We start from the raw sequence: 144,179 nt of genomic DNA, 5'->3' as shown, positions 1-144,179 counted from the left end.
GCAGGATGCATAACAATTACAAACTTACAAATAGAGCCATATCAACATCTACTGTACATATTAACTTAAATAATCCGTAAATTCGTAAGTGAAGATGTGCGTAATTGGGATAAGTGGCTCGAGCCCCTGTTGTTCGCAGTACGAGAGGTCCCGCAAGCCTCCACGGGGTTTTCTCCCTTCAATCAAACTTCAGATTATGAGTCCATCAACAGTTCTTTCTTGACTCATTCTGCTTCCTGCAAAAGACAAAGTTTGTTAGTTGGCCTATCTAATAGGCTAGACTTGGTTTGAATTTGAACCTGTCAGACGGCTCCTCTTGAGTTTGGGTAAGTCTGCCAGATTCTTCCAGTCAACCAGGCATTCCTTGGGGCAGAACTGTCCACAATGAGCACAATGAAGGCTTACGCCTATATAATAATTTGAAGGGAGAAAACCCTGTGGAGGCTTGCGGGACCTCTCGTACTGCGAACAACAAGGGCTCGAGCCACTTATCCCAATTACGCGCATCTTCACTTACGAATTTACGTATTATGCTTTTGAGTGTCTGGTTAAATCTCTCTACTAAGCCATCCATTTGTGAGTGATAAACACTGGTGCGGATAGACTTAATCCCCAGTAACCCATACAGCTCGCACAGTGTGTGTGACATAAATGAAGTGCCTTGGTCTGTCAGGATTTCTTTCAGAATCCCGACCCAGGAGATAAAGTGGAAGAGCGCTTCCGCAATACTGCATGCTGAGATATTGCAGAGAGGCACTGCTTCCGGATATCACGTTGCATAGTCCACTAGAACTAAAATAAAGCGATATCCCCTTGCTGACCGATCTAATGGCCCGACGAGATCCATCCCAATTCGCTCAAACGGGGTCTCAATTAGAGGAAGAGGGCGCAAAGGCACTTTTGGAGTGGCCACGGGATTTACTAATTGGCATTCATGGCATGCTGCACACCACCGACGGACATCCCCACGAATCCCTGGCCAATAGAATCAGGCCATTATTCGGGCTAGTGTTTTATCTTGCCCCAAGTGTCCAGCCATGGGATTAAAGTGAGCCACATGGAACTCTTTGGGATTAACAACTGGGTTATTTGTTCCTTGGTTTGAGTGTCCTGCATCACTGGGTACAATTTATCTTTAATAATGGCAAAATAGGGGAAGGTCGGTGCTGCACTTAGTGTTGCCACCTGTCCCGGTTTTTCCTGATTGTCCCGGATTTTCATGGTCTGTCCTGGAAAAAAAAAAAAAAATCCGGGACACTGAATGTCCCGGTTTTTTGTACATGATGGGCAAAATGTATATTTCAACTTGCGAGCCAGCCAGGGGCGCCACCAGAAATTTTGGGCCCCATGAAAGATTAGAATTTTGGGCCCCCCAACTTTGCCCACCCTCATCACAATTGCACTATTGTCATTATTTGACTTTTGATAGCCCATGGACCTTGAGTTTGTGACTTTGTTATTACATTTTATGTATTAACCAATGGTTGAAACCAATGGTTTAGAACGTGTGAACATTCCACACACGTAACCATGTCAAACACTTGACTGGTGTCCGTTATTAGTGTAACGGGTTTATTTTTTTCCACTTGCCATTGTGTGTAGTGGTGGGGAAATTCTGCGCTGGCCCTTTAAGAGCGCAGGTAGTTACGGGAATGAGGCGCTGGCCTCTTTCAGTTCGTTTTGGAAATGTAAGCGCCAATGCCACTGGACGTTTGCAGCCCATCCTCAGCAGTGTATTTGTGTCTCATTTCTTCAGAATAAAAAGACTGGTGAACAACACAATGCAATGTCTGTTACATTAGCAACACTTTAATCTAGCAAACTGTATATGGCGCTCGCTCATTAAAAACTTCAATCCTAAAGCATTTATGGGTTGTATTGCTGCTTACCTCCTTCTCCAAAGGGGGGGGGGGTTCAGTGGTTTGATAGGGCGGAGGTCCCCCTGAGGCTGAATCTGTGCATATTTAGGGCACCCCATTAGTTATGAAACTGGTTATTAGCACTAGTTATTAGCACCAGCATAACGTAATATTTCATCTTATCACACAAGTCAGTTCAGTTATTAAAATGGAAAAAATGTCACTGTACAAACTGTAAAAGTGTTCTCTTGATAGGCTAATCCAACCACGTTCATACTGTTCATTTACCATTCGCTAATATTTTGAACACACATGTGAGCGATAGCTACCTTTCTTTGGGGAAAAACTGAGTGACCAGTTGCCTGCCTCTCCGGTCCCTCTCAGTTTTCAGCTGCCTTTCTTTACGTTTTTGACAGCCACTCTTCATATTTAGCGATCATAGACTGTACGCACTCCACTGCTGGCTGGCTGGCTGCTGCACCACGACACAGCAGCAAGTAGCACTGATCAGCACACAGATTTAACGCATCGCGCTTCTACCAGAACTGGACCGTACCATTTCGCAAAAGGGGGAGGGTTAAATGACAATATGTTGAAGAACTCAAGAAATAGACAACCTTGTTCAATTAGCTCATTTTACCAGATGGAATATTGCGTTGTTGTTATTTCAAAAGTCTTATTAAAATCATATTATCAGCCCCTTAAAGGGCCCCATGGCAGTGCTGGGCCCCTAGAATTGTTCTAACCTTTCCCCCCCTGGTGGTGCCCATGAAGCCAGCTGAGAACCAGTTTGTTTTTCCATAGCTCGCCGTGCTAAGCAGAGCCACGTCATTACGTCGCTGAATACGTCATTACGTCGCTGAATACGTCACTTACGTCGCTGTATACGTCAGTTATGGCGCTACGTTTACATAAACCTTGGCGCGAATATCAAAGCAAAAACAACACGGAAGAAGCAGCAGCAACAACAACAACAACAATAATAATAATAATAATAATAATAATAATAATAATGGATGACTTCGCGTTTGTACAGCTGCTGCTTCTCGTCGCTTAAAAATGGCGATCTTTCGCGGTCTTGTTATTGTTGTTGGTCTTAACAACTCCGCCCCCCCGCTGACGTAAGCGGTTCTTTCCTCTGGCCCAGCAGAGAGTTGGTGCTAGCCTGGAACCAGTTTTTCTGGCCCCAGAGCCAGTTCTTTGTCAGTGGAAACAGAAAACCTGGTTCCAAACTAAGCACTGGCCCCGAACCAGCCCTGGAACTGCTTTGGTGGAAAAGGGGCTAATGGAGGATGCTTGGACTGATAAAAGAAACAGACTCTCTGTTACAATGGTGAAGGCTGAGCTTCAAGTCAGGCTAAACTTTCAGTTGTCCTGTACTGAGTTCAAGACATTCATTGAAAATCAGGCAGGACTCATAGCAGCAGCAAAGAAAAACACCAAATATAAATGGAAGATTAGGTAAGGTTTTGGTGAATTAAATGAAATAGTGTAGTGTAGTACATACTCCTGTATGTACTGTATGTGCCCAGTTATATCAGTTACATGTCCTCCTATGTACTTGTTTAGCCAAGAGCAGCAGAGGCACAGGCAAGCACAAGCAAAGCACACACCACACTCTAAGCAATCAGGTAAGCTGTTTGACACTACACCTTACATTGTTACATTCAGGTATTCTTAGATACAATGAAAAATTAGATTATTTATTTTTATTCCACATAAGCAAACAAACAGAACTTAATTATGTATTCCCCTTTTACCTGTGCCCACTACTGCCCCCAGGTGTCCACAACCAAAAACTGTTGGAAATAAACCAAAATAATGAAGACCTGCTATATTATGTAAAGCAATTAACTAAACAAATAACTAGCAAAAGCGTCATTTTTACTAATTAGAGCAATACAATTTCAGCATAGAAGGGCGATTTTTGTCTTGGGTTAGATGTGCGAAGGGCGCCATTGCTTACAAGCAAAAAGGTCGATTGGATGGTCGAAATGTCCAGGATTTTTGTCAGGCACAGGTGGCAACCCTAGCTGCGCTTGGCTAAAGAGTTTGACCATCAATTACTCTCACTCGGTTAAACGCATGCCACAGAGTCTCGTCTTGCGACTGCTCTAACGGGAAATCCCCAAGAGAATCCCCGAGAGAAGGAGGAGGAGCGGGCTGCTCCTCACTCTGTTGCAGTGTTGATGTAGACGGCTCTGCGACAGCTTCTCCAGTCAACGCCACACCGGGATCTTCCCATGACCTACTAGTGCAGGACCCACTGTGTGTTAAATATTCCATTAGGTTTTTAAATCCCGGCCAATCAGTACCCAAAATCAACGAGTGGGTGAGACGGGGACTAACCGCCGCCTTTATTCTATGCATTTGGCCCTGGAATAGAATTTGGACCGACACTAGAGGGTAATGGTGAACATCCCCATGCACACACAACACTTTCACTGCTTGTGCTCCCCCCAATGCCTCATCTTGCACCAGATGTTGGTGAATTGAGGTCTGATTGTAACTGGAATCTACCAAAGCGTGATATGTAGCCCCTTGAATACTCACCAGTATGCGATATGTTCCGGCCAGATTGGGGGCAGTTTCTGGCACATCGGGGATCCGGATTACAGCACCCACCTCCCTTGTGGAGCTCTGACATTGGAGATGCTCCGATTCCCCGCTGCGCCAGCACACTGGCCCAGGCTTTCCCTCTGCACTGGTGCTATGGGTGTCACTCACCTGAGGGGGAGACAACACAGACACAGGAGAGGGAGAGGGGAGGACACCACGGGTGCGATGGGCTGGCTGGGGAGGAGCCAGCTGCCACCTCCGTGGCAGGGGAACAGGGTGGGGAGGGGGGCAAGAGACGGGGGAGATGAGAGAGAGACAGAGAGAGAGAGAGAGAGAGAGAGAGAGAGAGAGAGAAGAGAAGCAAGGGGAGATCTATATGTGAGCGGCTCACCAGAGAAGACAGGAATGTCCCTTTTGGGTAGTAAAGACAGATCTTGCTGCTTAACTAACTTCTCAGTTGTCATGTTCTGATGTTGCATCACTTCATAAATCCTGCCACCTGTAGGCATGGGTTCCTGAGGCTCGTCGGGTGAAGCTCTGCCTGTAGGCACCTGATGACGAAGATGAACACAAGGTGCACGTTCCATGTTTCTAGCAGTAGTGTCAGGAATATGATCTTGATCCTCCTCCTCATCGCTTGTTGCCGGGATGTGAACTTCACGTACAAGCTGAGCTCTAGGAACATTGGTATGGGATCCATCTTGAGAACCAATTGCCCGTTGTGTATGTCTGCGTACATCTGTACTTGGCAACCTGGATGTCACACATTCATTCATAGCATCATGAGGGCTTTCGTGATTCTCAAACACCTTCAGCTTAGCAGTAGAGGCTGCTATTGCAGTTTCTAACTCTAACTGCTCCATCTCTGCTCTTAAGTTTGCTTCTTGCAACTGCATCACTTTCTTCTTTTTTAGTGATTCTGGATGCGCTAAAAGAGCTGCTCTTTTTGCTTCCTCTTTCATGCACGCCATAGAGCTAGTACACGACACAACTGAAGAACTCCCAGTACTGGAACCAGCTTTACTCTTGTCTTTTTGACTGCGTTGAGCTACCACTGAGACACTATCATGTGAATCAACCTCTTCCTCTATAATCCTTTGTTCTTTAATCCACTTTTCTGTCCCCAGCACAAACCCTTTAATGACAGTTGCCTTTGGCTCATACCAGTTACACTGATCTGTGCTCACTTCATCAGATGATAACATCTGCATGACGCTGTTATTAAGCATGATTAATTCTTCATACAGCTTGGTAAAACCTAGCAGTATTTCTGATTCCACTTTATCAACATGCTCCCCATTATTTTTCATGTTATCTATTTCTTTCATCTTTGCTGTAATCTGAGCCATTTTCGTTTTCCTTTGGCCAATAAGCCTATGAAGCTTCTCTTCAAGTGCCTTTTGTGTGTACTTGGGCTCCCTCTTGTGGTCAATTACAAGTGGTGTACCACCTGCGGCATTAAGCAACTGTTCATCCGCCATCTTGGAAACTTTAAGCAATGACTAAGCAGTAATTCCAAATGAACTTTCATTTTATATAAATGTGGGGATAGACACCATTACACAAATTACAGGCCAGTTTCTTTACTCTCTCAGTTCTCCAAGATCCTCGAAAAACTGTTCACAGCAAAACTAGACAACTTCATTGAAAAATATAAACTTTTAGCTGACAGTCAATACGGATTCCGGAAAGACAGATCAACAACCCTGGCATTAATGGAACTTATCGAGAAAATCACAAATGGTATAGACAATAAAAAACATGTTATGGGAATTTTCATAGATCTAAAGAAAGCATTTGATACAATAAATCACAACATTCTATTCAAAAAATTAGAGAGGTATGGTATCAGAGGGGTTGGTTTGGACTGGGTGAGGAGCTACTTAAGTAACAGGCAACAATTTGTAAAAATTGGAGATCACACATCTGAGTATTTGCCCATAACATGTGGAGTACCGCAAGGGTCTGTCTTAGGTCCTAAACTGTTTATATTGTACATTAATGATTTATGTAATGTATCAAGTATAATGAAATGCATATTATTTGCTGATGATACAAACATCTTTTGCGCCGGGGACAATGCACAGCAGCTTATGGAAACAATCACAACCGAAATGAATAAATTAAAAAGGTGGTTTAACGTAAACAAATTGTCATTGAATTTGAGTAAAACAAAGATTATGTTATTTGGAAAATATAAGTCGAACCCTCAAGTTGAATTGAAAATTGACAACATAACCATAGAAAGAGTGTATGAAATAAAATTTCTGGGTATGATTGTTGATCATAAAGTCTGCTGGAAGCCGCATATTAATCATGTTAAAGCAAAAATAGCAAAGATTACTGCAATTTTGGGGAAATCAAGACACATTCTGGACTATAAATCACTACATACTCTGTATAATACACTCATACTTCCATATCTGAGCTACTGTGTGGAGATATGGGGTAATACCTACAAATCTAACCTGCAGCCGTTATGCACATTACAAAAAAGAGCAATAAGAATTGTCAATAATACGGGATATCTTGAGCATACAAACGCATTATTCGTAAAAGCACACACTCTGAAATTCACTGATCTGGTTAAACACAAGACTGCACAAATTATGTATAAAGCAAGACATAACCTTCTTCCGGGTGAGGTACAAAATATGTTTATGGAAAGGCAGGGTGGGTATAACCTGAGAGGGGAAATGAATTTTAAGAGAGTAAATGTTAGAACAACTATGAAAAGTATGTGCATAACAGTCTGTGGGGTGAAATTGTGGAATGGTCTGGAAAATGAACTCAAAAATAGCACCAACATAAAACTCATCTCTCATCTCATTATCTCTAGCCGCTTTATCCTTCTACAGGGTCGCAGGCAAGCTGGAGCCTATCCCAGCTGACTACGGGCGAAAGGCGGGGTACACCCTGGACAAGTCGCCAGGTCATCACAGGGCTGACATATAGACACAGACAACCATTCACACTCACATTCACACCTACGGTCAATTTAGAGTCACCAGTTAACCTAACCTGCATGTCTTTGGACTGTGGGGGAAACCGGAGCACCCGGAGGAAACCCACGCGGACACGGGGAGAACATGCAAACTCCACACAGAAAGGCCCTCGCCGGCCCCGGGGCTCGAACCCAGGACCTTCTTGCTGTGAGGCGACAGCGCTAACCACTACACCACCATGCCGCCCCCAACATAAAACTGTTTTAAAAATTATATAAAAACATATTAATAAAAATATATATGAGAATGAGGACAGGCAGACTATATAGGTGATGATGAAATTGAGAGTAAGTCTGTGACTGGTCTTCTTGTATTTAGTGTATAGCTATAGGTATGTGTATATGTATGTACTGTATATATGTATTGTATGTGTGTCTATATGCATAACATAAGTATCTGTATATATGATTTGATTTGGTCGATATTATACCATGTCGGTATGTTTTGGTATGTTGGTATGTTTTCTTTTTTGTTTATTGCTTTTGTTTTCTTTTGTATATATAGTTTATTATGGTGGAAAGTGACATTTGATTAGCGGTGGTATAGAGGGTTAGGATTGGATAAGTTATTACTTCTTCCTAATCCTTTCTGAACATTGTTATGTTATTGCCTTGTGGCTACGCTATTCTGTTTGTTTATGACGATGTTTTGATTATTGCATTTTTTATTTAAATTTTTATTTTTATATCTTTCTTCTTTATTGTTCAGAATAAAGTAATCAATCAATCAATCAATCAATCAATCAAACACTCATAAGTAACTTCTGCAACTCAATAAACTTCAAAAGTACTTTCAGTAGTCTTTCTCAGTATCTTCATCAATTAACCAAACTTGAATGAACTTCAACACATCCAATTTAGGCAGCATAAACACGAGTTCCTTGGGCTAAACTCCTTTACAGCTCCATTAGCATCATTATGCTTCTATTAGCATGTTAGCAGGAAAGCTGTACTTACAAAGCACCAGCAATCTTGGGAATGGCTCCTTTACTCTCACCAACAATCAGCTTTGTCCAAATTCTGTTTCTTTTCCCAGTTGAATGTCCATTCTTTCCGTATGGAGAAGTTTTTTGACTAATGTTATGGCAGCAGATCCAGTACCTGTATCATTCAGGAATGAGGAAAGCACTCTGGAAAGTAATGGATGCGTGCTCTAAGGCAGCTGGGCCATAGAAGGTTCACGCTGCACGCTGCATGCTGCACACTACACGCGTGTAAAGAAAAGTGGACAAACGTAGCATGACTTGCTCTGGGCCATAGAACGGCGTTCACGTTGCACGCTGCACGCTGCACACTTCACGCGTGAAGCGTGAAATGAACATGCACACTTTTTTCTAGGCGTTAAGATGGAAATTCCAGTCAATGCATGCGGTCACCGCCGCGCCAGCCAATCAGAACGGGTCTAGGGAGATAACTCTATGCTTTCAGGGGAAAACTTCAGAAAAAATATAATTGAATGGTATAATTGAAAAATAGTTCTTCATCGGGATTGTCAAGCAGATTATAGAATGTTCGGTGAAATTCACCACGGGTTTCTCTCAGAAGGAAGTGTTCTCGGCTCCAAATTCTGTTCCTTTTTCTCTTCCTCTGTCTCAGTAAAGGCAGAATGAGGCAATCGTCGTCATCCGAAGAGTCCATATTGTTGGTTACTCGGTCAAAGTAGAACAGACGCAACACGTGAACATCCAAGCATGAAGTTTAATGGCCCAGGGTCCGGTTCTTCACGTGAACGTGTAGCGTGTAGCGTGCAGCATGCAGCGTGCAGCGTGAACCTTCTATGGCCCAGCAGCCTAAAGTTCTAGTTGTGATGTACAAGTTTTCCAGGTGGGTGGAAGCATTCATCTCAAGAGAGTGTATTTAACTTACAATTTCTGTTGTATGTTAGTTTATGGCAGTCAGAATCTTTCTTTAGTCCAATTCCTATAGAACAGGGAGGAAGTTCAGCCATTTCTAGATGTCTAAGAACAAACTCATTTATACTGATCTCAAATTGAAAGCAACTACAATTAAATTCCCTAGTCAACTATTCAAAATATCCAATCCTTGCAAAGAAACACATTCAGTTAATAACATTGGTAATTTTTCTCAGTGCTCTGTATTACAATGTATTTAATATAATCCAAGCAATATAATGTTATCTGAACAAGTATGCAGTTTACAGACTCTAAAACTATAAGATATGAGCCACCTGTTCTGGTATCAAAGGTCACCTATTGTGCTGTGTTGATATTGATAAGGCTGGCTGTTGACTGGTACACAATAGCTGGTCATTGATTGCTAATGTTACACAGTCTTAGATTAAAATCAATTTACAAATAATTAATACTGAGCATTAATTGAAATTTTATTTAAAATTGAGGAAGAAACATGTCTCCTAACCTACTTGAGCCTTATTGAAGCATTTATTAACCCTCAAATATCAGTTATATGAAAATATATCAAAAATTCGAATTTGGTGAAAATGGATTTTTTAAACCCCTGTAGTTTAAAAATACTTGAGAGACACAGAACAAAAAATTTGGAAATATAAAACATGGGTCTTGGGGATTACTGAAAAAAATTTATAAGTTCCTAACTGCTATCCCACATTGGATTTCTTGCTACTGAAAATGGCATGTTTTAGAAATCGGCAAATTTCAAAACCCTATTACAGACAAACTAGGAATAGTGGAGACTTGGTAAAACTGAAATTGGTAGATATTTCTGTGTAGATTTGAATAACATTCTTAGTTTAAGCATTACTGCCACAGTCAAGCTTCCAGAATGAGTTAAAAATGCAAAAAATGCAAATTTGTCTTTTTAATTTCCTTGTTAAAATTACCATCTAATATACAATGACCATTGAAATTCTAAGTTGAAGCTTGTAGTTCAAGACATTGAGTCTCTCTGTACAAAATTTTAGGTTTCTATCTTGCATAATAATTATATTGCGCTTTGAAATATGTATGTTTTGAGCAAAAAACAAAAAAATCGAAAAATTCAAATGCTTGTATCTCTGAAACTATTGGTGATAGGAAGCTCAAGTTTTGGGGATTAACTTCTTTTAATAGTATCTCTGAGCCCTCCAAATTTCATTGAAATCTGAGATGGTCGAGCATAACCTCTTGTTGATTTGGCATGGAATGACCCTAAAAGCTTTGACACAAGCATGATACAGCTGTTTCCCCGTAGCCATATTTAGCAGCATAGTGTTTGGGTTCCTAGATAGAAGTGGGCCTGTACACCCGTCCAAATTGGGCCAGACCACCAGCCCAGGAAAAAGGTCCTGCTCATTAGGACGACACACCCCTGCACAATAGTCCACAAGCAGTTCAATCTCATCTGTGGTGCAGGCAGCACGCCATTTTTCCAGGAGCTGCGATGCCACCCGAAGCGACCTCAGCCCCAAGGAATCAGCAAGCCCTCTTCTATTCCCAAAATATGGCCCCGTCAAGTCCACTACATCTTTCAAAGTGACGATCTTGGCACCGCACAGCGTCTTCTGTAGCGACAGAAAATTGGCCGAGGAGACATTCAGACAAGCACCTCCAACCACAGGCTCTTGCAAGAGCCAATGTAAGGAGGTTGCAGGGCCAAGCCTTCTGACATTAAACAAGGCCCAGACTTTCAAACAACTGTGATAAAACAGTGGCAACTTTGAAAACAACATTTCATCTGTTTTCATCAAAAACAAAGATTTGTCTAACCCCAAACTCCCACCCATTTTCAATATTGCACAGCTCAAACCCCTCCATGCAACATCTGTAGGCCCCATCAAGAGCCTTTTTACAAACTGCAGTCTAAAAGCTGCAATCCTATTTTGTAAGTGTATGAGGCCCTGCCCCCCCATCTTTCGGCAAAAACAACACAGACTGAGGTACCCAATGCAGCCCATCCCAAAAGAAATTTCCAATAATAGACTGAGTCTTTTGTAGCAGGTCAGGTGGAGGGTCTACACAGGCTAATCTATGCCAGAAGGATGAAACTACTAGATTGTTAATAATGAGTACCCCTATAAGACATTTTTGACAAAAGCCACTTCCACTTTTCAAGCCTTCCCTTAACACTTTCAACCACCCCCTCCCAATTTTTCCCCATAACTTCATCACTCCCCAGAAAAATGCCCAAATACTTGAACCCATCTTTCCTCCAACTTAAATTATCTGGGAGACTTGGCACCCCCTCCACCCATTGACCCAGCAATAGAGCCTCGCTTTTTGACCAATTTACCTTGGCTGATGAGAGTAACCCAAACTCCTTAAGGATGTCCACCACCATCTCTATATCCCTTCTCCCACTAATCAGTAAAACTATATCATCAGCCTAGGCCAGGGGTGGGCAATTATTTTTTCTGTGGGGCCACATGAAAAACAGAAAATTTTGTGGAGGGCCGGACCAAAAGGCTGAACTAAATTCTGCATAATATTAATTGTATTTCTTTATATAAAGCAGTAAATAACATTGTTTTTACAAGCTGCTAAGACTGGTAAGAGTATGGAAAAAAAACGAGGTTGCCTTACAAAAAAATGTCATTTATTCAATCAAATTTCCCAAAACAATGGTTAACAAAATGTGAACATTTGTACTTTTGTTTTCAGTCACATTCACCCCAAAACACAATAAAGACATCACAATATTGTCTTTCTACTCCACATATCAAGCAAGATACATCATATTATAATAATGATGCCCACATTTGTAGTCTAATCACCTCATTTGGTGTTTTTCAGTTTTTTATTTGTTCAGTGAGAGAAATCTAGTCTCTGTTGGTCTTTAACGAGTGCATCAAAGTCAGGTTGAATGTCTGAGGTGGAGATGCGAAGCACAGCTGACAGATGATCATCGGTGAGAGGATCTACAGTGTATACCTGGATTTGTTAAACTTCATCACTGAAAATGTTTGTTCACATATGTAGGTAGAGCCGAAGAGAATGAACATCTTCTGAGCATGTCTCCTCGGTGTAGGTATCAGATCTACAGATCGGCTCGGGCTCCGGCGCCTGCTGGTGACGTCACACTATGTGATTGGCTGGACCGTTTGAAGGATGACGTACAAGTTTGTGGTTGGTCTGGACAAATTACGGAAGTAGTTATCACGGGATTAGGTTTCGTGGGATTTCATGTCATGTTCATGTTGTGCGCATTGCGTTTTTGTTGAACACAACTTCAAAATAAAAGCAATGCACATTCAGTCCATGCATGAGGTAAAATTAGAAAAAACATTTATTTTGTAATTTCTAATTAACCTTACGTGGGGCGGTCAGAATGAACCAAAGGGCCGGATGTGGCCCGCGGGCCGTAAAATGCCCAGGTCTGGCCTAGGCTGACACACGAAGAGGTACCACACACCCTGGCACAGACACACCCCTTAAAGTTATTCTTAATCTCTGCAAAATAGGCTCTATTGCTAAAGAGTATAACATACCAGACAGGGGGCAGCCTTGCCTCACACCTCTGCCAACCTTAAAGGGAGCACTTAAACCACCATTGATTTTGAGAATACTCTCCACATCACTGTACAGAACTCTGACCTTCTGAACAAAGCCTTCACTAAATCCAAAGGCATATAAGGTGTCCCACAGATAATTATGCTCCACCCTATCAAAAGCTTTCTCTTGGTCTAATGAGACCAACCCTACATCAAGCCCCAACATTTTTGCCATGCCTATAACATCACGGACTAAAGAGACATTATCAAAAATGGATCTACTGGGAATACAGTATGTTTGGTCTGGATGGATGACCTGGTCTATCACCCTACACAGTCTGTTGGCCAGTGCTTTGGATAATAATTTATAGTCACTACACAGAAGCAACATGGGTCTCTAGCACTTTATATCAGTGAGATCACCTTTTTTAGGTAGAAGCGTGAGGACTGCCCTACGACAGCTCACTGGCAGGAGTCCTCCAGCAAGACTGTCATTGAGCACTGCAAGCAAATCCTCCCCCACCTCAAACCAAAAAGACTTATAAAAGTCTATAGGGATTCCATCCAGGCCAGGGGCCAGTGGTCCCCATGGTGATAGGAGCCCTTGGTGCAGTGACCCCCAAACTGGGAGAGTGGCTCCAACAGATCCAAGGAACAACATCCGAGATCTCTGTCCAGAAAAGCACAGTCCTAGGAACAGCTAAGCTACTGCGCAGGACCCTCAAACTCCCATGCCTCTGGTAGAGGACCTGAGCTTTAGGGGAAAAAAGACCACCCTATATATACACTAACTATACTAATATATACTAACTATATTTTAATTATTTTAATTACTTAATTAATCAAAAAGGGGGGAATGAAGAATGGTTAAAGGCTTCTTAAAATTCTTATTATTTCAGAAAATGTGTAATCATCTGCCTGATGGAGAAAATGGCACGCGTGTGTGTATGTCCCCAGTAACATCCTTATCTGCGTTCTGGAGTAAATGTTTTGAGAAATAGCTTTTTGTTGTGAGAAACCAGAGTGTGAGTGAGAGGTGTTTTTTTTTGGGGGGGGGGATTCAGAGAGAGCATCTCAGGCAGAGAGATTGTCTTGGACAACACTGGTGTACATACATGAAGCTTCTTTATTAAAATCTCTCTTTCTCTCCCTTTTAGCCTCTGTGCCTGCCTGAAATCTTTACTGAAGGGGAAAACAGAAAATTTACAAAACTTGACAGGATTCTGAGGCACTTTTTAAATGACAAAAGATATCTATGTGAAAAAAGAATGAGTAATTGAATGAATATTTAAGACACATAATTACCTGTGTGAGATCAGAGTAATTCATTGGTTTCATGATGCTAGAAATCTCACCGGACGAGTTTGACTGAGATAATAGGCTATTTCTGAGTTCAGTTGAGCACAATGGTATTCAGACCTCTGGCATAACTACATACTTGCACACTAATTAATTAACTAATTCGAGTGAACATGAGGGTTTTTTTTAATCTTTTAATTTACAGATTAGTGGGAGTTAGTGCACAACACCACAGGTAAAACTTTTACATAATGTATAATGAAATGTATGCCTTTTAATCTCTGGCTAATACAGGAGAACTGTGTGTGGAAAATAATTTGCTTGTGCCCAAACATATTATTCAGCAGTGAGTAAGTAAAGTACATTATTGTCTCAACAAACTGGCCCACATAGACAGTGGTTTTAAAACGACCACCAATTATAATTATTGAGTATAGCAGCGGGGGCATGGCCTAGCATCAGTTTGTGAATGGAGGGCGGGGCTGGGGAAGGTGAGTGGCAAAGTCAATGCACCTGTTGTCAATTAATGTTGTGCGTGTGTTTGTTGTAGTGACGGTGGAGGTTAGAAAAGGAGGGAGAGAGTGAAGAGAGGGAAGCTGTCCTGACCAGAACTCGTGTGTGTCTGTGTGTGAGCAGTGAGTGAATGAAGCTGAAAAGCAATGAAAATAGTAAAAATAAAGTGTGTGTGAACATTAGCTCCCGCCTGCCATGCTTCTGTACTCCACCCACATCAGGGATATATTACAATGGTGCCGAAAGCCAGGAGTACGGAAGGGAACCACCACATGGAGTCCTCCCCATTTAAGGATAGATACTAATGGGATGACTAAATTAACTGTGCACAGAGTTCTTGAGTGTTGGACACATTCTAACTGTAGTGACTGTGGCCAAGTGCTATTGTAAAGGGCTTTAAGTGCAGTCTTCAGCAGATGCCAGTTTCTGTACTACTGCATGGGCAGCCAGCCTCATTTGACAATAGAGTCTGTGTTCTCTATTGTAAGACTCCCTACGTGTGGGTGGAGCACTGAGGATGGCAGGACAGAGATCAGGTTTGCAAAAGGCTTTATTGCCACACTTTTCAGTGAACAATGTTATATTGGCTAGACACACACACGCACACAGCCAGCGTCTAGTCCGGAGATGAGCTCCTCTGCTCTCACTCTCCCTCCTTAAATAGGGCGTGGTCACTGGGAAGACACACACAAACACAGGTTAATTGTTCTCAGGTGTCGTGATTCTGCCACTTACCTTCCCTGACTCCGCCCTCCTGTCACAGACCGGCGCTTGACCACGCCCCCGCTGCCACATACCCCCACCGCCCGACTCAGGCTGGGCGGCCGTCCGGCCTGCAGCCGACTCCCCCCCCCTTGACGGGAGAGGAAGTCCGCCACGACCATCTGCGCCCCCGGCCTGTGGACCACCTTGAAATTAAAGGGTTGGAGCACCAGATACCAATGGGTGATCCGCGCGTTGGCATCTTTCATGCGGTGGAGCCACTGGAGGGGCGCGTGGTCCGAACAGAGGGTGAAAGGGCGTCCCAGTAGGTAGTACCGGAGGGCGAGAACCGCCCACTTGATGGCCAGACACTCTTTCTCGATGGTGCTGTAGCGCCCCTCACGCACCGACAGCTTCCTGCTGATATACAGGACAGGGCGGTCCTCCCCCTCCACCTCCTGGGACAAAACCGCCCCCAGCCCTCTGTCCGACGCATCGGTCTGCAACATAAAGGGGAGAGAAAAGTCAGGGGAGTGTAGAAGTGGCCCCCCACACAGTGCAGCCTTTACCTCTGAGAAAGCCCGCTGGCACTGCTCCATCCACTGGACCGGATCTGGTGCCCCCTTTTTAGTGAGATCAGTCAGCGGGCTGGTGACGTCCGAATAATTAGGTATAAACCTACGATAATAGCCAGCCAGCCCCAGGAACTGTCTCACCCCCTTTTTGGTCTTGGGCCTCGGGCAGGCCGCAATTGCTGCCGTCTTATTAATTTGGGGACGCACCTGCCCGTTGCCCAAGTGGAAGCCCAGGTACCGTACTTCCACCCACCCAATCGCACACTTCTTTGGGTTGGCTGTGAGCCCCGCTCGCCTCAGCGACCTAAGGACGGCCCTGAGATGTTCGAGGTGCCGCTGCCAATCATTGCTATAGATGATGATGTCATCTAAATATGCTGCCGCATACGTGGCGTGAGGGCGGAGGACTCTGTCCATCAGCCGCTGAAACGTCGCGGGCGCCCCAAACAGCCCAAACGGAAGGGTGACAAATTGGTGTAAACCAAACGGTGTGGAAAAGGCCGTTTTTTCTCAGGATAGTGGAGTCAAGGGGATCTGCCAATATCCCTTCGTCAAATCCAGTGTCGAATAAAATCGAGCAGTGCCGAGTCGATCGAGCAGCTCATCAATACGAGGCATTGGGTACACGTCAAATTTAGACACCGCGTTGACTTTTCTATAGTCCACACAGAACCGGACCGACCCGTCGGCCTTGGGTACCAAGACCACCGGGCTGCTCCAGTCACTGTGGGACTCCTCAACGATGCCCATTTCAAGCATGGTCTGAAGTTCTTCCCGAACCACCTTTTTTTTGTGTTCGGGTAGCCTGTAAGGGCGGCTACGCACTACCACCCCCGGGGGTGTCTCTATGTGGTGCTCTATGAGGTTAGTGTGACCGGGCAGGGGCGAGAACACATCCGAAAACTCGGTCTGCAACTGGACGACCTCCGTGAGTTGGGTCGGGGAGAGGTGGTCTCCACAGGGGACCGGAGAGGTACGTGATGCCAATGTTCCTTTTTGAACCTCCGGCCCCAGCTCCGCCTTCTCCGGAACTACCGACACCAACGCCACGGGGACCTCCTCATTCCAGAGTTTAAGCAGATTGAGGTGGTAAATCTGTAGCGCCCCACCCCTGTCCGTTCGCCTCACCTCATAGTCGACATCCCCGACTCGCCGTGTGACCTCAAAGGGTCCTTGCCACTTGGCGATCAATTTGGAGCTCGATGTGGGCAACAGTACGAGTACCTTATCTCCCGGAGTGAACTCTCTAAGGCGCGTACCCTTGTTGTACAGGCGGGCTTGCCGTTCCTGGGCCTGCCGCAAATTCTCCTGAGTTAGGTGGGTGAGCGTGTGGAGTTTTGCGCGCAGGTCCATAACGTACTGAATTTCATTCTTACTTTGTGAAGGTCCCTCCTCCCAATTTTCCCGCAGCACGTCCAGGATGCCGCGCGGCTTACGCCAATATAATAATTCGAACGGGGAGAACCCCGTGGAGGCTTGGGGGACCTCTCGCACTGAGAACAGCAAGGGTTCGAGCCACTTATCCCAATTACGTGCGTCCTCACTTACGAATTTTTTAATAATTTTTTTGAGGGTGCGGTTGAATCGTTCTACCAAACCGTCCGTTTGTGGGTGATACACGCTGGTGCGGATCGGCTTAATCCCCAATAACCCATACAGTTCGCGCAGTGTTCGTGACATAAACGTAGTGCCTTGATCAGTCAGAATCTCTTTCGGGATTCCAACTCGGGAGATGACGTGGAAGAGTGCCTCTGCAATACTGCGTGCTGAGATATTGCGCAGAGGCACGGCTTCCGGGTATCGCGTTGCATAGTCCACCAGAACTAATATAAAGCGGTACCCTTGTGCTGACCGATCTAATGGCCCGACGAGATCCATCCCAATTCTCTCAAACGGGGTCTCGATTAACGGTAGAGGGCGCAAAGGCGCTTTTGGAATGGCCGCTGGGTTTACTAACTGGCATTCGCGGCATGCCGTACACCACCTACGGACATCGCCGCGAATCCCCGGCCAATAGAATCGGGCCATTATTCGGGCTAGTGTTTTATCCTGCCCCAAGTGTCCAGCCATGGGATTAAAGTGAGCCGCCTGGAATACCAATTCCCGGCGGCTTTTTGGAATTAAAAGCTGTGTGACTCGCTCTTTAGTTTGAGTGTCCTGCGTCACTCGGTATAATCTATCCTTCATAATCGTGAAGTAGGGGAAGGACGGGGTGGCGTTCGGCTGGAGCGTTTGACCATCGATTACTCTCACTTGGTCAAACGCATGCTGCAGAGTCTCGTCTCACGACTGCTCTAATGGGAAATCCGCGAGGGATTCCCCAATAGAGAGAGGAGGAGCCGCCGGCTCCTCACTCTGATGCGGAGATGACGTAGACGGCTCTGTGACAGCTGCTCCCGCCAAAGCGACACCGGGACCTCCCCCTGTCAAATAGCAGGACCCACTCTCTACTAGGCGTGTCATTAAACCCCGAAATCCCAGCCAATCAGTCCCCAAAATTAACGAGTGGGTAAGGCGAGGATTAACCGCCGCCTTCACTATAAATTTTTCCCCTCTGAAAATAATGTGGACCGACACCAAAGGGTAGCTGTGAACATCCCCGTGCACACACAACACCTTCACCCCTTGTGCTCCCCCCAATGCCTCGTTTTGAACCAGGCTTTGGCGAATTGAGGTCTGATTACAACCAGAGTCCACCAACGCCTGATATGTAGCCCCTTGGATACTCACCGGTATGCGATACGCTCCGGCCCGATCGAGGGCGGCCTCTGGCGCGTCGGGGATCCAAACCACCGCGCCCACTTCCATTGCTGTGCACTGCTGATGAAGGTGGCCCGGCTCCCCGCAGCGCCAGCAAACCGGCCCGGGCTTTCCCTCTGCACCGGTGATCTGGGGCTCACTCACCTGAGGGGGGGGGAGAGACAGACACAGAAGGGAGAAACGGGAGGGCACCGCGGGTGCGGCGGGCCGGCTGGGGTGGAGCCGGCCCCCGCCTCCGCGGTGGGGGAATGGGGCGAGGACAGGACACAGGAGGAGAGAGAGAGAGAAGAGGAGAGAAGAGACGATGCCATCTGCTGTCCTGCCGCCGGGACAGCCGCCAGATGATCCTCCGCCAGCTCGACTGCCTGATCCAGCGACGCCGGGCGGTGGCACTGGACCCACTCCGCGGTTCCGTCTGGTAAGCGGGTGACGAACTGTTCCAGTACCACCTGGTCGACGATTCCCTCGGCGTCGCGATTGTTGGCCCTCAGCCACCGCCAGCAGGCGTCCCGGAGCTGCTGGCCGAACGCGAACGGCCGGCCGACTTCCTCCAGTCGCAGCGCGCGGAAGCGCTGGCGCTGTTGCTCCGGTGTGCACCCCACGCGCTGGAGGACGGCCCGGCGGAGGTCCGTGTAGGCCAGCCGGCGGTCGGCGGGGAGCTGTAGCGCGGCCAGCTGTGCCTCTCCCGTGAGCAGGGGGAGGAGGCGCGCCGCGCGCTGCTACATCGGCCACCCCGAGGCTTCGGCGACCTGTTTGAACAACGTGATGAACGCCTCGGGGTCATCCTGCGGGCCCATCTGGGTGACAATGAGGGGAGACGGGCCCGCGGCCGGAGCGCAGGTGGACCCCGCCGACGCGAGGAGATGCCGGAACGCCTCGCGATCTTCCTGCTGGGCCAGCACCAGGGCTTCGAAGCGCTGCTCCTGCTCCTTTCGGAGCGTGACGAGTGCCTGGTGCTGGCTTTGCTGAGCCGTGGCGAGGGCGTGGACCAGATCGGCGAACGGGGAGGATTCCATGGGGCTGCTGGTTTGGTGCTCCACTCCCGGGTTTCAGCACCACTGTAAGACTCCCTACGTGTGGGTGGAGCACTGAGGACGGCAGGACAGAGATCAGGTTTGCAAAAGGCTTTATTGCCACACTTTTCAGTGAACAATGTTATATTGGCTAGACACACACATGCACACAGCCAGTGTCTAGTCCGGAGATGAGCTCCTCTGCTCTCACTCTCCCTCCTTAAATAGGGTGCGGTCACTGGGAAGACACACACAAACACAGGTTAATTGTTCTCAGGTGTCGTGATTCTGCCACTTACCTTCCCTGACTCCGCCCTCCTGTCACAGACCGGCGCTTGACCACGCCCCCGCTGCCACATCTATATATTGACCAGTTACAAAACTAGCTGCAGAGAACTGTATTCGTGTAATTGCTTTAGAAGGCACTCCATCAGTGGATAGAAGATTATGTCACTGAAGTCCAGACGAGAGAGAATGAGACTCTTGGCTGAGCTGTTTTCTCAGTCTGCAAGGTGTAAAGTTCTTGATCTTCCTCAGACAAGCTAATGTCCCGTAACAGGAGGATGCCTAGATGCTTGACATGATCATCCCATCTCAAGTTCTCATTTAGGTAAATGCCAAGGAGCTTGGTGGACTTCATACATTCCAAGTCTTTGCCTTCTGCAGACAACTGCAAGGTACACAATGAGAGGAAGTGGTAGGAGAACATCTGGCTGGTGGAAAAGAGCATACACTTGGTTTTGGTCAGATTTAAAGCCAAGTTGAATTCTTCTGACCAGTTGCAGAGCTCACAGAAAGTCTTGTTCATCTCTGTTTCATCTCATCTCATTATCTCTAGTCGCTTTATCCTGTTCTACAGGGTCGCAGGCAAGCTGGAGCCTATCCCAGCTGACTACAGGCGAAAGGCAGGGTACACCCTGGACAAGTCGCCAGGTCATCACAGGGCTGACACATAGACACAGACAACCATTCACACCTACAGTCAATTTAGAGTCACCAGTTAACCTAACCTGCATGTCTTTGGACTGTGGGGAAAACTGGAGCACCCAGAAGAAACCCACGTGGACACAGGGAGGGCATGCAAACTCCACACAGAAAGGCCCTCACCGGCCACGGGGCTCAAACCCAGACCTTCTTGCTGTGAGGCGACAGCGCTAACCACTACACCACCACCATCTCTGTTTCATTGGAAGCCAAATCCTGAACTGCGCAGTGGCTGTACAAGGTTGCATACTGGGCACACTTGGTTGTTGATGGAATGATGTTGATTAGGTCAGCGACATACAAGTTAAAAATCAAAGGTCCCAGTATGGAGTCCTATGGGATACCAAACTTGGTAGACATGTAGGAGGATGACTTGTCTTCTATTTGCACAAATTGACTTCGATCAGATAAGTAGCTCAGTATCCACTTTAGAAAGGTTTTAGAAAAACCTAGCTTATGGAATTTGTGAATTGTTGTTTTAAAGCACATGGTGTCAAAGACTTTGCTGAAATCTGCAAGCACCATGAGACTAACGTCCCCTTTCTTCATTGCTTGTTGAATAGCATCTCTTATACCCAACAGAGCGGTGATGGTTGAGTGTCCTTTGCGAAAACTGGAGACATGGTCATGAAGTAAGGATGCTTTTTTAACAAAGTCTGACATCTGAGCAGCCAAAAGCTTTTTGAAGACGTTTGATAACACAGGAAGTATTGATCTAGGATAAAACTGGTCACTTGAGACTGGGGTGTCCAATTTAGGGATCAGCGATACGCTTGCAGTTTTTCACAATCTCGGAAAATATGAGTTCCTGATGCAGTTGTCGATAATGCCCATGAGATGACCAGCGAAGTGCTCAGCAACTAGTTTAACAAACCTAGCTGGTATGTTATCGGCGCCTGTGGAGCAATCCGAGCAAAAAGACTTCATACACTTGAGGACCTCCCCATGGGCAACCAGTCTCAGGCTGAAAGAACTGGCATCAGGTGGGTTTATGTAAGGCAGATTGTTGATAATACACGTGAGATCATCCAAGGGCATAGTCGAAGATCCAAGTGTCCTCTCTGCAGTGGTGGTAAAGTATGTGTTCAGTTTATCAGGATCCATGTGAAGAGGCCTGGGGATAGGCTTTAGGATTCTGTGAATTACACGCCAGACTTCGCGTGATTTATTGGAGGAAAGTGCCTTTTCGATGAAAGTCTTTCATGCAGATTGTATGGCATATTTTAGCTTTTTTCTTCCTAAGCAAAAGGCAGTCCACAAAGAATCATCAGCATTGGGTTTATGTGCTCCAGCCCTTAGCACATTTCTCTCCTTCTGCAGGTTTCGTATCAGTGGTGTCTTCATCCATGGTGATGGAGGATGCGAAATCCAAGTACCACATAGAGGTCTGCATCTTTCTAGGCACTCAGTAAACATCTTGTTCAACATGTCACCTGTTCATCGGGATCATCAGAATAGCCAATGACTGACAGTAGTAGGGAAGAAAAATCTTCAATAAATGATGTTTCGTCAAGATGCCTAGTATCTCTGACGTACTTGTATCGAGCCTGGAATCGAGGCACATGAATGTTCACAAATGCGTAGTAACTATCGTGGTTGCTGATGATCAAGCAGGGTATTAAACCAATATCTGTTACTCTCTGTGGGTAGTTAGTGATCAGGTGGTCAATCAGTGTCTTAGAGAATCTAGTTACACGTGTTGGTTTTGTTACAAGCTGCTGGAGACCAAATACATCCAAGATACTTTGATATTGCTTCGTAAGGCTGTCGTTTGGCTTAAGCATATCGATATTTTTATCTCCAGTCAGGATCAACATACCATCCCACATGACTGTAAGGTGCCCAAGAATGGCTTCAAGACTTTCCAGCCAGCTTGTGGCATTTAGCATAAGGTTAGATCTGTAGATCACGCCAACAAAAGCCTTGCTGTATTTATTCCTTCCAGGCACCTCAAGCCAAAGATGCTCAAGTTCCGGGAAGAGATTCTCAATATCATGTCATCATTTATACTTGATGTTCTCTTTGATATATGTGCTACAGCCTCCTCCTTTAATAGCCTCATGATTATGAAACTCTGTAGTGTAACCTGGAAAGGTATTCCATTAATAACGGATTGTCCTTAAGCCATGTTTTGCCGAGGGAAATAATGTCCAGGGGATAACTATTGACAGTTAGTAAGAATTTGCTGAAGGTCGAGATCATTTACTTCATATTTAGGTGCATTATCTTTAAATGTGCAGGTTTATTTTGAACCATGAGTGAAATATTGGAAGGCTCTTGAAATCTGGGCTGGTCTTGCAGGTTCTGGAAGTTCTGCGAGAGCAACTGATCATCTTCAGCTGTTATCTCATCCATTGAGCACCTGTCAAAAGGTAGATGTGACATCAAGCAGCCAGAGCAGGATGAGTCGCTACTAACGTTTATCTCTTTGACGTATTTTCCATGAAAAGTTGCAAAGCAAACACTGCAGACAACTTTCTTTTGATTACATTGAATTGTCTTTTCGCAGCTCTGAGACTTGGGCTTGGAGCTAATTATTAATTGGTCATTGCTGTTACAGCTTTTTGTTTGTTGGGCCCAGAGTTGGGAGAAATATGCCCACCCATCAACAACAGTCCTTAAAAGTTCTTAAAATAGTGCAATCTATGCAAATCATTAAATTATTCACATAAACCTGGTATACATTTTACTGCAAATAATTAATCCAAAAAAGTACTTAAAAATAAGAGGAGTTATAAGGTCTGAATCATTATCATCATTATATCATTATCAATACCAGTATCATCATACTCTTTATAATCTTGCGTGGTTAGCACGGTCGCCTCACAGCAAGAAGGATCTGGGTTCAAGCCCAACGGCTGGCAGGGGCCTTTCTGTGTGGAGTTTGCATGTTCTCCCTGTGTCTGCGTGGGTTTCCTCCAGGTGCTTCAGTTTCCCCCACAGTCCAAAGACATGCTGTTAGGTTAATATGGGACGGCCTTGGGCTGAGGTGCGAGGCATCTAACTCCCAACTGCTCCTCAGGCTGCCCGTTGCTCTGGGTATGTGTGTGTGCTCAGTGCTCACATGTGTGTTCACTGCTTCAGATGGGTTAAATGCAGAGAGGAATTTCACAAGTGTGTGATGAATAAAGTTGTTCTTTCTTTCTTTCTTTCTTTCTTTCTTTCTTTCTTTCTTTCTTTCTAGAATACCAATTATAACTTCAATAATAGGACAGTTTCCAGTGTATGAGTATGATGTCAAGATTCCCAGCAGAGACTGCTACAGTGAATGAGTTTTTGAAGACCATGAGGAAATCTGAGGAGTATTTTTTTTCTTCAATCTGACACCAGGCAGGGCAGTTTCTGCCTAGACTATGATTGGAGCTCTGCGTCATTTCAATTCAAAATTCCGTTCCCTTTTAAGTTACATCAAGCTGAGAAAATGTAAATTGCATAACATTTCAAATACTCTACTCTGTAATGCCTGTAACCTCAATACAGATCAGTGATTATAGCCAAATCCTTTACTGGTGCGTTCCTCCTGCCATAAAAGCAAAATTTCTGTTGAAAGAACTGAAAATCCATAAAATATTAGCAGGTGTTTGTGTGTCCTGTTGCACTCACACATTATGAATTCCACAAGAGGGCAGTCAATTTCTTTCTTGGACCATTTTCTCAGTAACGTGTGATTGCCCAGACTCATGACTCAGTCACTGTTTAAAAAAAATAAATACAAATAAAAAAATAAATAAATTTAAAAAATAATTATAAAAATTAAAAAAGGCTCAGTGTTTCTCAGACCATTTTCTCTGTAATATTTGTAATTGCCCAGAATCATGGCTCTGAGTCACTGCGTTAAAAAAAAACAAAAAACATAAAAACACAGTGACTCAGAGCCATGTGTGTTATGTCACCACCTAGAGGTTTATTCTACACTTATCATATCTCACATCCCTCTGATGAGGGAGCAAAATACAGTGGTAAAATTGACATGCATGATTTTTGTGATGCTTGAACAAAAGGCTACATCAGGAATGCACTGGAACATGCTCCTGTGTTCACTGTTTCATTGTTATGCTAATAAAATGATACTTTAAATTAAGATGAAGGATCTTTCTTCTATTTTGTAACACTAAACCTTGGTCTCTTCACAGGTGGCACATTTTTCAGACTCCTACATCTACATGTTCTGAGATGCTTGGAAAAGGAGGAAGATTTTCCATGTGACAACAATTCCCAGTTTCTATGACTACTGTCGCCAAGCAACAATCAGACAGTACACCACCTCCTTTGATTTAAAGAACATAAATGGAGACAGTGTGTTTCTAGGTCACATCTGGCTCACACTTGTCACATTAGGTCGGCTATTTCAATATCAATATTATTTAAAAAGACACATTTTAAGAATACAAAATGAATTATTCAAACTGCTCAGTGTTTAACTAGGTTTTACACAGTTTGTGTCCAGACAAACTTAAATGAACACTCTACTTTCAAGATGTAAGAGATACAGTATTTCAACACTATGTGTGACAATATATGAAAAAAAAACCCTCTGTTTTGCAGGTGCATTTCATACATACCCGTAGTATTATAGAACACATTTTTTACATTGGGCGGCACGGTGGTGTAGTGGTTAGCGCTGTCGCCTCACAGCAAGAAGGTCCGGGTTCGAGCCCCGTGGCCAGCGAGGGCCTTTCTGTGCGGAGTTTGCATGTTCTCCCCGTGTCCGCGTGGGTTTCCTCCGGGTGCTCCGGTTTCCCCCACAGTCCAAAGACATGCAGGTTAGGTTAACTGGTGACTCTAAATTGACCGTAGGTGTGAATGTGAGTGTGAATGGTTGTCTGTGTCTATGTGTCAGCCCTGTGATGACCTGGCGACTTGTCCAGGGTGTACCCCGCCTTTCGCCCGTAGTCAGCTGGGATAGGCTCCAGCTTGCCTGCGACCCTGTAGAACAGGATAAAGCGGCTAGAGATAATGAGATGAGATGAGATTTTTTACATTATCATTTTATATGATATATTATTATACATACAGGCCACTTTATCCATGGAATAAAAACATGTATTCTATTCCCTTCTATTGGGTTTATTGAAGACATGCAATATTGTTATCATATCACTTATCCTCCATGTATTACTCCACTCTCCCTAGTGGAGAATGAGTGTACAATATTGTTATAATATTGCATGTTGTCAAGTCATCACAATGTCACACACTGGAGCTCATGCAAAGATCCAATGACAAAACTTTTCTGCTGCACATGCTCAGAATAATTTCTTTGTTGGACAGGAAAGAGACAAGATGAGGCTAATCCAGTGCTAGGTTTAAACTAAGTAAATAAACTGAAAACTGAAACTAAAGATGCACTGAACACCTGAAAGGCTACCAAAACTTCATTATATATTCATGCATATCTACATGAGAAAAACATACCAGCGGACATCGAAAAACTGGAAGAGACACGTCGGAGATGTAAAACCGCGTTAGCGAGTGACTGACAATTTGTAAACAAACATGGCCGCTAGGTTTGCTTTGTTAAAAGCAGAAGATTTTGAGAGAATTTTGGCTGCCAGGTTGCTCCGTTGTGAGTAGTTGTCCATGTTGATTTTAAAAGTAACTAAGTAAATTATATTGGGAAATAGATACTTAAGTCTGAGTGAAAATTGCTGTGGTGAGTGTGCATGGAAGAAGAGTTTGGGACAGAAATCTTAGTTTCTTGGTTGTTAGCCTGTGCTGCTAAAGAATGCTACAGCAGCTGTAGGTCACATCACTGCCATGCTAATGAAGACTACAGCAGCTGTAGGTCACTTCATTGCCGCGCTGATGAACCCTAGATTGGCTGTAGGTGACTTCACTGCCGCGCTAATAAACCCTACACTGGCTGTAGGTGACTTCATTGCCACGTTGCCAAATGCTACAGCGGGTGTAGGTTACTTCATTGCCGCCCTGATGAACCCTATATTGGCTGTAGGTGACTTCACTGCCGTGCTAATGAACACTACACTGTCTGTAGGTGACTTCACTGCCGCGTTAATAAACCCTGCACCGGCTGTAGGTGGCTTCACTGCCGCACTAATGAACCCTACACCGGCTGTAGGCGACTTCACTGCTGCGCTGACAAACGCTACAGTGGCTGTAGGTCACTTCACTGCTACGCTAATGAACACTACAGCGGCTGTAGGTCACTTCATTGCCGCACTGACGAATGCTACAGCAGCTGTAGGTGACTTCACTACCGCACTAACAGCACCAACTTGCAGGTAAGCTAGCGCTGGCCTTCAAGAATACTGATATGAACAGAGTGTGTATATCTCATCACATCTCATTATCTCTAGCCGCTTTATCCTTCTACAGGGTCGCAGGCAAGCTGGAGCCTATCCCAGCTGACTATGGGCAAAAGGCAGGGTAACACCCTGGACAAGTCGCCAGGTCATCACAGGGCTGACACCTAGACACAGACAACCATTCACACTCACATTCACACCTACGGTTAATTTAGAGTCACCAGTTAACCTAACCTGCATGTCTTTGGACTGTGGGGGAAACCGGAGCACCCGGAGGAAACCCACGCGGACACGGGGAGAACATGCAAACTCTGCACAGAAAGGCCCTCGCTGGCCACGGGGCTCGAACCCAGACCTTCTTGCTGTGAGGCGACAGCGCTAACCACTACGCCACCGTGCCGCCATAATAATAATAATAATAATAATAGCTGTCTTTTTTCATGGTACATCAGATATATAACATTCAGATATTCCATTCAACTCATCTTTGACTCATTCAAAATCATGCTAGCTGAATGGAATATATCTGATATACCACTCAAATCCAGCCAATATTATTTAATTATCATTATTGCACTTCTGAAAGTCTGAAGTGTTTGTTTCATTTTGCACTGACACTTCACCTTTTACTTTTGACTACAGACTCCGATGACATAAATATTAGATTTTAGGTGAGAAGTGGTGAGGTTTAATGCACATTTTAATGCCCGATTTGTAGAAGCCATATCACTTCACTAATTATACCAGAGAGTGTAAAGAGAGTGTAAATAAAAATCTATTAAGATCTGTGAAATTCTTCCATTTCTAGTTCTATCTCTGGTCAGATCTGTTGTTCTCAGCTAAATATATAACATACATGAATATACAGTACCAGTCAAAAGTCTGGACACACCTACTCATTCATAGGTTTTTCTGTATTTTGACTATTTTATTCATTGTAGAACAATACTGAAAACATTAAAATCATGAAATAACATGGAACATAATGAAATTATGTGATGAATAAAAAATAAAATGAAAAAAAGAAGTGTTTCAAATTTTAGATTCTTCAAAGTAGCCACCATTTACCTTGATGCACACTACTGGCATTATCTTAACCAGCTTCATGAGAGAGTCATTTGGAATGCTTTTCAATTAATTGGTGTGTCTTGTTAAAAGTTAATCAGTGGACTAAGTTTCTTGCCAACAGTAAAAACAACAACAACAACAACAACAGTAAATAGCCCTATTCCACAGCTGTGGTAATCTATATTATGTCAAGAACTGCTCAACTAAGTAAAGAGAAATGAGAGTCTATCATTACTTTCAGACATGAAGTGACTTTTATTGAATAAAATTAAAGGAAAACCACTGAATTAGAAGGTGCATCTTGAATTGGAGTCTTGAACATCCTCATGCTAGTTCACTGGGTCCGAGAATAAGAGTACCATTGAGAATTTTATATTTGAATCATTTTATATGATTGGGATTCATTAAAGAATATGCAAAATAGAGAAAGCAAGAATTAAGTGATATTGACACAAACAGGTCTCCTCGGTGTCATTTTATAGATTTTAACACAAACTTTCAATTTTCAATATAATCGCAAGGTGTGGAGATAAAAACTCAAGAAAATAAAAAAAAATTAAACTTCATCATGAACCAGTGCCTGGAATTCCCTTCCCTGCCACCAAGAATGGCCTAAACCAGAAACTATGTAGATCGGTGAACACCTGCCTGGAAGGCACACTGACAGAATATACAACCCCAATTCCAAAAAAGTTGGGACAAAGTACAAATTGTAAATAAAAACGGAATGCAATAATTTACAAATCTCAAACTGATATTGTATTCACAATAGAACATAGACAACATATCAAATGTCGAAAGTGAGACATTTTGAAATTTCATGCCAAATATTGGCTCATTGGAAATTTCATGACAGCAACACATCTCAAAAAAGTTGGGACAGGGGCAAAAAGAGGCTGGAAAAGTTAAAGGTACAAAAAAGGAACAGCTGGAGGACCAAATTGCAATTCATTAGGTCAATTGGCAATAGGTCATTAACATGACTGGGTATAAAAAGAGCATCTTGGAGTGGCAGCGGCTCTCAGAAGTAAAGATGGGAAGAGGATCACCAATCCCCCTAATTCTGCGCCGACAAATAGTGGAGCAATATCAGAAAGGAGTTCGACAGTGTAAAATTGCAAAGAGTTTGAACATATCATCTACAGTGCATAATATCATCAAAAGATTCAGAGGATCTGGAAGAATCTCTGTGTGTAAGGGTCAAGGCCGGAAAGCCATACTGGGTGCCCGTGATCTTCAGGCCCTTAGACGGCACTGCATCACATACAGGCATGCTTCTGTATTGGAAATCACAAAATGGGCTCAGGAATATTTCCAGAGAACATTATCTGTGAACACAATTCACCGTGCCATCCACCGTTGCTAGCTAAAACTCTATAGTTCAAAGAAGAAGCCGTATCTAAACATGATCCAGAAGCGCAGACGTCTTCTCTGGGCCAAGGCTCATTTAAAATGGACTGTGGCAAAGTGGAAAACTGTTCTGTGGTCAGACGAATCAAAATTTGAAGTTCTTTATGGAAATCAGGGACACCGTGTCATTCGGACTAAGGAGGAGAAGGATGACCCAAGTTGTTATCAGCGCTCAATTCATCAAAACATTTGATATGTCATCTATGTTCTATTCTGAATAAAATATGGAATTTTGAAACTTCCACATCACTGCATTCCGTTTTTATTTACAATTTGTACTTTGTCCCAACTTTTTTTGGAATCGGGGTTGTATTCATGACAGAACATGAGCTGTGAACTATGAGCTGTGTCCAAAATCACTCACTCATTCACTCCTCCCTACTCACTATCTAGGGAATTCTACATAGAGGACTATATAGTGAGCTCATTGGTAAAATGAAAAAAAACCCCACTTTTGGACACTACTCCACTGTGCCGTTATTTATGTCATTACTGTCGCACAATTAAAACGAGCCAGGTCAGTCGACTGGTAGGTTTTCAAAATAATAAATCCATGTATGTATTTATCACAAGTATTCCCACATTAATAAATACAAAGTACTTTGTGTCTGCTGCTTCTTTCAGTTCTTTTAAATCAAGCCTGAATACTTTCTTCTTTGCTGCTGCCTTTTATTAGATCAAATTTGAGGCTTTTGATTAATTCCTCATTCTGCAGTGTAACTTTAATTCTTGCATTTTACCTGCCTTATTGTATTTTAGCTTATTTTCGATTCTCTTACTATTTTTAATTACAGTGCCTTGCAAAAGTATTCATACCCCTTGAACTTTTTCACATTTTTCCACCATTTTTCCACACTGAAATCGGTCGGAACACCATGCCAAGCACAAAAGCACCGCTGCACAGAGCGCTGGACAACCCAGATGTTAAAACAGCAACGAGCTCACTGCAGTCCATAGCGAGGAGCACAGGCATCACTCACGGTGCTTCAAGGCCTTCTGCTGTAGGAATTGCACGTGGCTTGAATTGATTTGGTAATACTTGTGTATCATTATAATCATTGCTATTCGTGTCATTGTCTGAAATACTCGAGGAAATCAGTGAAAAAATGTCGCTGGTGCTATCTTCCATTTTGTTGAATATGGCCGTGTACTGGAAGTGATGTCACACCTTACAGAAACCATTCAGAAAGCAGCTCGGGTGTTTCCGGCAATATTTCTGTCTTTTTCTGTACAAGTGTGATATAATGCATATGGTGCCTTGAAAAAGTATTCATACCCCTTGAACTTTTTCACATTTTTCCACCTTACAACCACAAACTTAAAAGTTTTTTTTTAAGATTTTATGTGATAGACCAACACAGAGTAGCACATAATTGTGAAGTGAAACAGAAATGATAAATGGTCTTCAAAATTTTAAACAAATAAAAATCTGAAAATTGTGGTGTGCATTAGTATTCAGCCCCCCTATGTCAATACTTTGTAGAGCTACCTTTTGCTGCAATTACAGCTGCAAGTCTTTTGTGGTATGTCTCTACCAGCTTTGCATATCTAGACACTGAAATTTTTGCCCATTCTTCTTTGCAAAATAGCTCAAGCTCAGCCAGATTGGATGGAGAGCATCTGTGAACAGCAATTTTCAAGTCTTGCCACAGATGCTCAATGGGATTTAGGTCTGGACTTTGACTGGGCCATTCTAACACATGAATATTCTTTGATCTAAACCATTCCATTGTAGCTCTGGCTGTATGTTTAGGGTCATTGTCTTGCTGGAAGGTGAATCTCCTTCCCAGTCTCAAGTCTTTTGCAGTCTCCAACAGGTTTTCTTCCAGGATTGCCCTGTATTTAGCTCCATCCATCTTCCCATCAACTCTGACCAGCTTCCCTGTCCCTGCTGAAGAAAAGCATCCCCACAGCATGATGCTGCCACCACCATGTTTCACAGTGGGGGATGGTGTGTGCAGGGTGATGAGCAGTGTTAGTTTTCCACCACACATAGCGCTTTGCATTTAGGCCAAAAAGTTCAACTTTGGTCTCATGTGACCAAAGCACCTTCTTCCACATGTTTGCTGTATCCCCTACATGGCTTCTGGCAAACTGCAAATGGGACTTCTTATGCCTATCTTTCAACAATGGCTTTCTTCTTGCCACTCTTCCAAAAAGGCCAGATTTGTGGAGTGTATGACTTATAGTTGTCCTGTGCACAGATTCTCCCACCTGAGCTGTGGATTTCTGCAGCTCCTCCAGAGTGATCATGGGCCTCTTGGCTGCTTCTCTGACCAGTGCTCTCCTTGCTCGCTCTGTCGGTTTAGGTGGACGGCCATGTCTTGGTAGGTTTGCAGTTGTGCCATACTTTTTCCATTTTTGAATGATGGCTTGAACAGTGCTTCTTGAGATGTTCAGAGCTTGGGATATTTTTTTATAACCTAACCCTGCTTTAAACTTCTCCAGAACTTTGTCCCTGACCTGTCTGGTGAGTTCTTTGGTTTTCATGATGCTGTTTGTTCTTCAGTGTTCTCTAAAAAAACACTGAGGCCTTCACAGAACAAGTGTATTTATGCTGAGAGTAAATTACACACAGTAGGACTCTATTAACTAATTAGATGACTTCTGAAGGCAACTGATTGCACTGGATTGTATTTAGAGGTATCAGAGTACGGGGGCTGAATACTAATGCACACCACATTTTTCAGATTTTTATTTGTTTAAAATTTTGAAGACCATTTATCATTTTTGTTTCACGTCACAATTATGTGCTACTCTGTGTTGGTCTATCACATAAAATCTCAATAAAAAACTTTTAAGTTTGTGGTTGTAAGGTGGAAAAATGTGAAAAAGTTCAAGGGGTATGAATACTTTTTCAGGGCACTGTAAATATTCTCTCCTTTATGCACTGGGTGCTCCTCTGTCATAATAATTCTCACTATATATTCAGACAGCACTACAAAATGGCGACCCTTCTGTGTCTGTGCTGCCACTACCCTCCTCTCTCTCCACAGGTGGACCCATCTATGCCCACCAAACCTGGGAGCAAGCCTGGGCAGGTCTGTTGACACAACAGGAAATCTGGGAGTTCCTGGAATCAGTATTTCCACAAAAAGGTGGGGATTCTGATTTACATTCTTGATGTGCTTCACCCAATCAAGCAAGAACACAGCATGTCTCTGTGAGTATTCAAAGGGGTACTCATCAGGCTTTGATGCATTCTGGTTATAATCAGACCTCCATGCATCAAAGCCTGGTTCAATGCAGGGCACTAGGAAATGCATGATTAGTGAAGGTGGTGTGTGTACACGGGGATGTTCAAAAATATCCACGAATACCCACCACTGTTTATTTCCTTGGTGAAAAGCATAGTGTGGAGGTGACTGTTAGCCCAGGACTCACCCATCCACTTATCCTGAGGACAGATTGACCGGGGTTGAGAACATTAATAGAGCAGTTAGTTGTGGATTGGTCCTGCTGTAACATGTCATGGGGAAAATCCCACGGCAGATTTGCTGGGGAGGTGGTCCCAGGGCCGTCCGCCTCATCTCTACGTCATGATGACATGGAGAGTAGGGAAGGCCCCGTCCCTCACCCTCTCTCAGGAAATCCCTAGTGGATTTCCCTTCTTGAGCATACACAAGACGAGACTTTGAAACATCCTTTTGACGAAGTGAGAGCAATCGATGGCCAAAACCTCCAGCCTGACATTGCCCTTTCCTACTCATATTTTTCTATTATTAAGGATGGCTTATACTGAGTGACACAGGACACTCAAACTAAAGAAGAAATGACACAATTGTTGGTTCCAAAGAGCCTTATGGAACTTTTATTCCATGTGGCTTGTCATAATCACATGGCTAGGCATTTCAGTCAGGACAAAACACTAAAATGTCTCATAGCCCACTTCTATTGGCCAGGGGTTTCAGCTGATGTTGTTAGGGGTGGTGGAGGTGTGGTGAGATAGGATCCAAAAGCAGAACATTAGATAAGCCCCATGGCGTCTTGAATGTCATTAACGAAAATTGGGAGAAAGGAACTTCTGAAAAAAAAAGAAAAGAAATTCCATCCATTCATGACCTGAGAGCAAGACTCCCCGCACTGAGTCACATAACAGAGGAGAATTTGCTACAGGCACAAGAACGCTGATACCACCTGTACAACAAAGGGACACAGCAAAGAGAATTTGTACTGGGAGATACAGTGCTCAGTTCACTGCCCATGTTGAGCTCAAAATTACTCACCAAGTGGCAAGGGCCTTTTGAGGGCACACAGCAAATTAGGAAAGTTAACTATGAAGTCAGGCACACAGATAGGGGCGATGCGTGTTAAATTTATCACCTCAATCTCCTGAAACTGTGAAGAGAGGGGGTTCCTGTGGCTCTGGCAATGGTAGTTCCTGAGACAGCAGAGCTGGGACCGGATGCAATTCCAAAAGTCTCCCCTGTGGAGACCACCACCTCTCACTGTCCCAGATAATGCAGGTTATAAGATTGCAGGAAGAATTCTGTGATGTGTTTTCACCCCTTCCTGGTAGTGTGAAACTCAGAGCACGACATAAAGACTGCCGCAGGGGTGGTAGTGTGCAGCTGCCCATATTGGCTCCCCGAACACAAGAAAAATGTGGCTTGGGATGAACTCCATGCAATGCTTAACATGGGGGTAATTGAGGAGATGCACAGCAACTGGAGCAGCCTGGTGGTCTTAGTTCCCAAGACCAAAAGGATGGTCCAATTCTGTGTAGACAATAGAAAAATCAATGTGGTGTCTAGATTTTAATTTATTTTTTTTATTTTTATTTATTTTATTTGCCTCGCATTAATGAACTGCTCAATCGGTTTGGCACGGCTCACTTTTATTTGACACTGGATCTAACAAAGGGATATTTGCAGATCCTTTTGACTCCATTATCCTGTGAAAAAAGTTAGCCTTTTCCACTCTGTTTGGTTTACACCAATTTGTCACTCTTCCATTTGGATTGTTTGGGGCCCCAGCGATGTTTCAGCATCTCATGGACAGAATCCTCTGTCCCCACAGGGCGTATGCTGACTTATTATTTATAGTAATGACTGGCAGCAGCATTTACAACATCTAAAGGCTGTCCTAAGGTCACTGAGGCATGTGGGACTCACAGCAAACCCAATGAAGTGTGTGATTAAGCAAGTGGAAGTACGGTATCTGGGCTTCTACTTGGGTCATGGGCAGGCATGTCTCCAAATTGATAAGATTGCAGCGATTGTGTCCTGCCCAAGAATTAAGACCAAAAAGGGGGTGAGGCAGTTCCTGAGGCTGGCTGGTTATTATCGGCAGTTTGTGCCTAATTTTTTGAACATCATCTGCCCACTGACTGACTTCACTAAAAAGGGTGCACCAGATCCAGTCCAGGGGACGGAGACATGTGAGTGGGCTTTTGCACAGGTTAAAGTGGTTCTGTGGGGGGGCCCGCTATTGCATCCTCCTGACTTTTCTCTCCCTTTTCTTTTGCAGACTGACCTGTCAGACAGAGGGGTAGGGGCTGTTTTGTCCTAGGTGGTGGATTGGGAGGAGTGTCCTGTACTGTACATCAGCTGCAAGCTCACAATGCAAGAGTCTAAGTATAGCACCATTGAGAGAGTGTCTGGCCATCAAGTAGGCGGCCCTCACTCTCCGGTACTACCCTTTTACCCTCTGTTCTGACCATGCCCCCCTCCAGTGGCTCCACTGCATGAAGGATGCCAATGTGCAGATCGCTCATTGATATCTATCTCTTCAGCCCTTCAAGTTCAAGGTGGTCCACAGGCCGGGGGTGCAGATGGTGGTGGCAGATTACTTCTCCTCTACTGACTCCTGTGGGGAGTCAGGTTGAATCAGCAGGTAGCATATGATGCGTTATCCCTGTGTCAAGTTACTGGCTGTTTATTTGTATGCCTCTGTGTGCCTTTCAGATGGCCAGTAACCAGAGAGAGCAGTGTCACCCCACGTGTGTGTGTGTGTGTGTGTGTGTGTGTGTGTGTGTGTGTGTGTGTGTGTGTGAGTGAGAGTGTGTGTATACACATATTAGTGTTCCTACGCACTATAAGTAAAAATCACTGAAAAGTGAAAATAGCACAAGAATAAAAGAACACACCTGTATTGTGAATCCTGCCTCCCAGTTCCTCATTTACCCCATCATAAAAATGGTCAATGTGCTGATTGTTGATCAAGCTTCATGATGCTGATATTGAAATAATGGCACAGAAAGCCATCTTAAGATTTTGAAATTTAATTTAATACATATTTAATACACCTCTCAGTAATGGAGAATAGACTTTTGGGGATTTATCAAGTTCTCATACATACAAGTTCAGTAGCACATTCAGTAATGTGATTGTAAAACCTGTGAAAAAAAGTTTAATTCTACCATTTGAACAGAAAATTGATTTCCCCAGGGTACTGGATTTGGAGCTGAATTTCTGCAGCTTGTAACAATTTAGTTAAAGATACACAAATATAGCAGGATACCACAAATACTCACAGTAACTGGAGTGCCAATACTATTTGAGTCAAAACATTTTTTATCGTGAAGCATGCAAACTACATTAGTTCTGTCAGTCAAAAGCCTACAGTTTTATCTGTATCAAATGCTATACCTGGCCTTAACTATTAAGGTTTTTATTTTCTTTCTGTATTTCTTATTTCAAGACTACTTCATATATTGAAATCCCTTATGTAGGCTTTGGTTCTTCAATTACTCTTCTCCTGCTCTTACCTTGTCTCTGTTTTTCACCCTCTCACTCTACCTATGACTCACAAAGCTCCAAGATCGTGACAAGAGCGAGATTTCTGCCTGAAGAACTTTCCGACATCACGCTCTTTTTCTCGGGGATAGCGTGGTACAAGGTTGGACAGGAATCGCTTAGCCCGTGTACTCAGGCTCTCATAGCGACCTCCCGTTGCTCCCTCGGCCCCGACAACCCCAAAGGACCCTATTCTTTCTCCTCGTGCTGCCCGAACAGCCAGCTCCAGAAGCTCTGCTGTGCCATGGTCCAGAGACGCAGACAGCTCCACATAAGGGGACTCATAGAGAGCAGCGTTGGCCTGAGCCTCTGTAAAACAGACAAATGGAGCACTGTGAAATATACAGCAACCTTTATGGATATCTTTTTTCCTTTTACTCCATATATTATGTATAATTCTTTTGTCTATGGATGTGATCAGACTATTGTTTGCTTTAAATATTAATCAGGTTAATATTTGTTTGATATTAAGATTTGTTTTGATTATTTACACAAAAATAACTACAAGCTTGCAGCTTTTGTTTTTACTTGGGCATCTTTCTTTGGAGTCATTAATCAGTGTGTGCTGGTGAGGAAAATAATTAGGTTCTTGTCTCATAACCACAATATCTTTCTTAATAAAATTGTGCTTTGCACATTATTATAACCCACTTGATGGAATAGAAACATGTGAAATGTGTTTGCTAATTACTTCAAGGCTAGCTCTTAACTATTGTATTATGTTATTTTCCATTGGACATATTACCTAGAGTCATGTCTACAGCTCATTTTCTTGGAGGTAAACAAAATGGCGTAACCTTTCCAGAGGGGGGTGGGGGGAAATCACAAAAATTGACAGATGTGGACAGGACTAAAATCACAAAGATACAGTTGTAATTATGTTTGATACCCGACCTCCACAGTAGTGTCTGAAATAGTTACAAACAGCTAATACAGTATAAAGTAAAAGAGTGTGACACATGTATGTTGCAGTTAATAGAGTCTGTGAGCAACCACATTCTTCTAAGGTGCCCACTCCTGGAGGTTATGTATCTCTATTAGAAAGCACAATCCTCACTCTTGTGTATCTGAGACTGCTAGTGGTGGGTAAGCTCAGATATTGTTCTGAGCACTCATGTAACCCAAACGCAAGGCTCCTGAGAGCCTGATCAAGGATATCAAGAGCTCCTGTCCAAATCCATTAACATCCACTGACCTTTACAAAACAGCCCCGGTCAAAGTCACTAAAAGCACTGACTACAGTGTACTCAGTAATGTACCTGCTTTGAAAACATGGCTGCTTCAGTTCCTGTCTATGCAACTGCAAATACAAAAACCAGACTCAAATCCACCTCTGTGTCTTTTGGTGGTTCGAAATGTCATGACCTGTGCATAAACAGAGGATTGTGTCCCTGTCAAATCCTGTTCTGTTGTCCCTTTGGCTTTCCATTTTCCTTATTTGGTTTATGCTTCCTTTTTTCTTCTGTGTTGTCTCGATAGTTTATTATTAATAAGTATAACTAATTATCAGTTGAATTTATATAGCACGTCTCATACCCAAGGTCACTTTACACTTAAGGGGAAAAGTCCACCAAAAGAAGGTCAGGATGTCATTCCAGTGGTGTAGCTACCACAGTCCCACCAAAAGGCACACGAAAATAAGTCCCACACCACCTGCACAGCCACTGCGATGCCCAGAGGTGGACAGTAACGAAGTACATTTACTTGAGTACTGTACTTAAGTACACTTTGAGTATCTGTACTTTACTTGAGTATTATTTTCTTTGGAAACTTATGACTTTAACTTCAGTACATCATACTTTTTATTCCACTACATTTCTATCAAGGTCCTCGTTACTATGAAGCAGCTTTGAAAGTGGATTTTTTTTCCTTTTCTTTTCAAAAATGTGATTGGTTTTTTCGCAGGCGACACTGAGACAGCCCATCAGTAATCACTAGGGTCATGTCGATAGACTGTATAAAATCAAGATCAGTGATTTCTCAGCAGCTTTATTTAACATGATCAGTTGATGGCAGAATGGAAGGAGGCAGTTCTTCTGGGGAATGCACACACATGTGGCTATAGCTAGAACCCATGTTTCAGCTTTCTGAAAGGATTAAAGATTCATTTAGTTTTAAATGTTTGCTTTGTTTGCCGAAAACAAACCACATCACAGCCTACAAAAACTTGCCGTCTGACCTGCGGAAGCATATTGAGGTATATAAATGTGTATTCCAAGAGAACGCTTGTAATGAAGTTGTCTGTGCTTTTAGAGCTAGCGATAACATTGCAATAGCCATGCAGTCTGGTTAGTCAAATGACTTTCTATGGATTTTCCCACCAAGATGCCATAACCTTGTCCATGGCTAACATTAACACATAGCTAGTTAACTTGGACACTGTTATGGCCCTTTTCCACTACCCTTTTTCAGCTCACTTCAGCTCGCTTCAGCTCACTTCAGCCCGACACGGCTCGCGTTTCGACTACCAAAAACCAGCACGACTCAGCTCGCTTCAGCCCTGCTTAGCCCCTAAAACTCGCACCGTTTTGGAGTGGGGCTGAAGCGAGCCAAACCGTGCCGACTGAGGTTGGGGGCGTGAGCAGACACTCCCCTGTGCGCTGATTGGTGAGGAGGAGTGTCCTCACATGCCCACACACGCCCCGCGAGCGCGCTGGGATCTGTAAACACCGCAAACCCGGAAGAAGAATAATTATGAATTACGAGAATTTCTGAAGCCTTATGCGCCTCGCCTCATCTATACGCTCTTGCCAGTATCTGTCCGCGTTGTCGGTGACAACAAGCCACAGCACCGAGACCAGCAACACTAACGACTCCATGTCCTCCATGTTTATTGTTTACTATTCGGGTCGTGAGACTACCGCTGAAAAGATCACTGAATCAGTGACACGGAGCATCGTGGACGAGTTCGCGGAGCGCAAGGCTCGTCGTATGCCCTTCAAATAATGCGCGCAGTAGGCTATTGATGTTTTATTATGAGCCATGTACAGTATGTCGCCTAATGTTTTTTTTTGTTTCTGAGTTACATGTTCGTTTGAAGGATTTAATGTACAAACTAACATAGTTGCACCCCGTAGTGTTGAAATTGGTAAACACAGTGCATTCAGTGAGGTTTGCACCGCCCTCCTTTTATTTCTGACTCTTCCTGTCAGCGTTGCAACCTCTGAGCGCTCATTCGTATGCCCTTCAAATAATGTGCGCAGTATAGGCTATTGATGTTTTATTATGAGCCATGTACAGTATCCTAATGTTTTTTGTTTCTGAGTTACATGTTCGTTTGAAGGACTTGATGTACTAAATAACATAGTTGCACCCGGTAGTGTTGAAATTGGTAAACACCGCAGTTGCGGACATTTTGTAGCCTAAAATGATGTTATGATAAGCTTTAATAAAGGGCCCGGTCATTTGCCCCGCCCCCGGCCCGGCTCTGACTTGTTCCGCCACTGTCACTGATGTCACTGTTTGCGCTGCTTAACGGCATCACATGACGTCCACCCACTTTCGCTAACTCCACCCAATGTGTCCACCCACTTCCAGCCAGCACGGTTCAGCGCGGTTGTAGTCGAAATGCAACTCCAACAGCCCCGCTCAGCTCGACTCAGCTCGACTCGGCACGGCACGGCTCAGCCGCGTTTGTAGTGGAAAAGCGGCATTAGTTAGCATGTAAAAACAGAGTTAGGCTAATATGAATAACATTAACTTATGCTTAGCATAATCTTGCCAAATAAACAGAATGTAGAAATCTTTCTTTTCTAGTAGCATTAGCTACCCAATATGATTTTGAGTTTGAAAAGAGTTTGCTAGTTAATGGTAAACCACCATGATGGCACAGCATGTGTTCATTTTGTGAATTCACATTTCTGTCTTTGGTAACAGCATTAGGTATTATAAGCGGTGTGGCAATAATACAATGATGCATTGACAGAAAATGTACTTTTAATACTTAAAGCATATACGCAGAGCCATGGCCTCACTTTCATTTATAAATGCCTTTCATTTCATTTCATTTATTATACAGGAATTTTTTAAAGTAACAGACAGTTACAGTTTAAAGGGCCTGGCTCAGCTTCAGCTGGTTTTCAGCAGGTTCCTGTTCTGCAGCACATAAAACAACAGGAGTACAAGACACCAACACCAGACTGACAAGTATAAACACCACAATACAGTACAATAACAGCAACAAAAACGTGGGACAAGGATAAAAGTAAACAAAAGAAAACAATATTACACAGACATAAATCAGTTAAGGTTTTGAATAATGTCAGTGTATGTAAGTATATATGATGTGTTAGTGGTTACAAGTATAACTATTCAGCAAAAGAAATATATAAGCCTTTTTAAAATGAGTAATAGATGGTATTATTCTGATGTGGTGTGGAATATTATTCCATGTTTTAGTGTAAGTGTGAAAAAATGATCACTGGCCATAGGTGTTTCTAAAGGCTGGCACTGTAAGAAGTGCCCTAGTTACTGATCTTGTTGTCCGCCCCTGTTGCATGTTAGTTGTTGGAAGGAACACAGCAAGACTAGCTATGGGACAGTTTGATTGTAGCTGAAAGTAAAATGTCATAGCATGGGTGTTAATGTAGTTCTGAAAAGTGAGAGCATTTGAGTGGGTGAGTGCAGTACAGTGATGTGTCCAACTAGGAAGTTGATGGTGGATCTTAAATGCTCTGTTGTATAATCTAGCAATTGGTTCTGTGATTTCTTTTGTAGTGAGAGACCAAATAGGAAGACAATAAGATAATGTTGAAAGAATAATTGCGTGTAAATATGTGTGTGATACTGAGGGTGACAAATATGGTCTGATCTTACTATAAACATATAGCTTCTGATTAACTTTACTTGCTAACTTAATTGTATGTTCTCTGTAAGTAAGATGTGAATCCAAGATCACACCAAGATATTTATAGGTTTTTGTGGTCACAAGGTTTTGATTTGAAAGGGTAATAGGGACAGAGATGGACAGGCTTTTCCTTTGGGAATAAAAATACATACATTCAGTCTTCTTGACGTTGATGGTTAAATGATTTGTTTCCAGCCAATCATGAAGATGCTGAAGGTCAGATAATAGTTTTAAATTAATAATGTTAGGGTCAGAATCAGAAAGAAAAATAACAGTGTCATCGGCATACAACAAACAGTTTGAGAATTTACAAATGCAAGGAAGATCATTTATATACAGCAGGAAAAGTAACGGACCAAGTATACTACCTTGGGGGACACCCATATTACACTCTAAAGCAGGGGTGTCAAACCTGATCCATAAAGGGCCGTGTGGCTGCAGGTTTTCATTCCAGCCATGCAGCAGCACCCTGATTTGGCTTATTCAATCAACTGACACACCCACCCTTTAATCAAGGGTGGGTGTGGCTGCAAGTATTTGACTGTGTGAAGACAGTTCAGTTGATTGAATGAGCCAAGTCAGGTGTGCTGCTGCATGGCTGGAATGAAAACCTGCAGCCACAAGGCCCTTTATGGATCAGGTTTGACACCCCTGCTCTAAAGAGTCAGATCTTTCATGACCAATCTTAACAACTTGTGACCTATTAGTGAGATATGAAGACAGCATTGAGATCACAGAAGAAGATAACTGAAATGAGATAAGTTTGTCCAACAGAATCTGATGGTTTACAGTATCAAAAGCTTTACGGAAATCAATAAAAATAGCACCAGTTATATGGCCTTTGTTTAAAGAGTGTCTAATGTGTTCTGTAAATAATAATAGTGCCGTCATAGTTGATCGCTTGGCACGAAAACCATGCTGGGAGTCATTGAGCCAGTTTCCATTTTCAAGGTAAAAACTTAGTTGATTACAGAGGATTTTTTCAAGTAATTTGGACATTACTGGAAGGATTGATATGGGTCTATAATTTGATATACTAGTGGGATCATCAGATTTAAAGATTGGAGTGATTTGGGCAGTTTTCCAATAAGAAGGAAAAATAGAGAACCTAATACAGAGATTTATAAGATGATGGAACATAGGTATGAAAGTGCTAACATGAGTAAACAGAAAGCTAGTATTTAAACCACATATATCACAAAAATGAGAGTTTTTCAAGGAATTCATTACTTTAAGCAGTTCATCCTGTGTGATCTCAACAAATGAGAACTGATCAGGTGTTAAAGAAGAAACACCAATATGATGAGAGGGAGTTGCAAAATTAGATGCAAGTTCTTTCACAGATGTAACAAAATAATCATTAAAAGCTCTTGCAATCTTTTCTGAATCAGAGATAAGTGTACCATTAAAAGAAATCTGAAAATGTGTATTCTTATTCTTTACATTGTCTCCTGTAATAGTTTTAAGTGTCCGCCATAGTGCTTTAGGATTAGAGGCAGCTTGAGTTATTTGATCTTTAAAGTAGGCCACCTTTGCCTTACGCAATTCAGCGGAACACTTATTTCTTATCAGTATGAAATCATTTTTACTTTCAGCTGTTTTGTTTAATCTATAAGTTTTTAAAGAAGCAGCTTTTTGCTTAAGAAGCTGTACTAGTTCTAAATTAACCCATGGTAGTTTCCTCTGTCGAACATGCAATTTAACAACAGTGGTGAACTTTTCACGTACTGTGTCAATTTTGGTGTGAAATTGGGATAGAATTTGATCAGGGTTATCCAAGGATAACTCATAATCCCAGTTGATGTTACTAATTTCATCATTAAACTGGGGCAGTTTAGAGTTTGGTATTTTTGTTAAGAATTGAGGAGTGTGACTTTTTGGGGGCTTAATATTTTTCCTTATAGCAAAAATGAGTGAGTGATCAGAAATCGCAGCGTCTATTACTCCAGATATTCCATATTTAGAAGGCTGATTTGTCAAAATTAAATCCAAAACTGAACTACGGCTTTTACTATATCTGGTGGGGTCTTTAATTAATTGATGAAGACCAAGCTTCAGTGCTGCAGCTTTTAACGGTTTTGAGGAACCATCCTGCCAATCCATATTAATATCACCCACTATAATGAGCTCTTTCGTAGTGACTGATTTAATTATGCTCATAAGCTGCGTTGTGTAGACAGTTGCATTGACATTTGGGGGTTTATAAGTAACAATAATTGTAATCGCGTGTTGCGAAGTTAATTTTAGAACTAATTGTAATGACTCTGATTCCATTTTGAACGGTAAGATAGAGTGCGCATATTTCTGATGTATATAAATAGCGACTCCGCCACCAGTTTTATCAGTGCGGTCTCTACGGTACAAAGTGTAATTATCTATCGAAAGAAATGAGTCAGGGATATTGGATGTTAACCATGTTTCAGAAATTGCCATTACATGAGCTTTAGACTGCTCAAGCAAGATTTTAATTTCGTCTAATTTAGGGGCTAGACTTCGTGTGTTTAAATGACAGATTTTAAGACCTCGGACCCTTCCAAGCTGACATGTTGTTGGTACTTTTCTAGGACGCAATGTTCTACGTGCTTTAACAATGACAGTGTCAGAATGTGGATCAGAGGTTAAGGGTAGAGAAATCGGAGTTATAAGGTTTAGAGGTAAATTAAGGAGGTCATTTGCAACAGGGGGCAAACTTTGCGTTTGTAACATTGTATTAAATAAACCGAGTCTGCAACAGTTTACATGATGAGCATACAGTCCCCAGAGATGCAATAGAGTCAGCAGGAAAACATTAAAATCAGGTCCCGGGTTAAGTTCAATATTTCCAATATATAAGAGAAGAGATATCAAGAGTCTCGAAGAGGTTAAAAATGAGGTTAAAAAATATTTCACCCTTTTATCACCAGAATCCTTTGAATTTAAGACCTCAAGAATGGCATAGGAATAGTTTTAAGCGTTAACAATAAATCTAATATAATAATTTTTACGATTAAAGTGATTCATACAGGTAGCGGTCTGAGTTAATGACCTTAATGTCTGTAACGTCACAGCAGGAAGTCTATTGGTCTCATCGCCATTTCCGCTATACTAAAACACAGAGCTGACTGTAACTCCGATCCTCCATTTTGAGCTAATTTATCACCATGCCCCATAGATGTGTTGCTGACCGGTGTAGCAACATGACAGAAGGTGGATTTATGTTGCATTCATGGCCCAAGAATGTTCAAACTGCAAAGATTTGGACGTGTTTTGCGAGTTGTTCACGGACACATTGGGCGGCTACGAAGTGGTCTCTCCTCTGCTCTTCACATTTTACTGAAGACTCATACGAGAACTCTGATCTGTTGAGGAGCGTTGGCTATAAGCCTGTATTGAAAGGGGGTGCAGTACCAACAATTAAAGAAAAAGAAAACAAGTATTTATTTTATTTTATTTAAAGGAAAGTGAGTTCAGTTGCACCAATTCTCCCGGAGTGAGCTGAGGGTTGTTGGTAAAACCCGGGACGGAACATATTGCTTGGGCAGTGACCTCCTCGCGGTTGTTGCTAAAACCGGTGACATCCCGTTCCATCCCGGGTTTTAGTAATTGCCTGAGCTGAGCAATAATGGTGGAGTACTCAGTAATGGAGAAAATGGAGAATGAGTGGAGCAGCCATCTTATTTCTGTGCTGGATATTGCTGCCATCTTGCCCTTATGTGGAAGAAGCGACTGAATGGAGAACTGAATGAACAACTGAAAGTCAGATTGTTTCAAAACAAATCAGTCACAAGATCGGCCTTCAAGAAGCGAGAACACAGACGGGTAAGCTCCGACTCTTATTTGGATACAAAACAACAAAAACGACATACATTGTTTACCTGCATTTAGATTAATACATGTAACTTTTATTGTGTGTTTAAGTTACCAGTATAATATTATTTAATTTGCTTCAGAATGTGTTTGTCTCAGTTCATCTGATTATTTAATTAGCCTTTTATGTTTTATCAGTGAAAATGCATGCATGTACATGTATGTTGCATAAGTTATAACACCTATCCTGTTTTAATTAGAGTCAACCCACAATAAATGAAGTCAAATCAGTCTTAGTTGAGCAAGTCGGTGACGGTATTTCTTACTTTCACCATAAATTGGTATTGATATGACTTTGGTCTATAGCTGTCAAAGGCCTTGGCCTTAAAGCCAGTTACTGCTGTGATGTCACGCACTCAGGGCTTGCTGGCTCAGCGGGGCAGCTCAAATGGCAACTTTGGGGTTGATTTTAACTCTCAAAAATATATATTTCTTTTTAATTCCCATTTATGCAGCATACAAGAGTCAAGGATGGAGATACTATCCACTCAGAAATTTATTTAAAAATAAAGGATCTGCGTATCTGCTTTAAGTATTTTTAAAAGCAAATACTTCAGTACTTTAACTTAAGTAAAAATTTGACTGTACAACATTCACTTGTATCAGAGTTACATTTGACCAGTGGGATCTGTACTTTGACTTAAGTAATGAAGTTGGGTACTTTGTCCACCTCTGGTGATGCCGGTGGATTGTATTGTAACAAATACAAATCACTCAGAACACCGCACCATGGATCCACAAAGTGAGCACAGAAGCACCGCCACACAGAGCGCTGGTATGTCCCAAACCACCTGCACAGCCGCAACAACACCTCTGAGCAGCATCACTCGGAACCCCACACCAACTACTGTACTGCTGCACAGAGCGCTGGACGACCACAATGTTAAAAGAGCAACGAGCTCACTACAGTCCATAGAAAGGAGCACAGGGATCACCCACGGTGCACCAAAGCCTGGAGGGAACCGACGCCCAAAACTGGGTCCAGAGCTACACCACAACCAGCTGACAAAACAGTCAAACAAACAAACACAAAAAAGAAAAACAAAAGGGAAAATAAATAAAAATAAAAAGCTCCGGTGAGAAGCGGCAGCCAGAATGCGTACAGCGTACTCTCAACCGGAAACGGAATTGTTTGCAGTCCCTGTGTGAAGCTGATCCGAATATGTAATAATTGCAGAATTATTTGTATGCAACATAAATCAAAGCAACATAAATTAAAGATGATAACAATAAGTAACAGCAGCTAACTACGGTAAGTAACCATCACAATAGTGAGCATCTCACTATTTAACAAAGCATGCATACAAGCTGCTGATGAGATACTTCACACTGCAAGTCATGTTGATAGTTTTGTGTTTCTTCATACAGCATCGCAGAATGTTTGAGTAGTTTGAGCATGTTCATTTCGGATCAAATAATTCAGTTAAAAGTGCTTGGGTTAAAACTCTGTGGTTTATTTAGGAACAAATGCAAAATCATTAAGCCTGATTCAAAACAATTTTGTTCATGAATAAGCAAAATGATCTGTGAACTGCAGTACTGTAATGTTAGATACATTCACCGACAGTATATTCAAGATACTTTGACTTGCTAAGATATTATTTTTAGATCAGTATCAAATGATACTCAAGGTTTCAGTATTAGAACTTGCCAAAAAAAAAAAAAATCATGGACTTGTTTCCATACTAAACATTATACCCAGCCACAATTTACTTGTTCAGTTCTGGCCTATTTTTGTCTGGTAGTATGTTGACTCAAGCACCCAAGCAAGAAAACCCAAGCATTGGGGTTTTGCCTTGATTTCCTTGATTGCCTTTCCCCCCCAAAGATCACACTTTAATAAACACATTTGCACAGACATTTTACAGCTGTTGTGTCTTCACAAATTACTTTTGAACCTTGGACTGATTATTGTCCAATCCCAAATCCCCAGGAGTCCATTCACTGACTGACATCACAATGCACTTGCATGTGTTCATTGTCTGGTGCAAAGTAGTTTTGTGTGATTGGAAATTGAAGAATAAAACCGTATTATCTATATCTTAATGACAAGCTCATTAGACCAAGGAAATGTTTAAATCTGTGTTCTCAAATTTGTATAATTATTAATTACTCTCAGAGCATAATATATTACAAATGTTGGAAGTTTGGGGTTCAAGTCACAGCACCACCATACTGTTCAGTCCTTGAGCAAGGCCCTTAACCCTCTCCTCCAGAAGCTCCTTATCATGGCTTCTTAACAAGCTGAGAAATACAAAGACAAGACACTGTGCTGAAATGTACTGTATACAGTACCAATCAAAAGTTTGGACACACCTAATTCAATGGATTCTGTTTATTATTATTGATTAAAAGACACTTCATGTCTTAAAGTAATGATGGACTGTCATTCTTCTTTACTTAGTTGAGCAGTTCTTGACATAATATGGATCACTACAGTTCTGTCAGAACCACTTTTGTCAACGAACACACACACACACACACACACATTATTATATATATATATATATATATATATATATATATATATATATATATATATACACACGCACACACTAGTGCATCTCAAAAAATTAGAATACCATGAAAAAGTTCCTTTTTTCATAATTTAATTCAAAAAGGTAAACTTTTATATATTTTATATTCATTACATGTAAAGTGAAATATTTAAAGCCTTTTTTGTTTTAATTTTGATTATGGCTTATAGCTCATGAAAATCAGAAATCCAGTATCTCAAATTATTAGAATTATTCAAAGATCCTAAGATCAATCAAAAAAGGATTTACAATACAGAAATGTCCAACTTCTGAAAAGTATATTCATTTATACACTCAATACTTGGTTGGGGCTCCTTTACCATGAATTACTGTATCAATGCGGTGTGTGGCATGGAAGTGATCAGTCTGTGGCACTGCTGAGGTGTTATTGAAGCCCAGGTTGCTTTGATAGTGGCCTTCAGTGGATCTGTATTTTTGGGTCGGGTGTTTCTCATCTTCCTCTTGACAATACCCCATAGATTCTCTATGGGGTTCAGGTCAGGCAAGTTGGCTGGCCAATCAAACACAGTAATATCATGGTCAGCAAACCATTTGGTAGTAGTTTTGGCACTGTGGGTAGGTGCTAAGTCCTGCTGGAAAAGGAAATCAGCATCTCCAAAAAGCTCGTCAGCAGATGGAAACATGAAGTGCTCTAAAATCTCCTGGTAGATGGCTGTGTTGACTTTGGACTTGATAAAATACAGTGGACCAACACCAGCAGATGACACGGCACCCCAAATCATCACAGACTGTGGAAACTTCACACTGGGCTTCAAACACCTTGGATTCTGTGCCTCTCCACTCTTCCTCCGGACTCTAGAACCGTGATTTCCAAATTAAATGCAAAATGTACTTTCATCTGAAAAGAGGACTTTGGACCACTGAGCAACAGTCCATTTCTTTCTCTTCTTAGCCCAGATAAGACATTCTGACATTGTCTTTGGCTCAGGAGTAGCTTGATATTAGGAATGCAAAAGTTGTATCCCCTTTCTTGAAGATGTCTGTTCGTGATGGGTCTTGATACACTGACACCAGCCTCAGTCCTCTCCTTGTGAAGCTCTCCCAAGTTCTTGAATCAACTTTTCTTGACAATCCTCTCAAGACTGCGGCCATCCCTGTTGCTTGTGCATCTTTTCCAGCCACCCTTTTCAGCAATGACCTTTTGTGGCTTACCCTCCTTGAGGAGGGCATCAGTGATCATCTTCTCGATAACAGTCAAGTCAGCAGTCTTCGCCATGATTGTGGTTGTGTGTACTGAACTAGACTGAGAGATACACTGTGTTCATACTGTTTTACTCAAACTCGAAATGAAATATTCTAATATTTCGAGATTTTTTTATGCTTTTGTACTGTATGCCATACTGATTAAAATTAAAATAGAAAATGCTTGAAACATTTTAGTTTATGTGTAATGAGTCTATAATATATAACATTTTCACTTTCTTAAATAACTGATGGAAAATATTGAACTTCACAATATTCTAATTTATATATATGCGCAACAACACTGCAAAAAATGAGATCTTAGCAAGTGAAAATATCTTGAAAATTGCTGAAACGATCTAGCATTTCCTGTTAGAAGAATACAAGACACCAATTCTGAGATTATTAAACCTAGTTCCAGATTGTAACTAACTTATTCTAAGATGTCTTATCAAGTAAAAACATCTGTCCATGCAGCAAGATAATTTCACTAGTATCAAGTAATTTTCTCCTCAAATTCAGTTTTCAATTTTTTTGCATTGAAACCGTATTTGATGGGAGGCTCTGTTCTGGGACCTCCCTGCCCTTCCATGTAACAATGTGGAAAGCCTTGAGGCAGGGAGAGCACCTCCCTTTCCTTCCACGTGCTTGCGTGGAATGGTTAAAGAAGGGAGGGCAGCATCAATGGAAATGGCATGGACTAAGAGGTCTCCCTGCCCTTCCACATGCCTACATGGAAAGCCTTGAGGCAGGGCAAGCACCTCCCTGCCTTTCGATGTGTGTACATGGAACGGCTAGGCAAGGATAGTGGCAACAGCAGAAATGGCATGGATTAGGGGACCTCCCTGCCCTTCCATGTGCCTGCAAGGAACAGCTAAAGCGGGGTGGTGGTGGCAGCAACAAAAATCTATGGATTAGGGATCTTAGCCTCTTTGACAAGGGCTAAATGCAATGATTAGGTGACTGGGTCAACACATCTCAAACTGTAGCTCATGGGGGTGTTCCTGGTATGCAGTGATTATCATCTATTAGATAGTGGTCCAAGGAAGGACAAATCAGTGAACCACAGAAGAGCACCTGCACAATTGCTGGAAAGTTAATGCTGGCTATAATAGATATTAGAATGCATAATGCATCACAGCTTGCTTTGTATGGCTGACAAACTGCAGACTGGTCAGGGCGCTTATGCTGACTCCTGTCCACCAAGGAAAGTGCATACAATAGGCATGTGAGCATCAGAACTGGACCATGGAGCAATGGAAGAAGGTGGCCTGGACTGGGTTGTGAGCAGGCATCAGTGATACAGAAATGACTTTGATTAAAGTCAGACAGCATGAAAGGGGAGGAGTTGGGGTGGAGGTGGGTTGCAAAATGGCTTGCAGAGGAAGCAGCAAAGGTAGGCAGGTTAAAGTAGCTTACATAAGGCACTCTATATGAGATTTGCTAATAGAATGCTGAGCTGACAGCTGATGTGGGCTGGCTTGAGATCAGCTGTAGTCAGCTGATGTAGCTGGGATTGAGGGCTGAGCTTGACTTTGTGGCCTGCCAGAACTATGCAAGATTTGTGGAATAGGGCTATTTACTATATTTTTATTATTGAATATACATGTGGTGTGGTGCTTATGCACAGGATGTCTGCTCACTGTAGTGTTGTAACTGTGTGCGCTTGTCATTCAGCTTCCAGCTGCAGTCACCATCTAACTTCACGAGCGAAAAGAGGGGCTGAATGTGTAAGCCCTCTCCTGATGTTTTTTTTATGGCTGCCATACCAAGACTCTTACAATGCCTCCTCGTGGTGCACCATGGGTAGCGCAGAACTGTGAGGGATCTCAGAGCAGGTCTGAGCCCCAGAGATGCATTGTGCAGGCCCACCGGCGTGTGGACACACCCTGACACTCACCAGTCAGCCCCCTGCTGCCTTGTAGAATATGCCATTAGAGTCAAAGGCTAGGAGAAGGACACTCCTAAATCAAACCCACCTGCTGCCTTGTAGGTTGTGCATCCTTATGCAAAGGCTAGGGGAGTAAACCCCGAATGACAAATAAGGATAGGATGGACTCTTCAGCTCAGTCTAGCAACCATCCTAGGAGGAGGAAGCTCCAAAGTCAAGTCCCAGTAACTGCAAGCTACTCTGAGGGCAGTCCTCAGAAGGAAGATTCTGGCCAGCTGCTGCACCACCACCCAGTGGATGCACGTTTTGGCTCCCATACCTGTATCCACTACTGAGTGTCTGGAAGAGAGGGTGATGCTGGGATTGCACACTCCACTGCCACTTTACTCCATCACTGTGCCGGCAATTCTCCCTGCCATTTTATCTTCATCCTCATCCTTCATCCTCATCCTTCATTTTCAAGTCCTATGGTGAGGGACAAGTGGCAACGGAGGCAGGGAGAGGATGCTCCTGGGAGCCTCTAGTCACGAATCCACATGTATGGCAGTCCTGGTGTGATGGTCATTCAGGGAACGACCCGGAACAACGTCCCTGCTCGTATCTTGCCAGGATGACAAGGCAGCCCTATTTAGGAATAGCACTGCCTTCTCCCACCGGAAAGGGGGGTATAAAAGAGCACCCAAACAAAGCTTGTTCCACCTCGACTTGGCCGTTGACCATAGTGGTCTGGTCATCCATTCCTGTGGTAGAAACAGAAGCACATCAATCAATCAATCAATCAATCAATCAATCAATCAATCAATCTGGCAGCGTGGAATGTCCACATGCTGCAAGACAATGCAAACAGCATGGAACGAAGAACGGCCATCGTGGCACAAGAACTTCTGTGCTACAACATAGCCATTGCTGCTTTGAGTGAAACTTGTCTACCAGGAAGCTCACAACTCACTGAACACAGAGCTGGATACACCTTCTTTTGCTCTGGAAGACCTGAAAATGAACCAAGGCAAGCTGGCATTGGCTTCGCCATCAAGAATCTCAAGCTCTTGGACTCAGTACCACATGGAGTGAATGAGCAGCTGATGACACTTCGCCTAAACCTTGATAGTGGTTGTTACCATAATCAGCCTCTATACACCCACCATGGCTCACACCGATGAGACAAAGGAGCAGTTCTACGAGGAACTAGACAATCTCATCCAAGCCACCCCTCACTCTGACAAGCTTGTCCTACTTGGAGATTTCAATGCCTGTGTCGGCAGAGACCACATAGCCTGGGACAAAGTCATTGGTCACCATGGCACCAGCAAAGAAAACTCCAATGGCACACTCCTCCTAACCATTTGCTCACGATGCCAATTGACTATCACCAACCCACTATTCCAACAGCGCACTGCGAAAAAGACTACCTGGATGCACCCTTGCTCAGGCCATTGGCACCAAATCGACATCGCCATAGTCCGCCAGAGGGATGTCAGAGAAGTTCACCTCACCAGAGCAATGGGCTCGACCTGCGTCTCTGACTATCGCCTCCTTCGCACCTGTGTAGCCTTCTCCTTCAAGCCACCATGATGCAGGGTCCGCTCAGCACCAACCAAGAAGCTGGACGTTCGCAAACTCTCCTCCCCATCAGTGTCCCTCCAACTGCATGAGAAGACTGAAAACACACTCAACATCAGCACTGAAGGACTATCAGTGGAGGAACATTGGAGGACACTAAGAGATGCTATTTATCAGTCTGCAGAGGAAGTACTGGGTTTTGCGAAATGCTCACACCATGACTGGTTTGATGAAAATGACACCACCGTCCACAACCTCCTGGATCATCTTCACCAAGCTCACATCAGCTATATCACAGAGAGGACATCACAAACAGACATGTACCTCAGACTGAAAAGAGAAGCACAAACTGTACTGAGAAAGATGAAAGATCATTGGTGGCAAGACCAAACTGCTGATCTACAAGCAGCCTCTGACAGGAAAGACATTAAGGCCTTTTACGACAGACTGAAAGCTGTGTATGGACCTACCTCCCGAATTAGCACACCACTATACACAGCTGATGGACAAACCCTCAAAGACCAAGCTGGCATACTTTCTCGATGGGCTGAACACTTCAACGGAGTCTTGAATCGTGTGTCAACCATCTCAGACGATGCCATCTCACAACTTCCCCAGAGACCCATGCATCAAGAACTCAACAACCCTCCCACAGTAGCCGAAACCATCAAGGCCATTGAACAGCTCTCTAAAGGAAAAGCGGTTGGCGCTGATGGGATACAAGTGTAAATCTACAAGAGTGGAGGAGACCTCTTAGCAACTAAGCTGTGTGACCTGTTCGGTTCAATCTGGGAGGAAGAGTCTGTTCCACAAGACTTCAAGGATGCACTTATCATGCACCTCTACAAGAATAACGGAAGCTTGACACAGCTGTGACAACCACAGAGGCATATCACTCCTCTCCATAGCTGGCAAGATACTTGAGAAAATCATCATCAATCGCCTCACCAACTCCATTGCCAATGAAGTCATCCCAGCGAGCCAATGTGGGTTTCGCACCTCGCAAGGCACAACAGACATGCTCTTCTCAGCCAGACAAGTGCAAGAAAAGTGTGTAGAACAAAACAGAGAACTGTTCATGGTTTTTGTAGACCTGACAAAAGCCTTTGACTCTGTCCACTGAGAAGGCCTCTGGAAAGTTCTCACTAAAACTGGATGTCCAGCACGAATCACCAATATCATTTGATCCTTCCACGAAGGCATGGTTGGTCGTGTAATTGATGATGGCTCGGTCTCGGCTCCCTTTGAAGTCAGCAATGGCACCAAACAAGGATGAGTCATAGCTCCCTTGCTGTTCAGCATTGTCTTCTCTGCCATGCTGCATGTTGCTTTCAGCAAGTGTGACACAGGAGTAATGATTCGCTTCAGGAGCAATGGAAGCATCTTCAACTTAAGGAGACTGAAGGCAAAAACCAGAACCTCTTCCATGCCGTGAATTCCGTGAATTACTGTATGTGGATGATTGTGCTCTGATTGCTAATTCCTTCGAAGATACTCAGCACATCGTTGACGCCTTCTCAAGAACATGTACCAGATTTGGACTCACGGTCAGCATCAACAAGACCGAAGTGCTGCACCAACTAGGACCTGGATCACCTCCTACTCAAACCATCACTGTGAATGGAGAACCACTGAAGTCCGTGGAGAAATTTTGCTACCTTGGAGGAATCCTAGCACAGAATGCAAAGATAGATGACGAGATCACCGCATGCATCAGCAAACCTAGCTCTTCTTATGGTCGTCTCCAGTACCACCTTTGGCCAGATCGCAGCATATGACTGAGCACATAAATTCAAGTGTACAGGACAGTGGTTCTAAGCACATTACTATACAGCTGCGAAATGTGGACACAATACCGATGCCACATAAAGAGGTTGGAGCAATTTCACCAGTGCTACCTTTGCAAGATCTTCAACTTGACATGGAAGGACGAGGTCCTGAACACCACCGTTTTAGAGCATTGTAACATCACAAGCGTGGAGGCCTTCATCACCCGAGCTCAACTGTGATGGTCAGGACACATCATGCGCATGGGAGAGGAGCGAATTCCAAAGGCCCTTATGCTTGGGGAACTGGCATCAGGCAGCTGATCCCAAGGAGGACAATGCAAGCACTACAAAGATATCCTGAAAGCCACCCTGAAGGCCTACAACATCGATCCTTCATCTTGGGAAAGGAAGGCCCAAGACCATGCCCAGTGGCACAAGATCTGCCAAGATGGCTGCAAAACCTTTGAAGAAAAGAGGACTACCAGGCTGATAAACGCCTGCGAAGGCATCATGCTGCTGCTGCCCCTGCCCTCAACCCATCACCCCCACACCATCACTTCATCTGCGATGACTGCCAATGCGTGGGTGCTTCGCGCATTGGACTCCTCAGCCATTGCAGGCATAGTCACTAAATGACCAGGAGAATGAGATTGGTCATCTGCGACGACTCAGTCCACCACCATTATTTAATATTTACTGTTTGATGACCTCAAGTGCATTAAGAAGGCAATAAACGAGTCCACTAATTAACTTTTGACAAGGCACATCCGGTAATTGAAAAGCATTCCAGGTGACTACCTCATGAACTAGTTAAGATAATGCCAATAGTGTAAAAAGTGTAAAGTTAAATGGTGGATACTTTGAAGAATCTAAAATATGCAATGGCATCACTGGGGGGCACGGTCACTTCTATAAGTTTGCTCCCCCTGGCCATACCAGTTGCATATGCATAATATTTATTTCTTTAGTGAAGTCCTTGAGCCAGACAGTTGCTTCCTGATCTGCTGTATATAAGTGACTATACCTCCTTTTAGTCTTTGAAGAGAGGAGAGGGCAAGCTTCAATCATGTGTTCAAATGCAGAGCCATGTTTGACCATCAGTCACTCACGCTCTGACCTTCCCTCCCCCTGGCCTGCTGCTGCAGGTGCACTCACTCACTGACACTCATGGACAGCAGGAGCAGCAGCTGAACTCAGCCCAAGTCTCTGGTCACTGCAGAGTTGAGAGCCACTAGACTGCTAATGGGTAATTAAGTCATACAATATGTAAAAAGGGGTGCATGTTTTCAGAAAACTCTGGTGGCTGGCTTGACTGGCCGCAGTGTTTTTGACAGTGTCGAATTAAGTTACCCAGCTAATGAACTAGCTGAGGGATAGCTAACTAACATTAGCTGGTAGGGTGATATAGTCTTAGCTTACAAGCCATGATTAGTCACTGTGCTGCTATGCAATGCAAATTTGCAGACAATGAAGAGAAAGTCCACAGATATTTCTTACTTTAACCCCTTCGGACACAAGGAAAAATGCTATGGAAATTTATGCATACAATTATAAATATACAATAACATTATGTCTGAAGGAGTTAAGAAGAAAGTTAATACAGAGGAGACAGCTGACAGGGGAGCACTAGCAAAGGGATAGTGAAGAGGATTCTGCAGGGGAACCTGCGAAGGCAGCAAGAGAGGATGAGAGAACAGAGGCAGACCATGTTAAGGGCACACAGCAACAGGCATTGAGCCATAGAGGGAAATGTTCCATGAGATGATTAATTTGTGCAAAATTGCACTTGCATGACCTGTGAGCACTGCATCATGTGAGCACAGTTTTTCTGTGCTAAAGTTGATCAAATTTGTCTTGAGAAATACAATGAGTGAGCAATTTGGGGGTGTTAAGTGTAGAGTCAAGAAGGGCATGGGCCATAAATCTTGATTTTCTGGATGTGTTTGTGAAAAGACAGCATAGGTGAATAAAGCTGTATTGAAAAGAATGTGGCCTGATAAAGCAAGGATATGTTGTGAGTAGGCTATACTAAAGTGTACATTGGCCATGATAAAAATGCCATGATAAAAATAAAGCCACTGCATCCCAAAGAGAGACTCCCATACCCCAAGATAAATTTATCTTTGTCTGTCTAGCAGACTTATTTTTTGTTTGTTTATTTATTTATTTTCTGAAAACCACTGTCTTTAAATGTTTTGGGTTATTTTATGACAAGAATAAGATACTACTGTAGCTTGGAAATTGGGTAAGCATACAGTAAATGAGATGAGAGCTAATTCTCATCTCATCTCATTATCTCTAGCCGCTTTATCCTGTTCTACAGGGTCGCAGACAAGCTGGAGCCAATCCCAGCTGACTACGGGTGAAAGGCAGGGTACACCCTGGACAAGTCGCCAGGTCATCACAGGGCTGACACATAGACACAGACAACCATTCACACTCACATTCACACCTACGGTCAATTTAGAGTCACCAGTTAACCTAACCTGCATGTCTTTGGACTGTGGGGGAAACTGGAGCACCCGGAGGAAACCCACGCGCACACGGGGAGAACATGTAAACTACGCACAGAAAGGCCCTCGCCGGCCACAGGGCTCGAACCCGGACCTTCTTGCTGTGAGGCGACAGCACTAACCACCACACCACCGTGCCGCCCCTGAGAGCTAATTGTGATGTGAAATTAAAACTAGTTTTAAAAAAGTGTTACAATTCCTCTAAATCCCATGTTCCATTTCTCTTTGTAACTCAGCCGAACTTTTCCCTGTAAACACTACATGCTGAGAGGAGCAGAACAGATTCTGTGGCTTTCCAGGTGAAAAACCTCATCTGTACCTCACCAACCACCCACCTATTTTATATCTCTCATCTCATTATCTCTAGCCGCTTTATCCTGTTCTACAGGGTCGCAGGCAAGCTGGAGCCTATCTCAGCTGACTACGGGCGAAAGGCGGGGTACACCCTGGACAAGTCGCCAGGTCATCACAGGGCTGACACATAGACACAGACAACCATTCACACTCACAATCACACCTACGGTCAATTTAGAGTCACCAGTTAACCTAACCTGCATGTCTTTGGACTGTGGGGGAAACCGAAGCACCCGGAGGAAACCCACGCGGACACGGGGAGAACATGCAAACTCCGCACAGAAGGGCCCTCGCCGGCCACGGGGCTCGAACCCAGGACCTTCTTGCTGTGAGGCGACAGCGCTAACCACTACACCACCGTGCCGCCCCCCCTATTTTATATATATATATATATATATATATATATGAATAAAATGTATGTATGTATGTATGTATGTGTGTGTATACACAAGAATTTTCTACATTTCTGCATAAATATGACCTAAAACATCATCAGATTTTCACACAAGTCCTAAAAGTAGATCAAGAGAACCCAGTTAAACAAATGAGACAAACATATTATACTTGGTCATTTATTTATTGAGGAAAATGATCCAATATTACATATCTGTGAGTGGCAAAAGGATGTGAACCTCTAGGATTAGCCGTTAATTTGAAGGTGAAATTAGAGTCAGGTGTTTTCAATCAAAGGGATGACAATCAAGTGTGAGTGGACACCCTGTTTTATTTAAAGAACAGGGATCTATCAAAGTCTGATCTTCACAACACATTTGTGGAAGTGTATCATGGCACAAACAAAGGAGATTTCTGAGGACCTCAGAAAAAGCATTATTAATGCTCATCAGTCTGGAAAATGTTACAAAACCATCTCTAAAGAGTTTGGACTCCACCAATCCACAGTCAGACAGATTGTGTACAAATGGAGGAAATTCAAGACCATTGTTACCCTCCCCAGGAGTGGTCAACCAACAAAGATCACTCCAAGAGCAAGGCGTGTAATAGTTGGTGTAGGTATCATGCCGCCATCTTGTGTCAGAACTACAATTACCAGGCAACTTCCGCGTGACCTACATCACGCGTGGGCGGGATCATCTACATCAGTCCGCCATGCGCGCATAAGTCCAAGCGGAAGCTCCGCCATTTTGTCTCTCGCGTCCGGATTCCGATGAGTCTAGACGCATAAAGAGATGCTCTCAAACCCGAAGACACTTCTTTCTTGCGAGATTCACCATCCAGCGCGTTCTGTGCCTAACCACTGGCCAAGGTAAAAGTCCAGAATAGCGCGATCTTTAAACTCAACCTGAGTTACAACCGGTTTATCCGTATTAGAAGTGACGTCACGACTGCAGCCCAGGCAGTTAAAAGTTAAGAAGCGATTGAATCCTTTTTAACTCAAAAGCGTTGTGCATCTTATTCTGATCAGAGACTTTTCCTCACAAACACTGAGGTTCGGACCAAGAATCCTCTGCTTTCCACGGGAACCACCCAAGTGCTCCGCTGGACCCGAAAGTTTTCTACGCCTCCATCACGAGCGGCTCACGTGCTCCCACGGCGAGGCCCGAAACTACACCGGCAAATAGTTCTTCATATCTTGCTAAAGGCAGGATTAAGTAAGATTTTGGCATTTGGGCATAATTAAGATAGTCTTAGGAATTTGCTTTTATTTGAAATGGTGTGAATTTAAACCCAGGTTTATCTGTTACACTGTTAGACACGCAGCGTGTTTATTTATTTTGGTTCTATGTTCTCTCAATTGTTTAATACATAGGCTGCGCATGCTTTTCTTTGCTTACTAACATTTTAATTTCCTTATCATACATTTTGACCTTATCAAGGCTTCAGTGAGTTTGGTAATGTTATGAGTGTGGAATCTTTTTGTTACTGAGAAAACACGTGCTCAACAGGCCTGACCAGGCCTGATACACTTTAGATAGCTTCCCTTTGTCTTTAGCGACACGTGCTCAGTAGGCCTCACCAGGCCTAACAAACACACTTTAGCTAGGCCATAGGGCCTTTCACAAACACACTAGCAACACAAGGCTAATCTAGGCCTCCACCACGTGTAGTTAGCTACACGAGGCTAAACACATGGTCAAGTCCTTCACACACACACACAAAAGCACACATTAGCAACAGAGCTAATCCTTTGTTCTATTTAGATAACATTCCTTGGTTTTAGCTAGCAACAAGCTAGGCCACACACACACCACACCACACATGTATATACACACCTCACTGCTTGTATATATTGATTTATTATTTTTATCTTTGTTATAATAAATTCATTTATTAAACAAACTGTGTTTATTTATGTGAACGATATATGAAGTCCCCAATCTCTCAAAGAATTCAAAAAGGTGCATATAAGTTATGTAATATGGTAAGTGATCGTAATAATTTGGAAATATACCATAATTTAGCTGTTTGGTAATTTATTATTAAGCACCAGGATTAATGGTATGATTCACTAAATGATTCACTAAATGATTCATTGGTATGATTCACTAAATGATTCATTGAACGATTCACTAAATGATTCATTGGTATGATTCATTGAACGATTCACTAAATGATTCACTGAATGATTCACTGAATGATTCACTTCAAATGAGTGATTCTATGGTATGATTCAATTCAAATGAGTCAAAGTAAACGATTCAATGGGATTGATTCATTTTAATTACTAACCTTCAAATTTAATGAGACTGATTTAATGAGATTGATCACTTAATTTCAATAATTAACTGATTGCACCCACAGTTGGCGAGGTCACAAAGGACTCCAGGGTAACTTTGAAGCAACTGAAGGCCTCTCTCACATTGGCTAATATTAATGCTCATGAGTCCACCATCAGGAGAACACTGAACAACAATAGTGTGCATGACAGCGTTGCAAGGAGAAAGCCATTGGTCTCCAAAAAGAACATTGCTGCTCATCTGCAGTTTGCTAAAGATCATGTGGACAAGCCAGAAGGCTATTGGAAAAATGTTTTGTGGACAGATGAGACCAAAATAGAACTTTTTGGTTTAAATGAGAAGCATTATATTTGGAGAAAGAAAAACACTGCATTCCAGCACAAGAACCTTATCTCATCTGTGAAACGTGGTGGTAGTATCATGCTTTGGGCCTGTTTTGCTGCATCTGGGCCAGGATGGCTTGCCATCATTGATGGAACAATGAATTCTGAATTATACCAGCAAATTCTAAAGGAAAATGTCAGGACATCTGTCCATGAACTGAATCTCAAGAGAAGGTGGGTCATGCAGCAAGACAACGACCCTAAACACACAAGTCGTTCTACCAAAGAATGGTTAAAGAAGAATAAAGTTCATGTTTTGGAATGGCCAAGTCAAAGTCCTGACCGCAATCCAATCAAAATGTTGTGGAAGGACCTGAAGTGAGCAGTTCATGTGAGGAAACCCACCAACATCCCAGAGTTGAAGCTGTTCTGTACAGAGGGATGGGCTAAAATTCCTCCAAGCCAGTGTGCAGGACTGATCAACAGTTACCGGAAACATTTAATTTTAGTTATTGCTGCACAAGGAGGTCACACCAGATACTTACTGTACACACTTGCTTACCCAAGCTTTCAACTCTATTCAGAGTCTTCGCCAGGGGGAAGTGACATCATTTACACACACGCGCACACACACACACACACACACACACACACACACACACACACACACACACACACACACAGGATATAAAATGTGTACACACCCCATAAAAATAATAGGTTTTTCTGATATTCAAAGCTTTTCCCACCTTTAATGTGACCTATAACCTGTACAATTCCGTTTAAAAACAAACAAATCTGTTAGGGGGAAAAACAAATTATTCTGAATAAAATATGGAATTTTGAAACTTCCACATCATTGCATTCCGTTTTTATTTACAATTTGTACTTAGTTGAGAAGGAAATACACAGGGAGCTAGGCAAAGTCAGTGATCTCAGGGGAAAGGACTAGACAGCTCATGAGAACATTCTCGTTTCCTCCAACACCTCCAAATGCAATTAACCCCAAATGTCATGCAACAAGCTGCAGGCATAGTTCTATGATAATACTGAGGATTCAGACACTCTCTGCCCCTCTCCCCTCATGATACACATATCCAGATTTAAGACTGCATAACAGGCACAATCCCAAGTGTGTGTGTGTGTGTGTGTGTGTGTGTGTGTGTGTGTGAGTGAGATAGAGAGAGAAGGGAGGTCTGTTCTTCATTTTGTTGTGTTTTCCTCTGTCGAAAAAAAAAGGATAAAAACACAGGTAAAGAGAGCAGTGTGTGTAGCATATTAAATCCTCCCACACAGAGTAGTGATAGATATTTGTTTGGTATGCTTGAAACTGGTGCAGACTGTTCTGATTGCTACTTGTTTTGGTTGGTTACATCCTTGAGATTTATCTTCACTCACACATTCTGCACTTTGCTTCATGAAGGTTATGTTGAGCAGTAATGTATTTCTTTTTTTCAGACTAAGACTATGATCCTGATGCGTGATGGAATGGTACATGTCGTCTCTCTTTTTTCATAAAGTAGTGTAGTCTAAACCAGTGATGTAATCTTCATCACCCATTTACGTTATACATACAGTGGATGTAAAAAGTGTACACAACCTGTTAAAATTATTTTTTTTTTACAGCAGAAAAACCTAAGAAGAGACTACGATAAATAATTTCAAAACTTTTCCCACCTTTAATGTGGCCTGTAACCTGCACAATTCAGTTGAAAAACAAATCTGTTAGGGGGAAAAACAAAAAATAAAAAATGTACAATAAGCTGGTTGCATAAGTGTGCACACCCTTAAATTAATACTTTGTTGAAGCACCTTTTGATTTAATTACAGCATTCAGTCTTTTTGGGTACACACCTGCCATCAACTAAAATGACTCTGATTAATCCCAAATAAAGTTGAGACATTTACTCAATTGCATCCTCCAGCAAAAGCCATGGTTCACAGAGAGCTTACAAAGCATTAAAGGGATCTCATTGTTGAAAGGTATCAGTCAGGAAAAGGGTACAAAAAAAATTCCATGGCATTAGATATACCATGGAACACAGTCATCAAGAAGTGGAGAAAATAAGGGACAACAGTGACATTACCGAGAACTGGACATCCCTCCAAAATTGATGAAAAGACAAGATGAAAACTGGTCAGGGAGGCTGCCAAGAGGCCTACAGCAACACTGAAGGAGCTGCAGGAATTTCTGGCAAATACTGGTTGTGTACTACATGTGACAACAATCTCCCGTATTCTCCATGTATCTGGACTATGAGGTAGGGTCACAGAAAAACATCCAGGCCCAGCTAAATTTCCTGTTCATCTCATCTCATTATCTCTAGCCGCTTTATCCTGTTCTACAGGGTCGCAGGCGAGCTGGAGCCTATCCCAGCTGACTACGGGCGAAAGGCGGGGTACACCCTGGACAAGTCGCCAGGTCATCACAGGGCTGACACATAGACACAGACAACCATTCACACTCACATTCACACCTACGGTCAATTTAGAGTCACCAGTTAACCTAACCTGCATGTCTTTGGACTGTGGGGGAAACCGGAGCACCCGGAGGAAACCCACGCGGACACGGGGAGAACATGCAAACTCCGCACGGAAAGGCCCTCGCCGGCCACGGGGCTCGAACCCGGACCTTCTTGCTGTGAGGCGACAGCGCTAACCACTACACCATGCCGCCCCCCAGCTAAATTTTGCAAAAAAAAAAAATACATCAACTCTCCCAAACACGTGGGAAAACGTGTTCTGGTCTGATAAAACCAATGTTGAACTTTTTGGCCACAATTCCAAAAGGTATGTTTGGCACAAAAACACAGCACATCACCAAAAGAGCACCATACCCACAGTGAAGCATGATGGTGGCAGCATCATGCTTTGGGTTGTTTTTCTTCAGCTGGAACAGGGGCTTTAGTCAAGGTGGAGGGAATTATGAAAAGTTCTAAATACCAGTCAATTTTGGCCCAAAGCCTTCAGGTGTCTGCTAGAAAGCTGAAGATGAATTTCATCTTTCAGCATGATAATGACTCCAAGCATACATCGAAATCAACAAAAGAATGGCTCAGCCAGAGCCCAGACCTAAATCCAATTGAAAATCTGTGGGGTGACCTGAAGAGGGCTGTGCACAGGAGATGCTCTCACAATCTGACAGATTTGGAGCGCTTTTGCAAGGAAGAGTGGGCAAATATTGCCAAGTCTAGATGTGGCAGGCTGATCGACTCCTACCCAAAAAGACTGAATGCTGCAATTAAATCAAAAGGTACTTCAACAAAGTATTAGTTTAAGGGTTTGCAGACGTATGTAACCAGCTTATTGAACATTTTTTGTTCCCCCCCCCCAACAGATTTGTTTGTTTTTCAATTGAATTGTACAGATTATAGGTCACATTAAAGGTGGGAAAAGTTTTTAAATAATTTATCGTGGCCTCAGGTTTGTCTGAAGTAAAAAAAATATTTTAATGGGGTGTGTACACTATCTCCACTGTAGATAGCTTAGCTTCAGTCACATCATCCAATCACATCGCTACAACACACTCTTAAATGTGAATGTATACTCATGCTTGTCCTACAATGAACTGAAAAACATCTCTGAGCAGCTGTGTCTGTGTCAGTGACTGTTTGTTCCCGGATATCTGTGAGGCAGAAACTCTTAGGCAGCAGAGGTCTACATTCCTAGATCATACTGTGTCAATTCAACCTCCTTTGGTAGAGACAGATCAAAACCTAATAGTTTTCTGAGGGCTCATCTGGGCTTTTCACATGGAAGGGAAAGAGATTGTTTTTTTTCATCAAGTACAGTGGGTTCTCTTATTCCATCTGGAGATGTGAAATTTGGTTATCCCAGTCACATACATACGTTGATACTAGTGCATCTCAAAAAATTAGAATATTGTGAAAAAGTTCAATATTTTCCATCAGTTATTTAAGAAAGTGAAAATGTTATATATTATAGACTCATTACACATACCGTAAACTAAAATGTTTCTATTTTAATTTTAATCAGTATGGCATACAGTACAAAAACATTTTAAAAAACCCTCAAAATATTAGAATACTTCATTTCAAGTTTGAGTAAAACAGTATGAACACAGTGTATCTCTCAGTCTAGTTCAGTACACACAACCACAATCATGGCGAAGACTGCTGACTTGACTGTTGTCGAGAAGATGATCATTGATGCCCTCCACAAGGAGGGTAAGCCACAAAAGGTCACTGCTGAAAAGGGTGGCTGGAAAAGGTGCACAAGCAACAGGGATGGCCGCAGTCTTGAGAGGATTGTCAAGAAAAGTTGATTCAAGAACTTGGGAGAGCTTCACAAGGAGTGGACTTAGGCTGGTGTCAGTGTATCAAGACCCATCACGAACAGACATCTTCAAGAAAGGGGATACAACTTTTGCATTCCTAATATCAAGCTACTCATGAGCCAGAGACAATGTCAGAAGTGTCTTATCTGGGCTAAGGAGAGAAGGAAATGGACTGTTGCTCAGTGGTCCAAAGTCCTCTTTTCAGATGAAAGTACATTTTGCATTTAATTTGGAAATCATGGTTCTAGAGTCTGGAGGAAGAGTGGAGAGGCACAGAATCCAAGGTGTTTGAAGCCCAGTGTGAAGTTTCCACAGTCTGTGATGATTTGGGGTGCCGTGTCATCTGCTGGTGTTGGTCCACTGTATTTTATCAAGTCCAAAGTCAACACAGCCATCTACCAGGAGATTTTAGAGCACTTCATGCTTCCATCTGCTGATGAGCTTTTTTGGAGATGCTGATTTCCTTTTCCAGCAGGACTTGGCACCTACCCACAGTGCCAAAACTACTACCAAATGGTTTGCTGACCATGATATTACTGTGTTTGATTGGCCAGCCAACTTGCCTGACCTGAACCCCATGGAGAATCTATGGGGTATTGTCAAGAGGAAGATGAGAAACACCCGACCCAAAAATACAGATATGCTGAAGGCCAACATCAAAGCAACCTGGGCTTCAATAACACCTCAGCCGTGCCACAGACTGATCACCTCCATGCCACACCACATTGATACAGTAATTCATGGTAAAGGAGCCCCAATATTCATTTATATTGAGTGTATAAATGAATATACTTTTCAGAAGTTGGACATTTCTGTATTGTAAATCCTTTTTTTTTATTGATCTTAGGGAATATTCTAATGATTTGAGATACTGGATTTCTGATTTTCATGAGCTATAAGCCATAATCATCAAAATTAAAACAAAAAAGGCTTTAAATATATTTCACTTTACATGTAATGAATATAGAATATATGAAAGTTTACCTTTTTGAATTAAATTATGAAAAAAAGGAACTTTTTCATGGTATTCTAATTTTTTGAGATGCACTAGTAAATAGTTCTATGGCATTTCCTAGGGCAGACTGGATGGTAGTTTTTGGTTATCCCAGCTGCAGGGCCAACTGGATGGTAGTTTTTGGTTATCCCAGCTGCAGGGCCGATTGGATGGTAAGTTTTTGGTTATCCCATTCGTAGGGCCGATTGGATGGTAGGTTTTGGTTATCCCAGTCGCACATGTGCGTGTATCATATAAATAATCCTATGGTGCTTCCTAGGGCTGACTGGAAGAGACTGTGATTTGATCTGTCTGATCTTGATTCCTCTGATTTTCTGATTTGTCCAAGTCATCCTTACCTCTGAGTGTTTCAGGGAATAAGAAGGTCGTTGTGTCTTACTCAGCCACGTATATTCTAAAGCTGCCATATAGTGTGTGGATATGGTCTCAGTGGTGTTCCCAGAGACAGGTTGATAGGTCTATACACTCTAAGCTGAGAATTATCTCATCTCATTATCTCTAGCCGCTTTATCCTGTTCTACAGGGTCGCAGGCAAGCTGGAGCCTATCCCAGCTGACTACGGGCGAAAGGCGGGGTACACCCTGGACAAGTCGCCAGGTTATCACAGGGCTGACACATAGACACAGACAACCATTCACACCTACGGTCAATTTAGAGTCACCAGTTAACCTAACCTGCATGTCTTTGGACTGTAGGGGAAACCGGAGCACCCGGAGGAAACCCACGTGGACACAGGGAGAACATGCAAACTCCACACAGAAAGGCCCTCGCCAGCCACGGGACTCGAACCCGGACCTTCTTGCTGTGAGGCGACAGTGCTAACCACTACACCACCGTGCCGCCACTGAGAATTATTTCCCAATTTTATAATTTCTTGAAATTTTACCTCACTTTGCCTTGGAAATTATCCTCCTTTGTGCTTTGTCTTTTGTCTGTGTTGTATTTTGTGTGTGTCAAAATGGGTGGAAGTGGTCAGTCTAAGAACAAATATAGGATTCCAATTAATTCATGGATAAGGTTATTTTGTGGAACCATTCATTGATAATTTGGTCGGATGGACAGACGGTCAACTTAACCTGGGTAAACTTTTGTTGAGAACTATTTGTTAAGCCTTAGTTTAATGATAAATAATAAGCAACTGTGGCAGTCAAAATAATTAGTTTTCTTTTGTTTCAGACATGTAAAAGCTTTTTACCTTTACCTGACATGTTTCGACGGTGTAACTTCCGTCTTCATCAGAGGGTCACCCGGATGTTGGTGTGTGACGTGCCTTTATAATCAGCTGATGTTATGGAGGTGTGACCTCCCTGTCAATATTGACAGGTCAGTCACACCTCCTGTTGTCAGTGTTGCCCCCTCAGGACGGCGCTCCAGGTGTGGGAGAGCACGTATGCCCCCTCATCCCTGTTTATTGTTCTTGGGCTACGCTTTCTGATTTCTATTGACTCCTTAATCCAACGGTGGTATCTGTTGTTCTCTTGCTGTATGATCTGAGCATTGTCCCAATCCATTATATGATTTTCCCTTCTGCAGTGGTCCGTTATTGCTGATTTCAGGTTCTCTTGCATAGCTTTTTCTTTTATTGCTCTTGTTTGTCTCTGTTCTGTTTTCTTTTTCACATTCCTTTTTATGTTCCTTTTTTCGTGTACTAAAACTCCTTCCTGTCTCCGCAATGTAGGTTTTATTGCATGACAGGCATGGTATTTCATATATGATATTACATTTACTGTGTTGGTCGATTTTGTCCTTAGGGTGAACTAGTAGCTGTCGTAGTTTGGTGTGTGGTTTCACGGGTGTTTGTATGTTGTGTTTTTTCATGGCTCTTTGGATTTGTTCTGTAACTCCTCTGACATACGGTAGAGTCACTACTGCTTTACTTTCCTGTTTTTGGGTTGTCTGTTTTCTTCCTTTTTCCTGTGTCTTTTCTTTTGTTTTCATTTGTTGTGCGCCTTTGTGTATGGCCCATGGTGGATATTGACATGTGATCAGAGCTTGCCGTATGTGTTGTTCTTCTGTTGAGCGTTCTGTGGGGTCGGTTATGATTGATGCACGTTCGTAGAGTGTTCTGACAACTGACAGTGTGTGCGCGATGGGGTGTTCGGACGTCCAGAGCAGATATTGATCAGTGTGTGTCGGTTTTCTGTAGATTGTTATTTTGATGTCTCCGTCGTCTGTATGATGAATTTTTTTTTTAACGTCCAAAAACGCTATTGATTTTTCTGTTTCCTCTTCGTGCATGAATTTTATGTAGCCGATGTCGTCTATAGAGTTGAGGTGATCTGTCAATTAAAGGTAAAGGTAAAAAGCTTTTACATGTCTGAAACAAAAGAAAACTAATTATTTTGATTGAAGAAGAAGACATAATGAACGTAATATTTATTCAACTGTGGCAGTGCTCATAAGAAAAAGGTTGATAACACTGACAAAGAAAAGAGTAACTAAAAAAATGTAAAGTTGACTAAATCTGTAAATGCATTTGTGCAGACTTTCACTGCCTCCTTCAGCCACACTGTGTTAAAAATCTCATCTCATTATCTCTAGCCGCTTTATCCTTCTACAGGGTCGCAGGCAAGCTGGAGCCTATCCCAGCTGACTACGGGCGAAAGGCGGGGTACACCCTGGACAAGTCGCCAGGTCATCACAGGGCTGACACATAGACACAGACAACCATTCACACTCACATTCACACCTACGGTCAATTTAGAGTCACCAGTTAACCTAACCTGCATGTCTTTGGACTGTGGGGGAAACCGGAGCACCCGGAGGAAACCCACGCGGACACGGGGAGAACATGCAAACTCCACACAGAAAGGCCCTCGCCGGCCCCGGGACTCGAACCCAGGACCTTCTTGCTGTGAGGCGACAGCGCTAACCACTACACCACCGTGCCGCCCGTGTTAAAAATCTCTGAGTTTTATTCAGCACAGCACTATCAGTCCTGGCTCTGAGCTGACTCTGCCTGCTGGGGGGAGTAAACACTGTCCACTTTAAGCGAGCTGCAATGTTTGAACAGTTAATAATAAATTTCAATCTGCTTCTGATCTCGCTCATGTAACAGGTGTTAAACAACTTCAAAACTGCATGGAATGAGCATGCTTCAGATGGTAAGCATTTCACTATGCTTTTCATAATCTTTTTGAATAACTTGCTTCCTGAAAATGCTCATGTTTTGAGAATTTCCACTGCAGGTGCCCTCAATGGCATAAGCTGCAAGACTCAACACTTGGTATGGAATTTGAAGTTGTAATCTTGTATTACATCACTGGATATCATGAGCTCAAATTGTTATATTGAGCAGTTTTTCTCCTAAAATTAAAATACAATCTTGTTTTCGAAGAGTTTCTAATATGAAGATGAAAAATTCTAGTAACGACTAGATTTCTCTCTAGAACACTGCATTAACAGTTATTGTACTTGATATTCAGAAAAAGAAGAAATATATTGTGGCAGAGGGGGCGTGGCCAAGCAGCAGTCTGTGAATGGAGGGCGGGGTCAGGGAAGGTAAGTGGCTAGGTCATTACACCTGATGTCAATTTGTGTGTGTGTGTGTGTGTGTGTGTTTGTTGCATGGATGGAGTATAAAGGGAGGGGGAGAGGAGAGAAGAGGAATTCGCTCCCCGACCATAACACATGTGTGCGTGCATGCGTGAGTGAGTGAGTGAGTGAGTGAGTGAGTGAGTGAAAGAAAGAAAGAAAGAAAGAAAGAAAGAAAGAAAGAAAGAAAGCTGAAAAGCCAAATAAAGTGCGTTTGTGTAAACACAAACTCTCGCCTGCCGTGCTTCTGTGCTCCACCCACATCGGGGATTACTACAGTGGTGCCAAAACCCGGGACGCACAGAAGGGAACCACCCCATGGAGTCCTCCCTGTTCAAAGAGCTCATCCTTGCCCTCGCTACCGCCCAGCAGAACCAGCATCAAGAGCTGATCACCCTCCAGAAGGAGCAGCAGCAGCGCTTCGAAGCCTTGATGCTGGCCCAGCAGGAAGATCGCCAGGTGTTCCGGCACCGGCTCACGTCAGCAGGGCCGCCGGCCACTGCTGCCACCATCCTCACGAAGATGGGACCGCAGGACGATCCGGAAGCGTTCCTCGCTTTCTTTGAGCAAGCAGCCGAGGTGTGGGGGTGGCCGCTGGAGCAGCGCGCGGCGCGCCTCCTCCTGCTCCTGACTGGCGAGGCGCAGCTCGCAGCGCAGCAGCTCCCTGCTGACAGCCGGCTGGTCTATATGGACCTGAGGAAAGCCATCCTGCAGTGGCTCGTCCGCTCCCCGGAGCAACACCATCAGCGCTTCCGGATGCTGACACTGGAGGAGGTCGGCTGGTCGTTTGCATTCGGCCAGCAACTCCAGGACGCCTGCCGGCGGTGGCTGAGGGCGGAAGACCGTGACGCAGAGGAGATCATCGATCTGGTGGCACTAGAGCAGTTCATCTCTCAACTTCCGGAAGGAACGGCGGAATGGGTCCAGTGTCACTGCCCGGCGTCGCTGGAACGAGCCATCAAGCTGGCGGAGGACCATCTGGAGGCGGCTCCGATGGCAGGCAGACGAGGCGTCTCCCCTCGAGTCTCTTCTCTCTCTTCCCCCCTGTCTCTTGTCCCCCTCCCCACCCTGTTCCCCTGCCACGGAGACAGTGGCTGGCTCCTCCCCAGCCAGCCCGTTGCACCCATGGTGTCCTCCCATCTCCCTCTTCTGTGTCTGTGTTGTCTCCCCCTCAGGTGAGTGACACCCATAACACCAGTGCAGAGGGAAAGCCTGGGCCGGTGTGCTGGCGCGGCGGGGAATTGGAGCGTCTCCCGAGTCAGAGCCCCGCAAGGGAGGTGGGGGCTGTCATCCGGATCCCCGACGCGCCAGAAACCGCCCCCGATCGGGCCGGAATGTATCATGTACCGGTGAGTATTCAAGAGGATACATATCACGCTTTGGTGGATTCCGGTTGCAATCAGACCTCAATTCACCAACGCCTGGTGCAAGGTGAGGCATTGGGGGGAGCAATGTGAAACTGTGAAAGTGTTGTGTGTGCACGGGGATGTTCACCATTACCCTCTAGTGTCGGTCCAGATTCTATTCCGGGGTCAAACGCATAAAATGAAGGCGGTGGTTAATCCTCGCCTTACCCACTCGTTGATCTTGGGTACTGATTGGCTGGGATTTAAAGAATTAATGGAGTATTTAACATGTAATGGGTCCTGCCCTAGTAGGTCATAGGAAGATCCTGGTGTGGCATTGGCTGGAGAAGCTGTCACAGAGCTGTCTGCGTCAACACCGCATCAGAGTGAGGAGCACCCCACTCCTCCTCCCTCTCTCGGGGAGTCCCTTGGGGATTTCCAGTTAGAGCAGTCACGAGACGAGACTCTGCGGCATGCGTTTGACCAAGTGAGAGTAATTGATGGTCAAACTCTTCAGCCAAGCGCGGCACCAACCTTCCCCTATTTTGCCATTATTAAAGATAGATTGTACCGAGTGACGCAGGACACTCAAACTAAGGAACGAGTAACCCAGTTGTTAATCCCAAAGAGCCGTAGGGAACTCGTATTCCATGTGGCTCACTTTAATCCCATGGCCGGACACTTGGGGCAAGACAAAACACTAGCCTGAATAATGGCCCAGTTCTATTGGCCAGGGATTCGCGGGGATGTCCGTCGGTGGTGTGCGACGTGCCGTGAATGCCAATTAGTAAATCCCGTGGCCACTCCAAAAGCACCATTGCGCCCTCTTCCTCTAATCGAGACCCCATTTGAGCGAATTGGGATGGATCTCGTCGGGCCATTAGATCGGTCAGCATGGGGATATCGCTTTATTTTAGTTCTAGTGGACTATGCAACGCGATATCTGGAGGCAGTGCCTCTCCACAATATCTCAGCACACAGTATTGTGGAAGCACTCTTCCGCATTATCTCCTGGGTCGGGATTCCGAAAGAAATCCTGACAGACCAAGGCACCTCATTTATGTCATGCACACTGTGCGAGCTGTATGGGTTACTGGTGATAAAGTCTATCCGCACCAGTGTCTATCACCCACAAACGGATGGATAAGTCGAGCGATTCAACCAGACACTCAAAAACATAATCCGGAAATTCGTTAGTGAAGATGCGCATAATTGGGATAAGTGGCTCGAACCCCTGTTGTTCGCAGTACGAGAGGTCCCGCAAGCCTCCACAGGGTTTTCTCCCTTCGAATTATTATATGGGCGTAAGCCGCGTGGCATTCTGGATGTGCTGCGGGAAAATTGGGAGGAGGGACTTTCACCGAGTAAAAATTAAATCCAGTACGTTCTTGACCTGCGCGCAAAACTCCACACCCTCACGCAATTAACCCAGGAGAATTTACGGCAGGCACAAGAATGTCAAAGCTGGCTGTATGACAGGGGCACACGCCTTAGAGAATTCATGCTGGGAGAAAAAGTACTCATATTATTGCCCACGTCGAGTTCTAAATTAGTTGCCAAGTGGCAAGGGCCCTTCGAGGTCACACAGTGAGTCGGGGACGTCGACTATGAGGTAAAGCGAATGGATAGGGGCAGGGCACTGCAAGTCTACCACCTTAACCTTTTAAAACGCTGGAATGAGGGGGTCCCCGTAGCATTGGCGTCGGTAGTCCCAGAGAAGGCAGAGCTGGGGCTGGAGGTAAAAAAGATAACATCTCAGGCCACTCCGGTCCCTTATGGAGACCACCTCTCGCCGACCCAACTCATAGAGGTAGCCAAGTTGCAGAAGGAATTTTCCGACGTGTTCTCGCCCCTTCCGGGTCGTACCCACCTCATAGAACACCACCTCGAAACGCCCCCGGGGGTGGTAGTGTGTAGCCGCCCTTACTGCTTGCCCAAACACAAGAAAAAGGTGGTTCAGGATGAACTCAAGGCCATGTTCGAAATGGGCATAATCGAGGAGTCCCACAGTGACTGGAGCAGCCCAGTGGTCCTGGTTCCCAAGACTGATGGGTCAGTCCGGTTCTGTGTGGACTATAGAAAGGTCAATGCGGTGTCTAAATTTGATGCATACCCAATGCCTCGCATTGATGAGTTGCTTGATCGGTTAGGTGCTGCTCGCTTTTATTCGACACTGGATCTAACCAAGGGATATTGGCAGATCCCCTTGACTCCTCTATCCCGAGAGAAAACGGCCTTTTCCACACCGTTTGGTTTACACCAATTTGTCACGCTCCCCTTTGGGTTATTTGGGGCACCCGCTACATTCCAGCGGCTTATGGACAGGGTCTTCCACCTTCATGCTGCCTACGCGGCCGCCTATCTAGATGACATAATAATCTACAGTCATGATTGGCCGTGGCACTTGGAACACCTGAGGGCTGTTCTAAAGTCGCTGAGGTGAGCGGGCCTCACAGCTAACCCGAAAAAGTGTGCAATTGGGCGGGTGGAAGTACGGTATCTGGGGTTCCACTTAGGTCATGGGCAGGTGCGTCCCCAAATTAACAAGACTGCAGCGATTGCGGCCTGCCCGAGGCCCAAGACCAAAAAGGAGGTGAGGCGGTTCTTGGGGCTGGCTGGCTATTATCGTAGGTTTATACCTAACTATTCGGACGTCACCAGCCCGCTAACCGACCTCACTAAAAAGGGGGCTCCAGATCCGGTCCAGTGGATGGAGCAATGCCAACAGGCCTTCTCTGAGGTAAAAGCTGCACTGTGTGGGGGGCCACTTTTACACTCCCCTGACTTCTCTCTCCCCTTTATTTCGCAGACTGATGCATCGGATAGGGGGCTGGGGGCCGTTCTGTCCCAGGAGGTGGAGGGTGAGGAGCGCCCGGTGCTGTACATCAGCCGAAAGCTGTCGGTGCGTGAAAGCAAGTACAGCACAATTGAAAAGGAGTGTCTCGCCATCAAGTGGGCGGTCCTCGCCCTCTGATACTACCTGCTGGGACACCCTTTCACTCTCTGTTCGGACCACGCACCCCTCCAGTGGCTCCACCGCATGAAGGATGCCAATGCACGGATCACCCATTGGTATCTCGCTCTCCAGCCATTTAAGTTTGAGGTGATCCACAGGCCAGGGGCACAGATGGTGGTGGCGGACTTCCTGTCCCGTCAGGGGGGGAGTCAGCTTCAGGCTGGACGGCTCCCCGGCCTGAGTCGGGCAGTGGGGGTATGTGGCAGTGGGGGCGTGGCCAAGCAGCAGTCTGTGAATGGAGGGCGGGGTCAGGGAAGGTAAGTGGCTAGGTCATTACACCTGATGTCAATTTGTGTGTGTGTGTGTGTGTGTGTGTTTGTTGCAGGGATGGAGTATAAAGGGAGGGGGAGAGGAGAGAAGAGGAATTCGCTCCCCGACCATAACACATGTGCGTGCGTGCGTGCGTGAGTGAGTGAGTGAATGAATGAACGAGTGAAAGAAAGAAAGAAAGAAAGAAAGAAAGAAAGAAAGAAAGAAAGAAAGAAAGAAAGAAAGAAAGCTGAATAAAGTGCGTGTGTGTAAACACAAACTCTCGCCTGCCGTGCTTCTGTGCTCCACCCACATCGGGGATTACTACATATATATATAAAAAAAGGAATAAAACAGTGAACTCTACAAAAGCATATTCATTATAATTTAGACATCACTTCAGTAAACTTATGTTATGTGCTCATCACTTTGTTATTATTCCTAGCTCCCCTTTTAATCTATTAGGTTGTGATGTTTTGACTAAGCTCTATTTCTTTTGAACAAGGCCGTACTGTTCTGTACACACCTGATAACCTCCCTTTTGCTTTTTTCTCTGGGTATGACCTGAAGGACAACAAATGTGCTGAAGTCTCTGTTCCTCAGATTTGAATTAGTTGCCTCAAACTCTCTGGGCATCGCACCCCAATGAGGTCAGACATGTACAGGAACCCCCCATACACTGCCAGTTTGAAAATATCTGTTCCTGTGTATGCATTGGTCAATTGGTTATATATGTCAGCTCTCCTGTACCAGACATAGTTTCCAATTTTTTTATCTATTCCTAGTCAACATACCCATTTTACTGTTGCTGATCTTTGCAGTGCATTTTTCAGTATCCTCATGAGTATTGAGACTCAACCCATATTTACCTTTACTTTTAAGTAGCAACAATGTACATTGACCCACCTACCTCAAGGGTTCATCGACTACTCCGTAGTCTTCTCTGTTGTTGTTTGAGACTCACGGAACTCTCTGACTCTCCCTGATGGCTGCACATTGCTCCAATATGCAGACGACATTCTGGTCTCAGCTGAAGACGAGCCCAAATGTGAACAAGGCTCTCTGGCTCTTCTCATGTACCTGGCAAGGTGTGGATTTAAAGCCTCACGGTCCAAGCTGCAGTTCTGTCAGCCCTTGTGATACCTCGGTTTTGAAATCTCTCGAGGTGAGCATAGTCTCTCATCTGATTGACTCTCTGTGATACTCAAGGTGGCTCCTCCCTTGAATAAGACTGCCATGCTGTACTATCTTGGACTCATTAACAATTGTCATCAGTACATTCCAGACTGTTCTCATCATGACAAGATCCTGAGAAAGTCCTGCCTCAAAGAGCAGCCAAATGACATTGTATGGACTTCTGAAATGATGTACTCATTCTGTTATCTGAATTATCATCGGCTGTCACATCAGCTCCAGCACTGGGTCTGCCTGACTCCAGTCTGCCATTCTCACCTTCTGGTTTTACATGCATTACATCAGGTACGCTCAATTTTAAACTATTCAGACACAACATGCTCAGCAGTGATCTGGTTATGAGTCTATTTTGTGTGCCATCCAGAACTTGTTTATCAAGCCTGTCATGTCAGCTAATACCCCAGCTCTTTTGTTACATGGCATGTTGTCATCCTGCAGGTACAGCCCAGATCCAGCATGGTTGGAACATGACTGTATAGATGGAATTACCTCCACCTCGTCACTGAGCATGGTGTGCACGTGTTTGTTGACAGCTCTTGTTCAAAACCTAATGATTTATTCTTTAAATTCGTTTCTTAAGACAAGGATTTTTTAAGATGTTACCTTGACAGTTTCGGCGATAAACTTCCACCTAAACGATAAACTTAGGCGGAAGTTTATCGCCGAAACTGTCAAGGTAACATCTTAAAAAATCCTTGTCTTAAGAAACGAATTTAAAGAATAGTTTCAATAGGTAGACATAATGAACTTTCACTACCTAATGATTTAGGTTTTTTTTGTGTGGATATTCTATTGATACAGATTCCTGTTTTGCCTTTGGGGTAGCTCATGATTTTTTAGAAAATTTGGCATTCACATGGCTTTAAGGCCACTGATGGTAAGCCTATATCACATACCTCTCTTGTCACAGATCTTTTAGAAGCATTCTTCCTACCACAAATAATTGTCCATCATCAAAATCAAAGGTCATGATTCTGGTGACTCGACTGAGGCCAGTGGGAACCACTTAACAGAGCAAGTTGCTGTCTGGGCAGCCAAAGAGGGCAAACCTTGCCCAAATTTTTCTGCATTACTCATTTATTCAATGTTTTCTCATTTTTCTTTGTTTCATGACAGACTAGACATAGGTTTTCTACAGACTCAAGCTACTGAGGCTGATTTAACCTTCTACTGTACATCCTTTGTGAAATTAGATTGATTCCCAATTTGAGATCCAAACTGTCTCCTTTTGAAGTAATTATGGGCCGACCATTCCCAATCCCTTGGACCAAAATTAACCCTGGTGTTTCATTTACAGGTGATCTGGATGTGATTGTTGGTGATTACTTAAGCTTTGATTGAGAACTTGAACAGTATACTTGGTGATGTCTCTGTGTCTCTAAGCAGCAAGAGTCCTTACTAGAACTAGAAGATATGACCACATCACCCCTATCTTATCCACACTGCACTGGCTACCAATCAAATTTCATATTGATTATAAAATACGACTATTGACCTTTAAAGCACTGAATGGTCTTGCGCCACAGTACCAGAGCGAACTTCTGGTCCTTTATGACCCGCCATGCCTACTTAGATCAAAAGGTGCAGACTATCTGCTGGTACCTTGTATAGTGAAGGCTACATCAGGGGACAGAGCCTTTTCTTACAAAGCCCCACAGTTATGGAACAGCCTTCCAAGTAGTGTTCAGGACTCAGACACAGTCTCAGTGTTTAAGTCTAAGCTGAAAACATAACATTTTAGTCAAGCCTTTTGTTAATGGTTGTTGTGGCAGCAGGGGCGTGGTCAAACGCCGGTCTGTGACAGGAGGGCGGAGTCAGGGAAGGTAAGTGGCAGAATCACTACACCTGACGTCAATTAACCTATGTTTGTGTGTGTGTCTTCTCAGTGACCGTGCCCTATATAAGGAGGGAGAGCAGAGAGTCTCTCCCCAACCAGACGCCTTGTGTGTGTGCGCGTGTGTGCGTGGCTGGGAGAGTGGAAAGTAGATACACTGAAAAGTGGAAAATAAAAGTTTTGTTGAACCTGATCTCTGTCCTGCTGTCCTCTGTGCTCCACCCTTCCTTAGGACTTTTACAGTGGTGCTGAAACCCAGGACTGGAACACCAACGACGAACCGCCCCATGGAGTCTTCCCCGTTCGCCGACCTGGTCCACGCCCTCGCCACGGCCCAGCAAAGCCAGCACCAGGCACTAGTCACGCTCCGTAAGGAGCAGGAGCAGCGCTTTGAGGCCCTGGTGTTGGCCCAGCAAGAGGACCAACGGGCGTTCCGGCACCTCCTCGCGTCGGCAGGGACAACCGACGCTTCCACCGCGGGCCTGTCCCCCCTCACCCTGACAAAGATGGGCCCGCAGGATGACCCCGAGGCTTTCATCACGCTCTTTGAGCAAGTCGCGGAGACCTCGGGGTGGCCAATGGATCAGCGCGCAGCGCGCCTCCTCCCCCTGCTGACGGGAGAGGCGCAGCTGGCCGCTCTACAGCTCCCCGCTGACCGCCAGCTGGCCTACGCGGACCTTCGCCGGGCCATCCTCCAGCGTGTGGGGCGCACCCCTGAACAGCAGCGCCAGCGCTTCCGCGCTTGGAGGAAGTCGGCTGGCTGTTCGCGATTGGCCAGCAACTCTGGGACGCCTGCTGGCGGTGGCTGAGGGCCAACAACCGCGACACCGAGGAGATCGTCAATCAGGTGGTGCTGGAGCAGTTTGTCATGCGATTGCCCACAGGAACCACGGAGTGGGTCCAGTGCCACCGCCCGGCGTCGCTGGATCAGGCCATCGAGCTGGCGGAGGACCATTTGGTGGCTGTTCCGGCGGCAGGACAGCAGACAGCCTCTTCTCTTCTCTCCTCTTCTCTCTCTCTCTCTCTCTCCCCCTCCTCCTGTGTCCCATCCTCGCCCCATTCCCCCACTGCGGAGGCGGGGGCCGGCACCACCCCAGCCGGCCCGCCGCACCTGCGGTGCCCTCCCGTTTCTCCCTTCTGTGTCCGTCTCTCCCCCCCCCTCAGGTGAGTGAGCCCCCGAACACCAGTGCAGAGAGGAAGCCCGGGCCGGTTTGCTGGCGCTGCGGGGAACCGGGCCACCTCCAACAGCAGTGCATGGCAATGGAGGTGGGCACGGTGGTTCGGATCCCTGACAAGCCAGAAGCCGCCCTCGATCGGGCCGGAGCATATCGCATACCGGGGAGTATCCAAGGGGATACATATCAGGCGTTGGTGGATTCTGGTTATAATCAGACTTCAATTCACCAAAGCCTGGTGCAAAACGAGGCATTGGGGGGAGCACAGGGGGTGAAGGTGTTGTGTGTGCACGGGGACGTTCACAGCTACCCTTTGGTGTCGGTCCACATTTTTTTCAGAGGGGAAAAAGTTATAGTGAAGGCGGCGGTTAATCCTCGCCTTACCCACTCTTTAATTTTGGGGACTGATTGGCCGGGATTTCGGGATTTAATGACACACTTAGTAAAGAGTGGGTCCTGCCGTTTAACAGGGGGAGGTCCCGGTGTCGCTTTGGTGGGAGCAGCTGTCACAGAGCCGTCTACATCATCTCCGCGTCAGAGTGAGGAGCCGCCGGCCCCTCCTCTCTCTGTTGGGGAATCCCTCGCAGATTTCCCATTAGAGCAGTCGCGAGATGAGACTCTGCGGCATGCGTTTGACCAAGTGAGAGTAATCGATGGTCAAACGCTCCAGCTGAACACCACCCCGTCCTTCCCCTACTTTGCAATTATGAAGGATAGGTTATACCGAGTGACGCAGGACACTCAAACTAAAGAGCGAGTCACGCAACTTTTAATTCCAAAGAGCTGCCGGGAATTAGTATTCCAGGCGGCTCACTTTAATCCCACGGCTGGACACTTAGGGCAGGATAAGACACTAGCCCGAATAATGGCCCGATTCTATTGGCCGGGGATTCGTGGCAATGTCCGTAGGTGGTGTACAGCGTGCCGCGAATGCCAGTTAGTAAATCCAGCGGCCATTCCAAAGGCGCCTTTGCGCCCTCTACCATTAATCGAGACCCCGTTCTAAAGGATTGGGATGGATCTCGTCGGGCCATTAGATCGGTCAGCACGAGGGTACCGCTTTATATTAGTTCTGGTGGACTATGCAACGCGATACCCGGAAGCAGTGCCTCTGCGCAATATCTCAGCACGCAGTATTGCGGAGGCGCTCTTCCGCGTTATCTCCCGAGTTGGAATCCCGAAAGAGATTCTGACTGATCAAGGCACCACATTTATGTCACGGACACTACGCGAACTGTATGGGTTATTGGGGATTAAGCCGATCCGCACCAGCGTGTATCACCCACAAATGGATGGTTTGGTGGAACGGTTCAATCGCACCCACCCTCAAGAATATCATTTAAAAAATTAGTAAGTGAGGACGCACGTAATTGGGATAAGTGGCTCCACCGCATGAAGGATGCCAACGCGCAGATCACCCGTTGGTATCTGGCACTCCAACCCTTTAATTTCAAGGTGGTCCACAGGCCAGGGGCGCAGAGGGTCGTGGTGGACATCCTCTCCCGTCAAGGGGGCGGGGGGGAGGCGGCTGCAGGCCGGACGGCCGCCCGGCCTGAGTCGGGCGGTGGGGGTATGTGGCAGCGGGGGCGTGGTCAAGCGCCGGTCTGTGACAGGAGGGCGGAGTCAGGGAAGGTAAGTGGCAGAATCACTACACCTGATGTCAATTAACCTGTGTTTGTGTGTGTGTGTGTCTTCCCAGTGACCGCGCCCTATATAAGGAGGGAGAGCAGAGAGCAGATCGTCTCTCCCCAACCAGACGCCTTGTGTGTGTGCGCGCGTGTGTGCGTGGCTGGGAGAATGGAAAGTAGATACACTGAAAAGTGGAAAATAAAAGAGTTTTGTTGAACCTGATCTCTGTCCTGCCATCCTCTGTGCTCCACCCTTCCTTAGGACTTTTACAGTTGTGTAAGAGGTAAAGGAGTAGATCTGGAGGGTCCTCAGGCATAGAGCATTTCAGTAAACTGGGATGTATGGATGCTGTTGACCCCCCCACACTCTCATTCGCTCACTTGGGTTGGTTGATATAGTGGCTGGCTGCTTTATGTCCCAGGACTCCCTCATGTCTTTGTTACCTTCTTGCTCTCTCCTTGTAGTTACACTGTCATAGTTAGTCTTGCCAAAGTCCCTGCTTGCACTCAGTGCAAAATGTATACTGTTTGTACTCTTTAGGTGACATTGGGCATACCTAACAACATGTGCCCCCCCCCCCCCCGTCTCTTCCCTCTGTCTGTCCCTCTCTGTTGAGTTACATGTCGATCCTGAGACACCAGTGGTGCTGACCTCATCTGCTCCTTGGACTTGCCTGATCCATCCTGATGCCCTATGTCTGGCTGGAATCTCATCACATTGCTCCTTTGAAGGATGGCCCCATATGGACAGTTGAAAGTCACACTTGGAGCATGGCTCTGGACACTTACAGTAATACATTTATGGCTGAGGACTACAGTCAACTTGCTAACTTTAGGACTGTAGTTGTCATGAACAGTTTTGCACTCAAGTTTCCATCAATAAGCAGTTTATAACTTCAACAAAACCAACTTCATGTTAAAACTCTAATGATTTTTCTGGTTACACAGTTATACTTTGTGACTATATAGGACAGTGATCGAAGCGAGTTATTTATGGGGGCTGCAAAAGTAGGTATACAGTAATGAAAAACAAACCGTTCACACAAAATGTTAGTATTAAATGAAACCTAGCACCACTATTATAATACTGGTAATACTGGAATAATCCTTAGTGTATACCTACTTTTGCAGCCCCCTGTATAATCACTCTCTGTTATCACCCAAATGAGGCTGGGTTCCCTTTTGAGTCTGGTTCCTCTTGAGGTTTCTTCATGTTGTCTGAAGGAGTTTTCCCTTGCCACCATTGCTACAGGCTTGCTCATTGGGGATAAATTAGGGATAAAATTAGCTCATGTTTAAAGTCTCTAATTTTCTGGAAAGCTGCTTTGTGACAATGTCTGTTGTTAAAAGTGCTATACAAATAAACTTGACTCATTTGTCATGTGAAATTAACTGAATTGAAATGTTTAGATGTATTTATGTGCTGATCAAGGAGGAAAGTTGAACTGATTCAAATCAACGTCAATCAGGATTTTGTATTCTGTGGAATTTGTTTTTTTTAAATTTGCTTGTTTTATGATTTTAATCTACGGACACTAGCAAGCACCAAACCTGAACCATAATGAAGTTCAAAATGTAGACAATAAAAATAGAGACAGCATTTAAATTGACTTGTTTGAAATTTGAAGCTTCTGGGGGATTTTAAGGAAGGTATTTAGTTCTTAGCACAGCTATACGTACACTTTAGAGGCATGTCATCCAGCTACATTACTTAAAAGTAGGCATGTGACAATTTGCCAAATTCATGAATTAATTTGATTCACACTATCGGGTTCGTGATTCAATTTTCCAGCGATATTTTGGAAAAAAATATTAAATGAAGAAAAGTTTATTACCAAAAAAAAAAAGCAACCTTTTCGTAATAAACTTTTATGAACATTTGTACTACCTTTGTTTTCTTCAGCTTTCAGCAATCTGTAAAAAGAGAGCTCCGGTTTCTTGTTGTTGTCTATTTGTACACTCAATCACTCAACAGCTTTCCCATTTTAGATCTTTTTTTTTGTTGTTTGTGTGACATTAGAGCTAGTTTACTTCCACCGAGGGTGAAGTCATGTGTATTCCTGCTATTGTACATCAATTCAATCAACACAATTACAGCTAAGAAAAAATAAGGATATTATGCTGCCTGATAAGTCAAGATTCATTTTTTCTTTCGATTTGAATCATCATAAATTTCTATCATTATGTGCCTACTTAAAAAAAAAGACATCTGTCCAGATTTGATTGGCATGGATTAAGCAGCGCTTTTCTGACAAGTGAATTTCATCTATATTATATTTGTCTGCCCTTTAAACTTAACCAATATTTGATTTTGATTTGTTTTCAGCAATTGATAATTAAGTCTCTTCTGTGCTTTCTTAAGTGTCTCTTGATGAGGCAAAATGCAAAAAACTTTTTTTTTTTAATAAATGTAAAATATCCAAATCGTCATCCATACAGAGCATAGAATAAGCCAAATGCTTGGCACTCTTATCTTTCAAATTCAGCAGTGAGAGGGTTCGGTTTAAAGGACATACCCTCCGTGCTGACCTCTCGTGAACGGACCAAGTCGCTCTTGTTGCCCACAAGGATGATGGGAGTTTGAGGTTGGTTTTCCCTGAGGAGGAGGCGGAGCTGAGCTGTGCGATGAAAGCTGCGTCGGTCTGTCACCGAAAACACCAGCACACATACTTCACACACCAGCATGGAAAGATCCTGTCAGACACAGAGAAGTAATAGGTTATATTGTAACTATAAGATTAATCTAGTAATGGTGGAAATGGCTGATGTAGTTTATCCAGGTCATGATGGTAGCAGTGGTGTGTTAATATATTGTATTATTATTTTCATTTTGTCTTCTCCCAGTTTAGTCATTGTTATTCTTATTGCATCCTCTCTCTAAAGCATGAAAGACATCTATTAAGGAGCCTAAAGGCTCACACAGGTTTTCATTGAGACATGTAAAGCACTATATTGTTTTTGAACTGGCACTTACACAAAAATAAGGCAACTAAACATGCTTGGAGGAGAGCGCTACCTGCACTATATTGTGTCTATGTAAACAAGCAGATGTCTATGATTTCCAAACAAGATCCTGTTGGGATCCGAATAGAGTTGGGTCTCAAGTGAGGACCACCCACTTGATGGCCAGACACTCCTTTTCATTGGTGCTGTACTGTGGGGCAGCCATAGGCTAAAGGCTAGAGAAACAGCCTTGGGCCCAAAGGGTTGTCTGTTTGATCCCCTGGACCAACAGGAAAATCTTAAGAGTGTCTGCTAAATGCCTGTTATTTAATATACTTAGTCTCTCACAGAGTTTGTGGCTAATGTACAGCACTGAGCGCACTTCTCCCTCCACCTGACAAACACCTAACAAAACAGCCCCCAGCCAACACCTCAGTCTGCAAAATAAAGGGGAGAGAGAAGTTAGGGGAGTGTAATAGTGGCCCACCTCACAGTGCAGCTTTTTCCTGGGTGAAAGCCCGTTGGCACAGCTCCGTCCACTGGACCAGATCTGGTGCACCCTTTTTAGTGAGAATGGTCAGCAGGCTGGTGACATCTGAATAGTTAGGCACAAACCTATGATAATAGCCAGCCAGCCCCAGGAAGTGTTTCACCCCCTTTTTGGTCTTGGGCCTTGGAGAGGTCACAATGGCTGCAATCTTGTCAATTTGGGGACGCAACTGCCTATGACCCAAGTGGAAGCTCAGAAACCGTACATCCACCTGCCAAATTGCACACTTCTTTGGATTAGCCATGAGCCCGGCGCACCTCAACAACTCCAGAACAGCTCCAATATGTTTTACATGCTGTGGCCAATCGTTACAATATACAATGATGTTGTCAAGGTCGGCCACAGCATAAGGAGAGAATGGGTGAAGGACTTTGTCCATGAGACATTGGAACATTGCTGGGGCCCTGAATAACCCAAATGGAAGGGTGACAAACTGGTGGAAACCGAACGGGGTGGAAAAGGCCATTTTTTGCGAGACAGGGGAGTCAAGGGGATCTGCCAATATCCCTTTTCTTAAATCCAGTGTTGAATATAAATGAGCTGTGCCTAACTCAAGAAACTTGTCGATGCAAGGCATTGGGTACACGTTGAATTTAGACACTGCATTGATTTTTCTGTTGTCCACACAGAACTGGACCAACCCATCGGTCTTAGGGACAAGACCACCAGGCTGCGACTCCTCAACTATTCCCATTTCGAGCATGGTCTGGAGTTCCTCCAAAACTCCAGTTTTCTGGTGTTTGGGTAAGCGGTATGGGTGGCTACGCATCACCACCACTGGGGGCATCTCAATGTGGTGTGATATAAGGTGGGCATGACCAGAAAGGGGAAAGAACATGTCAGAAAACTCTGCTTGCAACTTGGAAACCTCTGTAAGTTGGGATGGTGAGAGCTGGTCTCCACAGGGGACTGAGGTGGGTTGAGCTGCTACATTTATTTTTACCTCCGGCCCCAGATCCTCCCTCTCCAGAACTCCCACAGGTAATGCCACAGGGAACCAAACGGGGTGGAAAAGGCCATTTTTTGTGAGACAGGGGAGTCAAGGGGATCTGCCAATATCCCTTTTTGTAAATCCAGTGTTGAATATAAATGAGCTGTGCCTAACTCAAGAAAGTTGTCAATGCAAGGCATTGGGTACGCGTTGAATTTAGACACTGCATTGATTTTTCTGTTGTCCACACAGACAACAGAAAACCTGAAAAACAGGTTGTTCAAACCTCCCCTTTATCTCCAAGATCCTTGAAAAAGCTGTGGCACAACAGTTATGCTCATATTTACATAGGAATAACATCCATGAAATGTATCAGTCAGGATTTAGACCTCATCATAGCACAGAGACAGCACTGGTTAAAGTAGTAAACGACCTACTGTTGGCGTCTGATCAGGGCTGTATCTCGCTACTTGTGTTGCTTGACCTTAGTGCAGCATTTGATACCATTGATCATTCTATTCTTCTGGATAGACTAGAAAATGTTGTGGGAGTTAAGGGAATGGCCCTCTCCTGGCTCAGGTCTTATTTAACTGATCGTTATCAGTATGTTGATATAAATGGTGATATTTCTAGACGTACTGAGGTAAAGTTTGGTGTGCCACAAGGTTCTGTCTTGAGTCCACTACTTTTTTCTCTATATATGTTACCTCTGGATGATATTATTCGTAAACATTGTATTAGTTTCCACTGTTATGCTGATGACACACAGTTGTATGTCTCTGCAAAACCTGATGAGAGATACCAGCTTTATAGAATTGAGGAATGTGTTAAGGACATTAGACACTGGATGCTGATTAATTTCCTTCTGCTTAACTCTGACAAGACTGAAGTACTTGTACTAGGACCACATGCAGCTAGAAGTAAGTTTTCTGATTACACAGTAACTCTGGATGGCCTTTCTGTTTCTTCACGTGCAGCAGTAAAAGACCTCGGAGTGATTATTGACCCCAGTCTTTCATTCGAAACTCACACTGATAACATTACCCGGATAGCTTTCTTTCATCTCAGAAATATTGCTAAGATAAGAAATTTAATGTCACTACATGATGCGGAAAAACTAGTTCATGCTTTCGTTACCTCCAGGTTGGATTATTGTAATGCCTTACTGTCTGGATGTTCCAATAAGTGCATAAACAAGCTCCAGTTAGTTCAAAATGCAGCAGCAAGAGTCCTTACTAGAACTAGAAAATATGACCACATCACGCCTGTCTTATCCACACTGCATTGGCTCCCAATCAAATTTTGTATTGATTATAAAATACTACTATTGACCTTTAAAGCACTAAATGGTCTCGCACCACAGTACCTGAGTGAACTTCTGCTCCTCTATGACCCGCCACACCTACTTAGATCAAAAGGTGCAGGCTATCTGCTGGTACCTCGTATAGTGAAGGCTACATCAGGGGGCAGAGCCTTTTCTTACAAAGCTCCACAGTTATGGAACAGCCTTCCAAGTAATGTTCGGGAATCAGACACAGTCTCAGCATTTAAGTCTAGGCTGAAAACATATCTGTTTAGTCAAGCCTTTTGTTAATGGTGTTTGAGGTAAAGGTGTAGATCTAGAGGGTCCTCAGACATGGAGTGTTTTGGTAAACTGGGATGTATGGATGCTGTCAGTCCCCACTCGGTTACTCACTCGAGTTTGTTGATGGTGTAGTGGCTGGCTGCTTTATGTCCCGGGGCTCCCTCATGCCTGTGTTACCTTCTGGCTCTCCCCTTTTAGTTATGCTGTCATAGTTAGTTGCCGGAGTCCCTGCTTGTACTCAGTGCAATATGTATACTGTTCCTACTTATTCAGGTGACATTGGGCATACCTAACAACCTGCGTTTTCTTTCTCTCCCCCACCCCCAAAATCTGTCCCTCTGAGTTACATGGAGTCAACAGGAAATCTTTTGGTGGAGAGGGTGGAGACCTCGACTGGCTATCATAGCCTGCAGGGAATCGGCCGTCAGACATTCTGTCGCATGTCCCAGACCCAGTGAAATGTAACTGAATTGTCTTGGCCAGCCCTAAGGGTCCCATCTGCATCTCATTATTGCTGAGGAGTGTGCTCCCATCACCCAATCAAGCATCCAGCCAGAGCAGGTCATGATATTTTTTAACCATATTAACATGCCATTGTTGTGTATTATGCCTGAAGTCTCTGCGAGCCTACCACACGGATTTAATACTTGTCATTTTTAGGGCATACCTAACAACCTGTGTCCCCCCCATCTGTCCCTCTGAGTTACATGTTGGTCCTGGGATTGAGATGCTGGCCTCTTCTGCCCCTCGGACCTGCTTGATCCATCCTGGTGCCCTGTGTCTGGTCGGAGTTTTATCGCATCACTCCTGTGAAGGACGGCCCCATGAGGACAGTTGAGGTTTATACCGTGAGGATGCTCTGGACTCTTACAGTAATGCTTTTATGGCTGAGGACTACAGTTGACTTGCTAACTTTAGGACTGCAGTTGTCATGAACAGTTTTGCACTCAAGTTTCCATCAGTGAAGAGTTACAACATCAATGAAACTGTCTTCATGTTAAAATTGTTAATGTTATAGTCATGCTGTCTGTTGTTGCCCAAATGAGGATGGGTTCCCTTTTGAGTCTGGTTCCTCTCGAGGTTTCTTCCTCATGTCGTCTGAGGGAGTTTTTCCTTGCCACCGTTGCCACAGGCTTGCTCATTGGGGATAGATTAGGGACAAAATTAGCTCATGTTTTAAGTCGTTCAAATTCTGTAAAGCTGCTTTGCGACAATGTTTATTGTTAAAAGCGCTATATAAATAAACTTGACTTGACAGGGACCCCCTCATTCCATAGTTTAAGCAGATTGAGGTGGTTTATCTGCAGTACCCCACCCCTATCCATTTGCTTCACCACGCAGTCGATGTCCCCAATTTGCCATGTAACCTCAAAGGGCCCTTGCCACTTGGCAAGCAATTTAGAGCTCGATGTGGGTAATAACATGAGTACTTTATCTCCCGGTGTGAACTCCTGCAGGCATGCACTGCTGTTGTACAGCCAGGACTGATGTTTCTGTGCCTGCCCCAAATTCTCCTGGGTTAGGTGACTGTGTGTGTGGAGTTTTGCATGCAAGTTAAGAACATTAAATTTCATTTTTACTATTAGAATGTCCCTCCTCCCAATTTTCACATATGACGTCTAGGATGTTATGTCGCTTACACCTGTAAAATAATTCAAATTGCTTCCTCCTGCTATATAAACCCCCAGCTGTCACTGCAAGACACATACGCACACACAGCATTAATTTGATACAGGTGTGATTGTTTTGCCACTCATCTTCCCCGGCCTCGCCCTCCATTCACAAACTAGCGTTCGACCATGCCCCCACTGCCTCAAAAGAGTTATCACAAAAACACACCACTTTGAGAGAATTTCAATGCATGTTTCTTTAAAAACTTCACAAATACGACTGAAGCCGCATGGATGCTCATCTCACTCACGGCCTTTTCGTTTTCTTCCTCAGTATCTTTTTGCCTACATCAGGCAACATACATCAAAATGATGAATATTGCCTGTCAGAGAAGAGGATTGCAGACAGAGGTCAACGCAGGAAGGTGTTTATTTATAGGCATGCTATTATAGTACAAAAAATGTGATACAAAGTCAGAGTAGGGCTGTGCGATATATCGAATATACTCGATATATCGCTGAAAATTCTGTGTGCGATACATAAAATTATTATATCGTAACTATCGAGTATTTTATGGTCATCTTCCGACTTGCGTTTGTTTCGTGTTTGTTTAAAACCTTTTCCAGTGGTTTTCTCCCTGTCCCTCAGGCAGTAACATGAGAGGATGCCTAAGGGTAAAGAAAACAATAACGTCATGCACTCGCCAACCAATCCCAGGCGACATCTCGGTGCTGAAAGGAACTTCCGGGAAGATTTTCTAGTTTCGGTTGTGTTGCCAGATTGGGCGGTTTCAAGTGCGTTTTAGCGGGTTTTGAACATATTTTGGGCTGGAAAACATCAGCAGTATCTGGCAACACTGCCGGCGGGAAGATTTTCTAGTTCCGGTTTACAGCGCTGACTTAGTTCGTGCAATCGCTGGTGTTGCATAGGCTACCGTGTAAGCTCTGTCAATTTCAGCGACAAATTAAAAATGGAAGTGGACGAATTGGTTCCTAAAAGAACTAGTAAGGGGTCAGTCATCTGGCATTTTTTTTGGATATCGCGAGGAGGACGTGGAACAGCAAATGCCAGTTTGTAAAGTGTGCAAAAAAACCTGTCATCACGAAAGGCAGCAGCACTACAAATATGTTCCAACACCTGAAAACTCACCCGGTACAGTATGAAGAATCTCTTAAACTCCGAACTACTTGCCCACGAGCTAAACCCCCCCCCCACAAGCTAAACAAATGACCATAGCAGCCTCATTCTCCAAAGCCACCCCATATGAGAAAACGAGTCGGAGATGGAGAGCTATAACGGATGCAATCACTAACGTCATTGCCGAAGACATGATCCCAGTTAGTATAGTGGAAAAACCAGGCTTCCAAAAATTACTAAAAAACACACTCAATCCCAAATATGAGTTGCCTGGTCGCAGACATTTTACAGAGAAGGCAATACCGGAATTATACACATCTGAGAGGCAGAGCCAGAAAACATTCAGTTCAAAAGTGTGCAAAGAGAAAAATTATGTTTTGCAGATCTCTCTCTTCGCTCCCTCAATCTCTCTCTCTATTGTGAATGTTCCAGTGGTTCTCAGTAGTCAGGTTAATAGCTTGGAGATCTATTTTTAAAATAATTTAATGAATGAGCACTTTTCTTATTTAGGCTAAATGTCTCTCACAGTGTTGAGCTTGCACTTTATTGATTTGAGCTCTGAGCAGCTCTGTATTGTATTGTCCCTTTGTTGCAATTTTCAAGATTGTTTTTTTCAGTTTGTGCCACATCTTTGTTGAATAAAAATAGTCTTATTTCAATTCAATTGTGATTAATCACGAACATGAAAATTTAAAATGTGTTGTTGAAAACCACCTGTAAAGTTAACCAAAAATGTTATTTAATCTGCAGGGATTGTAGTGAAAACAGTAAAGAGTAAAAGTTAGATTTCATGGGGTCCTTTAGAGGAGATTTAAATATATCGAGATATATATCGTATATCATGAAATGGAGAAAATGTATCGGGATATTCATTTTTTCCCATATCGCACAGCCCTAAGTCAGAGTCACAAAAACAAATGAAACAGAAAGCAGAGTCATTAAACCAGAGTAGCATAAACAAGGCTAGGAAACATGGAAAACAAAACAGTACTCTTTGCAAAGCTTTGGGTGTTTGCAAAGTCCAGGAACAGCAACAGATGAAACCAATGATAATTGGCCCTAACAGCGCACACAACTTTCTCCGTGTGCATGAATGAGAGCAGCCACTTGAGCTGTGTCAGGCTTGAGCACAGGAAGTCATGACAGAACCCCCCGAAGGAGCTCCCTCTGGGAGCTAAAATCCTCCTTAGGCTGCCCTGGGGTTAAGGACCTGGCGTGGGAAGACATCCTCTCAGAGCACCACTCTGGCTCTGGATGGATGTGACACCAGAACCTGGGCTGAGGTGGATGCTTGGATTCCGGTCGAGCCTTAAACAGGGGTATGAAGATGGTTGGGGGCTCAGACATGGGTTTGGGCATGGCCTCAGATATCAGCATAGGCATAGAATCAGGCAAGATTATGGGCTTGGGCATTGGCCCAGACGTGGGCTCAGGCACAGACATGGAATTTGGCACATACTCAAGCATAGACATGAGTTCAGACATAGGCCCAGAGGAGGGCTCTTGACTAGCCATGGACAAGGGCTCTGCACTAGACATGGATTCAGACTTGGACACAGGCTCCAGACTAGACATGGATTCAGAATTGGACCTGGGCTTGGAACTAGACAAGGACTTGGACATGGGCTCTGGTCTAGACATGGACTTGGGCTCCAGACTAGACATGGATTCATACATGGACCTGGGAATGAGCATGGGCATGGACCCTGGTGTCAGCATGGGTATGGATTCAAAAATGGGCATGGGCTCAAGTATCAGCCTGGGCATGGACTAAGGCATGAATCTGGGCTTGAGCATGGGCATGAACTCTGGTGTCAGCACGGTAATGGATTCAAACATGGGCATGGATTCAGGCATGAATCTGGGCTTGAGTATGGACATGGACCCTGCATTGGTACAGGCATGAATTCAAACATGGGCATGAACATGGACTCTAGCATGTACTCTGGCTTAGACTCTGACCCTGGCATGGACTTGGGCCTGGATGTGGACTTGGGCATGTACCTTGGCATGGACATGGATTTAGATCTTGGCATGGGCACTGGTATTATCATGGGCATGGCCTTGAACATGGTCTTGGACCTTGGCATGGGCTTGGTTGAGTAAGGACATCCTCGTTGAAGCCATGCGGCAGAGCAAAGAGCTCATCCCTGCTGAACCCAGGCAATGGAGCGACAAGCTCATCCCCACTGAAGTCCGGTGGCAGAGCAACAACTTCATCCCCAATGAAGCCCAGAGGTGGAACAACGACATCTTCAAAGCTTGTCCTCGCTGAAGCCAGGTGGCAGAGTGACAACATCTCCAAAGCCAGGTGGAGGAGCAAAGAGCTCTTCCTCCTTGAAATCTGGAGTGGAGGCCCCCCTGTCAGCCTCTGGAGCGAGCAGTAGAACACAGGCTGCCCTGTCGGCCTCCTGGGTATTAGCATCCCCCCCCCACCAAAAAAATAAAAATAAAAAAATTCAGTGAAAAATTAATACAACTCTGGACTGAAATAAATGCTGTGACATTGCATAAGTTTATCGAAACAATGCCACTGTGAACGCATGCTGTAATCAAAGCTAAAGACAGTCCAACCAAATATTAGAGTGCGCAACTTTTTTTGGCAGGGCAGTGTATATCACTATATTACTATGCTATTCGAATGAAATCAATATGTAATAAATGATTTCAAGTTGTTTTTTTTTTTTAAACATACTCTGTATTGCCCATGAAATATCTCTTCTCAGCAAACACACCAGGCTTGCATGTAACATGTCACACCACACGGTAACATAGGTATTTTGAAAACAGAAAGTCTCTATATTCTCAGAAGTCTAAAGTAGCGTTCAAAATACCTGTCTGCAGTCTACATTTTGCAGAATGATTTAAGATTGCAGAAGAAAAATTAAACAACCTGCAATTTTGCAGAATGAAAAAATCAGGCTCGGGATACAATGGTTCTCAATTAAGCAAACTAGCGGCACTGTAAATAAACGGAAACCTCCGCCACGCGAACCTGACGGCGTTTTCCAGGTCAAAGTTGAGCAATATTTATGTAATACCGAAGAAAGGCGATGACAACCAAATAAGGGCAGTTGCCATTTTCCGATGTAAGATTTCGTCACTTTTAATACCCGCCGAGAGGACCCGACAACTACCTCGGCAGTGTTCGGCAGTTTCCGCCATGAATCTCCCAGATTTCAATGTGGCACAACAAACATGGCTCCCAAGAAGAGGATTATTTCTTCGGGGCAAGAGTCCGACAAAAACGCCAAGAAAACAAGGACGATTTTATCGTATCTCGGCAAAACTGGCAGCCAGCGTGACTCCAACAACAACAGCGACAGATCGCACTTCCGCGAGGGTGACAAAAATGAAGACGGTCGCTGTTATAGTTGCATACATATATATTGGTAAATTGTATAGGTTTGTATATATTGTAATTTTGAATCATGCAAAATTATACTGATATTATATCCCTTTTGAAGACAGCAACAGTATTTTACCTTTATTCATAGATACTTTTGAATATTTTGTTTTCCCATACCAAGCTAGACTAATACATGTTTTGTGTACATGTGTACATGCTAATATTTTAGTTAATAGGCTATTATATTTTACTCCAACCTTTATAAAAGTGGCTAAAATTATTGTCGGTTATTAAAAAAAAGAAACAAAAGTCTATTTTTTTTACTAGTGCTGTCTTGCCTGTGGTGCAGACTAGCACAAAGTAAAACAGTTGCCCTGTAAGGCAACCCTGAACTCATAGGTTCAGTTCTGTAGCTCTCAGTTCTGCCATGATTAGTTTGTACCCAGTTCTTTGTTGTTAGTTTAGAGCAGTGAAGCCCCTGCAGTAGTTCTCAGTTCAGTTCATGACCTTGCACTTTAGAAGCCAGGCAAACACAATGAATCCAAACGTCTTTCCATTTGCCAGTTGGGTTTTATTCCTTAATGGCATAAATTCTTTGCATCATCGTAAGATGTAACAGAGTGTAGAATTGAAACCTTGCTTTCAATTTAAAACTACAGGTTGCAGATGAAAACACTGTGAATGAAGTACATTTTGGGTAACAATCTATTGTTCAAGCTAGAAACTTTAATCTTGACAAAATGTAACATGAAAATGAATGTTTTGTTTCTTGAAGAACAGTTGTGTTCCATTTTTTATTGTGGTGATACCTTTATTAGTATGTTGTGTGGAAGGATAATGTGTGGGTGTCATAACTAGTACATTTATGAATTAGTTGGTATACTTCAAGTTGTAGTAGCCCGTAGTGTCAGGGCGAGGGGGATGAAAGACCTGTGGAGGTATCATGGAATGATAACTTTGCTGCAGAGAAGGATCTGTGAAGACTGAAATTAAAAATAGAGTGAGAGAATAAAGAATTACAGTAATGCTATGAGTTGTAAAGCTAGATATGATGTAAATATAGGCATTATTAGGTTGAAAAGGGTGTAGTATGGAGGCTTGTGTATTTGCAGAAAACATTTCCAAATTGCAGAACAAAATTGACATTCTGCAATATTGCAGAACACTGGAAAAAAGTATTTCGACCACTGCCACCTAAAAACTTGAAATTTTTTGAAAATACCCATATTTCCATGTGACTTGCAATTCTGATTGTAATATGTTGCTAGTAGGCATATAACAGTATATCGTACAATGATAAATCATGCTATAAATTTATGGCCATTTGAATCAATGACATAAAAAATGAATTTAGATTACTATCAGGCTGCATAATGTCTTAGATTTTCCTAGCTGCTAGTTTGGACAGCAGAGAGCACAATAATGTAAAATAGCAGGAATGCACATGACTTCACCTTAGGTGGAAGTAACACAGCTCTAATGCTGCAAAACCACATGAAAATCAGATCTAAAATGGGAAAGAGCTGTTGAGCAATTGACTGTACAAATAGATTTAACAGGAAATCAGAGCTCTCTTTTTTACAGACTGCTGAAAGCTAAAGAAAAAAGAAGCAAATCGAGGTAGTACAAACGTTCATAAATGTCTTATTCAGAAAATGAATATTTGTTATTAATATTTTTCATTTTTAATAAAGAATATTTTAGTTAATAGGCTATTATATTTTACTCCAACCTTTATAAAAGTGGCTAAAATTATTGTCGGTTATTAAAAAAAAGAAACAAAAGTTGTTTTTTTAATTTAAAATAAGTTATATTAAAGTTGATAAAGAATAGGAAAATAAATGTTGCATTTTTTGGTAATAGATTTTCTTTTTTTTTTCCAAAAATATTGTAGGAAAATCAAATTGCAAACAATATTGTGAACCAAATCAAATCATGAACTGGGTGAATCATTACATGCCTAGTTGCTACATAACCTGTAATTGAGCATCAGATTCTAACATCAGATTCTATATGCGACATCTACAGAAGAAAGCAGGAAATGTTCCGAAGGCAAGATGTCCAACTAAATGCTTACAAGAAATGAAACTCCGATATACTGTTCACATATGGTACATATACAGGTAGGTTTGTCATTGTCAAGTCAAGTTTATTTGTATAGCACTTTTAACAATAGACATTGTCACAAAGCAGCTTTCCAGAAAATTAGAGACTTTAAACATGAACTAATTTTATCCCTAATTTATCCATTTATCCCCAATGAGCAAGCCTGTAGCAACGGTGGCAAGGAAAAATTCCCTCAGACGACATGAAGAGACCTTGAGAGGAACCAGACTCAAAAGGGAACCCATGCTCATTTGGGTGATAACAGATAGCATGATTATAAATAACTCGCTTCTATAACTGTCCCCTATATAGTCACAAAGTATAACTTTTTGTGAATGTCATTATGAATGTTCAGGAGTGCTACATCTATATAGCTTTATCTAATGCCCGATCACAGCATGTTTTCCTTTTATATATCACTGTTGCACACATATTTGCTACTGACCTTTTACATTTAAGCCTGTTTCTTCAATGCTTTCAACTTCCTGCAGAGAAAAATGCCATTACAGGCCAACAGAGTGACCATTTTACCTTTTTCCTTGTCTATTTATCATACATGTCAACCTTTGGTCAATCAAACCTGTATAACCAACCTCCAAAATTCGTATTTCCCTTATAAAATCCGTATAAGATGCAAATTAAAATAATTTACCTAAAATTTGAATGATAATTAACAATGATACATCCCAGTTACTTTTTATTCAATATTCATCTCATCATCTGTAGCCGCTTTATCCTGTTCTACAGGGTCGCAGGCAAGCTAATAACAATAAACCTTCAGAATGAATACAAAGCTCCAATGTTTGACAAAAACACAAAGTGTTATCAGCGTAGTTACGAAGGAAATACTTCGTTGTTTGGAGACAGGTTTCACCGAAAGGCTATTACAGTATGCATGAGACTTCATATTAGCCACAAAGTCAGGAAAATCTGTTCGTAAAATTACGTTATAATGACCAAATACAATGAAAAGTATTTTTCCAGTCTCACCTGTGAAAGGTAATCCCATGTGATCTCGTTTGGACGGTAAACCTGTTGGTACAGTTAAACGCAGCACATGAATGAGGCATCTTTATTCTCGGCTACTGTCTAGACGCTATACCAGAGACGGTTGAAGAATCTCCACTTTGCCACATCCAATATGGCGGCGAGGATGACGTATGATTCTATACAGAAGGCGGCGTCTATGTTTATATGTCTATGACTTCACGGTTGGCGGGATTCTCGCAATGCGGTGTGCGCATGATCAAAAGTGGAACGAAGTCTCGCTACCACAAGATAACGCGCGATTTCATAAGAATCTTTACTGGTTGTCTGTGGTGTACAGTACGTTTGTAAATGTTATGTGCTCTTTTATCATCGTGGGAATTGATTATAGCTCTAAATAAATATTGAAGTTTTTTTTAAAGAATCCATATAACTTTATTTATATGCCCGTATACTACGTTTATTGAATCAAATCCGTATAAAATACAGACATTCCGTATAGGTTGACATGTATGATTTATTAGTGTCTCGGCATAGCCCTGTGAGTGAACAATTCACTAACTGTGGAAACAATCCATGTAGCACAAAAGGCTCAATCTGAGTAAAGCTAGCTCAGAAATAATTTTTTTTTCTGGTTCTTCTTCTGCTTTTTCCCCAAGCGCCACCCTCTTACAATTAAAGTATCTCTACATTTCTGAATATATCATTTAACAACAATCTAAAATGTTGAGACACTCATTGGTAACTACTCCTACTCTCTGTTATGACAAATCTGTCAAAATTTATAACCAAGTGACTGGTAGTAAACCAGTAATATGTCAGAAAAATATTGATTGTAATTTCAAGAACATGGTACTGTATATCTATTTGAGCCTCATGGTTTATGAAAATTTATGAAAAAGAACAGAAAACCTTTGGTTTTCACACTCACAGTGCATAGAAAGCAACCTGAGTCAAAATCTCACCTGTCTCCAGTTATCAAAGATAAAGATGGTGCTCTCCTCATTGTCTATGGTAACGGTGCGAACGTAGCCCTCACCTGTGAGATACACACAAACACAGAAATCACCATGACCTGAGAAAGAACAGCTCCTGAGAGACTGATGTTGTTCTCTTCTCTCTTTAGGTGCTTATGTAACTGCAATATGACCCCACCAAATATTAATTAATTTAAAAAAAAAAAAAATCAACTATTCTCTGCTATGTCAAATTAACAATCAAGACAATGCTTCATTCTGGTCTCTATTTACCAAGCGGTTGAGGAGGCCATACAAAAAACATCTGTTAAAAAAAAAGAAGACTTCTGGAGATAAACATTGTACTGCTATCTGATAGAGGATGGCCTCTTTGATCAATATAGACCATCATGATCATTTTCATGTCTGGCGTCAATTGTTCCATTGAAAATGTCATCATCACTATAGGTATCTTTTAGGACTAAACATTACTGGGAAAAGTCACATTGCAATATCATAAGTATAATTATTTTGAAAAAAAATATTTCAAATGGTGAAGTAAGGTACCCAGGATTAAGCCAGAAGTCCTGAGTGTCTCAAAGTTATAATAAATGCATACCATTAGTGTCACTTCAAAGTACTTCATTTCTGACAGTTGCTTGTTACCATCACACTGCTGATGCAGATGAGTCTCCAATGGAGTTGTACTGTCTGCAGTGTTGGGCACGTTACTTTCAAAAAGTAATTAGTTATAGTTACTTTTCCCAAAAAGTAACTGAGTTAGTAATGGAGTTACTTTGTCATTAAAGTAACTAATTACCAGGGAAAGTAATTATTCCGTTACATTTTGTTACCCCCCCCCCAAAAAAAAAAAAATTTAATTAATTAATTAAATTAGTGTAATCATAATAAAAGTGAATGTTAAATGTGTTTAATGACTGAAATGGACAGTTAACAGAACCAATCAGTAACATTATCTACACTATATTAATATTTTTGTGGGACAATGTGAGAAGACATCTATCAAATTTAATATATTTTTGTAGTTATTAAAATTGTTACTAATTACTGGCCACTGACGAGGACAAACGCTTTGTTCCTCGACATAATGTGCATTGCACGTACACATTTTTACCTTTTATTTCAAGTAATGAAAAGCAATGGCTGTATTTCCAATTTGAAAGCGCAGTCTTGGGCTGATCGCTCGCCATCGCTGTGTCTTCTGATTGAAAGAGTGCACAGTAGTGCAGTAGGCGTGGCCTACCTACGTATGTTGTCCAAATCTACTCTGATTGGCTTACTGTGCCGTTGTCTCGCGTCTCCCCGCCCCACACTAAAGCAGAGTAAAGAAAGGCTGAACGAGCAGCGTGCCAGATGAAAACAGCTTTAATAAAGTAACGCATAGTATTTTATTGTAAGTAACGGGAACGGCGTTATAACGATGTAAAAAGTAATTAGTTAGATTACTCGTTACTAAAAAAAAAGTAATGCCGTTAGTAACGCCGTTTATTTCTAACGCCGTTATTCCCATCGCTGACTGTCTGTAATGTACTGGGTCAATGACATAATGCCACCATGTTATATATGACTCAGGAGGCTTACAGTATATAGATAATAGGAAGCCATTTGGAATTTGGACCTACTGTGTGACTACAAATTGAAATATCGAGAAGAAAACATGACTGCGGGTGATACATAAAAACAAAACTGAACCATTAAAATTTGTGATAAAATTGTCTCCTTGTTACTGTCTTTACAATCAGGTAAAAATGGTTAAGCATAACATGCATAACTTGGTCTCAACCCGTAACTTTACATGATTATATGGTATATTGTTATATGAGATATCGTTCAGCCCTAGAATAGTGAGTTAATGTACCATCTGAATCCACAGATGCAGTTCTGTCCATTTCCCCTGTGAGGGCGATAGCAAGCGACGTTTTCCCCACTCCGTTCTGGCCAAGCAGGGCAATCCTGAATGGTCCTCCCTGTCTCTCTTCCATATCAGCACCCACAGCTTCATCCTGTGCTGGGACAAAGTTAACTGGAGGAGGAGATACTCCTTCAGTTACTCCAATTCCTGGCGTCCAATCACAGTCATCATTGATTGCTTCTTCCCTTCGGAGCTGATATTTGAATGGAACAGGAGTGCTTCCTCTGCGAAGTGGTGGGGCACTGGACAGAGTCATGCTATGCAAATTGAAAGAAAAGAAAAAACCCTCTGAACATGTGATTCAAGATCCCATGTCTTCAATCACTTAAATAGTGTTTTTATTTACTTATTTTTTTCCTTACGAGTAGAGAAAGCACTGATTTGATAGCCAGTAAAAGTATCAGACCAATATAAGCAAAATGGTGGATTGGACACTGGGGGGGGGGGGGGGGGGGGGGGGGGAATCATATTTATATAGTTATTAAAGAAAACAATATTGGATGGGTATCAGTATTGGTTGATATTTATGATTTCTTAATTCCTATCAGAAAAAATAAAGTGGTATGACATCATCTGCACTTAATAGTACTACCATTACACTGTGTAGAACTTAATAAACAAAAAAAAAAGGATTAAGTCAGCACAAGGGTATAATGTGGCTGAGAAGTCTTGGATTTGGAAATCTGTAGGTTGCAACAGCCTGCTTGTTTGTGTTCGTATGAGCCTCTTTTTATAGACACGGCCCCAACACCCCTTCCCTCCACAGCCATCTCAGTCTGTTTGGAAAGAAAAAAAAAAAAACAGGCCAGAAAGAGCTCAGTATGGCTATGCTTTCAAAAAAAATCTAAATGGCAAGAATCACAGTAATACTAGAATAAACATTGGCAGCACTTTTCCAATATGTAGTAATTTATTACTTGTGAAGGAGATGAAGCTGGACATGGAATTTGAGGATGTTTCTTCTGAACTGCACATATGCACAGGAGATACAAGATTCTCAGATGCTTGTCGAAGGATCAGGATGTTAGCTATGTATTTATTTACATGTGAGGTGATTTTATCTTCACTAATGTGGCACACTTGAAAGTGATGTCATAACAGTCCTGACTAATGCCATCTCTGGTTAACATGTGACCATTAGCAGAAATCTATGGGGCGTTGGAGATCTTGGGGGCAGAGCTTTGTGTACATGGGAAATGAGGGACTGGCCCAAGGAAGAAAAAAATCATTCAAATCTTGTTGAACTCTACCTACTTAACAGCTAGAGACATAATGTTGACTAATTTGGACTGTTTGAGAGGCGGGACAATGTAATTATTACTGAAGTATTTGTCTAAGAAATTTAGGAAGCGCTCTCACAGCCAGTATTAGAGCAAAGGTCAGCAGAGATTTAAAAGTGCATTAGATAAGATTAGTCTTTTATTTCAAGGTTAGGCATGTCTCAATTCACATACTTCTGCGCTTATACTTCCTATTTTGAGTGCATAGTTGCATTCACACTGAAAAGCATGGCAACCTGCAGTGCACCATGAAGTTCCTGGATGGTGTACTCAAAATGGTCAGAAAGTTGAGCGGACGCTTCACACCATCTACGGTCGCCATCTTGGCTACGTAGCATAAGGGGAGGTACCACCCATTTTCAGCCAGTTGGAGGTGGGCACATCGTTAATGCCAATGTTGATGTAATTTCCATGTTACATTAAATACCTATGCAAAAGTTAAAAACACAAGGGGAGCAAAAAAGGCTGGCAGATATTTTTTAGCAGGTGATGTGACCATTTCGGTCAAATTTTACACTCATCATTTCCAGTGAGTGCAACTTCCAGTAACTTGCTGCGTTCAATTTAAGACAATGCTACACTGTCGAAATTCCTGCACTACTCAAGTAAGTACAGAGTGTACACAGTGTACTAAAGGAAAGATGTGAATTGACACACAGCGCAGGTTTCTAACAGTTAGGTGGGTTTGACATTTTAATGATTCCCACCCAGGTTCATGAAGTGCTGCCCCAGGATCTACACTGGTCTGTAGAGTCAACTGTCTGTAAAATGACTGACAGGATAAGCATCCAAACACAAACAAGTATTCCGGAATGGAAATTAGTTTTCCAAACAGGTCTTCTCAGCAACTTAATGCAGGTTTGCAAAAGAGCATGTCTTAATTTTTTATCATGTTCTACACACACACACACACACACACACACACACACACACACACACACACACACACACAATACTATAGATAGATAGATAGATAGATAGATAGATAGATAGATAGATAGATAGATAGATATAGTGCCTTGAAAAAGTATTCACACCCCTTGAACTTTCACATTTTTCCACCTTACAACCACGAACTTAAGTTTTTTATTGAGATTTTATGTGATAGACCAACACAGAGTAGCACATAATTGTGAAGTGAAATGAAAATGATAAATGGTCTTAAATTTTAAACAAAAAAAAAAATCTGAAAAATGCGGTGTGCATTAGTATTCAGCCCCCCTGCATCAATACTTTGTAGAGCCACCTTTTGCTGCAATTACAGCTGCAAGTCTTTTGTGGTATGTCTTTACCAGCTTTGCACATCTAGACACTGAAATTTTTGCCCATTCTTCTTTGCAAAATACCTCAAGCTCAGCCAGATTGGATGGAGAGCATCTGTGAACAGCAATTTTCAAGTCTTGCCACAGATGCTCAATGGGATTTAGGTCTGGACTTTGACTGGGCCATTCTAACACGTGAATATTCTTTGATCTAAACCATTCCATTGTAGCTCTGGCTGTATGTTTAGGGTCATTGTCTTGCTGGAAGGTGAATCTCCTTCCCAGTCTCAAGTCTTTTGCAGCCTCCAACAGGTTTTCTTCCAGGATTGCCCTGTATTTAGCTCCATCCATCTTCCCATCAACTCTGACCAACTTCCCTGTCCCTGCTGAAGAAAAAGCATCCCCATAGCATGATGCTACCACCACCATGTTTCACAGTGGGGATGGTGTGTGCAGGGTGATGAGCAGTGTTAGTTTTCTGCCACACATAGCGCTTTGCATTTAGGCCAAAAAGTTCAACTTTGGTCTCATGTGACCAAAGCACCTTCTTCCACATGTTTGCTGTGTCCCCTACATGGCTTCTGGCAAACTGCAAACGGGACTTCTTATGCCTGTCTTTCAACAATGGCTTTCTTCTTGCCACTCTTCCAAAAAGGCCAGATTTGTGGAGTGTATGACTTATAGTTGTCCTGTGCACAGATTCTCCCACCTGAGCTGTGGATTTCTGCAGCTCCTCCAGAGTGATCATGAACCTCTTGGCTGCTTCTCTGACCAGTGCTCTCCTTGCTCGCTCTGTCAGTTTAGGTGGACGGCCATGTCTTGGTAGGTTTGCAGTTGTGCCATACTTTTTCCATTTTTGAATGATGGCTTGAATAGTGCTTCTTGAGATGTTCAGAGCTTGGGATATTTTTTTATAACCTAACCCTGCTTTAAACTTCTCCAGAACTTTATCCGTGACCTGTCTGGTGAGTTCTTTGGTCTTCATGATGCTGTTTGTTCTTCAGTGCTCTCTAACAAACCACTGAGGCCTTCACAGAATAAGTGTATTTATGCTGAGAGTAAATTACACACATTAGGACTCTATTAACTAATTAGATGACTTCTGAAGGCAATTGATTGCACTGGATTGTATTTAGAGGCATCAGAGTACAGGGGGCTGAATACTAATACACACCACATTTTTCAGATTTTTATTTGTTTAAAATTTTTAAGACCATTTATCATTTTTGTTTCACGTCACAATTATGTACTACTCTGTGTTGGTCTATCACATACAATCTCAATAAAAAAAAAAAAAAAACTTTTAAGTTCGTGGTTGTAAGGGGGAAAAATGTGAAAAAAGTTCAAGGGGTATGAATACTTTTTCAAGGCACTGTATATACACACACACACGTATATCTTCCGGGTTATTTGTACAAGTAAGGAATAAAAATTTGACTACTGCACCTTTAAATATCAGAAAATGTCTACAGATCAGGTGACATGCAGTACGTAGCTCTCCCCACAGTGTGCTATAATAGATGATTTTCTCAGCCTATCCACTGTATGCATATGATGTTGACTGACACAACAGAGATACTTAATGGTAACAGGTTGCCATCACATCTGTGATGTTTCATATAGCTTGCAAACAAATCCTTGCACAGAGTCACCTCAGTCACTTTGAGGATATCAGTATTTGATCAGTATCAAGTACCAGGAACATATTGAAAAAAAAATGGATTGGTACATCTCAAATTGTAAAGAGTTTTTGTCCATATTGCGCAGCACTTACTAACCTAATTGACTTAAATGTTCTGATCTGGATATGGAAGTGCTATTACACCATATATAATACCCTGTAATGTAAACCACTGCATGTTAGCACTGCCATTTAAACCAAAATAATAACATAATTTTAGTGATAAAGTGCAAAACCAAAATTGACCTGCCAGATGTATTATATTTAATGTTGAGAAGAAATGTAAGATTACACCCCAAATAAAGCAGCTCCCACACAGGAGATCATAGTGGCATGGAATCAGTCATGATTCTGTTTAAGAGTGTGGTCATTTTCTCACTCATCTCAGTACATGGACTCCTGCTGCCTGACATGATCCTGACATGGTTCTATTCTTCTAATTCATCCTGATACACATGACTCACTTTCTGTTGTTGTGGGTGGTCCCAAATGGATACCTGAAAGATTGCAGTTTTCAAAATCAATTTCAAAAACCCTTTTGCTTCAGTTGCATAATCTCACCTGTACAAACATACTGTAGATTGTGTACCTAAGAACTGCTGTAATCATAAATACTGTCTCGTACTCATCCCAAGACTCATTCTCAATCTGTGCATACTGAACATCCATCCTTTCAACATACTACTGTTTGCAAGAAGACTAATGATTTATAATCACACTATCTGGTGTCATCTAGAAGAGGATTCCTGGGGTTCCACTTTGATTTCTTCTTTAATTTCATGCCCTCTCAAGGAATTTTTTCTTGCCACTTCCTCACTCCTGGTTGGCTTGTTCATGAGGCGGGGATACAAATCTACACTGCAAAAACTAAAAACTGAATTGGAGGAGAAGATTACTTAAACAGCCCTCTCAATATATTTCTGAGAAAGGGGCAAGTAAGAAAGAGAAGTAGACAGAGGTTAAGCCAGGGATCCCAGCAGTAATTGAAAAAAATAGAGGAATGTAAGAAACTATCAGCATGGGTCAAGGGGGCTGCAAGCCCTTTGTGGGGTGCAGGGGCAGCGCCCCTGCTGAGGGTACAGGGGGCGAAGCCCCCTGAAGCTGTTGAGATTTTAACATTTAAAGATGCTATAGAACACATTTTTTTCATAGATTTAACATAGAAAAGCAACAGAATAATGTGTATCTATTTGATGCCATATTTTGTAATCTATGACATAAGTCAGTCCCCCCAGGATTTCGCGGGCCTTTTTTGTGATTGTTGCGGGCTAAAATGTCTGATGTTGCGGGGGTTTTCCAAAAAATTGCGATGAAAGTTGCGGTGTTTTTTAGGTTTTTGTTGCGATTACATTGTGGGTGGAACTGAAAGTTGCGAGAAATTGTTGCGATTTTCTCTTTTTGTGATTAAAATTGAGTGATATGTTAAATATTAAGTTATTACTGAAAAACTATTGATTAAAAAAACAAAGACACTGAGAAATGGTCCTATAAACATCTTTACCAATATAAAAGATTACCAGGACTACAAAAATGCAGAAAAATAGGCTTTACTTATCCAAATGTTGATTCAAAAGTTAAAGTGCATAGAACCTCACAGCACAACATGAAGTTACCTTAAAATATAATATAAATGCCTCAGCTTTCATGTAAGAAAAAAAAAACTATTAATACTAGTATTGTGTGCAGGCCATCTCTCCTGAAGACTAAATTAAACAATAATTATAAACTAATAAAATAAATGGCTCAGGCTTCATAGAAGAAAAAAACTATTTGAACAGAATCTCACAGTATGATGCTGAAGCTGCCTAAACAATGGAAAATAAAATACCATTTTGGCAAAAATGTTGGTGTGATATCTTCAAAATATCAGCAAATAAAGGAGCTGGTTTCTTTTCTGGAACCACTTTTATTATTAGCACCGGTACATACAGCCAGTAATGGCAGAGAGCAGTTTCATTTCCCGGCAGTCAGATACAACACCCAGAGTCAACATTACCAACGCCACCTACTGGCTCTGGGGAGAAGTGAAAACTCACTTCACAACATCCCTCCCTTCTTAAATTGAAACTATTCCTTAGTTCACATTCACAATAAGAACCACAAAAATCTGGTCCAAACAAAACAACAGTTGTGAAATTTTCAGTTACCCTGACACAACCCTGAACATTCATGTATAAACATGCATATCATTTTTCAACAGAATACACCACTGTCAATCTTTTCCCCCTTTTTGGTTCTAACATGTTAACCAACAAAAATCATGTTCACAGCCCTATAATCAAACAAAGTTCCTCTTGTGTTTTTTTTTTTTTAATAATTGGTGCGTGTTCAACCACATTCACTCACTGAACAAAGTCCTTCATGTATGCTGGTGGTTTCCTGATCCTGTGAGAATGGAACAATTTTGTTGTTGGCGCACCAGCCGGTGCACTGCTCACTTGCTATTGCTCTGTTATAGGCAAAACTCTGTCTCCTTCTTGCCCAGGACCTGTATCTTGTCCTAGCATTTTTGGCAGTAGTGTGGGTGTCCCAAACTCCTCCACTGGCACCGGATCTGGACTCAAAACTGACAGCTCTGACTCCTGTCTGCTGAACAGCCGATCGACGTGTCGTCTGACCTGCTTTCCATCTCCTAGCAACACTGTGAAAGAAACTGGTCCTGTAGTTTCATGTATCAGTCCTGGTACCCATTTTGGTCCATATCCATAGTTCTTTGTGTAGATGGAATCTCCTGCCACAAAGTTGCGTTCTCTAGCATGTTTGTCATGATATGCTTTCTGACTTGTTTGTTTTGCTTCCACCTTCTTTTTAAGATCTGGGTGTATGAGATCAAGTGTACATCTCAATTTTCTACCCATTAACATTTCAACAGGTGACAGTCCAGTTGTTGACTGTGGAGTGATACGATAGTTAAACAGTGCCCTATTTAACTTTGTCTCTACTGTATCACCACTACTCTTTTTCATGAGCTCTTTGAAAGTTTGCACCGCTCGTTCAGCTAACCCGTTAGATCCTCGGTTCCCAAACTGGGGGGCGCGACCCCCAGGGGGGGCGCGGAGGAACTGTAGGGGGGGGGGGGGGGGGGGGGGCGTGGAGAGACAAAAAGTTTGCATAAAACTGCCAAAAAAAATACAGCCGTCGGAATGTTTATACTGTACCATAACTACTTAGTTTGCAGAGAGCAATCAGCCTGTGAATAGAACCCCATCACCCCCTTTCACTCCATATTTGTCCCGCCCTCAAATCTCAATCTCATAATCGCCCCGCCCTTGAATACTGTGAAAATGAAGCGTGCTAGCATAGCATGGATATGCCGATGACGATTTGATGATGGACAAGTTTTACACGTCAAACGCAGGGCTGCTGAACAGGACGAGTTACCCTGCACTTCTGTTCCTGAAGTAGCAAAAACAAGGAAGTATGATGATGCGTACATCGGAATGGGCTTCACAAGCACACTGGTGGGTGGTGAGGAAAGACCACAGTGTGTTCTCTGTATGAAGGTGCTAGCGGCAGAAAGTTTAAAGCCAAACAAGCTTAAACGTCACTTGGACACAACACACCCCGATTGTAAGGATAAGCCAGTTGAATTCTTTCGACAAAAGCTTTTAAAATTTCGTGCACAACGCACTACCTTCACAAAATTTGCTTCTGTCACTGCCAATGCTCAGCTCGCCTCATATAAAATTAGCTACCTCCTTGCACAGACCAAGAAGCCACACACAGATGCTGAAGAGGTGATCCTGCCCGGTGCCATAGAAATGGTAAGGGCCATGGGTGATGAGGCAATTGTAAACAAATTAAAGACTATTCCCCTCTCCAATAACACTGTTGGAAGACGCATACATGATATGGCAGATGACATTGAGGAACAGCTAACTGACCGAGTATGTGCAAGCACACGGTTTGCTCTGCAGGTCGATGAAGCTACTGACAGCAACCGGGACTGTTTATTAATCACATACATCCGTTTCATTGATGCAGAGGACAATGACATGAGAGAGGATCTTCTATTCTGCAAACAACTGAAAACGCGAGGCACAGCTGATGAACTTTTCAGAGTGATTGACGCTTACTTAAGAGAGGCAAATTTGAAATGGGAGTGCTGTGTTGGAGTGTGCACAGATGGGGCTCAGGCTATGGCTGGGAAGCGCAGTGGACTGCAAGCGCTGATAAAGCGTGTGTCCCCCAATGTACAGTGGTGCTTGAAAGTTTGTGAACCCTGTAGAATTTTTTATATTTCTGCATAAATATGACCTAAAACATCATCAGATTTTCACACAAGTCCTAAAAGTAGATAAAGAGAACCCAGTTAAACAAATGAGACAAAAATATTATACTTGGTCATTTATTTATTGAGGAAAATTATCCAATCTTACATATCTGTGAGGGCGGCATGGTGGTGTAGTGGTTAGCGCTGTCGCCTCACAGCAAGAAGGTCCTGGGTTCGAGCCCCGGGGCTGGCAAGGGCCTTTCTGTGTGGAGTTTGCATGTTCTCCCCATGTCCGCGTGGGTTTCCTCCGGGTGCTCCGGTTTCCCCCACAGTCCAAAGACATGCAGGTTAGGTTAACTGGTGACTCTAAATTGACCGTAGGTGTGAGTGTGAATGGTTGTCTGTGTCTATGTGTCAGCCCTGTGATGACCTGGCGACTTGTCCAGGGTGTACCCCGCCTTTCGCCCGTAGTCAGCTGGGATAGGCTCCAGCTTGCCTGTGACCCTGTAGAAGGATAAAGCAGCTAGAGATGATGATGACATATCTGTGAGTGGCAAAAGTATGTGAACCTCTAGGATTAGCAGTTAATTTGAAGGTGAAATTAGAGTCAGGTGTTTTCAATCAATGGGATGACAATCAGGTGTGAGTGGGCACCCTGTTTTATTTAAAGAACAGGGATCTATCAAAGTCTGATCTTCACAATGCATGTTTGTGGAAGTGTATCATGACACGAACAAAGGAGATTTCTGAGGACCTCAGAAAAAGTGTTGTTGATGCTCATCAGGCTAGAAAAGGTTACAAAACCATCTCTAAAGAGTTTGGACTCCACCAATCCACAGTCAGACAGATTGTGTACAAATGGAGGAAATTCAAGACCATTGTTACCCTCCCCAGGAGTGGTCGACCAACAAAGATCGCTCCAAGAGCAAGGCGTGTAATAGTCGGCGAGGTCACAAAGGACCCCAGGGTAACTTCTAAGCAAGTGAAGGCCTCTCTCACATTGGCTAATGTTCATGAGTCCACCATCAGGAGAACACTGAACAACAATGGTGTGCATGGCAGAGTTGCAAGGAGAAAGCCACTGCTCTCCAAAAAGAACATTGCTGCTCGTCTGCAGTTTGCTAAAGATCAAGTGGACAAGCCAGAAGGCTATTGGAAAACTGTTTTGTGGACGGATGAGACCAAAATAGAACTTTTTGGTTTAAATGAGAAGCGTTATGTTTGGAGAAAGGAAAACACTGCATTCCAGCATAAGAACCTTATCCCATCTGTGAAACATGGTGGTGGTACTATCATGGTTTGGGCCTGTTTTGCTGCATCTGGGCCAGGATGGCTTGTCATCATTGACGGAACAATGAATTCTGAATTATACCAGTGAATTCTAAAGGAAAATGTCAGGACATCTGTCCATGAACTGAATCTCAAGAGAAGGTGGGTCATGCAGCAAAACAATGACCCTAAGCACACAAATCGTTCTACCAAAGAATGGTTAAAGAAGAATAAAGTTAATGTTTTGGAATGGCCAAGTCAAAGTCCTGACCTTAATCCAATCGAAATGTTGTGGAAGGACCTGAAGTGAGCAGTTCATGTGAGCAAACCCACCAACATCCCCAAGTTGAAGCTGTTCTGTACAGAGGAATGGGCTAAAATTCCTCCAAGCCGGTGTGCAGGACTGATCCACAGTTACCACAAACGTTTAGTTGCAGTTATTGCTGCACAAGGGGGTCACACCAGATACTGAAAGCAAAGGTTCACATACTTTTGCCACTTACAGATATGTAATATTGGATCATTTTCCTCAATAAATAAATGACCAAATATAATATTTTTGTCTCATTTGTTTAACTGGGTTCTCTTTATCTACTTTTAGGACTTGTGTGAAAATCTGATGATGTTTTCAGTCATATTTATGCAGAAATATAGAAAATTCTACAGGGTTCACAAACTTTCAAGCACCACTGTACAGTGGACTCACTGTATGATTCACCGCGAAGCGCTAGCATCAAAACAGTTGAGTCCCGAACTAAATGGGGTGATGACAGACGTAATTGCAACTGTCAATTACATCAAAACGCGCCCTGTTAAAGCCAGGCTTTTCTCCGTGCTGTGTGAGGAAATGGGATCCAAGCACACGGCAGTACTGTTTCACAGCGATGCGCGATGGCTGTCACGTGGGAAGGTGCTAAGCAGAGTTTTTGAGCTGCAAGAGGAGATACGGATTTTTATTGAGGAGGGCCATGCCCTTGCACTCCGCTACAACGATGAGCAGTTTCTGTTGGCGCTTGCGTACCTCAGTGACATTTTCCAGAAATTGAACGAGCTAAATCTGCAAATGCAAGGACGCAGCACCCACCTCCCTCAACTTGCAGCGAAAATGCAGTCATTCACAAAGAAATTGGAACTGTGGGGGCAGAGAATTGAGGAGGGACACACAGATTCATTTCAGAACTTGCATTCCTTTCTCGAAAATACCGGCTGTCAGAACACAATCTTGCCATGCATTCAGTCACACATTTCTGCCCTCCAACGACATTTTCATAAGTACTTTCCAGCGACAGATGCGGTGGCACACTATGAATGGCTCACAGACCCCTTCAGTGGAAGGACACCTGCTCACCTCATTGTCGCTGAGCAGGAGCAGTTCATTGATGTGACCTCAGACATAGGATTAAAACAGCAGTTTAGGGCCAAGTCACTGCCTGCCTTTTGGATTGGGGTGGAGAAAGACTACCCACTGCTGGGTGGAAAGGCGGTGTCCATACTCCTCCCTTTTGCCACTTCTTACCTTTGTGAGGCGGGCTTTTCTGCAGTGGCCTCCATCAAGAACAAATACAGGGCAAGGTTGGACATTGAAAGCGAACTGAGGGTGGCAATCTCACAGTTGTCACCAAGATTTGAAAAACTCTGTGCTGAAAAGCAAGCACACCCAAGTCACTGAAAAAGTTTTTTGGGGTGGGGAATTTTAGTATTCTTACAAGTTGAATGTTTGATGTTCTGCTTTTGGGATATGCAGTACTGTTTACTCAGCAATGTTTTTGAATTTATCAAACGAAAAAACTTCAGCCACAAGGCTTGTAGCCTTGCATACTCTCTGCAATGTTTGTTTGAATTTATCAAAAAACAAAACTTCAGCTACAAGGCTACATTTACATGTCTATGAAGATTGATATTATTATTACAATAATAATAATAATAATAATAATAATAATAATAATGTCTGAAGTTTATTACTATACATAGCAACATTAATACCCAAGCTGTGGTGGTGGTTTGGGGGGGGGGGGGGGTCATGAAAATAGTCATAGGTCAAAAAGGGGGTCCCCTGAAAAAAAGTTTGGGAACCACTGCGTTAGATGATGCGTGATACGGTGCTGATGTGACATGTGTTATTCCATTTCATGTCATGAACTCTCTGGTTTGTTCACTGACAAAACACTGTGCGTTGTCTGAGGCTACATCCACACGACAACGGCAACGAGATTTTTTTTTTTTAAATATCGCGTCCACATGGGCAACGGATCAGTAAAATGTCAGGTTCATATGGCAATGCAACACTTGCTGAAAACGATGCAATACACATGCCACACCACTACGTGCACTGTAAGACGGTCCCATCGGAGACACCAGAACAATAGAAGAAGTAGACACATGCGCATAAACCCCTTCTTCTGTACCATTAGCCACATAAAGTTTTGATTATTAATCGGTAGTGTAAAACGAAAGACGCGGAAAGAGGAATGAATGGGGGTAGATGGAAGCCGGTACGCCAACATTCTGAGATCCTCCAGAATTCTTTAATGGTCCGGAATAAATTGAATGCTACACGTTGATGGATTACTTTTTTCTTCTACGCCCTTTTTGAGGAATGTATTGTCGGACTTAAACCAACATCTGAAGAGGTGAGATCGCTCCTTTTTTTTTTTTTCCTATTTTTGCTGGCGGGATTGTTTTTGTTTTTGGAAAGCGCACGGGCGGTGCGCGGTTTGGTACTGCTTCCGCAGTGTTTGTACTAAAGACTCTGCCCTAAGGACTATTCTCTCACTCTCTCTCTCTCTCTCTCTCTCTCTGTCTCACTTTGCACCATTACACAATAAATATTCACAGTGAAAATATTTTGTAAGCACGTTTCATGAACCAAGTTATAGGATCTGTTGACAACTCGCATTGAGTCCGTTACACTTCTACCTGGCGTGAAGCACTGACAGTCATGTGGTTGTGACATCATCGTAAACAAATCCGTTCTACTCATCCAGACGACTTCGCAACGGCGCCGTTGCCAGATTTTTTCACTCTGGAACCCGTTCTCAAAAGATTTCGTTTTGGGGCACCCAAAACACCGGTGCCGTGTGGACGCCAGGCCAAAACAATAAACAATTTTATCAGATTCACTTGAATCCATTGCCGTGTGGACAGGGCCTGAGACAATCATCTCTGGAATACCATGTGTGCTAAAACTGTTCCTAAGACAGTTTATTGTGGTTGCTGAAGTAGATGATGTTACTGGGTAGACATCTAACCATTTCGAATGAGCATCCACAATTACTAAGAACATTTTCTCCATGAAAGGTCCTGCATAGTCTATGTGTAGCCTTCTCCATGGCTTTTCAGGCCACTCCCAGGGGTGGAGTGGTGCACAGGCAGGTGCCTTTCTGTGTTCCTGACGTGTGGCATGCCTTTACCTTTTGCTCAATGTCGATGTCCATATTGGGCCACCACATATATCCTCTGGCTAGTCCTTTCATGCGGCTCATGCCTGAGTGTGACTGATGTAGTTGTTCCATCAGAGGAGCTTGTCCCTTCTCTGGGATCACAATGCGAGCTCCCCATAGCACACAGCCATCCTGTACACTGAGCTCATGTTGTCTCTGTTTGTAAGGCCTATAGTTACTGTCCACATTATCAGGCCATCCTCTGAGAACATACTCATGGACTCCTGAGAGTATAGGATCCTTAGTTGTCCATTGCTCCAGCTGTTGTGATGTTGTCAGAGGGCTCTGTTCTCGGTCCAGCATCAGTACATGTTCCTCTGGTTCTGTCTCCTTGGGTTTCTCTGGCAGAGGAAGTCAACTGAGAGCATCAGCATTACCATGTTTTTTTACCGGCCCGGTAACATATAACATACTCATATGCTCTCAACAGCACAGCCCATCTCATTATTCTTTGAGATGCCATCTGTGGGACCGCTTTCATCTCATTGAATAAACTTATCAATGGCTTATGATCTGTACAAATCACAAACTTTCTACCATACAGATACTTATGAAAATACTGCACTCCAAAAATGACAGCTAATCCCTCTTTATCAAGTTGGGAATAGTTTTTTTCAGCAGCGGTGAGTGTGTGTGATGCAAACCCTATAGGTTTCTCCTCACCAGCTGCAATACGGTGAGCTAGTACTGTTCCGACTCCATATGGAGAGGCATCACAGGAAAGTATCGGTTCTTTCTTCTCCTCATAATGCACTAACACACTACTTGATTGTAAGAGCTCTTTTGACTCTTTGAAAGCTTTTTCTTGTTCTTGCCCCCATACCCATGTTTCATCTTTTCTGAGTAACTTGTGCATAGGTACAGTAGACAAGTTAGGCAGAAACTTATTATAAAAGTTCAACAGTCCCAAATAAGCTTTAAGCTCAGTCACTGATGTAGGTGCGGGAACCTCCTGCACTGCTTTTACCTTGGCTGGCAGTGGGTGCAACCCTGTCTCATCCACTTTGTGTCCCAAAAATGTCACTTCAGTCTCCATGAACTGACACTTGCTCCTTTTTAAGCATAGTCCAGCATCTTGCAGTCGTTGCAGCACTTGATCCAATGTCTGCAGATGATCCTTGTCATTCTTTCCGGTCAGAATGATGTCATCAAGGTATACTGCTACATTCTCGATTCCTTGTAGCACACCCTCCATCGTGTGCTGGAATATAGCTGGGCTGGAGCTCACACCAAAGGGTAGTCTTGTGTATGTGAAAAGTCCCTTGTGTGTATTCACGGTGATGTATTTTCTTGAATCTTCATCTAATACTATCTGTTGATAAGCATGGCTCATATCTAACTTGGTGTATTTCTCACCCCCAGTAAGACAAGCTATCATACGGTATCCTCCATTCTAGGAATGGGATACTGCTCAATTGGTGACACATTGTTTAATGTTAGCTTATAGTCCCCACAAATCCTGACTCTGGAGTCTGGTTTTAGAACTGGTACTATAGGCGCTGCCCAGTCTGAAAATTTCACTGGTTCAATGATTTTTCTCCTCTAAAAGCCTCTCTAGTTCTTGTTCTACTTTCTTTTTCATTGCAAAGGGAACTGACCTTGACTTGTAGAAGCAGGGCTTTGCATCATTCTCTACATGTATCTTTGCTGCAAAGCCTTTTAACGTCCCTAGCTCATCCTTAAATACTGTACCATGTCTCAAAAGTACTTCTTGCAGTGGTTCTTCTTGGCCTTCTATCTTATGTACAGTTTTCCAATCTATCTGGAGAGCTTTCATCCACCCTCGCCCCAGTAAACTGGTCCCTGAACCTTTGACGACCACTACTGCTAACATCTTAGCACTGCTTTCATGTTCCACTTTGACTTTTGCTGCTCCGAACACTGGTACTACATGACCACCATATGTTTTCAGTTTTATCTTGCACTGGAGCAACCTGGGTTTTTTAACACTACGGAATAACCTGTAAAATGCCTTCTCTGACATTACTGTATAGCCACAGCCTGTGTTTACTTCATAGGTTACATCCTGTCCATTTACTTTCAACACTTGTCTTATTGGTTCTTCTCTGGGAATGACTATTTCTTCCTGCATGTTGTGTATGGTAATATTATTACCTTTTATGTGGTACATAGTGAAAACTTCCTCCTTATCACTCTCCTCCCCTTCCTCCTGCATGAAATTAGCTCTTTTGTTAAATTTTCCTGACTCCCCTTGTACATGCTTAGTCTTTCCTTTTCCCATGTCCTTCATTTTGCAGGCCCTTTTTATGTGTCCCACTTTCCCGCAGTTATGACACACTTCTTTGGCAAACCTGCAGTCCCTTGCCAAGTGGTTGTCTCCCGTGCATCTGTAGCATGTCCTCACGTCCTGCTGCGTCCTGGCGCGGACATCATTCACCTGGCGCACCGACCCTGACGCTCAGTTCCAGTTTGCATGCTCTCTGGCTCCCTGCAAATCCACAATGTCTCTGTTTGCCGCCTCCATTGCCTGCGCAAACTTCAATGCCTTGTCAAAGGTTAACTTGTCCTCTGACAGCAGCCTCTGCTGTATGCCGTCATCATTTATGCCGCAAACGAGCCGGTCCCTCAACATCACCATCAGCGTATCACCGAAGTTACAGTCCTGCGCGAGCTTTCTCAGCTCTGCTACATAGTCACTAACACTCTCATCTGGCTTCCTGTTCCTTGTATTAAATTTCCACCTCTGCATTATCTCGCTGGTCTTGGGGTGAAAATGATGTTCTAACAACTTTACCAGATCCTCATAGGAGCGGTCTCCTGGCTTATCCAGGCTTAGCAGGTTCCTCATCAAGGCATAGGTCTGTGCTCCCATGCCGCTCAGTAGCACAGCTCTTTTCCGTTCTGCCTCCGTTATGTTATTTGCGACAAAAAAGTGGTCCAAAACTTCACAGTACTCTTCCCACGTCTGCGAATTGCTGTCAAATGGTGCCACCACGCCCACCATTGCAGCCACCATTGTTCCTCACTAGCTCTTCTTAGCTAGCAAACACTACAGGACCATCAACAACTTTGCTTACTTGCTAAGCAGACCGGCGTTAAACTTCTCGGTGCTTTTATCCTCGTCGCCATATGTGATATCTTCAAAATATCAGCAAATACGGTAAAGGAGCTGGTTTCTTTTCTGGAACCACTTTTATTATTAGCACCGGTACATACAGCCAGTCACGGCAGAGAGCAGCTTCATTTCCCGGCAGTCAGATACAACACCCAGGGTCAACATTACCAACGCCCCCTACTGGCTCTGGGGAGTAGTGATATCTGAAAACTCACTTCACAACAGTTGGCATCCATTAACTTCTTGTATTAAGTAAAAAAATAAAGTGCACACAGTCCTTCACTGTAAACATAACACACTTTCAGTAACAGAATTTAAGCCTATATAAACATTGACTCACACATGCTGCTTCTCTTGAATGTATACACGGAAGTAAGCAGTGTTGCCAGATCCTGCTGACGCTTTCCAGCCCAAAATATGTTCAAAACCCACCAAAATGCACTTGAAACTGCCCAATCTGGGCGGGAAACCGCCCAATCTGGCAACACTGGAAGGCAGGCGGAAGGTAGTTTGTCGACGTCACCTCAAGATGACGCCAACGATTGGTCAAATTTGCGGGAAAGTTGCGGTGATTGGATATAATTGCAACACCGTCCTGAATTTGCGGGGATTGGTTGAATTTGCGTTGAAGTTGCAAATCGCAACATCGCAAAATCCTGGAGGGTCTGATAAGTGGCAAAAAAAAATTGTTATTTATAAAAATTAGATGAAAATGTAGCTTTGAAGAATATACTTGCCTAAATATTCCACTGATTTTGTTATAATATAACAATAGTATCCATAGTTCATCTCATTTGTTTATTTTTTTGTTTCAAGTTAATGTCAATACTAGTCTAATATAAGCCACATTCATTTTTCAAAAATCATGAATATGAGCAGAAATCAATGATTCAGTAATATTAGATATATACATATGCACAGCAAATATTGGAGATATTTGATTTAAACCTCTCTTTTTGAAAGGTTTCACTACAGAGGAATTTAATGCTCTTTTCTGGGGTGCATTCTGTGATCCTTCCTCCAGTTTTCTCTGCTTTTGTTTTTCTGATCTTTCCTTCTGCTTTTTCTGATGTTCCTGCAGTGCTCTTTTGGATAGTTTCTTGGCTACTCTGTTCACATGAGCTTTTGTTTCAAGTTCTGTATTCACCACATTCATTAATCTCTTCTTGGATTCAACTTCCTCTCTGGCTAAGCACAACTACGCTTTCCACGACATATTGAATTAAGTTCAACGCATTAGAAACAAAAGCACGAACGGAATTAAAACACGTTTTCTAGCAAATGGGTGCAGCCATATTGTTTTCTCGTTCTATCGCGTACAGTCTTGCGGTATTTACATCAATTTAACTTCCGAGTGTTCCCGAATGTCAACAAGAACAAACGAAGCCGACGACAACATCGCTAAACAAGCAAACCAAATCAGAACGTATTCTGCTGGTCATTTTACTTAAACAAATATTTTTAACAGATATACAAGAGATTTAAAAAAAAACAACACTTTGGCGAGAAAAATAGTGGAATTCCGCTAAATAGCAAACGTCTGGGATCCATGTTAAGCGTAAGCTGAGTGGAGGCTGCATTAGCCACCGCCGCGATGTATAAAAAAGAGGGGAGTCCGTGGGTCCTCCCCCGGAAAATTTTGAAAATATAGATGTTAAATGGTGAATTCTGAGTGATCCCGAATGCAAAATTTTATTTTTATGAAGTATAAATTATGAAGTAAAAACTTATGAATTTCAATTCTTTGAAAAACCACTGTGAGTAGCTGGCAATGGAGCGTTTGTAGGCGGCAAAATCGCCGGTTGCCGGCAGTTATTGAGAGGACTGCTAAAAACGAGTGAAATTATCTTGCTGCATGGACAGTTAATTTTACTTGACAAGACATCTTGGAATAAGTTGGTCACAATCTAGAATGAGGTTTAATAATCTCAGAGTTGGTGTCTTGTATTCTTCTAATAGGAAATGCTAGATTGTTTCAACTATATTCAATATATTTGATAAGATGTCTTTTTTTTGCAGTGTACATCTGGATTTCTGTAAAGCTGCTAGATCATATTGGTGATACTGTTCAAAGACAAACACAAACAAATATTCTGAACATCCATCATTTCAACGCACTACTGTTTTCCAGAAGACTTAATGATTTATAATCGCACTATTCAGTGTCACCCAGCAGCGGATTCCTGAAGTTTCATTTTGAATTCTTCTTTGATTTCATGTCCTCTCAGGGAGTTTTTCCTTGCCACTTCCTCACTCCTGGCTGGCTTGCTCGTTTGGCAGCGCTCTAAACCTACGCCTGGAATTCTGTAAAGTTGCTAGATCATATTGGCGATACTGTTCAAAAACAAACAAAAACTAAAGGGCGGCATGGTGGTGTAAGTAGCATGGTTGCCTTACAGCAAGAAGGTTCTGGGTTCGAGCCCAGTGGCCGGCAGGGGCTTTTCTGTGTGGAGTTTGCATGTTCTCCCTGTGTCTGTGTGGGTTTCCTCCGGGTGCTCTGGTTTCCCCCCCAGTTCAAAAACATGCGGTTAGGTTAATATGGGACGGCCTTAGGCTGAGGTGACCTTGAGCGAGGCACCGAACTCCTAACTGCTCCCTGGGCAGTTAGCATGGCTGCCCACTGTGTGTGCTCATTGCTCATGTGTGTGTTCACTGATTCAGAGGAATTTTACAAGCATGTGATGAATAAAGTTCTTCTTCTAAAAGTGAAATATCTGAGTTTTTACTTTTGATGGGTAGGACAGATAAGGAAGGAGAGAGAACAGCACTCTAGTCAGAAAAGGAAGATTTATTAGCAATAAATGTCCTCCATCATACCGTGCAGATCAATTCATTCTGAATTAGAGGACTGTGAAGATGTGAGCTCACAGAAATATAACTGGAAACAACCAGGCTTTTACCTGTTACCTAGCTGAGAGAGAGAGAGAGAGAGAGAGAGAGAGAGAGATTGTCTCAAATGAACAATAATAGCTAATAGCTAATCGCTCTCCTCCTCAAACTTCACCTCTATGAACCTCCTCTTCTCCTTGTAAACAGTAACTTCACCACAATTCATATATCAAATGTCCACTATTGTCTTTGTAATAAATAAATAATTGAATGAATGATGTATTTAAAATTCGCCTACCTCGACCGAGGACCTCCAAAATACCCATCAGAGATGTTCTCGCTCTGCGCGTCTCTCACCGTCTTGTACTTCAGTTTGGAGCGGGTCGAGCGCGCTCCCCTCCCTATAATGATGCGCGCTCCCGCAGGCGCACACACGCCCACTCCATACTCTGGAATCCACCTGATCCGCGCTCACGACTCCGGCGCACCCATCTCTCTCTCTCTCTCTCTCTCTCTCTCTCTCTCTCTGTGTGTGTGTGTGTGTGTGTGTGTGAGAGAGAGAGAGAGAGAGAGAGAGAGAAGAAGAATCAATAGGTATTTCATTATCAAAGATTTATTCAATCTACAATCTAATCTTTAAAGATTAACAAATCATAAGCAGATTTTAAAAAATATTATTTTTTTAATATTGTGCAGGAGACCATATGCTTGTCTTATAATTACACATCAGTCTTAATATTTTTTCATTCATACATTCGAGACATTTTCTGCAATTTTCTAAGTTACAGTCTTTAGTTGAGTTTTTACAGCCTGGATTCAGTAGGGGGCAGCAGAAAGCAACGTTTCCAGTCGAAAAGCCCACGTTTCCACTGGAGTCTGATACGAGATGATTTTGATACTGACCCAGTACATCCCCAGGTTTTCAGAATCGGGTTGATTTGCCACACAGAGATAATTCTGGCTCTTTTCAGTGAGTCGGATCATTAATTTTGACTCAATAATATCCCCGATAAAATCCAGCTATTGGCTCCCGAATGGCTCATTGTCATGCCATTTATTTTGCAAAATGAGATAAAGTTTGTGCTATTTTGACACACAAGCCGTTTTATTTTCCTAACTATGGCTGAAACGGCTCTAACAAATGCATGATGTATTTGTTGCCCCTATATGAATGTGTTGGATTAATTGGTGCATGCAGCATAAATTCCTGAATCACACCATGGATCCACCATGACCCCGACAGGATGAATCGGGTTACTGAAGATGAATTAATGAATTAGTGTTTATATCATCATAAATTCACTAAACCACTGTGCAAGAAAATGTGTATTGACATAAACAGTAATAATTAATTATACAGTAATAATTACTGGAAGCCGTTATTTGTTATTGTTATTGTGCCTGCTCTGTTTGTGTTTCATTAGGAAGATTCATTTGTATCCATCCTATAAAACTGATTGCACCTGACTACACAGCTCAACAATAAACAGTACAGTAGATCCTCCATGTCTTGCTGCCTCATAAACACAGCTGAGAGTCAGACACACACCTCACCTACTGCAATAATAATGCAAAAAAAATGGCTCATAGAAAAATCTGGTTTGTTCAAGAATGACACATTACTACTCTAAACATTTCAGACATTCTGTCCCTCTCTCTCTCTCTCTCTCTCTCTCCATTTTGCCCTCATTTTTACTCATTATATCCATTCCCTCCATTATACCTATCTGTATGCCAATTGTGCATTTGGAATTTGTTCTGGCTTCTAGCTGTATGTGTGTGTGTTCCTGTAACACTGCATATGTCCTCACCACAAAGGCCCCCTGCCTTTTCCAAAGCGCTCCGGCAGTGAGCTGACCGAGGTCTATTATCCTCCTAATCCCCACGCCAATGTAGAGAGAGAAAGAGCGCGAGAGAGAACAAGGAGGGAGGGCTGAGAGTGAGGTCATCCTGCTCTGGCCTTAGTTTTAGAGAGAGAGAGAGAGAGAGAGAGAGAGAGAGAGAGAGAGAGAGATTGCAGTTGGGGTGATGGAAAACTTTTAAGAACAGTAATGAGAATGATTAAATCTGCAGGAAGCTAAATGTACTTAAAATTGTTTTATTTAAAACACATTTAATATGTCATATTTTTAAGTGTTCAAACAGAAATGTGTTCTGCACTCAGAATTTATTTCAGTCATAGAGCAATGTTCAAATACTCTTTATATCACCACTACAGCATAAACCAACATTGTAGTACTTCACCTATGAAATAAATAAAGCACACAATAAAAAGAGAAACCAGCAAATGAAAATGATGATCAGATGATAATAATAATAATAATAATAATAATAATAATAATAATAATAATAATAATAATAATAATAAAGACTGTAAATTAATGAATTAGCAGAATCAATATTTTTTAATTATTGATCCAAAAAGAAAAGTCTAAAGTAAAGTTCCTCAGATGATTTGTTATGTATAAAGAATTGTGCTCATGTACCACTGTACCAAGCCTTAGTTGTTAAAAGGGGGGGGGCGTCCAGGTCTGTGATTTCTGACGTTTAAGTTTCTTTGAAATCAGTTCAGGATTGTTAAACATGGTATTTTTTTTATTCACTGACAATCACTCAAAACCCCATGATCCATTTCCTACAGTAAGCATAGACAAATTCTCATAATAAAAGCAGTTGGAAATTATTTCTTGATTACATTATGTCTATTTCTCCAACATGGTAACATGTTTTCACCTGAATATTTTGTGATAAATATAGTGTTGAACATTGAACATATGTTTTTTTTTTCCCCATTTATTTTTCTATAAATGAGCCTTTGTTGTCAATCAGATTGTAACACTGCATGGAATACTTCTGCAAAAAAAAAAAAAAAAAATATATATATATATATATATATATATATATATATATATATATATATATATATATATATATATATATATATACACACACACACACACACACACACACACACCAAATATAGTCCAGTATCCAAGAATTGGTTGCTGCAGCTTTGGTCGAAAAACTGAAGAAGCAAGCTAACAATTTTTGGTCTAAATTTCAGGGAAGCTGTTCAAATGTGAAAACTGGAGATGAGATACATAATTCATGTTTAATATAATTATTTATATGATCTGCTAATCATAAGCGCAAGCATTGGAGAAAATGTGATCTCAGTGGTTGACTGTGGTATGGTTGTGGGTTGAGGGGTTGGTATAAGTATTTCAGAAACAATTGATGAGAAATTGCTGGTTGTATGACAGTCTCTAAAGAACATTCCTGCAACCCCAACTGCAGTGAGCATCAGTTCTGTGGGGCAGAAATGCCTTGTTAATAAGAAAGATCCAAGGAGAATGTCCAGACTGAGTCTACAGTAACTAAAATAACCACTTTTTACAATCATGGTGAGTACAAAAGCATGTCAGAATATATAGCACCAAACCTTAAGGCAGATGAAGTTTCACTCCTGTCAGAAATATTGAAACATTTTTTGTTTCAATTTTGCAATGGACACTGTATTGGTGAACAACTTTCTTCCAAAAGATATTTGTTTTGATGATGGTGATATAGAGTGCTGTCTAACACCTTATAGGTGCTTACTTGGGTTGAGATCTGATGATGATTAAGACCATCACATATAATGTGCCTCATGTAATTTCATCCTCAATCATCCAGGAATAGTCCACTCCCATCAAGATACTGTAGACATGCTTCATCACAGAACAAAGGTCAGAAGAACTTTGCATTGATTTGCAGTGACCCATCTCTCTAAGTGGACAAGTGGAAACAAACAATGCAAGGGAAAAAATGAAATAAAATTTCCTCCTGTGTAACAGTGACTACCACTGTTTTTTTTTCAATTAATTTTCCAAAGTCTCATCCAGTCTGTCATTTATACATATAATTTAAACAGATGAAACTTGAATAGCAGTCAGTAGAGTGCATACCTACACCAAGCTACATGAGCAGATTTGCATTAAAATCTAATCAATTGTTCCTTGACCCATCATCCACCTTTCCTCCAAATTTCATCAAACTCTGTTCACTGCTTTTTGAGTTACATTGGGAACAGGCAAAATAAATAAATAAATAAATAAATAAATAAATAAATATCCTGGATCCACATACATATCTGCAGCTGCATCAAAATCTAATATGTTGTTCCTTGGCCCAATGCCCATCTTTCCTCAAAATTTCATCAAAATCCATTCTCTACTTTTTGAGTTATGCTAGGAACAATAAAAAAAAATCCTGGATCTGCATACATATCTGGATCCTAGATCCACATACATATCCAGATTTTTCATCAAAATGTGATCAATTGTTCCTTGGCCCATGGTTCATCTTTCCTCACAATTCCATCAAAATCTGTTCACTATTTTTTGAGTTATGTTGGGAACAGGCAAACAAACAAACAAACAAACAAACAAACAAACAGTAGTGAAAACATAACCTCCTTCAACAATGTTGGCGGAGGTAATGAGTAACTATAGTTTCCCCTGTTCACTGTATACAGTATATTAGTACCCGTAGTGCACTGTAAATCCAGTGTACACACTATTTCCACAAAAAGAACCACAATGCAAAGAGGTATGAGCTCAAATTTTACTTGCTATATGTATGGATACTGGTGTGGTTAAAAGAAAAAAGGTTAACTCAACACGTAGTGCTTTAAATTATGTATTTAATACAGAAAATTGATTTTAATCCTTTTGCTGTTGTTGTTGGTTCAGTTTGTTAGGCAATTTGTAAGTCTTTACTGTTTCTCCACGTACTGCTCTATATAAAAACAGTCCACACAGTAAACCATGGGGAAAAAATAATGAGTGAAGGAGTGACTGGTTATATAGCAGCAATTATAATTTTGAAACCTAAGTTACAATTATAAGTATGAAAATGACCTTATTCAGTCAGTTCAGAGCTCTGACACATGGAAAAACTCATGAAGTCAGACACTCAGCTCTGTATCTGAGGAGGATATCTGATATCTATAATTACAATAAAGATCTCTTGCTTTTTGCTTTCCCCAAATTTACACTTAAGCAGGAAAGATTTGAGAAAGCAAACGAAAAACTGTAAAGCCTTTACTATTCATGTGAACTTCACAGTGATCAAACCAAAACCACTGTCCAGCAGCAAGTGAATTCCTTACAAAGTGATTCTCCTGGGCTTTATCATGCAAAACCCTGATTTTATCACTCAAATTCAGCTGGCTTTGGTTAAATAGCTTATGCCACAGTTGAGCACTTTCTTGAGTCTCCCCTGGCTTCTTGCAATATTTTCTGATAGCTTAGATGGCCCGGTGAAGTAGCTCGTTTCTCTTCTTTCAGTTTGTCAGTTTGGTGTCTTGCTTTCCTTTCAGAGGAAATAGTCTGTGGAAGGAGAAGGTGGGTTGTTGGTTTGAGTGGGCGGGGCCTCGTTGGAGTTAACAAGCTTCTCGTAACGAGCTTTGTAGGCGTCTCGCTCTCTCAACACACGGGACAGCTCGCACTGCAGCTGCTCCAGCTAGAGAGGGGTAATGGTGAGAGTAGGAGTGGAGAAAGATGGAGGAAGAATTGGAGAGAGAGAGAGAGAGAGAGAGAGAGAGAGAGAGAGAGAGAGAGAGAGAGAGAGAGTTAAAAAACAAGAAAGAAAGATGAGGGAATGACAAAGAGGATATTGAGAGAAACAATTTATGAGCAAGCAAGCAAGGAAGGAAGAGAGGGAGAAGAAGAGAAGGAAAGAAAGATGCAAGAAGGCAACAAGAGATTTACAAGATTTTGGAGAAGAAACTGATGAGAGAGAGAGAGAGAGAGAGAGAGAGAGAGAGAGAGAGAGAGAGAGACCAAGACAAAGGGAAAGAAATGATAATTGAAGATAGAAAGAGAAAAAAGAGATGCAAAATCAGCAAATGCTGATTGTTTAATGTAGGACCATGGTCCTGGAGAAATGTTGTTTCGTTTTGACTGTGTACTGTACCAACTGTATATGGTTGAAATGACAAATAAAAAAAAAAACCTTAACCTTAAATGCAAGGGAGTAAAAAAGGCCAGAAAGATAAATAAAGGAATGGAAAGCATGGAGGAAGTAGGTTCAAAAGAGAGAAATGAAGATATTGAGATAGAAGAATAGAAAGAGTGAGACAAGGACAGGAAGGAGCATAGTGAGAAAAAAGGATGGGGAGGGAGAGAGCGAGTGAGAACAGTGGAGGCAGGGAAAGAGATACGGATAAGGGAGAATGTATTAGGGAGAGATACAAAAAGAGATGTCCAAAGATGAAAATGGAGCAAGTGAGGGAGGGGGACAAAGAGACGGATGCAGAGAGTTCATTTGAAAAACACTTATGTAAGAGGAAAACTCTTGGCATTCACGATTACATTCAGCTGGCAGCTGCAGACTATTAGAGGCACATTTACTGTATGTAGATTTTGAAATATGAACTGGATAGTGAATAGGTTACAAATGGCCTCTAGTTAGAGTGCTCTTCCAGCATGTACTCAAACAGTTTAGTGTCATCACAAATGTCCGTGCTTATTTTCAATATGCATAGTAAAATGTAAACATTGTGCTTGTATGGCTTTTGTAAATGCCTTGGAACATAATATATTTTGTGTGTGTGTACCTGCTGTGTGAGGATGTGTTTCTCAGACTCAAGTGCATGCCTGTGCTGCAGTCGTTTGTAACGGCAGGACTGAGCATAGCCTCGGTTCTTCAGCGTGCGACGTTTTTGCTTCAGACGCACCACCTCATCTTTACTCACACCACGCAAGTGCCTGTTCAACTCACGCACAGACAGACTAACGAGCTGCTCATCTGAAAAACGCTCATCCAATCCAGACTAAAGGAAATAAGAAAGAGGATAATGCAGTAAGTTAGAAATAAGACACAACATGGAAATGCTGGTAAAATAATCAACATGGTGTTGGTGTGATGTGGCCTGACATGAGATGGAAGTTGATAGGTTTCCCATAACAATACAGTCCAAAGGGGTTTATTTTTCTAATACAACAATCATTTTAGACTTACAAATTGTTTAACTATTTAATTATTGATGTGTCAATTCTTTTAACCCAAGACAAATTTCCTTTCATCAGTTATATATGTTATAGACATTAAAAGCGCATCTCACCAGACCTCACATTTTTCTCTCAAAGTTAATAAGACAAATAAAAACCCTGTGGCTTGTCAGGTTACAGAGAAACTGCAACACACACCATCCTCTGCCCTTAAGACATACTCATGTTGGAAAATTTTCTGCCTGTTACAAAGCTGAAACTGGAGACTCTTTCTATAAATATTAAATAATCCTTATAGAAACCTTCACCAGTGTTAAATGACATGTTATGTAGAGCCATGCACACAAGTCAAACATTGTATAAACTGTATAAATAGTGTCATGACATGTCTGGTGATAAGGTGTGTAAGATTAAAAATAATAATAATTAGTACCAGAGGTAATGTTTATATAGTGTAATGTGACATGATGCCATGAGGCGTGTATGTGTATGCTTCTCGCGCATACATTCATTATGTCGTGAGCCATGTCACAAGCATGCAAACAGGCGTGTGTGTGTGCATAATCTATAATCTGTCTGACTGAGTGCAAGTGACAGTGATCAGGATTACAAAACAATAATAGCAGATATTATGCTAATCTCAGAGACCTGTTCCACATTCATCCTTACACATCTCTGAACAGACCATATTGTAAATACAGCTGAACATAATGAAACCTAAAAAAAAAATTACCCCCCCCCCCCCATCAAATAATATGCAGCTAACTCTTACCAATACCAGCATCAAGGGACTACCACAGTTCTTAAACTGTTCCCAGTAAATGGATATGGAGAACATTAATTAAATTTGGCCAACTTTGATGTAAACTGCAACAGTATGCATACAGTATATAACTTGGTCATATAGCTAGATACAGTGGTACTTGAAAGTTTGTGAACCCTTTAGAATTTTCTATATTTCTGCATAAATATGACCTAAAACATCATCAGATTTTCCCACAAGTCCTAAAGATAGATAAAGAGAACCCAGTTAAACAAATGAGACAAAAATATTATATTTGGTCATTTATTTATTGAGGAAAATGATCCAATATTACATATCTGTGAGTGACAAAAGTATGTGAACCTCTAGGATTAGCAGTTAATTTGAAGGTGAAATTAGAGTCAGGTGTTTTCAGTCAATGGGATGACAATCAGGTGTAAGTGGGCACCCTGTTTTATTTAAAGAACAGGGATCTATCAAAGTCTGATCTTCACAATACATGTTTATGGAAGTGTATCATGGCACGAACAAAGGAGATTTCTGAGGACCTCAGAAAAAGCGTTTTTGATGCTCATCAGGCTGGGAAAGGTTACAAAACCATCTCTAAAGAGTTTGGACTCCACCAATCCATAGTCAGACAGATTGTGTCCAAATGGAGGAAATTCAAGATCATTGTTACCCTCCCCAGGAGTGGTCAACCAAAAAAGATCACTCCAAGAGCAAGGCGTGTAATAGTCAGCGAAGTCACAAAGGACCCCAGGGTAACTCCTAAGCAACTGAAGGCCTCGCTCACATTGGCTAATGTTAATGTTCATGAGTCCAACCATCAGGAGAAGACTGAACAACAATGGTATGCATGGCAGGGTTGCAAGGAGAAAGCCACTGCTTTCCAAAAAGAACACTGCTGCTCATCTGCAGTTTGCTAAAGATCACGTGGACAAGCCAGAAGGCTATTGGAAAAAATGTTTTGTGGACAGATGAGACCAAAATAGAACATTTTGGTTTAAATGAGAAGCGTTATGTTTGGAGAAAGGAAAACACTGCATTCCAGCATAAGAACCTTATCCCATCTGTGAAACATGGTGGTGGTAGTATCGTGGTTTGGGCCTGTTTTGCTGCATCTGGGCCAGGACGGCTTGCCATCATGAATGGAACAATGAATTCTGAATTATATCAGCGAATTCTAAAGGAAAATGTCAGGACATCTGCCCATGAACTGAATCTCAAGAAAAGGTGGGTCATGCAGCAAGACAACGACCCAAAGCACACAAGTCATTCTACCAAAGAATGGTTAAAGAAGAATAAAGTTAATGTTTTGGAATGGCCAAGTCAAAATCCTGACCTTAATCCAATGGAAATGTTGTGGAAGGACCTGAAGCAAGCAGTGCATGTGAGGAAACCCACCAACATCCCAGAGTTGAAGCTGTCCTGTATGGAGGAATGGGCTAAAATTCCTCCAAGCCGGTGTGCAGGACTGATCAACAGTTACCGGAAACATTTAGTTGCAGTTATTGCTGCACAAGGGGATCACACCAGATACTGAAAGCAAAGGTTCACATACTTTTGCCACTCATAGATATGTAATATTGGATCATTTTCCTCAATAAATAAATGACCAAGTATAATATTTTTGTCTCATTTGTTTAACTGGGTTCTTTTTATCTACTTTTAGGACTTGTGTGAAAATCTGATGATGTTTTAGGTCATATTTATGCAGAAATCTAGAAAATTCTAAAGGGTTCACAAACTTTCAAGCACCACTGTAGCTAGCTTGCTTGTTGATATCAGTTTCCAGTCACCTTGTCTGGCCACCTCACTGAAAAGTCCTTGGAGCATCACTTGTGGTGCAGATTCTGATTTTCTTGCTTGGTTAAGTCTTGCAACACATGACTATTAAATTCCAGTATCTTTACACTGACACCAATTCATGTTTTGTTTTGTTTTGTTTTGTTTTTAATCATGGCAAGTACACATTTTCTCAAAAGTTTAACACAAGCACAAGCAATATAATCTTTAGAAATGTGGAAATTATTCATACAAGTGGATAGAGTTCACATTTCAAACAGAAATTAACTTGGTTCTCACAAGGGGTGAATCCAGAAGCTTTCATTACCTGAATTCATGGCAACAGTAAACTAGGGGCCTCTTTTTTCTCTCTAGATACAACCAGGCAATAAAACAGTTCTGCACATTGGCATAAGCTTTGCCCATCTTCATCTTTACCTGGCTAGCTTGGAGCTGATGATGATGGTGAGTGTGATGATTGTTAATGAGATGATGCGGGTGATGGTGATGATGAGGATGATGATGCTGCGGATGATGAAGGCGGGATGAAGGACTTAAAGGCTGTTGGTACGTGCCTTGGGCTGGATTGCCATTGTGGAGAGATGGAGGGCCAGAGGAAACAAAAACGAGAGGACGGTGACACAGTTCCGAAGCTTTGACATCACCTCCACTCTCACTGCTTGAGTCTCCCAGATTACTGCTCCCAGAGCTCTGAGACAGAACTGGGAACTGAGAAAGGGAATGAGAGAAGGAATGATGGGTGGAGCAAAAGGAGTAAGAGATATCAGTCGAGATTTTGGTGTGCCACCAATTTTAAATTTCAAACACCAAGTTATACAAATGCATAACTCTCTAGTTCATCTCACACTCAGCACTTCTCTCTCTCTCTCTCTCTCTCAGCCCTCAGAAAAATACATGCAAGCCATTGGCCATCCACCCCCACACACCTACCACCTACCAGAGAACACCTACTAACACACAAATACACAGACTGCACCTGTGAGCTCACAGCAGCGGCAGCCGAGTTGAGTAGCACCTCCACTGCATCTTCACATCCTAGAAATCCCCCAACGATCCCCCTGTCTCTGTCACCTCTCTCTGTTGTTCCTCCTAAGGCCTCTAGGAGAGAAGCATCCCCTCCAAATTGCTGCTGGATTGCTGCCAGCCAGAACAGATCTTCCAAAGACGTGGGGTTTGGACACTGGCCTGGGACACCAGGTGCAGGGCTGCAATCCAGATTCCCTTGTGAGGTGGAACTTAATCCAGAGACATAGCTGGCAGAGATAGAGAGAGGGATGGATATCGAAGAGGAGGAGGAAGAAGAGACAGATGGAAGCGGATGAGCATCACTGAGAGTTGGCGAGGGAGGTAGAGAAGTGTAGGGGCTAGAACTGAGGCTGGAATCTGGAGGAGGTTGAACCACATAGGGGGATGATGAGGAGTCCTGCTGTTGTTGGACATCTTTTGGATATGAGCATGGTGGAGGAGGGGGAGGAGAGTCAGCCTTTGCCTCAAATTTGAGCAGATCAAAGTCATTTAGGTACTCCATGGCCAGGGGGCTGGGGGGCAATGGGGGAAGAGGGATAGAAGGTGATGACATAGCCAACCTGAGAGTTTGTGGTGTAACAAGTTTCCTAAGGTGTATTGAGTGTCGCTCCTTTCACTCTCGGAGTGAGATTCAGTTAGTGGTCCAATGACCTGGTTGGGCTCACCAGTGATTCTTCTTATTTAGAGCCCTGATTGGACAAAACCAGGTGGAGTATGCTTTAATGAGTCTTGCATTGAGGCTTTAGTGCCTCCTTGTACAGAAGACCTTCAGTGTCACCTCTTCATCCTGTTAGAAATGGACATAGAAATAGTCAGCATGGTATTGTTTCCAAAACTACAACAACACAAAGTGACAAAGTGATATTATTTACATACTATTTGTTATAGTCAGTGCTATTATCTAAGTATGGCACCATATTGAATGAGTGTTAACATTGTGTAGATCATATATGGTTGCTTCACTTGTGCAACCATATGAAACTAATACAGAACCATACAATATTGGATGGCCGGCACGGTGGTGTAGTGGTTAGCGCTGTCGCCTCACAGCAAGAAGGTCTGGGTTTGAGCCCCGTGGCCGGCGAGGGCCTTTCTGTGCAGAGTTTGCATGTTCTCCCCGTGTCCGCGTGGGTTTCCTCCGGGTGCTCCGGTTTCCCCCATAGTCCAAGGACATGCAGGTTAGGTTAACTGGTGACTCTAAAGTGGGGTTTACATTAGACCGTATCAGTGGATCATCAGATTAACGTTTTTAAAACGATTAGCGTGCACACAGCAACGCCAATACACGATTCGCGTGCACACAGCAACGCCAATACACGGATACGCTCGGGCTCCGCAGGCATCCTGCACTCCAAATCACTCCGCCCTGAACAGTGAGTGCCCTCTGGAGGGTGTGCACTCCGGCCCTGCGCAGCTCACAGAGCGCACGAGCACGAGCAGTGATTCGGGACTGAGCCGCTGTGTGTGTGATCCCAGTGCATATCGGGCATGCGCATCACTTACCACTTGCAAGTGGAAGGATGGCAAGCCTAAAGACAATCATAACTACACAATGGGCAGTATTTGCATCAGTATTTGCAGTATTTTCATACTTTTATACTCTTTAATGAAAGGTGATACAAGGCGGAAGTCCGTGCCGTTTTTCAGCAGTCGCGTCACATGACCAACGCCAGCGAATCAGGAAGGTGGATGTCACAGTGATGTTGTCCAATGACGACGCCAGCTAGAGCTCAGCACAGCATATTCGCGTATCCGCGTATTCTCAATGTTTACACAGCACCGGACCAGACACGATCTGGATTGAATACGTGGACCCTGGCGGATTCCCGTTTCCTGGTGTTTCCAGGCGTTTTAATGTAAATGGACAGTGCATCCGCGAAGAAAACGAGACAGATACGGTCTAATGTAAACTTGGCCTAAATTGACCATAGGTGTGAATGTGAGTGTGAATGGTTGTCTGTGTCTATGTGTCAGCCCTGTGATGACCTGGTGACTTGTCCAGGGTGTACCCCGCCTTTCGCCCGTAGTCAGCTGGGATAGGCTCCAGCTTGCCTGCGACCCTGTAGAAGGATAAAGCAGCTAGAGATAATGAGATGAGATGAGACAATATTGGACCAGATATCATCATCCAGTTATTCTTCTGTAATTGTATTATCTTGATGAAGGTCATGATATGGTAGATCCAGAGACTGTCCTGAGAACACTGGGCATAAGCTGGAGGAATTCTCCCAAGATGGGACTCCAATCCATGGGAGGGTACCATGCACACATACAGTACATTCACACCTACGGGCAATTTAGTGTAGCCAGTCTGTCTACCTGCATAGTTTTGGACTGTGGGAGGAAACTGGAGAACTCAGAGGAAACCTATGCAAACATTGGGAGAACATGAACTTCACTAAGGGAAACACAAAGCAATTAAAAAAAACATATACACTTAAAAAAAAACCCTGTTAATTCTAGAACCCTAAACAATTGTTTTGGTCTTTGAGGGTAAACTTCTTTCTTTCTTTCTATTCTGAAAGTGTAGGATTGTTTCACTGGTGATTATATAATGGTACTGAAGAAGCATTATGTAAAATTTGACCAAAATTCGAATGAACACATTGCACCAAAATAAAATAAAAACATTCAACTTTTATTGCCACACCACTAAATATTTATATTTGTCAGCTTTAAGGATACCTGTGAACACTAAGCATCCAGGCATGACCATGGTAATAAACTAATCGAGGCTTTAGTCCTTCATATTTCCTGTGTGGAAATATGAAGGAATCTGGTTGCTGAATCTGGTTACATTAATGGTATTTAGCAGATGCTCTTATCCAGAGCAATGTACAATATACCCAGAGCAGCCTGGGGAGCAGTTGGGGGTTAGGTGCCATGATCAAGCCATTCCTGCTGGTCCATGGAATCAAACCGGCAACCTTTTGGTCCTAAAGCTGCTTCAATAACAATTAAGCCATGGCTTCCCCATGTTAAAGTTAGGATAGTTCTGCTTAGTTTCTTTTCAGCAGTATACACCCTCCAGCTGTTGTACAACCCCGATTCCAAAAAAGTTGGGACAAAGTGCAAATTGTAAATAAAAACAGAATGCAATAATTTACAAATCTCAAAAACTGATATTGTATTCACAATAGAACATAGACAACATATCAAATGTCGAAAGTGAGATATTTTGAAATTTCATGCCAAATATTGCCTCATTTGAAATTTCATGACAGCAACACATCTAAAAAAAGTTGGGACAGGGGCAATAAGAGGCTAGAAAAGTTAAAGGTACAAAAAAGGAACAGCTGGAGGACCAAATTGCAACTCATTAGGTCAATTGGCAATAGGTCATTAACATGACTGGGTATAAAAAGAGCATCTTGGAGTGGCAGCGGCTCTCAGAAGTAAAGATGGGAAGAGGATCACCAATCTCCCTAATTCTGCGCCGACAAATAGTGGAGCAATATCAGAAAGGAGTTCGACAGTATAAAATTGCAAAGAGTTTGAACATATCATCATCTACAGTGCATAATATCATCAAAAGACTCAGAGAATCTGGAAGAATCTCTGTGCGTAAGGGTCAAGGCCGGAAAACCATACTGGGTGCCCGTGATCTTCGGGCCCTTAGACGGCACTGCATCACATACAGGCATGCTTCTGTATTGGAAATCACAAAATGGGCTCAGAAATATTTCCAGAGAACATTATCTGTGAACACAATTCACTGTGCCATCTGCCGTCGCCAGCTAAAACTCTATAGTTCAAAGAAGAAGCCATATCTAAACATGATCCAGAAGCGCAGACATCTTCTCTGGGCCAAGGCTCATTTAAATGAACTGTGGCAAAGTAGAAAACTGTTCTGTGGTCAGACGAATCAAAATTTGAAGTTCTTTATGGAAATCAGGGACGCCGTGTCATTCGGACTAAAGAGGAGAAGGATGACCCAAGTTGTTATCAACACTCAGTTCAGAAGCCTGCATCTCTGATGGTATGGGGTTGCATTAGTGCGTGTCGCATGGGCAGCTTGCACATCTGGAAAGACACCATCAATGCTGAAAGGTCTATCCAGGTTCTAGAGCAACATATGCTCCCATCCAGATGACGTCTCTTTCAGGGAAGACCTTGCATTTTCCAACATGACAATGCCAAACCACATACTGCATCAATTACAGCATCATGGCTGCATAGAAGAAGGGTCTGGGTACTGAACTGGCCAGCCTGCAGTCCAGATCTTTCACCCATAGAAAACATTTGGTGCATCATAAAACAGAAGATACGACAAAAAAAGACCTAAGACAGTTGAGCAACTAGAATCCTACATTAGACAAGAATGGGTTAACATTCCTATCCCTAAACTTGAGCAACTTGTCTCCTCAGTCCCCAGACGTTTACAGACTGTTGTAAAGAGAAAAGGGGATGTCTCACAGTGGTAAACATGGCCTTGTCCCAACTTTTTTTTGAGATGTGTTGTTGTCATGAAATTTAAAATCACCTAATTTTTCTCTTTAAATGATATATTTTCTCAGTTTAAACATTTGATATGTCATCTATGTTCTATTCTGAATAAAATATGGAATTTTGAAACTTCCACATCATTGCATTCCATTTTTATTTCCAATTTGTACTTTGTCCCAACTTTTTTGGAATCAGGGTTGTATCAAATCTGGCAAAATTTTCTCTAGAAGTTTTTGTCATAATATGGCAGCAGGAACTGAAGTAACGATAACATCTCTAAGCCTGGGGTCAAGAGGTCAAAAGCAGCATGACAGTAATGGCCCATCCACTATAGATGCACTGTGCATGGTTCTCTATTCATGCTAGTGCCTCATTTATGCCAGACTGATAGGCATTGTATGTGGTAACAAAGCTCTGGCCTTAATGCAGAATTTATTTGGAATATGCTAATAGCTAAAGTTCATTGAACATAAACATTATAATACAATATCAGCATCCTGTATCTTTATGGGGTAAGGATTTGCTGGTAATCGATATGAACCTTTCACTGGTGTGTTAAATAAGTTTGGCCACTTATTATAAATATGAGTCTATAAATTACTCATAAGTCCTGCATGTTGTAAGCATCATATGCTTGTACAGTAAGTCTGTCCATTAATTTCAAAACCTTTGTACACAGAAAATACTATATATAGCAACACGTCTATCTGTCTCGTGTTGTATAGTGAACTGCATCCACATGTTTCTGATATCAGAGGCGGCTGATAATGTATAAATCTGAACATGCCAGAAGCCAATCAGAATGAATAACTGATGAGTATTCCAATCCAATCCATGTCAGAAGGAATAAATCTTCAGATTACTGGGAAGAAAGGTTTAAATCTAATCCCTAGTATGAGGTTGACTGAATTAAGACAAAAAAAAAGACCTCTGAACTTTATCTAAACATAAATTAGAATAAATAGTAATGCATTTCTGGACATTGCTTTAATTTCCATGATGTTGATGAAGTTTATACATCTAAAGTCTAATTCTGATCTTTACTTTGGCATGCAACACTTCTGTAATTGTCACAGCGGTCTCGATTGTATGATGTCTACCGTAGCTAAATGGTAGCAAATGCTATCTTTATGGTGTTACTCCTGGATGAAGCTTTATTAGAGTTATTCTATCCTTGTGCCTGTAATGGGACAGATTATTGTTTTAGCATTCTATTAGTCTATTATTATTATTATTATTATTATTATTATTATTATTATTATCATTATTAATTGTGTTTCAGAAAACAATGGTTAGATAATGTAAGAGTCATTATTCCTGATTATCTGATGGGAAAAAATATAAAGAAATAATACTGAATCGCATCATTCAATATCATTGCAAAAAAAAACAAAAACAAAAAAATAAAACCCGCATAGAACATGTCATACAGTTTATGAAGATTTATTGGATACTTCCAAATCTAAGAAGGCCTAGCAATGTCTGACTGAAAAGATTCTTCAGTGACCTAACAACGCTTTACTTTTTCCTGGAGTGACCTTTTTTCCTATTTGGATAACAAAACTATAAGAAATAGCCTATTGTGTGTACTGTATATATCTAAGGTAAGGTATTATACATTCTGATATTAAATAAGTCAATTTCATTTCATTCCAGCAGAATATTGTAAACCTTCTCAAAGCCTTCCTGACATGTTTTTGAATTCATCATTCTAGACCATTCTAGATCGAGCTCATAAAATCAATTGCCTTTTGTTGCCTAAAAATGAAGTGGGTCAGAGGATAAAACATCACAGGCCCACAGAACGGATCTGAAGGCTCAAGGAAATGGAAAAGAGACCTAAATTATTGAGAGAAATGACAAAAAAAAAGTTGATCCCAAGAGGAGTTCAGGAGTTCACAGAGGCATGGAGGAAGATAGAACATGACAGAAAAGTATAGAGTTTTTAATTGAACAAGTTTGTTGTTGTTCTTACCGTGGGTCATATACAGAGAGGCAAACAGGGATCCATTTGATTTGTTTCATTCCTCATTAGTGTCTGACGGACTGACTGATGCCTCCTGAGTGTCTCTGACTGATGTCTCGTGTGTGTGTCTGTCTGTCTGTCTGTCTGTCTGTGTGGGAGGGGGTGACGGAAGGGGGAGTGAGGGGGTGGGTGAGCATGCGTGTGCCACTTTGTAACTGACTGTATCATTGCCCCCTCCTCTCAGATGTAAATCCCTCTCCCCCTAGCCCCACCTCTCTCTCTCTCTCTCTCTCTCTCTCTCTCTCTCTCTCTCTGTCATGCTCCCCAATTCTTTTATTCCTCCCAAAGCCATATATTTGTTCAATTGTTGCCATGTTCATGCTCTCCCTCTCTCTCAGTACTTTTCATCTTTTAATTATATTTGTTCAATAATCTTTGTGGAAAATGAATCATTGTGGAAAAGCACATCACATCATTTCATTTGCAATTTAAACATTTAAGTTAGTCAAAGTGGACACAGACAATTGTGTGTGTGTGTGTGTGTCCCTGTAAATAAACACACACATTCCATATTCCATTACTCCACTCTTAGAACCTGGCTAGTGCCCGCCTTCCATGGTGGGTTGTCATGGCAACAGTGTGTAAGCACACATAAATAGATGGAACTTTGACTGCAGTGGTTATGGTCCTGAAATGTTCATATGTGGGATGACAGACAGTCAGATGGGGAGATGATAGTTAAGCGTACAGACAGGTGCTTGTGTGGTTGCTGCCACCTTGTGGCTTCTTTACACGTGTGTGTGTGTTTGTGTGTGTGTGTGTGTGTGTGTGTGTGTGTGTGTGTGTGTGCGCGCGCACGTGACATATTTAGTGAACCTGACAGGTTTAGGAAGCAAACTAGTACAGTGATGTTGCATGTTCTGTAAAATCAATTATCTTCGTAATCTAATACACAAAAACATCCTGGAAGTAAGGAATAAAACATGACTCAGAAGCAGGAACATAAATCACGAAGAATTACTGTTACCAACCAATGTGACAGCATCCACAGGAAACCGCCACCCAAGCAGTGCACCGCTCCTCACACAACTGCTCCTGTGGTGCTGAAGAAATAGTGGTACTTCAGCACCATTGTTTTGGACAGCCAGAAACAGCATGGCCACGGGGCAGGGCCTGCTAATCACACACACCTGGAGCAGCATAATCGGTGCCTTAATAATGGAGGCGAACAACCCCACTCTCCAAGCCTCCGGATCACTGAAAGACTGTGGCGTAGCCAGCCCCCGCCTGCAACCTCTCTGCCTCCTGTACAGCCTGCAGCAAATTCACCATTCACCCTCCTTACACTTGCCATTCCCTAATTATCTAGTAAAATTCACACTTACATTCACACTTCGCCGTCACCGAAGACTTGGGTTGCCACACCAACAAGAGCACATCTGAAGTGTTTTATTCCTTTTATACTACAAAAATTGCCAACGCTAACACTAGAACAAGAACACCATTTTTATTCCTAAATTAGTCATGCCCAATTCCCACCCACCAAACAGTCCTCCAATATCACACAACAGCTATCGACCAGAGAGGGTGAAGGCTATCGCGTGCTTCCTCTGAGGAACATAAAGCCAGCTGACCGCATATTTTTCAAACTGCTGCTCAGGCAACATCAGGGGCAGCATAGCATGCTCAAAAGACAACACCATCCTCCATATGCATGAGGTCACAGACACCCATGATTAGTTACTGTCACTGTGATTGATGGGGGGGGAGACAGTTTGCCACTCCCCCTTCCCTGAAAGCATGGCCAATTTTGCTCTCTTGAGCTCCCATCCATGGATGGCCCTGGTGTAATCTCAGAACCCCTTGTCTAGTTGTCTCCAGTTCAGACATTCACAGTTGAGAGAGAGAGAGAGAGAGAGAGAGAGAGAGAGAGAGAGAGAGAGAGAATGGCTGTGTAATTATGGATCTTTTACTGCTGCACAAAGTGCCGACTGAGCACTTTTTAATGACCGTCCAGGGCTAAGCCAACTAATCTGAGGATCCTAATAATGACTTGTTAAGGAATCAGTGTGTTAATATAATGTGACTAAATCTGACTTAGGATATAAATGCAGTTCTAAAGAGTCAGGGGCAATCCCTTACACACATATACATCTTTATAGACATTCATTCAGCAGAAGCAGTTTTTATTTGTCACATATACTCAACGGCAACTTTAATAAGAACTTGTTCTTGATTCTAAGATTCCCGTTCTTGGCTGACAGGAGTGGAAGCCCATGTGGTCTTCTGCTGTTGCATGCTAAGAGTTGCTATGAGTTGCTATGGCCTTCCTGGCAGCTCGAACCAATCTGGCCATTTTCCTCTGACCTCTCTTATCAACAAGTCATTTACATCCACAGAACTGTCGCTCACTTAATGTTTTTTTGTTTTCCACATAATTCTGTGTAAATTCTAGAGACTGTTGTGTGTGAAAACCCCCAGGAGATCAACAGTTTCTGAAATACTCAAACCAGTCCATCTGGCACCAACACCCATGCCACAGTGAAAGTCACAGAGATCACAATTTTTCCCATTCTGACGTTTGAAGTGAACATTAACTGAAGCTCTTGATTTGTATCTGTGTTATTTTATGCATTGTGCTACTGTCAAGGGATTGGCTGATTAGAAAACTGCATAAATCAGCAGGTTTATGGGTGTTCCTAATAAAGTGGCCATGAGTGTATACATTACAGCACAGTGAAATTCATTTCTTCACATATCCCAGTGAGTTAGGAACCTGAAGTCAGAGCACAGGGTCAGCCAGAGCAGAGAGGGTTAAGGGCCCTTAACCAAGGACCCAACAGTGGCTGCTTGGCCATGCTTGGACTTAAACCACTGACCTTCTGATCAGTAACCCAGAGCCTTAACCAACCAAACAGAGAATGTTCTAGAGGAAAAACTGAAACCAACACAGTGTTAAAACATTATCCAACCTTGTGCACAGTGTTCCTGGGACTGGTTCCGGATCCACCATGACACTGGATAAAGCAGCTTCTGAAGATTGATTGATTGATTAATTGAGGCAGAGGTATACACCCTCCCAAGTGCCCTACTAGTTTTACTGTTGAAATTGTCTCATGCATTTTTCAATGACCAAAAACATCTGGCATTCATAAACACAACCAAGACCAACTAACTGAGAATTCAAGAAGCAAAAAATTTACAATGTCATTGATATTAATTAATTAATTAATTAATTAATTAATTAATTAATTAATTAATACCAATGACATTGTAAATTTTTTGCTTCTTGAATTAATTAATTAATTAATTAATTAATTAATTAATTAATTAATGACATTGTAAATTTTTTGCTTCTTGAATTCTCAGTTAGTTGGTCTTGGTTGTGTTTATGAATGCCAGATGTTTTTGGTCATTGAAAAATGCATGAGACAATTTCAACAGTAAAACTAGTAGGGCACTTGGGAGGGTGTATACCTCTGCCAAGACATGTATTAGAATATTCAGATGTTTATGATGTTTATGTACATATCCGAATTTGCATCAAAATCTAATCAATTTTTTCTTGGCCCATGGCCCACCTTTCCTCAAAATTTCATCAAAGTCAGTTCACTACTTTTTGAGTTATGTTGGGAAAAGACCAAAAAACCCTGGATCCACATACATAGCTGGATTTATATCAAAATCTAATCAATTCTTCTTTGGCTCATGGCCCATGGTTCTTTCAAATTTCATCAAAATCCGTTCAGTACTTTTTGAGTTATGTTGGGAACAAACAAACAAACAGATGAAAACATAACCTCCTCCAGCAAAGTTGGCAGAGGTAACAATGGAACTTTGTGGTACAGACAATGTATAAGAGCATCATTTTATAGGCAGATTTATGACAAAGAGAAAAAAAGGCTGCATAAATGAACAAAGAAGTATAACAAATGTGGATGATTCTTCTTCTTCATCGCATAGCCAGCAGTGGCACCACTAGTGACATTTTAACAGTCCCTCATTGGTGTGTCGAGAGCATTTAAACTTGGCAGAGCCCATCCCTCTCCAAGCTTGATCAATGGACAGTTTAGTGTAGCCAGTTAGCCTAACTGCATGTCTTTGTACTCTGGGGGAGACCGGAGCACCTGGAGGAAACCAACACAGATACAGGGAGAACATACAAACTCCACACAGAAAGGTCCCCATCAGCCACTGAGCTCAAACCCAGAACCTTTTTGCTGTGAGGCAACAGTGCTAACCACTACATGACTGTGCTGCCCAAATGTGGATGATTACTGATGACATAATAGACAAAGCTGTTCTGGTAGCTGATAGTGTTCCAAGATTTTATTTTTATGAAGTTTATAGACATTTTTTTTTCAAATTTGTCTCCCATTTTGAACACTAAAGTGCAAAACTAATCACTCACACCCCTCCTATACATACAGTATATTAATTTTCACCTGTCTTACAGTCATATCTCATCCCTCAAATCCCCTTCATCCTAAATGTGACCTTAGATTCACCTCCTTAATATAAACATGACCTCTGACTCTCAACCATGACAACTGGGGACATGATCCAGTGAGGACACATTTAGGACAGGTTAGCCCAGGTCAGTAAGAGAGAGTGTGTTTTTACTTTCTATATCATGCAAAGTTAAAAGTTGTGGACAGCTGAGTGAAAATGGAAATGATCACAATGTTCCATGGTGCTCTTGATAATGTACCTTGGTAATACATACTCACAGTAGCACAGACAGCCACACAATACTTTTTCTCTTTCTCTAAGCTGTGCATTAACTTGATATATACATGCTTATTTGAATTACAGTCACCTCTAGATTAAGTTATGTTAACATCAATCAAGGTTTTCAGTAAAGACAGCAACTCACTCACAGTCTGCATTTTGCTCACAGTGCTTCAACTCTTCTTTACACGTGGCTCTAAATTAGTGCATATTGTGTGTATTGGACATGTGCATGGGTCTTGTTTTGAGTAGGATTATAAGACGAGTCATTGGATTTAGTGGCTGATTCTCCTTCTATAATCTCTTGTCAGATTAACAGATCTCAATGCTTTATTAAAGTGTTTGTAATGCAGACAGATGCTGGTCACTTCTAATACCGATATTGTATCCCTCCTCCCCTTAAAAACATAATTACACCAATCTTTCCATAATCCCCCCCCACACACACACACAAAGAAGCTCTTTTACTGCTTGTCAGATTTATTAGGAAACAATAAGTACTTAATGAGAGATCCTATACTTTGACCAACTGAATTATAGTAAATTACATACTGTACAGGTGAATGTATTTTTACATCATATCAAATCAAAATATTGGTCTCACACACACACACACACACACACACACACACACACACACACACACACACACACTCTACAACATGCAGTAAAATGCCTTTTATAACTGGACGGTGACAGAAAATGGAATTTACTTATATAGAAAGAATATATCTCATCTCATTATCTCTAACCGCTTTATCCTATTCTACAGGGTCGCAGGCAAGCTGGAGCCTATCCCAGCTGACAAAGGGCGAAAGGCGGGGTACACCCTGGACAAGTCACCAGGTCGTCACAGGGCAGAAAGAATATATATATATATATATCAGCTGGATAGTACAGCAGTAATGCTCACTGACTACGACATGGGGAGATCGGGGTTTGAATCCCGGTCGGGGCAAAACATCATCCAGTAAGGGTCCTTAGGCAAGACCCCTCATGATATATCAGCCTACCGCAGGAATGAGTGAAGACATAACTGATAGAGTCATACCGGCTCAGATGTCGCCCGGGTCAACAAGGTCTGCGTCAGTTGCTAGGGAACCATGGCAAACTGATGAGAAATGGGCTACTGGAACAAGACATCGATGGACGAGGACAGAAAATACGGATTTGCTGGAATGCTACTATCCCAGAGAGAGGGGATACATGCAGCGAATGTGGGACCATTGGATACTTCAAAACCCACAATCAAGGCTAACAAAGAAACAGCTATTAGCCCAGTGTTCCAACATCTGTAAGCGAAATCTACTATCACAACTAGAGATTAATGAAATACAACAATGATGCTACGGCAAGCCCCAACAGCTAACAGCCTCAACACAAGAGCTGCTGACCTGAGAAGGAAGATCATGACCCAACTGGAAACCTGGAGCCCCCGACGAATACCGAAGCTGAGTTGCCAAGTACCTTCAGAAGATCTACTAGTAGATGTGAATGCTGCTCTGAAGACAATCTCCACAAGAACCATCACTGAGACTAACAAGCTGATACACAGTACAGCAACAGTAATCATGGAGATGCTTGGACACAAGGTGGGCTCGGGACATAACAAACAGTATCCACCATGGAAGAGACGATTAGAGGCCAAGATAAAGGCAGCACGGAGTTAGCCAGCTAGCTGAACTACAGAAAGGGAACATGGTGAATAAAGGGGCACCCAGGAAGTACAACTCACTCTCCATACCAGAGGCACTCAAAACTGCCAAACAGCGACTAACAGCTCTGGCCACCCGGTTGAAGAGATACACCAAGGAGGGAGAGGCCAGGAGAATAAACAAGCTGTTCTCCACTGAACCAAGGTGTACTCTCAGTGGCAGAGGAACAACAACCGGTCAGACCCACCAAGAGCTGAGGTGGAAAAATACTGGAAAGACATATGGGGGAGAAAGGCATCACACAACACCGATGCCCAATGGTTAGTGGACCTAAGAGCTGACCACAGCAACCTCCCAGAACAAGAACTAGTAACCATCTCAATGGCAGACGTCCAAGAAAGAGTGTCAAAGATGAAGAGCTGGACAGCACCAGGCCCCGATATGATACGTACTCCATACGTACTGGCTGAAGAAGCTAACTGCACTCCATGAATGCCTAGCAGCACAGATGAACCAGCTGCTGAGGGATGGGACCCACCCAGAATGGCTAACCCAAGGCAGGACAGTCCTAATCATGAAGGACCCCCAGAAGGGACCCATCCCATCCAACTACTGGCCAATTACCTGTCTCTGCACAACATGGAAGGCCCTGTCAGGCATCATTGCGGCAAAAATGAGTAAGCATGTGGCTCAATACATGAGCGAGGCACAGAAAGGAATTGGCAGTAACACCAGAGGAGCCAAGCACCAGCTACTGGTTGATAGAACAGTCGCCCGAGACTGTAAAAAGAGACAGACCAACCTGTGCACTGCCTGGATTGACTACAAGAAAGCCTACGACTCAATGCCACACACATGGATACTGGAATGTCTGGAACTGTATAAGATCAACAGGAACCTAAGGACCTTCATCCAGAACTCAATGGAAATGTGGAAGACAACCCTAGAGGCCAACTCAAAACCCATTGCCCAAGTCAACATCAAGTGCGGCATATACCAAGGAGATGTGCTATCACCACTGCTGTTCTGCATAGGCCTGAACCCCCTCAGTCGGATCATCACGAAGAGCGGCTACGGGTACTGATTCCATAGTGGGGCAACAATCAGCCATCTGCTCTACATGGATGACATCAAGCTGTATGCCAGGAACGAGTGAGAAATAGACTCGCTGATCCACACCACCCGGATCTACAGCGATGACATAGGGATGTCATTCGGATTGGACAAGTGTGGCCGGATGGTCTCAAAGAGAGGCAAGATGATCCGGACTGAGGGGATTGACCTACCAGAGGGCAACATAGGTGATATCCAAGACAGCTACAAGTACCTTGGCATCCCACAGGCTAATGGAAACCATGAAGAGGCCACAAGGAAGTCAACCACAGCCAAATACCTCCAGAGAGTAAGGCAGGTCCTGAAAAGTCAGCTGAATGGTAAGAACAAGGTCTGAGCCATCAACATGTATGCACTACCAGTCATCAGATACCCCGCTGGTATCATAAACTGGCCAAAGGAGGAGATAGAAGCCACAGATATCAAGACTAGAAAGCTCCTCACCATGCATGGAGGGTTCCACCCCAAGTCCAGCACCCTGAGACTATACACTAAGCGGAAAGAGGGAGGCCGAGGGCTAGTGAGCATCAAGACCACGGTCCAGGATGAAATATCGAAAATCCGAGAATACATCAGAAAGATGGCCCCAAAGGATGAACTGCTAAGTGAATGTCTCAGGCAGCAGAACCCTGATGAGAGTGCAGAGGAGGAGGAGGAACAGACAACCTGGAGGGACAAACCCCTACATGGCATGTACCACCATCAGATAGAGGAAGTGGCTGATATCAAGAAATCCTACCAGTGGCTGGATAATGCAGGACTGACAGACAGCACAGAGGCACTAATCATGGCAGCACAAGAACAGGCCATAAGCACAAGAGCCATAGAGGCCAGGATCTACCAGAGTAGATCAGACCCAAGATACAGACTGTGCAAAGAAGCCCCTGAAACAGTCCAGCACATAGTAGCAGGGTGTAAGATGCTAGCTGGATCAGCGTACATGGAGAGGCACAACCAAGTGGCTGGGATAGTATACAGGAACATCTGCAACCAGTATGGAATAGAAGTACCCAAGTCCCAATGGGCCATACCACAGAAGGTGGCTGAGAACAACAGGGCCAAGGTTCTGTGGGACTTCAGCTTCCAGACTGACAAACAGATCCTGGCTAACCAACCGGACATAGTGGTGGTGGACAAAGAGCAGAAGAGGGTGGTGGTGATAGATGTGGCAATCCCAGCTGACGCCAACATCAGGAAGAAGGAACATGAGAAACTTGAGAAGTATCAAGGGTTGAAAGAGCAGCTGGAACGGATGTGGAAGGTCAAGGGTTGCGTGGTCCCCATGGTAGTGGGGGCACTTGGGGCAGTAACCCCCAAACTGGGAGAGTGGCTCCAGCAAATCCCAGGAAAAACATCTGAAGCCTCAGTCCAGAAGAGCGCAGTCCTAGGAACATTGAAGATACTGTGCAGAACCCTCAAACTCCCAGGCCTCTGGTAGAGGACCTGAGCTTGAGGATGACATGGATACCACCCCCCCGCCGGGGGTGAGAAGGAGATTTTTTTTTTTATGGTGTGGGGGTCTTCACTGACCTGAGCAAAGTTCATCGCAGGTGCTCCCAAGCCACCACCAACCTTCAATAGATGTGAGATGGCACACTCACAACATCAAAAGCCCTGCTGTTTTTGGGTATGGTCTGTTGAAAGGCATTGTACTGTGTTGGGAAACAGCAGCAAAACCGGAGAGGTCAAACTCCGTGACAATAAAACATGAGGACTGTTGTTTGTAAACTCTGTGGCAATTTTGCACCGATTTTGTGTTGCAACAGATTCCAAAAAGTGTGGCTGGTGCTACACAAGCCTTCACCACTTAAAACAAATCAAATGCATGGGTTTTCTGACAACATCATTAACATCAATCTACATCTATCAACATCTTCAGTTCCACGTAGTCCAATTGAAAAAAAGTCCACTGGCGATTGAAAAAAGTCCACTGGCGATAGAGTGAAGGTGACGGGGGCAGGTAAAGGGTATTACTGGTCGCCTCTAGCTGGATCCTACACAGTGGCGGCCCGCTGGGTGATAGCTGTTCGTGCACAAACTCGTGAGCAATTGTGCTGTCTGTGTCCTCCAGTGGGTGACAAAGCAGGTCTTTTTAGATGCAGCATTGCTTTTGCTTGTTGAGGGGGCTACAGAAGGAGCCCTAAACATTGCTTGCTTGCAAAAAACCTGACAGCCCACTGCAGCTGTCTGGTTACCCAGTATGCAGTCGAAATACTAAGAAACAAAACAGATCTCTGATCTTGGAATGTACAAACTCTCCAGGACATCGACGCTGCACCAGAACATAAAACAGCCCTGGTGTCTATAGAACTAAAGAAATACAACATCGACTTTGCGGCTTTCAGTGAGACCCGTCTTGCAGGCATTTTCCAACTAGAAGATGTTAAAGGTGGCTATGTGTTCTTTTGGTCTCGAAAAAGTGAAAATGAGCCACGCTAATCTGGTGTTCGTTTTGCTATTCAGACAGAAATTGCTAGGTCACTTCCATCTCTGCCTAAAGCCATCTCGGACCATATAATGACTCTTAACATTGCTTTAGATCACAACACTTCCGCCACGCTAATCAGATGCTATGCTCCAACCTTGGACAGCTCTGAGCAGGACAAGGACAGCTTCTATCAGCAGTTGCATGACATCATCTCCTCTGTCCAACATAGGGATAAGCTTATCCTCATGGGGGACTTTAATGCTTGTGTTGGCTCTGACAATAATTCATGGGAAGGAGTACTGGGTCATCACGGTGTGGGAAAAATGAACGAGGGTGGCCTACACCTTCTCTCCTTATGTAGAGAGTTTGATCTTTGTATCACAAATACCTTCTACCAACAGCCCAATTGCTGACTTGGATGCATCCCCGGTCCAAAGATTGAAATCTCATTGATTATAATAATAGGTTCAGTTTATATAGCGCCTTTCTCAAAACTCAAGGACGCTTTACAATAATAGACAGGAAAAAAATTTAAAAACATTTAAAAAGTCCACCAAATAGGGGTCAGGATGTAATTCCAGTGATGTCGCAGCCACAGTCCCACCAATAGGTGCACGAAAACAAGTCCCACACCGCCAGCATAGCCACCATGACGCCGCAAGCAACATCGCTCGAACACCACGCTATGGATCTACAAAGCGAGCACAGAAGCACTGCCACACAGAGCGCTGGTGTGTCCCAAACCGCCTGCACAGCCACCACGACGCCACTGAGCAACATCGCTCGGAACATCACGCCAAGCATTAAAGCACAGAGCACTGGACAACCATGATGTTAAAATGAGCAACGAGCTCACTGCAGTCCATAGCTAGGAGTGCAGGCATCACCCACGGCGAACCAAGGCCTGGAAGGGACCGATGCCCAAAACTGGGTCCAGAGCTACACCACAACCGGCAGGCTAAAACACTCAAATAAACATCAAACTACACAAACACACAGGAAAAAAAGTAAAAATAAAAAAGGAGAGAAAATAAAATAAAATAAAATAAGCTCCAGTGAGAAGTGGCAGCCAGAATGCACACGACGTACTCTCAACCAGAAATGGAAAAAAAAATTATTATGTCATTACT

General features: G+C 42.9%; 2 protein-coding genes across 2 annotated transcripts; both read right to left on the bottom strand.

Moving 5' to 3' along the window:
• Positions 1 to 35,671: 35,671 nt before the first annotated feature.
• On the bottom strand, positions 35,672 to 117,838 carry LOC132869217 (GTP-binding protein REM 2-like). The gene is made up of 6 exons (XM_060902555.1): positions 117,817 to 117,838; positions 116,419 to 116,521; positions 97,017 to 97,327; positions 95,147 to 95,220; positions 81,499 to 81,676; positions 35,672 to 36,465 (listed from the first exon to the last, which is right to left on the bottom strand). The coding sequence occupies exons 1-6, from the start codon at positions 117,836 to 117,838 to the stop codon at positions 36,167 to 36,169; spliced, it is 987 nt and encodes a 328-aa protein (XP_060758538.1). The 3' UTR covers positions 35,672 to 36,166.
• Positions 117,839 to 121,478: 3,640 nt separating this feature from the next.
• nrl (neural retina leucine zipper) lies at positions 121,479 to 127,263 on the bottom strand. The gene is made up of 4 exons (XM_060902547.1): positions 126,661 to 127,263; positions 126,102 to 126,392; positions 122,722 to 122,937; positions 121,479 to 121,625 (listed from the first exon to the last, which is right to left on the bottom strand). Exons 1-4 carry the CDS (start codon positions 127,261 to 127,263, stop codon positions 121,479 to 121,481), a joined length of 1,257 nt encoding a protein of 418 aa, XP_060758530.1.
• Between the last annotated feature and the right edge of the window lie 16,916 nt (positions 127,264 to 144,179).

The sequence above is a fragment of the Neoarius graeffei genome, chromosome 2 (assembly GCF_027579695.1).
Source record: "Neoarius graeffei isolate fNeoGra1 chromosome 2, fNeoGra1.pri, whole genome shotgun sequence".
Taxonomy (NCBI): domain Eukaryota; kingdom Metazoa; phylum Chordata; class Actinopteri; order Siluriformes; family Ariidae; genus Neoarius; species Neoarius graeffei.
The sequence above is the reverse complement of the archived record's forward strand: the minus strand, read 5'-3'. Positions and strand labels throughout refer to the sequence as shown.

Excerpts from the sequence above, each read along its gene's own strand:
- LOC132869217 (XM_060902555.1), bottom strand. The coding sequence starts at position 117,838 with ATGGAGGGAATGGATATAATGA. Across the intron at positions 116,522-117,816 it reads GGAGGGAATGGATATAATGA|GGAGGGGAGCGCGCTCGACC; the intron begins GTAAAAATGAGG and ends GCATCATTATAG. Across the intron at positions 81,677-95,146 it reads TCTTTGATAACTGGAGACAG|GATCTTTCCATGCTGGTGTG; the intron begins GTGAGATTTTGA and ends TGTGTCTGACAG.
- nrl (XM_060902547.1), bottom strand. The coding sequence starts at position 127,263 with ATGTCATCACCTTCTATCCCTCTTCCCCCATTGCCCCCCAGCCCCCTG. Across the intron at positions 126,393-126,660 it reads CCGCTGCTGTGAGCTCACAG|TTCCCAGTTCTGTCTCAGAG; the intron begins GTGCAGTCTGTG and ends TCCCTTTCTCAG. Across the intron at positions 121,626-122,721 it reads AACACATCCTCACACAGCAG|CTGGAGCAGCTGCAGTGCGA; the intron begins GTACACACACAC and ends ACCCCTCTCTAG.